This window comes from Pan troglodytes, chromosome 16 (assembly GCF_028858775.2).
Source record: "Pan troglodytes isolate AG18354 chromosome 16, NHGRI_mPanTro3-v2.0_pri, whole genome shotgun sequence".
Taxonomy (NCBI): Eukaryota; Metazoa; Chordata; class Mammalia; order Primates; family Hominidae; genus Pan; species Pan troglodytes.
This window is the reverse complement of record NC_072414.2, coordinates 54,171,639-54,315,817: the sequence shown is the minus strand read 5'-3', so window position 1 is coordinate 54,315,817 and position 144,179 is coordinate 54,171,639. Positions and strand designations below refer to the sequence as shown.

At 43.1% G+C, this 144,179-nt stretch overlaps 2 protein-coding genes and 1 long non-coding RNA gene across 3 annotated transcripts; 2 read left to right on the top strand and 1 right to left on the bottom strand.

Moving 5' to 3' along the window:
- Window positions 1-48,150: 48,150 nt before the first annotated feature.
- LOC107968638 (uncharacterized) lies at window positions 48,151-57,306 on the bottom strand. The gene is made up of 3 exons (XR_001709989.3): window positions 52,235-57,306; window positions 49,980-50,124; window positions 48,151-48,349 (listed from the first exon to the last, which is right to left on the bottom strand). It is a non-coding gene; the product is annotated as an uncharacterized LOC107968638 (long non-coding RNA).
- Window positions 57,307-57,899: 593 nt separating this feature from the next.
- On the top strand, window positions 57,900-67,879 carry LOC134808454 (golgin subfamily A member 2-like). Its single transcript, XM_063794171.1, has 4 exons — window positions 57,900-66,831; window positions 67,200-67,361; window positions 67,469-67,576; window positions 67,770-67,879. Exons 2-4 carry the CDS (start codon window positions 67,209-67,211, stop codon window positions 67,875-67,877), a joined length of 369 nt encoding a protein of 122 aa, XP_063650241.1. The 5' UTR covers window positions 57,900-66,831; window positions 67,200-67,208; the 3' UTR covers window positions 67,878-67,879.
- LOC467699 (golgin subfamily A member 2) lies at window positions 67,878-139,149 on the top strand. Its single transcript, XM_063794425.1, is given in 19 exon segments — window positions 67,878-70,472; window positions 71,637-71,868; window positions 71,964-72,049; window positions 73,447-73,505; window positions 73,838-73,979; window positions 74,772-74,861; window positions 74,967-75,074; window positions 75,268-75,355; window positions 75,728-76,122; window positions 77,078-77,244; window positions 78,201-78,389; window positions 78,391-78,439; window positions 78,526-78,616; window positions 78,699-78,743; window positions 78,746-78,801; window positions 78,885-79,032; window positions 79,120-118,302; window positions 121,900-121,970; window positions 138,485-139,149. Coding segments are annotated over 16 exon segments (1,884 nt in total). The 5' UTR covers window positions 67,878-70,472; window positions 71,637-71,720; the 3' UTR covers window positions 79,143-118,302; window positions 121,900-121,970; window positions 138,485-139,149.
- The last annotated feature ends 5,030 nt before the right edge of the window (window positions 139,150-144,179 follow it).

Sequence of the window (144,179 nt, the reverse complement as noted above, 5' to 3'; positions counted from 1 at the left end):
GTTATCTCATCTTCCGCTTTTGTTCTTTCAGCCTTTTCAACACTGTAGTAATGAGTTGCCTGTAGTAAATTCTCTCTGTTTGAGATATCTAGCAAGGTACCCATCAGTAAGCCATTCAGAAGAAAAAACTTATATTGGTACCCTGTTTAAATATGGAGATATACATATTTGGGTTATATGTACATATATGTTACATTTCATATCCAAAAAGACTGCAATTGAAAATATATTTTAAAGTCCACTGACAAGACCTTGTTTTGCCAAAATTCGTGCAAAGATGTAATTGATCACTTAGTAATGAAATAAACAAATCAGAAGTTAAGGTAGCTGGACGGTGGTAGGTGAATGGGAGTGAGAACCTGTATTTGATGAAGTGTATAGTAACAGAACCTGGCTTTAAAAATGTATTATTTGGCTGGGTACAGTGGCTTATGCCTGTAATCCCAGCACTTTGGGAGGCCAAGGTGGGAGGATTGCTTAAACCCAAGAGTTCGAGACCAGCCTAGGCAACATGACGAATCCCTGTCTCTAGCAAAAAAAAATTACAAAAATTAGCCAAGCGTGGTGGTGTGCACATGTGGTCCCAGCTACTGGTGGGGGCTGGGTGGGGGCCGAGGGCAGCGGTTGAGGTGGAGGATTACTTGAGCCCTGGAGGCAGAGATTGCAGTGAGATGAGATCCTGCCACTGCACTCCAGCCAGGGTGTCAGGGAGAGAGAAAGACTTTGTCTTAAAAAAAAATACTTAATGTATTTCCTGAATAGTGTGAATAGGAGTTTTCCAAAATGCTTTCGTAGAACTCTGGTCTTTACTTAGGGAAGACAGAGGGATTCTGTGTTCATGTAAGTCTGGGATTTAGAGTGTATTTTACTATCTCTTGGCAAGTCACAAAGCTATTAGCATATAAGTGGCTCTGAGAGCTTGCAGTAAAGGTACCTGCTTAATTTTGTTTAAATAAAATTTTCCAAAATTTAGTTGATCATGGGATTTTTTTCCTGTTTATCAATAGTAAGTTGCCATATTTTAGAACTTATTATTGACCAGGCATTTTGCAAGAATTATTTTCTTTAATCCACTGCTTAACATACACACATGCACACATAATTTTATCACTATCCCTAAATAGCTATTGCTGTTTTTTGGATTAAAGGAATTGTAACAATGAATACACATTTCACTCTATGCCATATTTGGCTTGGTTTTTTAATTTCATAAACATTTCCTTATGCAATATAAGTTGCATAAATAGTGAGTATGTGGCTTCTTTAGCCAATGCTGGCAGCACAACATTATTGACAGCATCTCCCCTAGAAACTGCTTTTCCTCACAAAATGTCCAGGGATTAAAACACAGAAAGATGTAGGAGTAGGGATTTTTTTTTTTTTTTGAGATGGAGTTGCTCTGTTACCCAAGCTGGAGGGCAGTGGTGCCATCTTGGCTCACTGCAACCTCTTCCCGAATTCAAGGGATTCTTGTGCCTCAGACTCCCAAGTAGCTGGGATTACAGGCATGCACCACCATGCCCAGCTAATTTTTGTATTTTTAGTGGAGACGGAGTTTCGCCATGTTGGCCAGGCTGATCTCAAACTTCTGACCTCAAGTGATCCACCTGCCTTGGCCTCCCAAAGTGCTGGGATTACAGGCATGAGTCACCGCACCTGGTTGGATTAAGGAATTCTTTTTTTTTTTTTTTTTTTGAGACAGTCTCGCTCTGTCGCCCAGGCTGGAGTGCAGTGGCACCATCTCGGCTCACTGCAACCACCACCTCTAGGGTTTAAGCGATTCTTCTGCCTCAGCCTCCTGAGTAGCTGAGATTACAGGTGCATGCCACCACGTCTGGCTAATTTTTTTTTTTTTTTTTTTTTTTGAGATGGAGTCTTGCTCTGTCGCCCAGGCTGGAGTGCAGTGGTATGATCTCAGCTCACTGCAACCTCCACCTCTAGGGTTTAAGCGATTCTTCTGCCTCAGCCTCCCGAGTAGCTGGGACTACCAGTGCGCCACCACCACGCCCAGCTAATTTTTGTATTTTTAGTAGAGACTGGGTTTCAACATATTGGCCAGGCTGGTCTCGAACTCCTGATCTTGTGATGCTCTCACCTCTCCCTCCCAAAGTGCTGGGATTACAGGCGTGAGCCACAGTGCCCAGCCTAATTTTTGTATTTTTAGTAGAGATGGGTTTCACCATGTTGGTCAGGCCAGTCTCGAACTCCTGACCCCATGATCCACCCGCCTCGGCCTCTCAAAGTGCTGGGATTACAGGCGTGAGCCACTGTGCCCAGCCAAGGAATTCTTTAATGCTTTCCACGTTTGTATTTAAATGCAACACTCACCTTAACCTGATAAGTAAAAATAACCAAAGTCCACAAGGAAATTTTAAAAAGCATAGCATATGTCTTTATGCTTTAAGCTGCAGGATAATAACTGGAGTAATATTAAGTTGGTGCAAAATTGAAAGTAATTGCAAAAACTGCAATTACATTTGCACCAACATGATGCAATGTTCTGTGTGCCAAATGGCCTCCTGAATATGGAGGGGAACCCGAGCCAGCCTCCATGCACATCCCAGGAACCCTTTATATTTCTAGTGAACGGTATAGAACCATGGCTCACAGAAAAATTTGCTTGCTTGCTTTTTTTCTTTTTAATGCTAAAGTTAAATCAGCTGTAAAAGAAAGAAGATCTTTTAAAAATTTTCTGTTTGTTCATGTGTAAACAGGCTTAGCTTACCCTGTGGCTCCAGAGATGCAAACATAACTTGGAATTTGAGTCTGGATGATTCTTAATAGGAGCCATGATTTGGATTTGGCTGAAAATTCCCAATCTGTTTTTCCAGCACAGGCTGATGACGGCTGCTGGCCAGCACTCTGGCTGGCCTGGCAGAGCCTGCTTTGCCCTCTCCTGTTTCCCTTCCTTTCAATGGGCCTTTGAAATGCCCAGCTAACAGCTGCTGGAGGCGGGGCAGAAAGGCCTGGCAGAAACAGATGGCTTCACCTGTGTCACAGTTGTGCCAGCTCCAACAACTGGCCATCCAGCTGGGAGAAGGACAGTGGGGTCAGAAATGCAAAAACAGGGAGGAGGGGGAAAGGGAAGCAAAAATGACGGGGAATTGGAGGCAGAGGAAAGGCTGAAGGTGAGGAGAGCCTGGATTTTTTGACATCATTTAGCACCAGTGAATTAAGAGAACTCATAGAGATGTTAAGGTGGATGATACGTCTCTGTCTAAAATATGGTCACTTAGTTTTCTTAGGTTCTCTGATCCTGCGATTCCAAACAGAGTTTGAAACCTGATAAACTTTAACCAAGTCGACCAGACTTAGACCACATACACTTTCCAGGTTTGGAGGTGAATTCTGTCTCAGTCGTCCTGGCAGGAGGGCTGAACAACTCAGGGAGCTTTGGTTTTAGGCATCCATGCCAAAGGCCTTGAGGGGAAAGCCAGAGAGCAAATCAAGAGGCACAAACAGCATCATAACTAAGAGACGGCAGGCTGGCCAGGCACAGGCTCGTCAGGGTCCTGGCTGGTTCAACTGAACCCCAAGCATCTGCACCTGCTCCATCACCTTGAATTCTCGCACCATCTATCCTTTCCAGGTAAAGCCCCTGATGGACAGGTGGGACACTTCTGGGGATCCACGTGATGATGTGCCCCTCCCCAGCCTTGGTGTGCTTTTACTACTGGTATGTGTAACTCTTCTTTGGAGGACTGCTTTGAGTTGCTGGGGTCATTTGATCACATGGACATGGAGAGTCAGAAATGCCTGGGACATTCCATCCCTGCAGCCCTCAGCCAACGACTGAGTGGTGTCTGGGTCTGGATCCTGGTTCCCTTGCCTAAGCTCTGGACAGACTCTGAGGCATAACTCATCCTCTAGAGCTCCTCTGCAAAAACAGATTGAAGCTGCCTCTGTAGGATTTGGCTGAGATCGAACCTTTCCCTGTCCTGCTTTCCAGTTCCCTTTCCCGTTTCCCCTGGAAGCACTTTTTTAATAAATCATTTGCTCCTGAATTCTCCTCTCAGCATCTGCTTCTGGGGAACCCAACTTAAGACAGGCAGTTTTTAAAATCCAGGTATCCCTGAGACAATAGTGCTTTATGATGGTAACAAGTCAGCTCTGATCTTTTCTTTTCTTTTTTGAGATGGAGCCTCACTCTGTCGTCCAGGCTGGAGTGCAGTGGCGCGATCTCGGCTCACTGCAAGCTCCGCCTCCCGGGTTCACGCCATTCTCCTGCCTCAGCCTCCTGAGCAGCTGGGACTACAGGTGCCTGCCACCACGCCCGGCTAATTTGTGTGTGTGTGTGTGTATTTTTAGTAGAGACAGGGTTTCACCATGTTGGCCAGGATGGTCTCAATCTCCAGACCTTGTAATCCGCCTGCCTCAGCCTCCCAAAGTGCTGGGATTACAGGTGTGAGCCACCGCTCCCGGCCAGCTCTGATCTTTTAATAATAGTAGTGCCAGCAAAGAGCTGGCCTTGACAAAACTGAATTTAGTATTGGTAAGTTGCAGCGTTTTTTCACTCTCTGGAGAAAGTCTCCTTGGTGTAGGGCACTCTCCGGAAACAGGCCAAGGCTCTTAGGGCTTTATGGATCAGAGGGTGAGAGGAGCATCCTGGAGCTGAGGAAAACTTTGCCGAGGGCTGCCTTCGCCCATTGCGATGGAGCCCCAAGTACATCCCTGGCACAGAGGAGGGGCTCTGTCAATTATCTGCAGACAACTAGGGGGACCGTCAGGGTCCTAGGCTATGATTTCAAAGCAGAAGAGCTACCCATATTTCTGGCAACTTTTTGCCATTACTCCAATCTGATAAGAATGAAATTGCAAATTAGAAGTTCAAGGCTGAATTATTTTAATAATTTTTGCAATGTTTTCCACTATCTTAGTATCATAGCCTATAGCAGTAATTTTAAAAATCCTTTTAGTAAAACAAATGCTTTTAGCAAATGCTCTTTTCCTCTAGGCACACAGGTGTTTTGTTCTTAACTATATGATTATTGCTCCATTATAGATATATGAGACATAAACACCTATGTCATGCATGTTTACATTTTATACATATATGTGTATATATATAACTTTTATATATACATATATAGCATATATATAACTTTTATATATACATATATAACATATGTCTATAACTTTTATATATACATATATAACATATGTCTATAACTTTTATATATACATATATAACATATATGTCTATAACTTTTATATATACATATATAACATATATGTCTATAACTTTTATATATACATATATAACATATATATGTATAAAGTTATGTGTGAACCAGTATCATTTATGGAACATAAAGGGAACACGTTTGATTTGAGCAGGGCAAGAGATGCGAACAATGTACACCTTGAGGCATGAGTGAGAAGTGATGGTAGAAGTTGAAAAGTCTGAATAAGTGGAATCAATTCACATGTATGTTAAACAGTCTGGGACCAAAGCGCAAAGAATGTAGTATTAATTTAAGTTAAATCAGTACTTAGGGTTGATATTGTAGAGTTTTGTTTTTAAAATGCAAGGAAATCTAGTTGCAAGTTAAAGTCCTAGATGTATGTGATTACTCATTTTTTTTTTTTTTTTTTTTGCAATGGAGTCTAGCTCTGTTGCCCAGGCTGGAGTGCAGTGGCACAATCTTGGCTCACTGCACCCATCCTCTGCTTCCTGGGATCAAGCAATTCTCCTGCCTCAGACTCCCAAGTAGCTGGGATTACAGGCGCCCGCCACCACGCCCAACTAATTTTTGTATTTTTAGTAGAGACGGGGTTTCACGGTGTTGGCCAGGCTGATCTTGAACTCCTGACCTCGTGATCCGCCCAGCTCAGTCTCCCAAAGTGCTGGGATTACAAGCATGAGCCACTGTGCCTGGACGATTACTCATACTTTTTTTGCTCAGTGTGAGGTTGAGAAAAGGAAAGCGTGTTGATATTAGGTTGGTGCAAAAGTAATTGCAGTTTTTGCTATTCGTTGGAGTTTCTGCCGTTACTTTTAATGGCAAAACCTGCAATTACCTTTGCACCAACTTAATAGTTCATGAATCTTTTTAAAAACAATTTTTCAAAATTATTGTTGTGAAGTATATTACAACTGAGAACAGAAATGCTGTGTAAAGTTCGAAGAATAAAATTGAAGCACACTCCTGCGTCCTGTGCACTCAGCGTTAGAAATGGGATATTTCTAGTACTGTTGAAGACCCACCCTCTGAATTCCCCCTCCTACCTCCATTACATCCTTTCCTCTCTCTTAAGATATAACAGATATCCCAGAATTTGTATCAGTTACTCATTTGCTTCTCTTTATAGCCTTGCATCTAAGTATGGAGACTACAACAATATTTTGTTTAGCTTGGTATGTTGTAGACCTTTATATAAATGGAATCACACTGCATGTTTTTCTGTTAACTTTTTTTGTTTCAACATTACTTTTGAGATGTGTTTGAGATGAATTTGTAGTTTATTTAGTTTCATTGTATTCCATTTCCATTGTGTGATTGTGCCAGCTGGGTTCCAGCCAGCTTAGTGTGAGTGAACCTTGCTAGTGCCTTGCCTCAGACCTGTGGCACTAACCTCTTACCTCCTGCCCTAGGTGCTTAATTCTAAAATGTGGAAGAGTTTGCTCCCTTTGGGGTAAGCCTCTAACTGATGGTACATGAAGGCTGTGAATAAATGCTGCCTCTCCTTTTCTCTTCACCATGCACAACCTAGAGATGCATTTTGTACTGCTTCTCAGTGAGGACCCAGGAATCACAGCACCTCTGGCAGCACACAGAATGCACCCTCATGTTGCTCTCTCTCCTTCCCTGCTTTGTTCCCTTGTTCTTACTTGCTCCCTGGGGTCACTCTCCAATACAATGCTATGCCTTAGTTGGCTGTGCTTTCTGGGAATCATAGGCTAAGACACTTTCATTCCATTATAAACATTTATAGCTATACATTTTCTTTTCAGCACCTTCATTAGCTGTATCTCAGTATATTTCGATTTGCAGGTTTTTTTTGTTTTTGTGGAATGGGGAGTTCTAAGACTTTCCTAATTTTCACTATTATGTTGTCATTGACCCATCAATTATTTGTGTGTGTTTATATTTTGTAGATTTTGAAAGTTATCTTTTTTGTTATTGATCTCTATCTAAGTTATATTGAGATTAGAGGTTTTTTCTGTTCAGTACTGATTCTTTGAAATTTATTGAGACTTGCTTTGTGACTTACTACATGGCCAATTTTTATAAATGTTCTCTATGTGCTTGAAAAAGCCTTTTCTTCAGTTTTGTGGGTACGATGTTCTATATTATTGTCCTCCCAAATCTTCTATATACTTGCTGATTGTTTTTCATATGCCTGATCTGTCAGTTACAGAGAGAAGGATATTCATATCACTATGATGGCAGATTTGTCCATTTCTCTTGGGCAGTCAATTTTTGCTGCATATATTTTTGCTTTATATCATCAGCCAAAGCTAGCCAGGGCTCAATAATGGAGTTAAGTTCAAGAAAATGATTGTTTCAGCATTTCAAATTATCCTAGGCTGTTTTAAAAAGAAAAAAGTAGGTAAGCCTTAGCTGAACCATTTTCTTTAAAGTAAGTAATGGGTGAACAGGTTAAAAAAAAACCCTCATTTGTCTATAGTAAGTTGTTCTACATGAATATATGGATTTTCCACATAACTGAAGTTTAGGCCAATTAAATGTCTAAATCTTTAAAAAAATTAACTTTTTTCTCTCCCCACCGTTTTATTTTGAAAAATTTCAAATCTATATAAATGTAAAAGACTAGTGTAATGAAAGCACATGAAACATGAGCACCTTCTTCAAGATTCACCAGTTATTAATGTTTTTGTCATATCTGCCTCCCCCTCACCCCATATATATTTTTTGGGTTGAATCATTGGGAAACAGCTTGCAAGCATCATGATACTTCATCTCCGTATGTTTCGGCATGCATCTCCGAAGAACAAAGATATCTTCCTAAGGAACCACAATACCATTATCACATATAAGGATTTAATATTGATTCAATAGAAAATCATCTATTATATACTCATATTCAATTAAGCCCCAAAATGTCCTTTATAGTTAGTTTTTATTTAAAAATCTGGTATTCAAGTAAATTCCCCATTGCATTAGTTGTACTGCTTTTTAAGATTTATAACAGGTAACCTCTCCCTTGCCCTGACCCTCAATTTTTTTTGTCTTGTAAGAAATTGACCCTTAGAATCCAGGCCAGTTGTGCTGCAGAATGTCTCATTGGCTGGATTGTTTGATTGTTTCCTTATGGGTAGATTTAGGTTACTTTTTGGCAAGAATACTATAGAGGTGATATTTCCCTTGCATCATATCAGGAAGCACATGATGTCATTTCTCTCCCATTATTGGTGATGCTATTTCTTTGGTCAGGTTTATTAAGGTATAATTTATATATCATATAATCTATCGTTTTTAGTGTATAGTTCCATTACCTTTTTTTTTTTTTTTTTTTTTTCAAAATGGAGTTTCACTCTGCTGCCCAGCCTGGAGTGCAGTGGCGTGATCTTGGCTCACTGCAACCTCCGCCTCCTAGACTCAAGCGATTCTCCTGCCTCTGGAGTAGCTGGGACTACAGGCACCTGCCACTACGCCCAGCTAATTTGTTTTTTTTGTTTGTTTGTTTGTTTTTTTGAGACGAAGTCTCGCTCTGTTGCCCAGGCTGGAGTGCAATGGCATGATCTTAGCTGACTGCAACCTCCGCCTACCGGGTTCAAGCGATTCTCCCTGCCTCAGCCTCCCAAGCAGCTGGGATTACAGGTGCCCACCACCACACTCAGCCAATTTTTTGTATTTTTAGTAGACACAGGCTGGTCTCGAACTCCTGACCTCAAGCGATCTGGCTGCCTCAGCCTCCCAAAGTGCTGCGATTGCAGGCATGAGCCACCGTGCCCGTCCAATTTTTTGTGTGTTTTTAATAGAGACGGGGCTTCACCATGTTGACTGGGCTGGTCTCGAACTCCTGACCTCAGGTGATCTGCCCACCTCAGCCTCCTAAAGTGCTGGGATTACAGGCGTGAGCCTCTGTGCCAACCCCATGACTTTTTAATAAATGCTTATGGTTGCCTAACTATCACTTCAATCTAGATGGAAAATATTTCTACCATCCCCAAAAGTTCTCATGCCCCTTTGTACTCAATCCCCTCTTCACACCCCCAAATCCAGGAAACCACAGAGTCAATTTCTGCCACTATAGTTTTGACTTTTCATTAATGTAAAATAAATGGAATCATGCACTATGTAACCTTTTGTATCTTGCTTCTTCCATTTAGCATAATAAGTTTGGGATTTACCCATGCTGTTGCATGTATCAATAGTTCGTTCCTTTTTGTTGATTAGCATTACATTGTATGCATATAGCAAAAGATGTTTATTCACCAACAGTTGATGGACATTTGGGTTGTTTCAAGCTTTTAGTTATGAATCAAGCTCCTGTGGACCTCTGTGTAGACCTATTTACATTTCTCTTGAATAAATACTTAGGAATGGGACTACTGGGTTGTATAGTAAATGTGTTCTTAACTTTATAAGAATCTGCTAAACTATTTTTTTCAGTGGCTGTACCATTTTGCATTCCCACTAGCAATACATGAAAATTCTAGTTGTACCACATCCTTGCCAGAACTCAGTATTGTCAGTCTTTTAAATTTTAACCTTTCTAGTAGATGTGTAATGGAATCTTATGGTAGGGTGATGCTAAATTTAATTATATGTTACAGTGGTGTCCACCAGCTCTTTCTATTGTAAATATTCCTTTTTGCCTCTGTCATCAACAGATAATATATTTGTGGGCAATACCTTGAGGTCATGTGCATATTCTATTTTATTTCACTCAGTGGCTTTGGCATCTCTGAATAATATTTCCCTGAATTAATTATTACATTGGTGATTGCAAAATAAGTATTTAAGAAAATTCTTTTTCTACATTTATGAACTGATATTCTTTTAAAAATATTGCTTTATTTTTAATTTTTGTGGGCACATAATAGATGTATATATTTATGGGGCACATGAGGTGTTTTGATACAGGCATGCAATGTGAAATAAGCACATCATGAAGAATAGGTTATCCATCTCCTCAAGCATTTATCCGTTGAGTTGCAAACAATCCCATTACACTCTTTAAGTTATTTTAAAATGTAGAGTTATTATTTACTATAGTCACCCTGTTGTGCTATCAAATAGTAGGGCTTATTCCTTCTACTTTTTGTACCCCTTAACAATCCCCACCTCCCCCACAACCCCCAACTACCCTTCCCATCCTCTGATAACTATCCTACTCTCTTAGTCCAAGAGTTCAATTGTTTTGATGTTTAGATCCCTCAAATAAGTGAGAATATGTGATCACTTAACATAATGATCTCCAGTTCCATCCATGTTGTTGCAAATGACAGGATCTCATTCTTTTTTATAGCTGAATAGTACTCCATTGTGTATCTGTAAAACTTTTTTTATTCATTCATCTGTTGATTGACACTTAGGTTGCTTCCAAATTTTAACTACTGTAAATAGTGCTGCAAAAAACATAGAAATGCAGGTATCTCTTTAACATACTGATTTTCTTTTCTTTGGGTATATATCCAGCAGTGGGATTGCTGGATCATATGGTAGCTCAATTTTTAGTGTTTTTTTGAGGAACATCTAAACGTTCTCCATAGTGGTTGTACTAACTTACATTCCCACCCACAGTGTACAAGGGTTCCCTTTTCTCCACATCCTTGCCAGCATGTGTTATTGCCTGTCTTTTTGATATAAGCCATTTTAACTGGAGTGAGATGATATCTCGTTGTTTTGAGTTGCATGTCTTTGATGATCAATGATGTCGAGCACCTTTTCATAAACCTGTTTGCCATTTGTATGTCTTCTTCTGAGAAATGTCTATTGAGACATTTTGCTCATCTTTTGATTGGATTATTAGATTTTTTCCTGTAGAGTTGTTTGAGTTCCTCATATATTCTGGTTATTAATCCTTCATCAAATGAGTAGTTTGCAAATATTGTCTCACATTCTGTGGGTTGTCTTGTCACTTTGTTGATCATTTCCTTTGCTGTGCAGAAGCTTTTAAGTTGATGTGATCCCATCTGCTCAGAAGCTTTTTAAGTTGATGTGATCCCATCTGCTTATGTTTACTTTGGTTGCCTGTGCTTGTGGGGGATTGCTCAAGAAATTTTTGCTCAGACCAATGTCCTAGAGATTTTTCCCCGTGTTTTCTTGTAGTAGTTTTATGGTTTGAAGTCTTAGATTTAAGTCTTTAATCCATTTTGATTTGAGTTTTGTGTAAGGTGAGAGATAGGGGTCTAGTTTTACTCTTCTATATATGGATATCCAGGTTTTCCAGCACCATTTATTGAAAAGACTGTCTTTTCCCCAGTGCATGTTTTTGGCACCTTTGTTGAAAATGAGTTCACTTTAGGTGTGTGGATTTGTTTCCGGGTTCGCTACTTTGCTGCATTCATCTATGTCTGTTTTTATGCTAGTACCATGCTGTTTTGGTTACTATAGCTCTGTAGTATAATTTGAAGTCAGGTAATGTGATTCCTCCAGTTTTGTTATTTTTGCTCAGGACGGCTTTGGCTATTCTGGGTCTTTTGTGGTTCCATATAAATTTTATGATTTTTTTCTATTTCTGTGAAGAGTGTCATTGGTATTTTGCTAGGGATTGCATGGAATCTGTAGATTGCCTTGGGTAGTATGGACATTTTAATAATCAATTCTTCCAATCCATGAATATGGCATATTTTTCCATTTTTTGGTGTCCTTTTCAATTTCTTTCATCAATGTTTTATAGTTTTCATTGTAGAGATCTTTCACTTCTTCAGTTAAGCAAATTTCTAGCTATTTAATTATATATGTGACTATTGTAAATGAGATTTTAAAAAATTTCTTTTTCCCCTTGTTCACTGTGGGCATATAGAAATACTACTGATTTTTGTATGTTGATTTTGTATCCTGCAACTTTACTGAGTTTTCTTATCAGTCCTAATAGGTTTTTTGTGGAGTCTTTAGGTTTTTCCAAATATAAGAGCTTATCATCTGCAAACAAGGATAATTTGACTTCTTCCTTTCCAATATGGATGCCCTTTACTATCATTCTCTTGTCTGATCGCTCTAGCTAGGATTTCCAGTACTATGTTGAATAACAATAATGACAGTTGGCATCCTTGTTGTGTTCCAGATCTTAGAGGAAAGGCTTTCAGTTTTTTCCTATTCAGTATGATACTAGCTGTAGGTTTGTCATATATGGCTTTGATTATGTTGAGATATGTTTCTTCTATCCCCAGTTTGTGAGAGTTTTTATCATGAAGGAATGTTGGATTTTATCAAATGCTTTTCCAGCATCAGTTGAGATGATCATATGTTTTTATCCTTAATTCTGTTGATATGATGTATCACATTGATTGATTTGTGTGTGTTGAACCATCCTTTCATTCCAGGGATAAATCCCACATGGTCATGATGAATGAATTTTCTAATTGTTGAATTTGGTTTGCTAGTATTTTGACAAGGATTTTTGCATCAATATTTATCAGATATTGGCCTGTATTTTTCTTTTTTGGCATATCTTTGTCTGGTTTTCATAACAGGTTAATACTGGCCTCTTAGAATGAGTTTGAAAGTATTCCCTCCTCCTCTATTTTTTGGAATAGTTTGAATAGAATTGGTATCAGTTCTTCCTTAAATGTTTGGTAGAATTCAGCAGAGAAGCCATCAGGTCCTAGGCTTTTCTTTACTGGGACTCTTTTTATTACAACTTCAATTTCATTACTTCTTATTGGTCTGTTCAGGTTTTGGATTTCTTCCTGGTTCAACCATAATAGGTTGTATGTGTCTAGGAATTTGTCCATTTCTTCTGGATTTCCTAATTTATTGGCATATAGTTGTTCACATCACAGTAGCCACTAATGATTCTGTAAATTTCTGCAGTATCAGTTGTAATGTCTTCTTTTTCATTTCTGATTTTATTTGGATCTTCTGTCTCTTTTTCTTAGTCTGGCTAAAGGTTTGTCAATTTTATTTAACTTTTCAAAAAACCAACTTTTTGTTTAATTGATTTTTTTTATTTTTAAATTTCAGTTTCATTTACTTCTGCTCTGATGTTTATTTCTTCCACTAATTTTAAGTTTGGTTTACTCTTGCTTCTCTACTTCTTTAAGATGAATCATTAGATTGTTTATTTGAAGTTTTTCCTCTTTTTTGATGTAGACATTTATAGCTATAAACTTTCCTCTTAGTATTGTTGCTTTTGCTGTACTTGCTACGTTTTGGTATGTTGTGTTTCCATTATCATTTGTTTTAAGAAATTTTTCAGTTTTCTTCTTAATTTCTTCACTGACCCACTGGTCATTCAGGAGCATATTGTTTAATTTTCATGTGTTTGTATAGTCTCCAAAATTCCTCTTGTTGTTAACTTCTAGTTTTATTCCACTGTGGTCAGAGAAGACGATTGACAAATTTCAATTTTTGGATCTTTTAAGACTTGTTTTGTGACCTAACATATGGTTTATCCTTGAGAATGATCTATGTGCTGAGGAAATTAACTGATATTCTTTAGTAAAAAAGAATCTCTTCTCTTCCCCTCCATCCCGGTTTTATAGTATCTACACAAATTGATTTTTTTTTATCTAGTCCATTATAATCCTTTACTTCATTATTGATTTTGATGCTCAAACTGCCCTGAAGTTGACCATGGGAGCCTCCTGAACCTGGCTCTTGTGTCCTTTTGGCATGTCTCCATCAGTCTTTGAACATATCCTCACCTTCTAGAATTGTAAGACTTTCCAGGCTCATCTTATACTTTCCTGGAACCATCCATTGCTCTAAAGAGCCCTGATTCTTTTTAAAGAAGAATCAATATTAAATCCTTATATGTCATAATGATATTGTGGTTCCTTAGGAGAATATCTTTGTTCTTGGGAGATACATGCCGAAACATGCAGAGGTGAAGTGTCATGATGCTTGCAAGTGCCCCAGTTACTGGGATATCATTGTTTTGAAGCCCTTTCAGTGGGTATACCTGGATTATATGCTATATTTTTTAAAAATATTGATTTTATATTACATCTCCAATTCAAATCCAATGCTACAGGGTTCTTTTGCATCTACACTCATTCCAAATTCTCCTACAGTGAGAGGCTTGATATTTTCTTCTCCAAAATATCAATATATTTATTTGTTTTATCCTGCAATTATATACAAAATAGTTTCAGAATTATACTTGTTGCTTTACTAACAACAAACCTACTACGTGAATTCAAGATTTTTTGCAGTTATTTGTGGCCACAAGATGTTACTCACTTAGATTATGTTATTTTCAAAAATCACTTGAATTGATTATACTTTCTCTGGTGTTATGTTAGCAATTTGATATACAATTAAATTGACTTGTGCCTGCATTTAATGTTACGGTTTGATCCATTTTGAATGTGGAAGACATTTTCTTTCTTTCTCTTTCTTTCTTTCTTTTCTTTCTTCTTTCTTTCTTTCTTTTTTTTTTTTTTTTTTTTTTTGATGGAGTCTTGCTCTGTCACCCAGGCTGGAGTGCAATGGTGGGATCTCGGCTCACTGCAAGCTCCACCTCCCGGGTTCATGCCATTCTCCTGCCTCAGCCTCCCGTGTAGCTGGGACTACAGGTGCCCGCCACCATGCCCGGCTAATTTTTGTATTTTTAGTAGAGACGGGGTTTCACCATGTTAGCCAGGATGGTCTCGATCTCCTGACCTCGTGATCCCAAAGTGCTGGGATTGCAGGCATGAGCCACCGTGCCCGGCAACATTTTACTGGTTTAATAGTGTAGACCTAATCTTGTTTTCAGCAAGACAACTGATAAATTTCTCATGATAACTTCAGATAAAGTTTTATCTGCTAGAAGTACCCCGACTAAACAGTTGTGGTGTGGGTCAGTCTAATTTTGGAGAAAGGTTTCCAGTGACAACTATAGGACCCAGTGACATTATAGAAACAATTACCAATGCCCTCTTACTAGATGGTAGTAAGCTCCTTTGCAACAGACACTGTCTTTGAATCCCCAGAGCCTAAGAAATGATTAATACATAAAAGTTGTTCAATAAATCTTTATTGAATGAATGGAAGGGTGAACAAATAGATAAGTCAGCGGTTGGGAAGAATATCTCAAGAAGCTAAAATGATGAGTTACCACCAATTGAATTAAGTAGGACTGAATGAAGTGTGACATTTATGTTATAAAAAACAATGTACGTACAAAAGTAGAGAATGTGGGAATCCTGGCTTAGCAACTATGTAAAAAGATTTTTTTTTTACTCAGGATATTGGTGCTCAAAAAGCTCAACCCCTTGATAAAATTATAGATTTCATTAAATATTTTCTCTGTGTGTATAATATCGGGGTAGTCCCACTGCCCATTGCTCTGAAGTGCTGTATCCAGTTCCAGGTCACACACTTTTTAAGTGGGACACTGACGCAGAGGACGCGCTTTTAGGAGGGTAACTGGGAGGTTGAAGAGTCTGAAAACCACATCCAGGTACTATTATAGATGATAGAAAATGCTGGGGTAGCTTTCCTTGGAGATGATTTTGAGATGAGATGACATAACAACTCTTCAAATTCCTGAAAGATTGTCATGAAGGAAAAAGATTAGTCACTCTGTGGAGCTTCAAATAGCAGAACTAAGACCAATTCCTGTAAGGCATAGAGGCTGACTTCAGCCCAATATAAGAAATTCCTACAGAGTTGAACAGAGAGGGAATGAGTCACTTCACATTGATGAGCTCCAAACATGGTGAGGCCCGCGGCATTGTCAGCCACTGCCTGTGTGACCATCTTTCAGGAGTGTTGGAAGGGAATGCCCTGCTTGAATTAGATCAAATACACCTGAAGGAACTGTACAGCTGAAAGAATCCACACTTGAGCCTTCCAGGCAAGTGTCATCAAAGAACATTACTGTTTTCTAGTAACTAGATTTCTCTAATAATGGAGGAACATTTTCATGTACTGACAGGTGTGATTTTTGTGTAATTCACCATGTGGCTCTAAAGACTGTTTATCAAATTCAGATCACACATATTAATCCTTAAAATACTGCTGAATATACTGCTGTTAGAGCTTCACAATCAATGAGAACATCTTAGAGGGTCTGAGGAGGAAGTTGTTTTAACTTTAACTCAAAATTGCTTAAACATAGTTGTCAACAGAACTAATTTTTTTAATGCTGCTATCTCTGCTTCCAAGTTTCCTTGGTAATACTGGCTGCTTTCCTCCTTTTTGCGTCTCCTGCCTCTAGGGTCATCATTTAATGCTGTTTCTAGTGTTTGAGACCGCAGTCTCAAACACAATTTTCTAAAGCAACCACAAGGTGGCTCTGCTAGTCTTACAAAATCAAGCTGCCGGCCTTTCCTGCAACCTCCGTCTCCTAAGGGCCTTGTGCAAGACTGCTCCACAAGGCCTGGGACCACTAGGTTACCAGTGTACATGAGTTAAGCTAGAACGACTGCGCCTGACCCAGATGAGTGACGTCTTCCAAAGAGCATTATAAGTACTGGTGTTTTCTGGTTGTCTCTTCCAAGTTCCCATTTTGAGGATAAATTTCCTTAGAATTCATGAGTGGAACTCTTTTCTTCCAGGTCAGTGAAGAGCAGAAGGCCCTGAAATCTGGCAAGACCCGTTTCCTGCGAAGCCACTAGATCGTTTCAACTAAGTATATTTCATTTCCTTCCTGGTCTGTCAGCAGAGAGAGAGGTGAAGCAGGAAGCTGAGCTGTTGGCACCTCCAGCTTAGCCCTCTGTGCTAATGAGTTAATTCTAATTAGCAGCAGCAGGAACAGTTTAATGGTGTTCCGATCCTGATTGCACCATCATCAAAAAAATTGATTTTTGCAGGTGTATGCATTTTAATGAATGGGAAAAACAAGCATTGTCCTCAAAGCTAAGAAAGGGATATTTCTTACTGAGTCGAAAGAGCTTACACCAGCTGTGCTGCGGGCGGGCAAGAAAGGTTAATGGTTTCCAAGGGCTCTCAGTGTCCTTTGGTTCCCGATTCTAAGAAGATCTATGTGTACATAGACGGTACCTTCAGATATCTTCAGAAAAATCTCTCTGCTTCTTTGTATCAGCTCCTTCTGTGTTGCCCACTGTGTTCTTCCTGGGTAAGTCCTCCCCGAACTTCAGAATTTCATCCATTCATTCATTCACTCATTCATTCACTCATTCGGTAGAAATATTTACACCTACTTTGTGTACAGTACATATGCTACATGCTATAGTTATTGATTGATTGATTGAGACAAAGTCTCGCCCTGTCACCCAGGCTATAGTACAGTGGCACGATCTCGGCTTACTGCAACCTCCGCCTCCCAGGTTCAAGCAATTCTCCTGCCTCAGCCTCCTGAGTAGCTGAGATTACAGGCACGTGCCACCACACCCAGCTAATTTTTGTATTTTTAGTAGAGATGGGGTTTCACCATGTTGGCCAGGCTGATCTCTAAATACTGACCTCAGGTGATCCACCCACCTTGGCCTCCCAAAGTGCTGGGATTACAGGCGCGAGCCACTGCCCCCGGCCCTATAGGCGATTTAAAGATGAATTCCCGTCTCATGGAGGTTGGTAAGGGGGGCAAATACACAAATACATGAAAAGTAACAAGTTATGAGCCAAAGGTTGGACAGGACAAGGAATGTGTGCTGAATATGGAAATTTCACCTTGTGGATTCTCAACTAGAACGCTGCATTATGAGGTCGGAGAGAACTCTGTAGAATTCTCTCCCAGAGGGTTATCTATGTTCGGTCACCATTTATTCTTTTTAAATTGTCTGAAGTTCTCAAAGAGGTGGGAGGGAAAGGAGGATCAGTGGTCACATCATTGCTTATCCCTGGGGTTCCAGGAAGGATGTTACTGACAAGAAGGTAATAATACCTGGAAGAAGACTTAGAAAATGTGACAGAAGTAGAGGCTAGCATACTGGCTGACCAAAGATATTTTCTTGATATTTCTGCCCAGCAGGATATATTGGCTCTGGAGTTATTTTTTGTCTGTCTTCAAATGAGATTTTAAAAAGTTATTCATAAAAATTGTCAACATACAAGAATAGTATAATAAACATGCATATTTCCAACAGGAAGATTCAACAGTTGCTAATATTTTGCCACATTTGCTTTGTCTACCTGTGTGTTCCCAAAATATCTCTTAAAGATGTTTTCCTTCTGAAACTAGCATCCAATTAAAACTCATGCATTGGTTCATTGGTTGCCACGTCTCTTTAGTCTCTTTTAATATAGGAGAGTTTTTTGTTTTTTTGTTTTTTGTTTTTTTAAGACAGTCTTGCTCTGTCATCCAGGCTGGAGTGCAGTGGTGTGATCTCAGCTGACTGCAACCTCCGCCTCCCGGGTTCAAGAGATTCTCCTGCCTCAGCTTCCCAAGTAGCTGGGATTACAGGCATCTGCCACCACGCCCAGCTAATTTTTGTGTTTTTAGTAGACACAGGGTTTCAGCATCTTGGCCCAGCTGGTCTTGAACTCCTGACTTCGTGATCCACCCATCTTGGCCTCCCCAAATTCTGGTATTACAGGCGTGAGCCGCCGCACCTGGCCAAGAGTTCTTTGTAAAAAAAAAAAAAAAAAAAAAAAAAAAAAAATGACTCTTTGAAGAGACCACGCTTCAATTGTCTTACACATTATGGAATGTCCCTTATTCTGGATTTGTCTGTTGGTTTCCTCTGATGTCTTAAAACTTGCCCTACTATCCTTCTGTGTTTCCTAGAAACTGTAAACTTAGTCATAAAGATGATCCTGAGTGCACAGTCTTTCTTGAGACTTTCAGCCAGTAATGAAAAAGACAGACAAGTGTTAGCAAAGGTGTGGAGAAATGGGAACCCTCATATATTGCTGGTGGGAATGCAAAATGGTGCAGCCGCTCTGGAAAAATAGTGTGTCTATTTCTTTAAAAGTTACAGATAAATTTATCATACAACTCAGAAATTCCACTCATAACTATCTACCCAGGAGACATAAAGACATATGTCCACACAAAGACCTGCCCATGAATGTTCATAGCAGCATCGCTTTTAACGGTCAAAAAGTGGTAACAAGTCAAATGTCTATCAACTGATGTGTGAATAAACAAAATATAGTATATCCACAGAACATTGTTCAGCAATCAAAATTAATGAACTATTGTGATTCCTCAAAATATTAAAAATAGAACTACCATGTGATCAAGCAATCTCACTTCTGGGTGTATATCCAAAACAATTGAAAGCAGTGTCTCAAAGAGATATTTGCACACCCATGTTCATAACAGTATCATTCAAAATAGCCAAGAGATAGAAGCAACTCAGATATTCATTGATGCATGAATGGATAACCAAAATGTAGTATATACATGCAGTGGAATATTGTTAGCATTAAAAAGGAAGGAAATTCTGTAAATTCTGTAAATGCTACGACATGGATGAAACTTGAAGATGTTAAATGAAATAAGCCAGTCACAAAACGACAATCATTATATGATTCCTCTTATACGAGGTATCTAAAGTAGTGCTTTATGCCCTTTTTAGTCTGAGTCTGGCTATGGTTCTGCTGGTCACCTCTGGGGGTTTCAAGAGCCCATTCCACATCTGCATTAGTGGTTGTGGCCTCTGGAGTCCTTTCCTAAACTGTTGCAAGCTGAACTGATCTTAGGACTCATGAGTTGATCAGTTCAGCTTGCAACAATTTAGGAAACTTCACTGGATGCATGGTTAGCTACAGTGACAGCCTGACTCAAATGAGCGCTTTTTGTCACAGGTTTAATGTAGCCGAAAGCCCATGTGCCATATTGAAAACTCCTCACAACCGCATCCTAGCTAAACTTCACTTCCATCATCATAATAACCCAGACACAAGGATAAGGAAGAAGGCATTATTTAGAGAAGTGGGGATGTGATCTTCATCCCCAATTCAGACATGTGTGTTCTTTCATGTTTCATTTGGTTATGTTTTCTTCCTGTGGGTGCATGTGATTTGTCACACACCTGCCTCTATGAGCACTGGAAATGTCTGTGAGGAGACCTGGTAGCTCCTGACACCTTGACATCAGAAATAATTAGGAGTTGTTCCAGAGCATTGCATCAGATGATAAGCTAAATATTGGAAATACAAAGCCTCTAGCCCTGATAGGGTAAAGGTAACAGAGCCCAGCTCTAACTCTCCAGCTATGCCTTTGATTATGAGGAAGGTATATGAATATTTATAAGACTTTAAAAAAGAATTTGGATTATCATCAGATGGCTTCGAACACATGTAATGTTAAAATGTTCTACGAAGAAGACTAAGGGAAGGCAAACACTGGCCAAGGCAGGCTTTATTTAGTCCATTTCTCTGCCCCATTAAATTTATACCGAGTTGCCTCAGTATAAATTTCCTATTTCTGTTATTTACTCATGTAATCTAGGATCAGTCATACAACCAGGGAAAGTATGAAAATATATTCTAATATGCGGCAGGTTCTGACCCATCAGAGGGATGGTCCCCAAGCTTCCTGCTGTGCTAGGCATTAATTCTTCAGTTGGTGAATTGTAGTGAGGTCTAGGATGTCCTGGGAGAAGGTCTAGGACAGCCAGGGGCAAAGAGAGGCTTTGGGACAAAAGCTTGAATAACTATTAGCAGAATAACTTAGAAGATTTGGGGCAACAGTTATTTATCACCTGGTTTGGATTTTTTTTTTTTTTTTTAACGATTGGTATGGCTACACTAGTGCATAATGGCCACGTATAACCTTTCCATGGTTCTGTTCCTAATCTGCAGAATGGGGATAATATCCAGGCTGCCTGCCTTGTAGAGTTATTGAACCTTATATATAGATATTCTCTGAGCACAGTAAAGCCTGTAAAACAGAAATACAGAGTAAGAGTTTTTGAGAGTAATTCCTTCCTGCTGGGGGGCGGGAAGCTTTCCCAGCTGGTGAAGGTTCTCTGGGGCTGAGGTTGTTAGAGGGCCGACTCCAATCTGAGATTACACAATATTCCAATAAAACTAAGGACTAAAAATAGACAGTGGGATTGGCTCTCTAGGAGAGCACTTCAGACAGCTCCTGGGGCCAGAGTATGGAAGACCAGGACTGAGGCTCCAGGAAGAGGAAAGAATGACCCCTTCCATCGCTGGGGCTGTCTCTGATGTCTGGATCCTTTACCTGCTCCCTGTAGGGTGATTTGGTGTGCATGAATAAGGGCTGGAGGGGAGAAGAAACCCATGTTTCAACTCTGATCCCATCAGGAGGTAACTGTTTTCTGTCAAAGGGAGTATAATTAAAAGAGTCTGACTTGTAACCGGAACTCATTAAATATTTGATAATTAACTCTGTAGTAGTACTAGTAGGACACAGGAGAACACAAGACAGGACACAGCACTCAGAGACAGGGAGAAAGCAACTAACTATTAAAATGGAAGATAATCCATTGATGGGAACAGGTAATTAGTGGCAGGCATGTTTCAGAGCATGTTGAAACAATGCAATGTCTTTATATCTCTCGATTCATTTATTTAATAGAAAAATTCATGGCATCTTATGGTAGATGAGGATGTATTTATCTTACATGATGCTGCATTTATCTTACATGATGCTGCCATCACCCTGTCCTTCTCATGTACTTGTCTTAGTCCGTTCTGTGCTGCTAAATCCTGGCCCAGTCACTTACTAGCTGCGTCTCTGGACAAGTAACCTATGTGTCAAGGGTTGTCAGACTTAGCAAATAAAAATACAGGATGCCTAATTACATCAGAATTTCTAATTGTCCATGCATATATGCACTCAGATAATAAGAAAATATTGTACAGAACATACTTTAACAATTACTTGTTTATTTGAAATAAAATATCAGTATCTAAATTACATACCTCTTTAATTGTATTTCTCCAATGATTTGGCTCTCATTAATGGTTCTTTGTTTCGTAGAATGTGCTTATAAAATTCCTTACAGTTACAGTCTAAGTTCCATTTACATTGCAACACAGCTTCTACAGTTATCATATGCAACTCACTTTATTCTTTTGTCCACTGAACCTTCATTAATGAGAAAACATACGCAACATTAGCATGATGGGCCGGGCGCGGTGGCTCACGCCTGTAATCCCAGCACTTTGGGAGGCCGAGGCGGGCGGATCACGAGGTCAGGAGATCGAGACCATCCTGGCTAATACGGTGAAACCCCGTCTCTACTAAAAAATACAAAAAATTAGCCGGGCGTGGTAGCGGGCGCCTGTAGTCCCAGGTACTCGGGAGGCTGAGGCAGGAGAATGGCGTGAACCCGGGAGGCGGAGCTTGCAGTGAGCCGAGATCGCGCCACTGCACTCCAGCCTGGGCGACAGAGCGAGACTCCGTCTCAAAAAAAAAAAAAAACATTAGCATGATGAGCCGGTATACTGGGCATGTACTGGCATAAAGTTAACAACCCAGAGAGCTTCTCTTCAAATATGATTTGTTGAAGTATATAATACCATCTTTCATGGTATTGCTTTCCTACTCTTTAGGATTACATTGCATCTCTTCATCAACAACTTTTAAATAATCCACTGACAAAAAAGAGCATTGATATCAACTTTTATTTTCCTCTTCTTCAATGCTACATATAAAAACTTCACTTGCTCACAGGCCAGAAGTCCATGTAAAAGAATAGAGTTCTCCAAGGGCTGATACTATTTCAAAAGATAGTCATGGCAAGTGCCATAATAATTATCCACTTTAAGTAGGAATTTATTTTCCTGTTCTTAAGTAATATTGTTTTTTTAAGAACAGCCTTGACACTTAAAGGGATAATTTTTGGTCAATATTTTCTTTAATGTACTCAAGAAGTTCTTTTAAGCTCTGGAGTACTTCAATAACACTGTTTTCTTCAGTTTGCATGATCCTATTGCTAAAAGAGATATTAAAAATTAGGAACTAGAAATTAATAGGCTTCTATGGATTGTTTAAAGAGTCAGCTGCATTTGTTCAAGAGAGCTAACAGGGTTTTGGATGAGAGGGAATTGAAAAACTGTATCAGGTCTGCAAGACCATCCTCACCCTCAGAAATGTACTAGAAGATGGCTTTAACCATTCTACGACGTAAATGTTCTTCAGAACATACTGTTCTATACAATAAAACATACAGTGTTATCTGTCGCCTAAAAATAATAAATACTTTTTTTTTGAAACAGGGTCTTGCTCTCTTGCCCAGGCTGGAGTGCAGTGGCATGATCATAGCTCACTGCAGCCTCGACCTGGTCTCAAGTGATCCTCCTAGCTTAGCCTCCTGAGTAGCTGCAATTGTAGGCACACACCACCATCCCTAGCTAATTTTTATTTTTTTGTTTGAATTTTTGTTTTTAACTTTTATTTTAAGTTCAGGGGTACATATGCAGTTTTGTTATATAGGTAAACTTGTGTCATGGGGGTTTCTTGTATAGATTATTTCATCACCCCGGATTAAGCCTAGTATCTGTTGGTTATTTTTTTTCTGTTTTTATAAAATGAGATTTCATACTTCTATATTGTAACTCACAAGAGGAAATATTTTTCTGTTGCATTCCAGAACACATATACACACAACCCCCAAAGTTTCATAAAACAATACTTATCCTGCAATATGTAATGCATTAAAAATTTTTCTTGAAAAAAATGCTGGTTGCAAACCGTGAATGGTTGCGATCCATGGTTTGAAAAGCACAGCTCTAACACAGGTAACATTTATAAAGCCATACCATAGCCAGACACTATACATTCACATTTATTACCCTCATTTAATCCTTCTATCAACTTCATGATTTAGATTATCATCCCCGTTTTACAGATGAGAAAACCGAGGCTTAAGGAAGTTACTGCTCAAGGTCACATTTTGGTAGTAAGGTGTGGTAGTAAGTTGCCAAGCAGGGATTTGAACCAAAGACTAAAGCTAGGAACCAAATGCTTGGTCACCAGACTATATGGCCTTAGCTTCAGAAATTCAGGGCATACTCATGTCCTTGGTAGAGCACTCGGATCCCCCAGAAGAGTTTTGGCAAACATTCCTGTGCAGCGCTTGTCATCACTCCTTGGATCCGCTTCATTGGCTCTTCCTGTGTGTGCGTGTGCGAGGACAGAGCGGGATCCCTGGGGGCCACTCTGCTTCGCTATGGCCATCATACTGCTCAAGTCAGCAGGGATGTTTTCTTGAGGGAGAGGGTGGGAAAAAGAGGATTTCAGTTTTAGTGTACACTGGTCTGTGGCTTGTTTCTGCTTCACTATGATTCTTTATCTTCTATGAGGTGATACTAAGTCAGATATGTATTTAAAGGATATAAGAAAAAGCCACGTGGGTGTTGAAGCTCACAGATGGGAAGCAAAGATCAGGGCATGTGCACGTATCCAGGGTGCTAACATGTACCTGGCTCTAAACTACTCACTGACCGCCGCTCCCATCTGGAGGTCCATTGGTTCTACTCTTTTCTCTTTCCCTTCTTGGCTGGTTCTTCACCGAAAGGGCCCTTGGTCTAGGGATGGGTTCAATTGATGAGACGCACAAGGAGTGGTAGGCAGGCTAATAATTTGGATCCACTTCATACAGATTTTTCATTGATGTCTTGGCAGTCATATGTTGGGGAGGCCGCAGATGATGAGGGAAGGAGGTCTCAGTGGCTTCTCAGCGGTGGGAGCATATGCCAGTCTCACAGCCCACTCGACTGCACAATGCTGAGCTCAGCAGCACACAGGACCCATATCACCAGCGGGCATCAGGGGCCACCTGGAGTGTGACCCCTGCAAGCCCCAAGTGGATTTTCAAACTTGAGAGTTAGTCAGAATCACCTGGAGGCTGTTAAAATACCAACTGCTGGGCCCCACTCTCAGTTTCTGGTTCAGTAGGCCTGGAGTGGGGACTGAGAACATGCATTTCTTTTCTTTTCTTTTTTTTTTTTTTTTTTTTGAGACAGTCTCGCTCTGTTGCCCAGGCTGGAGTGCAGTGGTGCAACTCGGCTCACTGCAACCTCTGCCTCCCTGGTTCAAACCATTCTTTTGCCTCGATTTCTGTAGTAGCTGGGATTACAGGCTCTTGCCACCATGCCTGGCTCACCATGTTGTCCAGGCTGGTCTTGAACCTGACCTCAAATGATCCACCCACCTCAGCCTCCCAAAGCGCTGGGATTACAGATGTGAGCTACAGCGCCCAGCCAAGAATGTGCCTTTCTGACCAGTTCTCAGGTGATGCCGATGGATGTTGATGTTGCTGGTCTGGGGACCTCAAGAAAATCAACCTTGAGGAGGATTCTAGCAAAGTCTCTCCACATTTCTTTGATATTTACGGGCTCCTTCTAGATGGGGCCCCTTCTCTCTACTGGCTGGCTCACCCTTTAAGCTGATGTGCTGCAAGTCTTGAAAAGAGAGAAATAAAAAACCCATTAGTCTGGCTGGGAAAGCCCCACCCAGCCTCGCAGAGAGGAGTTTCTGTGTGATGCCAAACTCACACAGGTGTTTAAAATGTTTGTTAATTTACTTCACGTGAGGTTGCAGTGAGCTGAGATTGTGCCACTGCACTCCAGCCTGGGTGACAGAATGGGACTCTGTCTCAAAACAAACAAACAAACAAACACGCAAATTTACCCCACCTGAAAGGTTTCTGCATCAGGGGATGGTGGATTCTAACTACCTAAGCGGACTAGCCACATGAGCAAAAGCTGGTAATATTTTGGGCTCTTTCAAGAGGGGAAGTACAGGGCTGGGCACAGTGGCTCATACCTGTAATCCCAGCACTCTGGGAGGCGGAGGCAGGATGATTGCTTGAGGCCAGGCATTTGAGACTGGCCTGGGCAACATAGTGAGACCCTGACTATTAAAAAATAAAAAAAAAATAGCTAGGCATGATGGTACATGCCTGTAGCCCTAGACACAAGGAGGCCAAGGCACAAGGAGCACTTGAGCCCAGGAGTTCAAGGCTGCAGGGAGCTGTGATTGTGCCACTGCACTCCAGCCTGGGAGACACAGCAAGACCTTGTCTCAAACAAAAAAGAAGTACAGTATGAAAAGGACAATATAGTATGAAAAGGAGACTTAGCACATGCACTTCTACCCAAATGTACTTTGTGTACATGATGTCACCAAGCCCATTCAAATATGCATAGATTATAGATTTGCTTGCGCCTAAGCCTTTTGCATATTCAGTCTGGTTGCTATGAACACAAACCTGAAGTTGACAGAAGGAAAGAAACCTGGAGATCAACTAAACCAACAAGGTGCATCTTTATTTTTCACTCCCACTCCCCAGAGCCCAGGTTCTGAAAGACTGTGGCTTCTACTCATTCATTTCCCATGAATGCACCAATCAGCACTATCAGAACTCCTCTGCCCAAGCTAAAAGCTGGGGCTGCCTTTGGGCAGAAAGAGGTCCTCTTTCATTACATCTGGAAATACTGAGGAGAGCTCAGGGGTGCTTTTTCTTCCTGCGTGGGAACCAGCTGGGAACCAATCAATGGGCTGCAAATGACGGGCACATTCCTCTGTCACTGTGCCCTCAGCAAAATGTTATCAGTCTCAGTGAAAACGGAATAGGAAAAATGTGAGGAGCCTTGAGGTATTCCTATCTTCTGAGTGCAGCTGGCTTGAGAGCTGAGGAACATTCATTCTTTCTAGCCAAAGGCCTATAAAAACCCAGAGGTAGAATCCTAAGGGATGTCTGAAGGAACCCCACTCTATGGGAAAGGTAAACATACTATGCACAAGTTTAAAGGATTCATTTCTATTTTTAGGACTCAGAAATAAAATTCAATGCATCTCCAGCACTACTGACTGCATTCCTTAGAAATGCCAGTGGGAAAACAACTAACCTGGCTCACTTTAAAGAATGCCCTTGAAGATGGAGTATTATCAATCTCTCTCCCCTAGGGGAGGGCCAGAGCTACAGTGCTGCTGTAGTCATTGAATACAATCACACTTCTTTCATATACCTAAGTGAACCGTTTCCCTCGCATCCTTGTGAAGAGACCACCAAACAGGCTTTGCGTGAGCAATAAAGCTGTTTATTTCACCTGGGTGCAGGCGGGCTGAGTCCGAAAAGAGAGTCAGCGAAGGGAGATAGGGGTGGGGCCGTTTCATAGGATTTGGGTAGGTAAAGGAAAAAGGGGGGTTGTTCTCTGGCAGGCAGGAGTGGGGGTCACAAGGTGCTCAGTAGGGGAGCTTTTGAGCCAGGATGAGCCAGGAGAAGGAATTTCACAAGATAATGTCATCAGTTAAGGCAGGAACAGGCCATTTTCATTTCTTTTGTGGTGGAATGTCATCAGTTAAGGCAGGAACCGGCCATCTGGATGTGTATGTGCAGGTCACAGGGGATATGATGGTTTAGCTTCGGCTCAGAGGCCTGATAAACCGTAAATTTAAAAATGTTTTAAAAATGCATATTGAAAACAAATGCTATCAACTTGATCTAAAACAGCATTCTTTTTTTAAATCTTAGCATCTCAGCCTTGCCTGTAGAGCATGAAGAGCACTGAAGAGGTGAGTTAAAGTTAACTAATTCAGAAAAGCTCTTAGGAAAGCCCATCAACACAAAGGAATCGCTTCAGGCTGCAGAAAGCAAAGGAGACAGACCTGGTGGGGTAAGCCAATTCAGGAGAGGGACCATAGGCTGGGTGCGGTGGCTCATGCCTGTAATCCCAGCACTTTGGGAGGCTGAGGTGGGTGGATGGCTTGAGGTCAGGAGTTGGAGACCAGCCTGGCCAACATGGCGAAAACCTGTCTCTACTAAAAAACACCAAAATTAGCCGGGCATGGTGGCTATTTGGAAGGCTGAGGCATGAGAATTGGTTGAATTCAAAAGGTGGAGGTTGCAGTGAGCCAAGATCGCACCATTGCGCTCCAGCCTGCGCAACAGAGTGAGACTCCATCTCAAAAAAAAAAAAAAGGACAGGCACCATAAACTCCTTTAAAACCAAAAGAATAAGATAGCCTCATTCAAGAGAAGGAGCAATGAAACAAACACCGAACTAGAGAAAACTCCAGTAGACTGTGGACAGTCGGCTATCCCCTAAGGGTAACACTGCCAGAGAGGAGAGTTAAATCAGAACAGGTTTTGGAAAAATTGTGTTGCATTTTGTTTCCATGTGGAAGCACTGACAGGAGTGAAGAGGCAGCATGCTCCATTTACTTTTGTGAAAAATCACACGGCTCGATTTAAGGGAGGAGACCATCCCTCATATTGTCTTATGCCCAATTTCTGCCTCCAAAGAAAGAAGAAGTAAAAACTAAAAGGCAGAAATGAAATCCACAAGCAGACAGCCCGGCGCCACACCCTGGGCCTGGTGGTTAAAGATCAAGCCCTGACCTAGTCGATTATTTGCATAAAAAAGCACTGTGAAGATCCCTGTCCTGTTGTGTTCGGTTCTAATTACCGGCGTATGCAGCCCCCAGTCATGTACCCGGTGCTTGCTCAATCGATCACGACCCTCTCATGCAGTCCTCCTTAAGAGTTGTGAGCCCTTAAAAGGGACAGAAATTGCTCACTTGGGGAGCTTAGTTTTTGGAGATGTGAGTCTTGTTGAATGAAGCTCCTGGCCGAATAAAGCCCTTTCTTCAACTCGGTGTCTGAGGGGTTTTGTCTGCGGCTTGTCCTGCTACAGATTAACTTTCTCCCTACCCAGGGCAGGATTGAATAAACCTTACCTCCTACCTCCACCCAAAGCAAAAGCTACAAAAGGGGGTTTGTGGCAACAGCTTAAAAAACAAATCAAGGTATGAGAATTCTCAGATGGTCAATCATTATATTTGTTATTTTTGCATTTGGAGGGCACTCCCTACCTCTGTCACCTCTCCCCACCATCACCACCTCCTTCAAACAAGAGTCACACAGAAGATACCTCTCAAATGGAAAATCTATTCTGTCTCAGTGCCACGGGCTTAGGTCTATCTGTGGATTCCAGCTAATGGGATGGCCATATGTCAACTTAGAAAGGGTGGGGGCTGTGATGTGACCCCAGCATCATGGTCAGCTCCATGCCAGTACAACAGTCTTCCAAGTTAAAATGTAGATAAGACACAGGTACATGTACATTTATGGAAGTTAAATAACAAAAAGTGAATCCACTTTAGATGTTTATAAAATGAGATAGGGATGATGGTAGGTCTGCATGTGTTGGGCACTGGTGCCTGTTGCAGTCATAATTAACACTGCTTAACTGACATCTTGCTGAGGAAGACAGGGCGATGAGGTGGTAAGAAAGAAAGTAGACATAAGAAAGCAAAATGAAAGCCGGGCATGGTGGCTCATGCCTGTAATCCCAGCACTTTAGGAGGCTGAGGTGGGCAGATCACGAGGTCAGCAGTTCGAGACCAGCCTGACCAACATGGTGAAACCCCGTCTCTACTAGAAATACAAAAATTAGATGGGCTAATAAATGTCTTCTTTTGAGAAGTGTGTGTTCATATCCTTCGCCCACTTTTTGATGGGGTTGTTACTCTTTTTTTTTTGTAAATTTGTTTAAGATCTTTGTAGATTCTGGATATTAGCCCTTTGTCAGGTCGATAGATTGCAAAAATTTTCTCCCATTCTGTAGGCTGCCTGTTCACTCTGTTGATAGTTTCTTTTGCTGTGCAGAAGCTCTTTAATTAGATCCCATTTGTCTATTTTGGCTTTTGTTATCATTGCTTTTGGTGTCTTACTCATGAAGTCTTTGCCCATGTCTATGTCCTGAATGGTATTGCCTAGGTTTTCTTCTAGGGCTCTTATGGTTTTAGGTCTTATGTTTAAGTCTTTAATTCATCTTGAGTTAATTTTTGTGTAAGGTGTAAGGAAGGGATCCAGTTTCAGCTTTCTGCATATGGCTAGCCAGTTTTCCCAGCACCATTTATTAAATAGGGAATCCTTTCCCCATTGCTTGTTTTCTCAGCTTGTAGATGTGTGGTGTTATTTCTGAGGCCTCTGTGCTGTTCCATTGGTCTATATATCTGTTTTGGTACCAGTACTATGCTGTTTTTGTTACAGTAGCCTTGTAGTATAATTTGAAGTCAGGTAGTGTGATGCCTCCAGCTTTGTTGTTTTTGCTTAGGATTGTCTTGGCGATGCAGGCTCTTTTTTGGTTCCATATGAATTTAAAGTAGTTTTTTCCAATTCTGTGAAGAGAGTCAATGGTAGCTTGATGGGGATAGCACTGAATCTATAAATTACTTTGGGAAGTATGGCCATTTTCACGATATTGATTCTTCCTATCCATGAGCATGGAATGTTTTTCTATTTGTTTGTGTCCTCTCTTATTCCTTGAGCAGTGGTTTGTAGTTCTCCTTGAAGAGGTCCTTCACATCCCTTGCAAGTTGTATTCCTAGGTATTTTATTCTTTTTGTAGCAATGGGAGCTCACTCATAATTTGGCTCTCTGTCTGTTATTGGTTTATAGGAATACTTGTGATTTTTGCACATTGATTTTGTATCCTGAGACTTTGCTGAAGTTGCTTATCAGCTTAAGGAGATTGTAGACTGAGATGATGGGGTTTTCTAAATATAGAATCATGTCATCTGCAAACAGAGACAATTTGACTTCCTCTTTTCCTAATTGAATACCCTTTATTTCTTTCTCTTGCCTGATTGCCCTGCCCAGAACTTCCAATACTATGTTGAATAGGAGTGGTGAGAGAGGGCATACTTGTCTTGTGCCGGTTTTCAAAGGGAATGCTTCTAGTTTTTGCCCATTCAGTATGATATTGCCTGTGGGTTTGTCATATATACTCTTATTATTTTGTGATACGTTTCATCAATTCCTAGTTTATTGAGAGTTTTTAGCATGAAGGGCTGTTGAATTTTGTTGAAGGCCTTTTCTGCATCTATTGAGATAATCACGTGATTTTTGCCATTGGTTCTGTTTATCAACTAACGGGCAAAATAAACAGCTAGCATCATAATGACAGGATCAGATTTACACATAACAATATTAACCTGAAATGTAAATGGGCTAAATGCCCCAATTAAAATACATAGACTGGCAAGTTGGATAAAGAGTCAAGACCCATCAGTGTGCTGTATTCAGGAGACCTATCTCATGTGCAAAGACACACATAGGCTCAAAATAAAGGGATGGAGGAAGATCTACCAAGCAAATGGAAAGCAAAAAAAAGCAGGGGTTGCAATCCTAGTCTCTGATAAAACAGACTTTAAACCAACAAAGATCAAAAGAGCCAAAGAAGGCATTACATAATGGTAAAGGGATCAATTCAACAAGAAGAACTAACTATTCTAAATATATACGCACCCAATACAGGAACACCCAGATTCATAAAGCAAGTTCTTAGAGACCTACAAAGAGACTTTGACTCCCACACAATAATACTGGGAGACTTTAACACCCCACTGTCAATATTAGACAGATCAATGAGACAGAAAGTTAACAAGGATATCCAGGACTTGAACTCAGCTCCGCACCAAGCGAACCTAATAGACATCTACAGAACTCTCCACCCCAAATCAGTAGAATATACATTCTTCTCAGCACAACATCCCACTTATTCTAAAATTGACCATTTAATTGGAAGTAAAACACTCCTCAGCAAATGCAAAAGAACGGAAATCGTAACAAAACAGTCTCTCAGACCACAGTGCAATGAAATTAGAACTCAGGATTAAGAAACTCACTCAAAACTGCACAACTACATGGAAACTGAACAACCTGCTCCTGAATGACTACTGGGTAAATAACGAAATGAAGGCACAAATAATGAAACCAATGAGAACAAAGACACAATGTACCGGAATCTCTGGAACACATTTAAAGCAGAGTGTAGAGGGAAATTTATAGCACTAAATGGCCACAAGAGAAAGCAGGAATGATCCAAAATCGACACCCCAACATCACAATTAAAAGAACTGGAGAAACAAGAGCAAACAAATTCAAAAGCTCGCAGAAGATGAGAAATAACTAAGATCAGAGCAGAACTCAAGGAGACAGAGACATGAAAAACCCTTAAAAAAAATCAATGAATCTGAGAGCTTTTTTTTTTTTTTTTTTTTTTTTTGGAGGTATCTTGAAGGGAATATGAAATCTTGGCCAGGAAACTGGAGGATTTGTGACTGCAGGTGGTGTTTTCATTATTTTTTCCTGCTCTAGATAGAACTTCAGGGAGGGGATGATCTGGGAGGTAAATAGCTGAAATTCCATTGGATTTGTGTTTGTGGCCTATAGCTCCTGATACCAGAAAGAAGGGCCTTTTCTGGGGTTGGAGTATTTCTTAAGAGGCCTGGAAGAATGTGATTGCCTTGAGCTAACTCGCCTTATGAAAAGGACCTTAAACTGAATTGCCAAGTTATTAATCTCGGGATTCACAGACTTTGGAGGATGGCAGGTATGACTCAGAAGGATTTACAGCAATGAGCCAGAACCATATATATTTATGGCCTCTGATGTCCACAGTGACAACTTGAGAGTCATGAATAATAAGCAAAATGGAACTTGAGATAAAGCATAACACAAAGATGGGAATGGGGGCAGGAGGGGATGGGATCTGGTCAGCAACTGGGTAAATCCAACTTGCTATGCTTTCAAGGAAGTTGTTTTCTGATGTTTCAGGCAACATGTGAATTACTGAATTGAATTCTGTGGTAGTACTTTAAGAAGGGTGTGTTTAGATAAATTTAGGTTCATTTAGAGAATAATAGCCAGGATTGGGAAGAGATTCTATTCTGTATCCAAGGATAGCTGGTTAAATTACTGTGGATTCAGAGAGGAAAACATGGGGGTTCACGATAGCTTGTCTTCAACTACTTGAAGGAGTACATATATGGAAGCATTAGTTTTTATTTGTTTTTGGTGAACACAAGGCATAAAACTAGAACTAATAAGTCAAATTACAAAGAGGTGATTTTCAACTCAATATAAGGAAGTAATTTGTAATTATTTAGAGCCATCTGGTGATGTGGTCTTTAAAAAATAGAATGTTCCTCATCCTTAATAACTTAGAAGGCTGAGATGTTAAATGAGAAATCATATAACTTCCTGAGATCACTGTAGAGCCTAAGAGTCTGTTTCTGAGTTAACACGTACTAGGGTAACTCAAACTTCATTTTAACAGTCACCCTCAACCTGTTTGTTTGTTTGTTTGTTTGTTTTTTCGAGACAAAGTTTTGCTCTTTTTGCCCAGGCTTGAGTGCAGTGGTGCAATCTCAGCCCACTGCAACCTCTGCCTCCCGGGTTCAAGTGATTCTGCTGCCTCAACCTCCCGAATAGCTGGGATTACACCCTCAACCTTTTTTTTTTCCTCCTTGAAGACCTCTTTTTACTTCTGTAAAATCTGGATTCCTGAGTTCCGGGGTACAGAGTTTATGGAATAGCATATGGAACCATTGCCATTCCAGAGTTATGGAAGAGGATCTGGAACCATTGGTTATAAACCATTGTTGTTGTTGATAGGTAGAGTTTTAATGATTCATATATATACACACACACCCATACATATATTTATATACACACACACATTATATATATATATATTTTTTACCATAAAAAACAAATGTTTTTCAAATGTAAATTGTGATAGAGGGTTTAGAGAATGTTACGATTACAGATGGGTCCCCACATGCCTATGATCATAATTGATACTTGTAGGAATAATCATAGGAAATCTCATGGACCTATGAAGCTGACTGTCTAATTACTTGTAGAGGTAATAGTTGCAGTTTAGTAGACTCAAATGGTAATTGTTATGCAGTTTTACTGAAGTTTGTATTGCTTCTTTTTTGTGATTGGAAGTCTTACAGAAGGAGGGGAAAAGATCACAATTTGTTAGGTTAGTTATGAAATGTTCTGTATACCCTCAAATTATGGGCAATTTAACGAGAATTTTCAAACACTCAGATGACTAATTCTATTATGTGACATAATCCACATTATGGTGATTAAAATCTAAATATATTCAGTCCTTACTTTGATCATTTCTATGGCTGAGATAGTAATAGTTGCATTTAGGGTAAAAATATGAGTGTCGATTTACAACTTCAGAACTTCCTCCAGAAGTTCTTTGTTTCTACGGTTATTTTTAGTTACATTTGCTTTACATGCTTATATATGTGTTTTGGGGGCTAACATCCTTTTAAGAATCATTCCTTTTAGTCAGAATACATGTTAACTGTGGTGTTGATACCACAGAATAGTTATCTGGGTGTGATGTTCATCTGTAAAGCTCAGAGAAACAAAAAGTGTTCTTTTTATAAAAAAAAACTTAGTATTACATATGGATGTGCTGAGCTCATTTACCATGTGCTGCCACATGGTAAAGTAATATTGTTTTTTATTTTTATTTATGTGTTTATTGAGACAAGGTCTTGCTCTGCTGCCCAGGCTGGAGTGCAGTGGTGCAATCATGGCTCACTACAATCTCTGCCTCCCAAGCCCCAGCCATCCTCCCACCTCAGCATCCTAAGTAGCTAGAGCCACAGGTGCATGCCACCACGCCTGGCTAATTTTTATATTTTTGGTAGAGACAGGGGTTTCGCCATGTTGCTCATGGTGGTCTCAAACTCCTGGGCTGAAGTGATCCATCCACCTGGTCCTTGCAAAATATTAGGATTATATGTGTGAGCCACTGTGCCTATCCAATATTGGTTAAAACTTTGATTTATTTACTTTTCTTTTGCTTTTGCTTTTTTGTTTTTTTAAAATCTTAATTTTTTTCAATATTGTTTTTTAAGAGTTTACTTTGCTGACACCTGCAGCCTAATTTTTGCCATATCTCCCAAAATGTTCTGTGAGTGCTAAATATAGTGGTATGTTAATAGATGTTTGCTTTGCAGGGATTGCAAGGTTTTGGGGAAGCCAGGTTCAAAATATCTTTTACTAAAGCACCTCTTGGAGCCTTAATGCTATTTTCTATTTTTCCCAAATTTGTTTAATAATCTACCCAACAGCGTCTCAGAGGATGGTGTCCTCTGGCTTACTCTCTGGGAAATGCTACTTTGTTGGAAATCCGGAGTTCTGAGTGACTCCCATGTGTTTTCTGCTGCAGAGCCGGAAAGGCTGATGTGATCCCTAGTGGGCAGATGTTAGAGCTCTCTTTTGACAGGTTGTTACAAAGTTGATCACAAATATACTATTACAGTGAGTAGAAGTGCCAGGTTGGGTGTGAAACAGAGTTGTTTATAATTGTGTAAAGTTTCATTTTGTTACCTTTAAAGCTTCCCTAGACTGTTTTCGATTAGGCAGTAAAATTGCTATAAAAGTCCTTCTCTTGTCATAAAACCTCATGATCAGTTTTGGAAGTTGGATGTTAGGTAACCCAGCCACATATTTACATATCCAAAAAAAACACAAGACTGAAAAATAGTAAATTTTTAACCTTTGTGTCTCTTGCTCACACCAGCCTTTTACTAGCTACCAAGCCATAATTCTTATGTTTTTCATAGTTTAATGTTAAAATATCTTTTTAATGAAGCCCTTACTGATTGGGGAGAAAAGACATAACTATTGTGCTTCAGTTTTATGTGCTTGTTTATAAAATTGTGTATGTTGACTCAGTATTCCCATAAGCACTGGAAAAGGAAGACAGGTCATTTTTTGTTCAGAACCTTATTTGAGAGAAAAAAAAATGATCAAAGAAAAGATTTGGAAAAAAATCTGCAAATTCAGGATAAATGTCTAAAACCATTTTTAAATGTGATTATAAAATTGACCAGTATATGATCTACTGAGCACAAAGGAGCTCTCTCCTCTCTCCTCTCTCCTCTCCCCTCTCCCCTCTCCCCTCTCCCCTCTCCCCTCTCCCCTCTCCCCTCTCCCCTCTCCCCTCTCCCCTCTCCCCTCCCCTCTCTCCTCTCCCCTCTTTCCACGGTCTCCCTCTGATGCCGAGCCGAAGCTGGACGGTACTGCTGCCATCTCAGCTCACTGCAACCTCCCTGCCTGATTCTCCTGCCTCAGCCTGCCGAGTGCCTGCGATTGCAGGCGCGCGCCGCCACGCCTGACTGGTTTTCGTATTTTTTTGGTGGAGACGGGGTTTCGATGTGTCGGCCGGGCTGGTCTCCAGCTCCTAACCGCGAGTGATCTGCCAGCCTCGGCCTCCCGAGGTGCCGGGATTGCAGACGGAGTCTCGTTAACTCAGTGCTCAATGGCGCCCAGGCTGGAGTGCAGTGGCGTGAACTCGGCTCGCTACAACCACCTCCCAGCCGCCTGCCTTGGCCTCCCTTAGTGCCGAGATTGCAGCCTCTACCTGGCAGCCACCCCGTCTGGGAAGTGAGGAGCGTCTCCGCCTGACCGCCCATCGTCTGGGATGTGAGGAGCCCCTCTGCCTGGCTGCCCAGTCTGGAAAGTGAGGAGCGTCTCTGCCCGGCCGCCATCCCATCTAGGAAGTGAGGAGCGCCTCTTCCCGGCCGCCATCACATCTGGGAAGGGAGGAGCGTCTCTGCCCGGCCGCCCATCGTCTGAGATGTGGGGAGCACCTCTGCCCTGCCGCCCCGTCAGGGATGTGAGGAGCGTCTCTGCCCGGCCGCCCCGTCTGAGAAGTGGGGAGACCCTCTGCCTGGCAACCGCCCCGTCTGAGAAGTGAGGAGCCCCTCCGCCCGGCAGCCACCCCATCTGAGAAGTGAGGAGCGTCCTCCCTCCTCGTCCGGGAGGGAGGTGGGGGGGTCAGCCCCCCGCCCGGCCAGCCGCCCTGTCCGGGAGGTGAGGGGTGCCTCTGCCCGGCCGCCCCTGCTGGGAAGTGAGGAGCCCCTCTGCCCGGCCGGCCGCTCCGTCCGGGAGGGAGGTGGGGGGGTCGGCCCCCTGCCCGGCCAGCCGCCCCGTCCGGGAAGTGAGGGGCGCCTCTGCCCGGCCGCCCCTACTGGGAAGTGAGGAGCCCCTCTGCCCAGCCAGCCGCCCCGTCCGGGAGGGAGGTGGGGGGGTCAGCCCCCCGCCCGGCCAGCCGCCCCATCCGGGAGGGAGGTGGGGGGGTCAGCCCCCCGCCCGGCCAGCCGCCCCGTCCGGGAGGGAGGTGGGGGGATCAGCCCCCCGCCTGGCCAGCCGCCCCGTCCGGGAGGGAGGTGGGGGGATCAGCCCCCCGCCCGGCCAGCCGCCCTGTCCGGGAGGTGGGGGGCGCCTCTGCCCAGCCGCCCCTACTGGGAAGTGAGGAGCCCCTCTGCCCGGCCAGCCGCTCTGTCTGGGAGGGAGGTGGGGGGGTCAGCCCCCCACCCGGCCAGCTGCCCCGTCCGGGAGGGAGGTGGGGGGGTTAGCCCCCCGCCTGGCCAGGTGCCCCGTCCGGGAGGTGAGGGGCGCCTCTGCCCGGCCGCCCCTACTGGGAAGTGAGGAGCCCCTCTGCCCGGCCAGCCGCCCCGTCCGGGAGGGAGGTGGGGGGGTCAGCCCCCCGCCCGGCCAGCCGCCCCGTCCGGGAGGGAGGTGGGGGGGTCAGCCCCCCACCCGGCCAGCCGCCCCGTCCCGGAGGGAGGTGGGGGGGTCAGCCCCCGGCCTGGCCAGCCGCCCCGTCCGGGAGGGAGGTGGGGGTATCAGCCCCCCGCCCGGCCAGCCGCCCTGTCCGGGAGGTGAGGGGCACCTCTGCACGGCCGCCCCTACCGGGAAGTGAGGAGCCCCTCTGCCCGGCCAGCCGCCCCCTCCGGGAGGGAGGTGGGGGGGTCAGCCCCCCGCCGGGCCAGCCGCCCCGTCGGGGAAGTGAGGGGCGCCTCTGCCCGGCCGCCCCTACTGGGAAGTGAGGAGCCCCTCTGCCCGGCCAGCCACCCTGTCCGGGAGGGAGGTGGGGGGTCAACCCCCCGCCCGGCCAGCCGCCCCGTCCGGGAGGTGAGGGGCGCTTCTGCCCGGCCGCCCCTACTGGGAAGTGAGGAGCTCCTCTGCCCGGCCACCACCCCATCTGGGAGGTGTACTCAACAGCTCATTGAGAACGGGCCATGAAGACAATGGCGGTTTTGTGGAATAGAAAGGGGGGAAAGGTGGGGAAAAGATTGAGAAATCGGATGGTTGCCGTGTCTGTGTAGAAAAAGGTAGACATGGGAGACTTTTCATTTTGTTCTGTACTAAGAAAAATTCTTCTGCCTTGGGATCCTGTTGATCTGTGACCTTACCCCCAACCCTGTGCTCTCTGAAACATGTGCTGTATCCACTCAGGGTTGAATGGATTAAGGGCGGTGCAAGATGTGCTTTGTTAAACAGATGCTTGAAGGCAGCATGTTCGTTAAGAGTCATCACCACTCCCTAATCTCAAGTACCCAGGGACACAAACACTGCGGAAGGCCGCAGGGTCCTCTGCCTCGGAAAACCAGAGAACTTTGTTCACTTGTTTATCTGCTGACCTTCCCTCCACTATTGTCCTGTGACCCTGCCAAATCCCCCTCGGCGAGAAACACCCAAGAATGATCAATTAAAAATAAAAAAAATAAAAAATAAAAAAAAAATTGACCAGTATAGCTTTTCAACATTTTGTTGTAAGAATCCCAAGAATTTAAGTTTATGATCTTAGTTTACCACCTAGAATAGAGACAAATACATGAAGTTATGAATAATGCCATTTTCAGTCTTAAAATCCGTTACAGTTTCTTCATTCTTTTTTTGACACAGTGTGTTGTCATTATCCAAATGAATAATTAGAATAAGTCAGCTTGTGATCTACCCAAATAAATCTTCTGATTCCTAATAAAGTGTTTTTCATTATACCAAATGCCAGCTGTATCAGAGGGGATTAAAACTACTGAGTACTCCATTGATTATTAAATGCTAAGCATGGACTTAATTTCTCTTTAAAGCAGCAAAAAGTTTCTCTGCCAATAGTGACCTGAAGACTTCATGAAGTAGGTGGGATCTCAGCGGGGCAGTGAAATGTGAGTGGGGTTTGGGCAGCTGGTGGAGGTTGAAGGAAACTTATTTACATGGGTGAAAAGTAAACACATTTGGGTATCTAGGAAAGAGAATGAGTTATTCAGAGTATACCAGACCAGTTTAAGCTATAACACAAGGAGAGTAGGATTCATGTAGAAGAGTTGTAGGAAATAGTGCTGAAGTAATATCTTGTACTTACACAGTTCTTATACAGCTTCCATTCACTATTATGGAGGGAATGGTAGTTGAGTTAAATAGTGAAACTCTGGAGCACACAGCCTTTAGGGCAGCTAGTAACCTATTTCTATGGTCAGGAAAGACACCTATTTTTCCTGCTGTCCTCAGCCTCCAGTTATTCTCTTACAGAATCCCCTAGTCTGTGATCACATTCAGATGAGAAATCTGTTTTGTTTTTGTTTTTTCCAGGGTAGGAGGAAGTGGTCACCACTTATACTAAGCAGTCTAGTCTTCTGTTTATAAATGTGCAAGGATGGGGAGCCAAATCTGAGAACCTTGAGTAATCCTGAGATTCTCCAAGAGAATCCAAGAGAATCTCGAGATTATGCAAGGTGGTAAAATGGTCTCATGTTAGTTGTTTCTACAGCTCTCATCAGAAGCAGACACAGATACTTTTTGTAGGAAAATCATCTCTAATTTAAGCCTGTAGCTTTCCCAAAGATTAAAAGCAGGCAAGTATGAATTCAGTCAATCATAGCATTCAAGTAGTCAACCCAATATGTTTGAGAATTGTCAGAAATAATGAATAGATATATTTCCCAAAGACTGTAGGTTTTGGAATCATCAGATACAGAACACAGACTTCAGATATTAGAATTGTGAGAAAATAGTTACATGCGGAATCTAATATAAAGAAAAAAGAATCACAAAATTGAGCAGGCAGTAAGACCACCAGGAGTGACGAGGAAGACCTGAAGAGAAAATGGATGAAATAGAACTTACAGAAATGAAAATATATAGCTGGGTATGGTGGCTCACACTTGTAATCCCAGCACTTTGGGAGACTGAGACAGGAGGATGGCTTGAGACCAGGAGTTTGAGACCAGCCTGGGGAACGTGGTGAGAACTCGTTTCTATAAAAGATAACTCCCACCCTGGCCCCCTCGCCAAAAAAAGAAAAAAAAAAATTAGCTTGGTATGGGGCACATGCCTGTAGTCCCAGCTACTGAGGTGGGAGGTGAGGAGGCTGAGGTAGGAGGATCGTTGGAGCCCAGGAGACCAAGGCTGCACTGAAGCATGTTCATGCCACTGTAGTCCAGCCTGAGTGACAGAGTGAGACTCTGTCTCAAAATAAAATAAATACAAAATGTAATTGTTGAAATAAGAAACTCAGTAGATGGATTAGACATCAGAAGAGAGAATTAATTGATTAGACAATCATCTCCAAAAAATAAGTCAGAATGTTACACAGCAAGACATGAGGATAGATGATAGGGCAGAAGGTGGTGAGGTGGAGATGGGGAGAGAGAGAGCAGAATGAGGTCTAAAATATGTCCTAGTGGAATCCTAGGAGGAGATAATAAAATTATATTAGAAAGTGAGAGAAATAGAAGCTCTAAGGGTTATGGAAGCAAGTCCACATAAATCAGTCACAACAAATGTAAATGGACTAAAGTTACCAGTTAGAAAGATTGAATTAGTAAAACAAAATCCAGCTGTTTTAATCTATTATATTTAAAATATAAGGATACAAAAAGATTGAAAGTTTTCATAAAGGAGAGAGAGTGATAATGATATGCCAGTATACATTAACCAAAAACACGTGATGTAGCTTTAGTATCAAACAAAATAGGATTTTGGAACAGAAAGCATTAGTAACAATGTGACGATAAAAGTCTGTTAATTAGGAGGATGTAGCAATTTTTGTATTTTATGTACCTATCAAAATAGCCTCAAAATACAGAGGAAAAACTGATAAAACCGCAGGGAGAAATTGACAAGTCCATTATCATATTTAGAGATTTCAACAGACCCTGCTTACCATAAATAAGTTAAACAGAATGTCCATATGTAGATTTGAATAACCATTTAACGGGCATGGTATAATGGACAAATATAGACCTCTGTACCCAATAATTAGATATTATATATTCTTCTCAAGCATATATGGACTATGGGAGAAAAATTAATTATATATTAATCCATAAAGCAAGTCAGAAGATTTAAAAACAATTGGTACCATACACACCATGTAATTTATAATTTAAATATGAAGCAATTAAGGTTAGAAGGCAATAATGAAGAGATTAACAAAAATCTACATGAATTTAGAAATTAAACATCCTTGTAAATCATAGTTTAAAAAATCAAATGAAATTTTCAAATGCTTAGAATTGAACCATAATTAAAATACTAAATTTCTATCTATTCCACTCTCTCCCTCTCTTCCTATCTGGAACATTCACGAAGCTAATCTTTTTCAATGAAGAACACCTCAAATAGTGAAAAGTAGAAAAAGGACAGATGTCATTCTCTGATCTTAGTTAAATCTATAAGTTAATAAAAAATCCAGAAAACAAATATTTGTGGAATTTTAAAACTCATGCCAACAGCCCTTAGCTCAAATAGGGATTTGAAATTAAAACTGCAGAATACATAGAGAATAGCAATAATGCAATTATTACTTACTAGAGACTAAAGGAGAGCTCTGAGGAATGTTCATTGCCTTAAAATCCTTATGTCATTAAGAAAAGAATGAAAATGAATAAAGCCTCTTAACTCAATGTCAGAGAGGACAATCAAAAAACCCGAAGGAAAGAAGAAGGGGGAAATTATTAAAGATATACATGCAGAAATCAGTGAGTTAGAAAAATAGAAAGGGCTAAATCCCCATTACAGTAAAGCCTCTGCAGAAACATTCCTTTAACTTGGGCTTTGGGTACCTTGCTACTGATGGTGGAGACTGGGAAAAGCCAACATTCTTATTTTCTCCTAGTGTTTTGGGTGATGGGCAGTAGGGTTGGGAAGTGACTGCTTCACAATCATTTCGGAATTTCAGGGTATTTGTACTTTTTATGCACAGTTTGTTTCTGAATCTTTTATGTTTGTCCTTTTTGTGAAAATACAGACTGACTGAAAAAACACTTTTTCATTCATGTTAAGGAAAATGTGTTACTACACATTTTATATCTCAGTTTTTTAGGTGCATTATGGCAGGGCTTTACTAGTTTAAAGAGCTCTTAGAAGTTGAAAAGGACTACCCTGTAGAAAAATGGGAAAAGTGCTTACGTAAATGTAATGTCATGTTTTTTTTTAAAAAAAAGGGAAAAGGGGCCGGGTGCAATGGCTCACCCCTGTAATCCTAGCACTTTGGGAGGCCGAGGCAGGTGGATCATGAAGTCAGGAGATCAAGATCATCCTGGCCAACACGGTGAAGCCCCGTCTCTACTAAAAATACAAAAATTAGCTGGGCGTGATGGTGGGTGCCTGTAGTCCCAGCTACTCAGGAGGCTGAGGCAGGAGAATTGTTTGAATCCCAGGAGGCGGAGGCTGCCGTGAGCTGAGATCGCACCACTGCACTCCAGCCTGGTGACAGAGAGAGACTTTGCCTCAAAAAAAAAAAAAAAAAAAAAGGAAAAATGATATTAAAAGTCTGTTTACAGAAATAGAAATAAATGGCTCATGAACATAATGGAGACATGTTTAGTCTCACTCAATAGTATAAATACAAATCAAAACTATACAGGGAGTCCATCTTTCATTTACTATATTGTCAAAAATCACAAAGGTTTGAGGTACTGTGTTGGTGAGGCTGTATCGAGGCACTCTTATAGATGGCTGGTGGGCAAACACAATATACAGTCCTGTAGAGGGCAATTTTGCAATATCTCAAAATTACAAAGGCATATATATCTTTTGACCCAGCAACTCTACTCTAGAACGTTTTTACTAGTACTCAGCAGATATATGTACAATGCTGCTCATTGCAACATTGTAAAACAGCAAAATACTGACAACAATGTGGTTGTCCACCAATAGGGGACTGATTAAATATTTGAATATCCATATAATAGAAGTATTTCAGTGTTTAAAACAGAAAAGTAAAGCTTTCTGTGTACTGATATGGAACATTCTCCAAGATGTGTTAAATGAAAAAAGGGGCAGACCAGTGTCTGTAGCATGCAACTCTTTGTGAGGGAAAGCAGGGGACAGTGGCTAATAACAATGGGCTATGCATGAATATTCTTGTATAATCTTAAAGAAGAACATACAAGAATAGTGGTTAACTTGTGTGGAGGAAGGAGAATGAATGAGAGGAAACTCGGTGGTTTGGGGACAAGAGTAGAAGGGAGAGTTTTCACTTAGGATGTAGACATTTTTGAGTGTTGTACTGTGTGAATTTATTATGCAAAAAATTCTGTGACACAATATAGTAGATAGATGTGTACCGCTACAGAGAATGCTGATGGTATATTAATTGGAAGTTAAGGTACAGGTTAGTTGTACTTATGGTGACAAAACTAACCCTAGATTTAGCTCCTTAAAAAGATTGTATATTTTTAGGGCCAGGCGCAGTGGCTGACGCCTGTAATCCCGGCACTTTGGGAGGCTGAGGCAGGTGGATCACCTGAGGTCAGGAATTTGAGACCAGCCTGGCCAACATGGTGAAACCCCATCTCTCCTAAAAATACAAGAGTGAAACTCCATCTCAAAAAAAAAAAAAAAATTGTATATTTTTACCAAAAGAGGATTCCTTTAGTAACGGCTTGGTGCCAATTATGCGCATTCTTTAGATTTCTTTTTTTTTTGAGATGGAGTCTCGCTCTGTTGCCCAGGCTGGAGTGCAGTGGTGCGGTCTTGGCTCACTGCAAACTCCGCTTCCTGGGTTCACGCCATTCTCCTGCCTCAGCCTCCTGAGTAGCTGAGACTACAGGCGCCTGCCACCACGCCCGGCTAATTTTTTGTATTTTTAGTAGAGACAGGGTTTCACTGTGTTAGCCAGGATGGTCTCGGTCTCCTGACCTCGTGATCCACCCACCTCTGCCTCCCAAAGTGCTGGGATTACAGGCGTGAGCCACCGCGCCCGGCCCATTCTTTAGATTTCTAATTTAAAATGTCATTCATATGTGTAGTCATGGAAGCTTAATATCTTCTTATCTGAAAGTAATATTTTGTAGTTTTAATAGAATTTATGAGGAAGGGAGTTTGAGTTTCATTAACATCCAGATCGCATCCTTTAACTTTATTTCTCAATATGGAGATAGACTCTAGAACCAGAAAGCTTTGTAGTTGTCCAGTGGTAGGAAGACTTATAAAAATGAACTGTGAGATTTGTTAATTTTTATTGGGGTACAATTTTGGTTTTGTTATTCTTATAAAAATGTAGAGAATAATTGAGAAATAAGACTATTAAGTTAAAATTGTTTTTGAAATGGAAATATTCAGTTTCCTGTGTACTTTTAGGCACAGTGGTAATGCATTCATAAATTGTAATAATTTTCACCTAATTAGTTTTGATTTAACATGCGTCTCTTTCAGAATCCATATAATCTAGGAAGAGCCCAACAATCCTATTATTCCATTGTACAGATACATGAGAAAAATAGTATGTTTAATACAATGTGTTTATTGACATTTAGGACGTTTCATATAATGTTCTTGATATGGTTTGGCTGTGTCTCCACTCAAATCTCAACTTGAATTGTATCTCCCAGAGCTCCCACATGTTGTGGGAGGGACCCAGGGGGAGGTAACTGAATCACGGGGCCGGTCTTTCCCATGCTATTTTCGTGATAGTGAATAAGTCTCACGAGATCTGATGGGTTAATCATGGGTTTCCGCTTTTGCTTCTTCCTCATTTTTCTCTTACTGCCTGTGTAAGAAGTGCCTTTCGCCTCCTGCCATGATTCTGAGGCCTCCCCAGCCATGTGGAACTGTAAGTCCAATTAAACCTCTCTTTCTTCCCAGTCTCGGGTATGTCTTTTATCAGCGGCGTGAAAACAGACTAATACCGTCTTGATATTTACCCTGTTTTACTTTTCTGTTTTTGCTTTAGTTTCTTAAAAAGTATGGTTACCGTAGTGAAAAAATTTAACATGTGCTGCATACAAAATATTTTAACGAATCTTTAACACTGTGCCTCAGTCAAAATCTTTGTGTCCTGTACACTTAACCTAGGTATCTCTGAGTCAGACTCAAGATTTTGTTTTTTTAAGTACATTAGTGAATGACCCACTCTACTTACTCCAAATCAATGGTCTTAGGTTAGGAATTGAGTTAAAGGCAGCTCTTTATAGATGGAGTTCTTGTTGTAAGTGGGTAAATGCAATCAGAATCATGACTCGCTGCTTCCGAAACATCTTCAGACTATACTTAATGCTTTTGACAATGTTACATATTTATCTATTCAAGTAAGAATAGTTGTAATTTCAGTATATACTTGGGTATTGAGTTGAAAAATTTTTTAAGTTAAATATAAAATATCTTTCATAAATTTATTGGTCTTTAAATTTTGCTTATACCTTATTCACAGTGCACATTTTGAGTTTTTGTCTCTAATGGTGAGATTTAAAAAAACAACTAGACTTGAAATAATTTCGTAAACAACAAGAAATAATTTTATAAAGCCTTTTAAAATCATGTAGAACATATTTTTATATGCCATGTTATACTTAGCACTAAAATTGTTTCTCTGTCTCCTTGTTTTACAAGGTTTTCTTTTACTAAGTAAATGAACCCATCAGATTTTCTCCATTATTTGGTGGGGAATCAAGGAAAAAAGGAGGTGGGGGAGATTTTGGTGGGGTGAGGAGAAGTAGGTCATGTATATAGAATTTTTTAAAAAGGTTCCAGGTAAATCTCTAATTAGAATGATTTTGTCCCCTGTACTTGCATTTCATTTATTCCCAGAGCAGCTGCATGGACATTAACAGAAAACAAATAAGTAATCACTCTGCTAAGCTTTCCTATATTGACCTCTGTGCACAAATGTTCCATTAGTTATCTTCCATTTGACGCAAGAACGGTGCTTGCAAATGAAACGTCAATGAGCTTGTTAAGCAAACAGAAAACGGAACTTACCTGTAATTAGAAGTTAACAAGAAGCTTTTGAAAATGTATTAGTTCACAAGGAAGTCAAGAAAAAGAGGAAAATTGTTTATGTGATCCCTAATAGTAAAATATATCAAAACAAAGGTAAATTAAAAATAGAGGAATTTTCTAAATTAAACTCAAGGCTGTCAGATTAGAAAGACAATATAAATGTAATACAATCTCTTTTCCATTAATGCCTAAAACTTGTCCTATACTGACCTGTAAATTTGCCCCACTGATGAAATGGAATCTGAAAATCGGGATACAGATACTCTGGGAAGAACTTCACCAGATCAGCTCCAAAAAGATATGTACTGTTAACAGGGGAAATATTGTGAACTGCAGTCTTTAATAGATAACATTAATCAAAAACATTCCTGTGGGTAAATTATGTAAAATACGTTTCTCACCAACAAAAGCCTCTATAAATTTCAGACTGATCTGATGACAATTTATTTTTTAAATGCGTAATTATATCAAGATTGCCACCATAAAGGCCTGAATACGATCTCTGAGCCTAAGATCTTCCTCATCTTTACCTCCGTTTCACATTTGATTGTACATATATTTGAGAGAGCATCACTCATTATTTGTTTTGGGAGTAGGTCTATAACATTGCACGTTTATTGAGGGTAAGAATCAAATCTTTTACAGCTTCTAGCATGCCTCTGTGCGCCCAACAGACCCTCAATAAATAATTTGTTACCCTACTTTGTCATAAAATATAGGACATACTTAGCTGTGCAGCACAATGTGATTTGATCACACCCAACCTATGAGTGGATAATAACAGCACTGAATCTGTTTAAAAACAACATTTTCTATTCCCTTTTCGTCTTCATAGTATATTCGTTTGGTTTCTAGTCATGTTGGTTCTATCCATATGTTTTTAGATAACAGTACAAACTATGTTGTGCCTAAGTAAAATTATACCAAAAATGTTTGTGGGGAAAAGCTAATGCACTGCTCTTAATTTTAAGATTTTAGACATTTGAAAATATAAATTGAGATATTGGACAGTGAGAGTTTTATTTTGGAGGCTGGAGGAAATTGAAGTATCAGGGTGAGATTGATAGGCTCCTTTGGCTACTTGTATATGGGGTTGGGGAGAATATACAAGTTTACAAAATCTTGTAAATTCTTGCAGTGCTTAGTTTTGTGACTTTACAAAAACTGTCATTATTTTTTCCTAGCTCTCAGTGGAGAAATGTAAGCTGTGAGTTTAACATCATGTTTATTGTGCTTTGGCCAGGATTTTGCAAGCTTTTGTGGAAAAAATTATTTTGCTTTCCTTATTCTGTTTGTAACATATGTATCAATATGCTTCTATGTATTTTACTATAGTAAATTGTATCTTTCATATAGAGAAATAAGTCAGAGTGAATTAAAATAAATCTTTACTCTGAGGTGGAAGCGTTGTCTAATGGACCGTATGTTTAAGCCTTGTTAATTAATCACACGAGAGCCCAGCGCAGCGGTGTGCGCCTGTAATCCCAGCCACCTGGAGGGCTGAGGCAGGAGGATTGCTTTAACCTAGGATTTCAAAACCAGCCTGGGCAACATAATGAGACCCCATCTCAGTCAATCAACCAATCAATCAATTACACTAAAAAGAGCAAGATCTTAAAACTGTTCTAACAAATGTCTGGGCGTCTGAAACAATGAAAAGAGTTTATGACAGAGTTACAGCAGTCATCAGCGAAAAACCCTGGACAAATTGCAAATGTGTACCAGTTGTGAATTGCTATGACTGCAATTGAAAACCAAAGTTATTTTTGTACAGTCTTTTTGGGTGTATTTGTGTTTAGTAATAACTTGTTTGCAAATTTAGAGGACTCTCGCTATGATTTCTTAGAGACTTTGAACTTGAGGAGCTCACAGTTTAATAGAAGAGAGAACTAGAAACCAAGATTAAATGCAGAGAGTGAAGTTCTGCAGTACAGGGTGTACACAGGGTGCAGAAGCACTATGGCACCGTGTTCTGGCCTCATGTTCTACTGCTCTAGACTTCCTGAAGTGCCATTTCCTGAACCTACCTTTTTTTCGCACCATCTGGACCTCTGTCTGTAGGTGCCATTCTCTCTCCTTGCAAGCCTTGTCCACACCTTATGTGCCTGGTAAATTCTATTTCTTCAAAATCTTCTTGAAGCCTGCGTCTACCTCATCCAAATAATTGTTTTGTCTACTTCTCTGTTATGTCCTTATAATTACAGTCAATTCTCGTTATTTGCAGTAGTTATATTCTGTAAAGTTGCCTAGAACACTGAATTAAAGAAATACTAAACCCTTGTTCCTAGGGAAAATATGCACATATACACATATCTCACATAGGTTATAATCTTAATTCCTAAAAACAACTCATCTTGGTAGATTGAATTTTCTTTATTTACAAAACAATAAAGGAAGTACAGAAGCATTAAGTGATTTGCTTGAGGCTGCTTCACTAACAGGTGCCAGAGTTAAGATTCAGACCTCGTCCAATTAGTCCCAGAGCCAGAGCTTCTTGCACTACCCTGCACTGCCCTCTGCTGCCTCTGTCCTTGGGTCATCTTTGTATGACAGCTGAAACAAGAAGGCCCAGGGTCATCTTATTTGACCTTAGCTTGGAACGTGCATAAGGAGTGACAGATTTTTCACTACTGTGTGTATGTCCATGAATCACCTTGAAAGCTCCACAAGTATTAATTTGGAGATTACAAACACATTTTAGCAAGTAAGCAAATTTGCAAATATAGGATCCACAAATAATGAGGATCAACTGTATTTGTAAGTGACTGCTAGGGTCTGGTTCATGATAACCCCTTCCCCCAACAACGTGGAATTTTCGTTCATTTATTCATTCATATATTTATTAAGCACTTACTATTAAGCCAGACTCTGCTTTAATCTATGGTGAACAAGCTAGAGATTAAGGTCCTGCCCTGTGGATTTTATATTAGAGTGAGAAAGACCGATAGCTAAGTCTGGAGCTCCGGGGAATTAGACAGTCACTTGACCAAGGTGAAACCTGGTGTGCCCCTTCCTACTTCACATCCCCAGACATACTTCCAGAACGTTTCTGTTCTATTCTTGTGTATAAACTCTTCCTTTTGAGCCTCTTTCCATTGACACATGTCAACCTCTACTTGTCTTTTGTTGATTTTGAGGCCACTTGCCCATGTAACTGGCAGGATATTGGAGAAGAATCACGCCGACTTGCTCTTTGAATTCTGGTTCTGCTACCTACCAAGTGAATTACTCTGGTCAAGCTCTTGGACTTCTGAGCCTATTTCCTAATTTCAGAAGTGGCGATATGATGTGTTAGACCCTGATGGGTTGCAAGGAAGAGGCACACACTTATCACCTTTGGTAATGAGGGCCGAATGTAAACTTGGATGGGAAGTCATCTAAGTAGCCATATTGTTTCTTGGCCCTAGTACTTTCAAAACTTCACAGAACATTAATTTAGCAGTATTTAGGATAAGATTTGAGCTCTGAAAACCTGCCCTCTTTTCTTTTGTTCACCCAACATTTGTATTTTCCAAGAGAGAATATCTGATTGGATTAGCCTCTCACCTTCTAAAAACGGAAGGCCCCTATTAGAGAGAATTTTGAGCCATGCCATGTCCTTGGCGATTGTCCCTGAAGTTCAACCTATATGTTGTCCTTAGCTGAAACACTGAGCCTTGGTCCAGTTACTTGTGGCCAAAGAAGTAAGGTTGGTTTAATGCATTATTGGTCACATGAGTATGCTACAGATATGCTTTTTGTGTATGCTACAGTTGCACAATAGTTGTATGACTAAAGCATATTCAGAAAGAACCATTAGGAGACAGTTTCTTTAGAAGACAATTGAGAGCATAACAAACTCTAGCAGTCCTAGAGTTTCATGGCCTTCTGTCCAATTCAAATACGTATCTAATATGATCATAGATAATTGTTAATAAAGTATCTAACAAGGTAATTGACACATGTCAAATATTCAATACATTTCCCTTTTGGTATTGTATTTAATATTATAGTGTGGTTATTTGTTCATATGGCTGTTTTCCATACTAGACCATGCGCTCCATGAGGGCAGGTTCTACAGTTTCATCTTTCTATCCTAGACGCTTAGTTCACTGCCTGATACATAGTAATAGAGGCACAAACATTTCAAGAGTAGAGGAATTCTCAACTCTTACTGAAAGAATGGGAGAATATAAAGGTTTACCAGAGAAGGGGTTATTTAAGCTGAGTCTTTAAGGGTGAGTAGGAATTCTTTCCAGGTGAATAAAACCTTGAGACATCATTCCAAGCAGAGACCAGCAGGTGCAAAGACACAGAGATATAGACATGGTGAAGTTTACCAAACACTCCTAGATTAAAAAATACCAAAAAGCAAACAATCAAAATCAAAAATTAAAATTAAAAATCACCTAAAGAAAAAACTACAAATGGGCTTGGCCAGAGAGCATGTCACAATTGAGTTAACTATGGCTGGAATGGATGGAAGTTTTAGGGAAAGAGCATAACATTCTCAAGTTGTTGGCAGAGTATCTAGAATGATTTAGAAATACAGGTATTGAATTCTGGGAATGATGACACTGTAGCGAAATCATTTCCTTCTCTGTGTAGGAAGCATGTATGTGTCACACACTGTTCAAGGTCGCACATTGCTCAAGGAGCCCACGAGCAATCAAGGGAGACTGATGGGTGAGTAACTGATTATCATGTGACAAGTGAGGTAATAGAGATATGAAGAAAATCCTATATAAAAATGAAGAAAGGAATAATTAGTAATATATGGAGTGCTTGGGAAAGGTTTCTCAAATGAAGCTGGCTGGGCGTGATGGCTCACACTTGTAATACCAGCACTTTGGGAGGCGGAGGTGGGAGGATCCAGGAGAATCTAGGAGTTCAAGACCAACTTGGTCGACTGAGCAAGACCCTGTCTGTCTCTATATTTGAAAAAAAAATATTTTTAAATGAAGTGATATTTGAACACACTGGAGCACTATACAAATGTAGGACAGACTGAAAGAATGTATCCAGCTTAATTTGAGTTAACATTTTTTGAAATTTTACATTGCAAAAATTGTACATATTCACTGTTGTGAAGTTAGAACTGATAGACAAGGAGGGGGAATCTACAAAGCACTCCATAGGTCCAGCATACAGAGACAATGCTTAATGCTTTGACGGATTTATTTTATACTTTCTATGCATATGCATGTATTGTATACATACATATGCATTGTTAAATAGAAATTGTTATGCTGGGTGTTCTGTTTATCCATTTATTTTATGAAATAAATCCTCAAAGAGTACATTTGCTTTGCTCAAGGGAGTCTTTTGCTACATACTGCTGTACATAATGAAAACTGAAAAAGGGGCTAACTTTTCAGCCTTGTGATCTTGTGGAGATTTAAATAGAAGCTTCATCAAAGGCACATTCAGAAATGAACTTGGTGTGTGTAGGTGGTTATGCTTGCCAATATTGTTTGTGATAGTATGATAAGGATGACTTCAGTGTCCACCAACAGGGAACTGGTTAAATAAACTGTGGTACATCCAAACGATGGAATACTGTGTAGTTGTAAAGAAGAATGAGAAAGACCTATGTACTCATGTAGAAGAACTCAGATATATTGTGTGTGTTTTTAAAAAGGAACAAGGAATGGTATAATATATATGGTCTGCTACTTTCTGTGTTGAGAGGGAAGAGTAGAATAAGAATATACATGTGTATTTGCAAATATAAATTCCAAAATGATACATAAGAAACCAATTAAAAGTGTTTGGCTGTGGAGGGAGAATAGGATATGAATGGGATTTTGCCACATACTTTTATAGTTATATTTTTAAATTTTTTGAACTATGTATTTGTACACATTACCCCTTTAAGAATAAGTGAATGAAGGAATGAAGTGAGATTATGAGAAAGAGATAAGAAAAAAGTATCTAAGGGCCTGCCCATCTTTTTAGTACCCAGTGAATACTAATACATAGCAATAGCAGCAAAAATTGGAAGAGCAGCCCCAGGAAGTTGGGGAGTCAGCCTTTCCTTTGCCTTTTCCTCTATTTCATATATTTTTTAAAAACACTCTGAGAACAATAAAACAATTTAAAACAAAAATGTTTCCAGACATTTTAAAATAAAAGGAAGATGGGGCAGCTTTGTGTAGTGCACATTCCAAAAATGGACTGATTGACCTCAAGAGGCAGGGATTCTACCTCTCTAGCCTACATGGGATACGTTCATGAGAAAAAGTAAGAGAAAGAAATTTAAATGTAAGTAAATGAAAATAACACTTCTTCCTGATTATGAAGGAAATCACATTTTTTATGTAATAATTTGGATGACAAAATATAAAGAAACATCTTCAATTTTGCCACTCAAAACATTCTGGTTTGTTGCTTTTTATACTTTATGCATATAAACATTGTAAAAAGTAGAATCATAATATATAGTCTTTTGTCACTTACTATATTTTGGGCTTGCTTCTATGGCAGTAAGTATATCCTGGCATCATCATTTTTAATAGCTGGATGTATATTAAGTTAATCATTGCCACCCCAGAGGTGAATTTCCTCATATATACATTTTAATGGACTCGAGCAAGCATTTTATGACTGAATTCATAGAAGTAGAATTTCTGGAGGAAAATAATATAAAACAGTTTTAGGGATTTTAATAGACATTTTCAAATTATTGTGCAGGAAGATTGGTTCAGTTTATACTCCCACCAACAGGGACAGAGCTCCAGCTTCCCCCTTCCATTTGTTGTCTTTGCTAGTCTTTAAGCAGAAAATCTCATTGTTTTCATTACATTTCTTTGATTTCTAGTGCTTTTGAATCTTTTATATGCTTATTGGCAATTTTTATTCTTGTGAGAAGTGTTTGTTTCTCCATTTCCCATTTTCTGTTGGAAACCATTTGTTTTTCTCTGAGTAATTTTATAAAATTGTGAAATAATTTTATCTTTTAAAATCATTTTTCTGAGTAATTTTAAAGATTTCTTTATGGGCTTAGGATATAAACCTTTTATCTGTCACTGAGGTTACAAAAACTTTCTCCTAGTAAGTAATTTGTTGTTTAGCTTTATATTTTCTTTCCTTTTTTAGCCACCCAAGCTCCAAAATCACATTTCACTTAATCAATTTATTTTTATTTTTTGAGACAGAGTCTGGCTGGAGTGCAGTGGCATGATCTTGGCCCACTGCAACCTCTGCCTCCTAGGTTCAGGTGATTCTCCTGCCTTAGTCTCCTGAGTAGCTGGGACTACAGGCACTCGCCACCATGCCTGGCTAATTTTTGTATTTGTAGTAGAGACTGTGTTTCACCACGTTGGCCAGTCTGGTCTCGAACTCCTGAACTCAGGTGATCTGCCTGCCTCAGCTTCCCAAAGTGCTGGGATTACAGGCGTGAGCCACCGCGCCTGGCCACATTTCACTTAATTTTTTTTTTTTTTTTTTTTTTTTTTTGAGGTGGAGTTTCGCTCTTGTTTGCCCAGGCTGGAGTGCAGTGGTGTGATCTTGGCTCACTGAAACCTCCCCCTTCCAGGTTCAAGCGATTCTTCCCGCCTCAGCCTCCTGAGTAGCTAGGATTACAGGCATGTGCCACCATGCCCGGCTAATTTTGTATTTGAATTAGAGACGGGGTTTCTCCATGTTGGTCAGGTTGGTCTCGAACTCCCGACCTCAGGTGATCCACCCACCTCGGCCTCCCAAAGTGCTGGGATTACAGATGTGAGCCACCACACCCGGCCATGTCACTTAATTTTTATCCTGCTGAATGAAAGCATTTTAACTTAGTGATTTTAGTGTAAACAGGAGCAGGACAGAATGTAATTATCTAGGTCTCGCTCTGTCACCTAGGCTAGAGTGCAGTGGCATTATCGTAGCTACAGCAGCCTCAAACTCCTGGGCTCAAGCGATTTTCCCACCTCAGACTCCCAGGTGGCTAGGACTATAGGCATGCTAATTTTTAAATTTTTTTGTAGAGATGTGAATTCACTATGCTGCCCAGGCTGGTCTTGGACTCCTGACTCCAAGTAATCCTCCCACCTTAGCTTGCCAAAGTGGTGGGCTTACAGGTATGAACTACTGCTTCCAGCTGAGAGTTTACTTTTGTTTGCTAGTGGTGTTTTTGGTATCTTTTCATATCTGAGGCTTTGGTGTTAGTGCTAAAATATTACACTCACCATCTGAGGTTTACAGGACTTTTGTTTTAATATTAACAACTGTTTAGTTCTGCATCTTTGCAAGTATACACAATATGCCTACCAGGACACTGCTTTATATCAATCAAAAGCAAGAAGTAATAAAGTAAAACTTTGCCTGGCTAGAGGCTTTGGAAGTATGGAGTATTCTGGTTTAATTCTATTAACTTGGAAATACAGAGGTGAAAAAAATTCAAAACCTTAATTTCCTGTTGAATGCAATTTGAAAATAAAGCCAGTGATTCCACTTTTCTTCTCTAGTAAGTTTGGACATTCAGATCTACTTGGTCTTTTATTATCACACTCCTAGTGTGCCTTAGACTTATATTGTGAAGGTCCCTTTCTAAAACTTTAGATGTAGGAGGATGTAAGTGGTATTGTATAAGATCAGACTGGATAAGAACAGATATCTGTAAACATACTTTTTAGATTAAATCTCTGATTGCCACTTGTTTTCTTATTTAACTTATAAAAATAAAACACATTAGCTGGAGGATGGGAGTAGGAAGGAGATTTATGTCTTTTAATTGCATGTCTTTGTTTCATATCAAGACAGAACATACAGTATCCCTGGCTTTGGACCTGCAGAAGGAAACACATTTTTCTACCTGCTGTATGCCAGACGTTCCTGAACACCTGCAGGGTTTATTGCAGCACAGATTGCTAGGCCCTACTCCAGAGTTTCTGATTCATCAGGTCTAAGGTGGAGCCTGAGAATATGCATTTATAAAAAGTTCTCCGGTGATGCTGGTGGTGCTGGTCCAGAGACTACATTTTTGAGGACCATTCTTGTATACTAACTGTAAATTGTAGAACTCTAGAAGAAAGCTTACTTGGGTCTGGGATAAGAAGCACACAGGTTATGGAGCAAATCATGAAAGATTCAACCCTTGATCCCAGCCTAGTGTGGAATTCAGATAACACGCAATACCCAGTGACATAACACAATTCTTGGTTTTCACAATTGCTGCAAGTCATAGTCTAGTATCTAGTGAGAAATTCAGTTTCATTTGCAAGGTTTGGAGAGGCCAGGTGATTCTAGTCAAATAGGATTTAGTGATTAACCCCTTGAGAGTAGGAGTTGTTTATGTCCTTTTTCTCTCCCCCATCACTTAGCATTTAGCCTTACTTTAGAAGGGCCTTGTAATTTTTTTTTAAACTGGTAAAGAGGTTTGAGTGCTTATTAAATTGAAAAATGTGTGTTTTTAAAGATATTAGACATGTTTCTTGTTAAAAAAAAAACTTAACAATAATGTAGGAGAATAAAATAATCTTTTTCCAAAAAAGAGAAATCATTGTGATTATTTTATCTTATTGGAATGTTGGATAATATAGTCTTCTGCCTTAATCATTGAGCATGCTATGGGTTTTCCATTTTTATAGGATTTGTACCTCAATTGAGGTAATACTGGTAATTCTTGTGCTCCATTCAAAGATGAATAATAAAGGCCAAAATCAAAGACCTGGCATAGAAGCTGTATAATGAAGACAGCTCTGAAAGAACACATATATACACAATAGACAAACACATATATATAAAGTACACGCAGATTTTTTTTTTAAGTTTTAAAGTTTTTAAAGTGAAAGCCAGCCCTGCCCCTTTCCTGGAGTGGGCGGGGAGAGCGGTTGCCTGTGCAGCTTTACTTGTGAAACCACAGGTCCCTCTGGCCACGCTGCCACCTGGCCGTGCCTCCTTTCCCTTTTTTTTCCCTTTCCCTCCTTTCTCGTCGACCAATGGGCTTGGAGCATTGAAGCCGTGCCCTTATCCTGCATTCTAGTGAGGCCCTGGTTATGCCTCCTCTGGCTCAGTTGCACAACTGGTGGTAGCTGGCTAGAAGTGTTTAGCAGTGGTTGCCAGGATTACACTGATGTGGTCCCAACCCCACCTCCCTCCCTGCCCTGTGGTATCGGAAGAAACTAACACAGGGAATTGGACACAGCCAAGAAAAAAACGGTAAAATGAAGCCAACTGGTCAAGGCCAAGAAAAAAAGGTAAAATGCACGGGGTTGTGGCTACCTGACCCAGCCCTAAGCCCCCTTCGACAGCAGGACCACTGCCAGAGTCCGTGCCACTCCTGAGGCATACCAGGCTGGGCCTCTGGGCTTCCCCAACCAAAGTCTTGTCAGCCAGCCCTGCCCCCTCAGCAGCCCAGTCCCCACCCTCACTGGTCACCCCTGGGTGACTTTGGGCCAATGACTCCCAGGGCCCTCCACTCCAGATTTGGTCCTCACCTCCTGCCACCCCAAGCCAGACCTCCCTAGGCTTTTTGAGCTCATGTCTCCAAGCACCCCCTCTACCGTTCAGAGTGATGTGGCCCCCCCAACAGGGAGGAGTTGTTGGGAGAAAAGCTGAGGGTTGGGAGAGAAGCTGAGGCAGGGCTTGCACGTCTGACATAATGCAAAAGAGTCTTGGAACATGTCTGGGGTCCAGAGTATAAAACCCCTCATGACCTTTGGAACACCAATCTCCATGCTAAAGGGTGGAAGTCTGCCCTGCCACACCACAATCTAAGTCCAGGGCATAAAACCCCTCATGGCTTGGATGGAATCCAGGGCTCAGGGCATAAAACCCCTCGTGGCCTCTGGAATGTGTCTAGACTTGCTGGCTTCTTGGTTCTAGCAATCCCAGGTTCATAAAACGATTGTATCTTAAACTAGAAGAACATGTTTCCCATTATCTCAAGTAGCATAACATGTTCCATATACTGCAAAGAAAATGCTAAACCGTCACAGCTGTAGCTCATTCACCTGATGCACTGCTTTCTCTCAACCCTCATATCCTCACTACCTGCTTCTTTGTTGGATTACCAATAAATGGCATAGGGTCCCAGAGCTCGGGGCCTTCACAGCCTCCATACTAGCGTTGGCCCCCTGGTCCCACTTTATGCCTTAACTTGTCTTTTCTCATTCCTTTGACTCCGCCGGACTTTGTAGGCCCCATGGCCTGGTGTTGGGTCTGATCACCCCAACAAGGAGTGGAATGTAGTGAGTCACAGTCCCCCTGAGAACTGTCATTATTGCCACAAGACTGGCCTTTGATCTTAGGACCCAGTCCCCTAAGTGTTCTCACCCCCTTTCTGGTTCCTCTGGTTGCAGCACAAATTTCCAACTGGAAGGGGAATGGGAACTATGGAACCTGGGAGCAAGAGGTTTCAGGTTGCCTTACTCCCTTAATTTAGACACTGATAGTGTGAAAAGCCTACACTCCCCGCCGCACCCCCACCTCTGCCCCGACCTGTGAGCAAACATTGACAGTTGTCAATGGGAGAATGGGATTCGTTGGTTTCCTTCCAGGCTTCTACTCTTAAGAGAGACTTTAGCATTTTGTTTTCTGAGTTCTCTACCTCATATCTGAGTTCTCCATGGTTCTCAGACCAGAGTGCCCTTCAGTCAGTGGTCTCTGGAGTGAGATCTGCTCATCTTCTGTGGAACAGATCTTGGGAAACTGAACTTGACAGCTTGAATCTTCCTCATCTCATGTCAACCTAGGGTACTTTGCGTGGCACAGGATAAATATGGGGCATCTTTCTGAAGCATCAGTTTCGCTTGATTCTCTTGAAAGAGAAAAAATAATATACTTAGGGGTGACAGTCACATAGATTTCTAAGAGTATACCAGACTTCTCTCTGAAATGAGGCTTGGGTTGTCCTCTTTCTGATAAATTCCCAGATTTAACAGAAAGGCTGCCTTCTGCCATGAAGATACATTGATGTAAAAGTTTAAGAGGTGCTGGTGCACTTCTTGCTCTAACAGACGTGTGAGGATGTGTGACTCTAAACTGCACAGTGTACGGTTCCTGCCTATTTCATGTTTACTTTTCTACCTCTGCCTCTGGTTTTGGTCCCTGGCAGCTGCTGATTCATGGCAAAACCCCAGAGCTTGGATCAGAAGACTGAGTTTAAGTTTCATTATTGCCTTTTTTTTGTAGTCATCATATCAATCCCTGTCTGTCACTAAGTGATTGTGACAACACCTTGTACAGTTGTTGGTGGCATTAAATCTGATGGTATATAAGAGTATTTTGTAAAAACTGTAATGTACGATGTGACTGTAGGCGCTTGCAGTTCTCATGAGTATTACTGCTCTTCTTTTCCAAAGTTGAGAGAATATCAGCAGAGGAACAGCCCTGATGTTTGGCAGGAGTAAAGAGGAAGAAAAAGAAAAAAAATGGCAGTAGCACTGAGACAACCACTTCTGGTAGTTGCCACTCACCTGGGGATGTGAGTCTTGGCTGGCCAGGCTCCTGAGGGCAGGGGGCCCAAAGGGCAGTAGAGGGTAATTGTTAAGATTGTGGAAGAACTGTCGGGTACTGGTTAAGAATTCTGGGTTCGAATCCTACCTCTCCATCTGCTAGGGATATGATTTAGGGCAAATTGCTTGAGTTCTCTTTGGGCCTCCTTTTTCACATCTGTAAAACAGGGGTGATGTTGTTTTACATATATTTGTGAAGTTTAAATGAGATTTGTTATCGCTGTTGTTTTTATGTTAATCCCTAGTACGGGGCCTACTGTAAACACCCAGGACACCCAGGAAATGGTAGTTGCTGTTTGATTTTCCTCATCCCCAGTCTCAAGGGGGAAACCAGGCCAGTGAGAACAGTCATTTGCCCATCAGGCTGTCCCTTTAGGAGTTACTGAAAGGGCCCCAGCGTGTGGTGAGGAGAGCCCCAGGCACTAGGATTAGGAGAAGATCTAACTTTTGAGTTCATCTTTGCCATCAGCTTGCTGAGTGACCACAGAAAAATCACTTCTTCCACTGGTCCTCAGTTTCCTCCTCTGTAAGATGATACTGGGTAAGATCAGTGTCTTTCGTTTTTTAGCTGGAGCCCCCTTTGTTCAAGTGAACCCTTACTCAGAAGTCTGGTTTTTAAAATAGAGGTGGAGGTCGTCTGGAGCTCTGCCAGATTCATCGCCCACGTCCTGGGCCTGAGGAGAGGGGTCCAGTGAGCGTATTAAGAGCTGCACTGGTCAGGCGACCCCACTCTGTGTGACTGCATCGCTTAGGGGACTTTCCCATCTATTTGTTCCTGCCCCTGGCAAGGCAGCAGGTGGCCATTTTGTGGGAGGAGGTCAAAACCACAGGTCATGGTTTTGACCTCCTCCACTCTTCTTCAGCATTTCGTTTCCCTGAACCTATATCTTCCTCATTTCCTGACTTTCTTGCCTCTCTCTAAGCGACTCTTTCTCCCCCTGCCCTTGTTTTTCCCTTTTCGCCTCCTGTAGATTCAGGACTTTGTGAAGGTGCTGCGTTCCCCACATTGGACAAATGGAAGGTGAGAGAGTGCTGAGACTCCTCCATGGCTTGCTCTCTCCAGCTGTGCATGCCCTTAGGCTTCTCTCATTTTGGGGGATACTTTGCCTTTGGCTTATTTTATTTTGCTGCCTTAACCTTCAGCCTGTTTTTGTCCGCTTCTTCACTTGCTTGATTGATTGGGTTTTTTTCCTTCCCCCACATCTTTTATCATTTTAGAGAAGGTGTGACATACCTTAAAGTTTAAAAACAATTTGAGAATAACTTTCAGAGCAGGCATGTGGGATTTGGGACTTTTTTTTGTTTTGAGATGGAGTCTTGCTCTGTCACCCAGGCTGGAATGCAGTGGCACAATGTCAGCTTGCTGCAATCTCTGCCTCCCGGGTTCAAGCCATTCTCTTGCCTCAGCCTCCTGAGTAGCTGGAATTACAGGTGCCCATCACCATGCCCAGCTAGTTTTTGTACTTTTAGTAGAGACAGGGTTTCACCATGTTGGCCAGGCTGGTCTCGAACCCCTAACCTCAAATGATCGGCCCTCCTTGGCCTCCCAAAGTGCTGGGATTACAGGCATGAGCCATCATGCCCGGCCTGAGATTTGGGCTTTTGAGTGCCCAGTGTGATACTCTCAGACTAGGAGGGATGGAGAAAAAAACCCAACCAACTTTTAGGTTTTGCCCTAAAGGCAATCATTAGACCACATAGAAGTTTGTGATTTTTTAAAATTAATTCACTTTGGTTTAAGAGTAGAGAATATAGGGTTAAGAGAAAATGAGTTCACATTACAGTTGGAAGGATTGAATCTATTTTTTTGGAGGAACTAACTGTGAAAGATATGAGGTTAACCAAACAGATAAGTGACCGAAACATTCTGCCCCTAATCTCTTTAAAATCAAACGGACACTTAGCCATATTCATTGGGCTCTTGATAGCAAAGACACTTTGCTAAATAAACAATGGAGAGAATAGATGAACAAGCTAGGCTGCACACTGAGTGAGGCAGACTCCTCTGAAGGAGGAAAGAGAGAATTTTGGAAAATTCCAAATGCTCAGCTGAAGGGAAGGTTGGTTCCGAATGGACTCGAGGCCGGAGGAAGTGGCATTTGAGGCTGGCTTGAAGATTTAAGGTGGGTAAACATTCATCCATAAGGGGAGTGGGGGAGGCAGGGGGAGTGGTGAGGTCATGGTCATCATTATGAACTCACAGAGCACCTTTCAGGAGCACAGGGAGCCTGGTGGGGGGCAGGGCATGGGGGTACACGGGGCTAGGAGATGACTTCCTCTGGTTGTGATTTGGCATTTCCTTCATATCTAACTTGCCTGGGGGGCTCCTGACAAGCCAGAGGAGCAGGGCACAAATGGCACCAGATCCTGTTGAAGATGGGCATGGGGAGGGGGACTAAGACAGAGCACCCTTGGCTGCTGTTAGAGAGTTGTTCAGTCATCACACCTGTTACCCCCGCAGTCGGTCAGGTCTGTCTAGGTGCTGTAACTCACCTTGCCAGCTCAGAGGAGATACTGAGTGGTTCTGTGGGGAGCACAGGCCTAAGGGCATCCTGCAGCTGTGTATTTGGCTTTTTCTCTGCCAGTGGTCCAGTGGATTAGGGGGTCTGGAGCCTGTTTTCTAATGCTGTGAGATTGTGTGCCCAGCCCAGGTCTCTCTGTTCTGGAAACAGAGGCCCAGATCCACATATTTCCTTCTTGCTGTTTAGTTTTAGTGTTTGTTTTTGAGGCAAGAGTCTGGCTCTTTCTCCTGGAGTGCAGTGGCGGGATATCGGCTCACTGCAACCTCTGCCTCCTGGGTACAAGTGATTGTCATGCCTCAGGCCTTCCGAGTAGCTAGGATTACAGGCACCCACCACTGTGCCCGGCTCATTTTTTTGTATTTTTAGTAGAGACGGGGTTTTGCTGTGTTGCCCAGGCTGGTCTGGAACTCCTGGCCCCAAGTGATCCACCAGCCTCGGCCTCCCAAAGTGCTGGGATTACATGCATGAGCCACTGCACCTGGCTCCTTGCTGCTTTTATACCTTCTCCATATCCATAACTGTTTCCCATGTAAGTTTTTTTTTAAATTTCTCATTTTTATTACCATGTAAATTTTCTTTCTTTCTTTCTTTCTTTTTTTTTTGAGATGGAGTCTCGCTCTGTCACCCAGGCTGGAGTGCAGTGGTGTGATCTTGGCTCACTGCAACCTCTGCCTCCCAGGTTCATGCCATTCTCCAGCCTCAGCCTCCCAAGTAGCTGGGACTACAGGCACCCGCCACCACACCCGGATAATTTTTTGTATTTTTAGTGGAGACGGGGTTTCACTGTGTTAGCCAGGATGGTCTCGATCTCCTGAACTTGTGATCAGCCCGCCTCGGCCTCCCAAAGTGCTGGGACTACAGGCGTGAACCACCGTGCCCAGCCAACCATGTAAGTTTTCTACTCCAGGAGTGTAGGTCTGTGATTGCAGTATCCTAAGTAGAGCTGATAACATTTCCAGAAGTAGGGAATAATGGAGAGAGAAAAAAATCTTAATGGGATGGGACCATTTGAGGAGAGTAGGCTTTATTTTTTTTAAACTCCATTCTTAGCTACAAGACTTAAAATTATCTTCCGTTCTTCCAGCCTCTACAGCACTTGCTCTAAGGAGGGAAGCAGATTTGGGTTTTCAGAGGCCAGGACCAAAGGGTCCAGTGAGCAGGCAGTCCTTTCCCTGGAGCGAGGTGTAGCCACTTCCTCCAAACCCAGCTTCCCTGTCCAGGCCCTGGCTCCCTGGTGGTTTTCTCTTGTCAAGCTTAGCTGGTCAGCCAGCTTTTTCCACTGTCTGCCCACCTGGCCTGTTGGATATTAGAAGATCTCTAGAGCCAGATGCTTGTGCCAAGAGTAAGGCCAGAGCCTGGAGACAGGCCGGGTGGGGCTCTGGTCAAGCAAGTAGGTCCAGTTCAGGGCAAGGGAGAGGCTCCAAATGACTCCAAGTCCTGAATCCTAGGATGGTCCCCAGCTTCAAGGCCACCCTTGGTCACCTTCCTTTGACTCTCCCAAGGAAACAGCACAACCAAGAAATTGTGGATCAACTAGAATCACACTAGTAATGTAATTTCTTTGCTCACAGCATGACTGCTGGGTTTGGGGGGCACTCAGATGTAGAGGTGCTAGTCTCGTCTTGCTGACCCCCAGCCTGGGAAGAAGGCTCACCCCCCAGGTTCCACCTCATCCCCACAGGGTCCCTGATAACCTGGTCCCATGGGTGGGCCTGTCCTGGGGCATTGGTGGAATTCTGGGGGCATGTCTTTGCTGTGCCATCTCTGCCTCCCCCTAGTAAGAGCTGTGTCTTCCTCTTCCTATAGGAAAAGCAAGAAAGCCAGCAAAACCAGGGAACCCTAAAGAGGCAGTTAGAGGTGAGTGGAGGGTGTGAAGTTCCCTCCTGTCCTCTGGAGAATGTTGCTTTCCTTCTCTTTCAGCACTTGCTTGGCTTTTCTCCCAAAGGTTCAAATTCAGAGAACCAACAAACTGATGTCTGAGAAAGGAAAATTAAATACTGAACTGTATCATATGCAACGTGCTGCCAGGCACTTTGAAGGTGGGAATCTGGGCACCCTGTCATCCTTCAACCTGGTGCTTTGATAGGCCTTTAGGGGGAGTCCTTTGGGCCCCACCTCAACCTCTCTCATTTCAGGAGAGTCCACGGATCTGGCCAGCGGCCTGCAGTATTCCCAGCAGTGTGTGGGAGAGCTGGATTGGACTCTTTGCTGTCTCCATGCAGCAGAAGAACATGGACAGTATGAGTCCTACCACCTGCCCCATCCCTTGGCAGCCCAGCTTCCCAGGTGGAGGAGTGAGGGACCTTTAGGTCCCTTCTGCAGGATGGAGTGTCCTGCCCAGAAAGCAGCATGGGCCATTTCTCATTGTTTTTGTGTGTGGTTGTTAGAGGCAGCCTGCGGCTGAGTTGGCTGCTGTGGATGAGTTGGGGGGCGCTGTGGGGAGCAAGCAGAGCTTGGACGTGGAGCACTGGATGCAGAGCTTAGAGGCCAAGTGCCTACCCTGCCTTCACTTGGCTGTGGCCTTAGCCAAATCTTAGGTGTGGGATATGGTACTTGCACTGTGAAAGTACAGAAGAGTATCTTTAGTATGTTACCATTTGTGGAGAGAGAAGGACCGTGTGTGTGTGTGTGTGTGTGTGTGTGTGTGTGTTGTGTGTAAGTACTATGACAATATACATAAAACATGCTTGAAAGTGGTCTCAGAGCCAGACTGGGTCTGGCTGCGTTTTCTTGAGGCCCAAAAATGAGAAGCAAACTAGGAAAGAAGGGGATTTATTGCTGTAACTGGATACAGAGAGAAGGCTGGAGAGAATTCCACCAGACCAACTCGAAATGTTACAGTATTCTTAGCGTTTATATAGGTTGGGGTTATGTGTCTATGTACAGTATAGCATTCGCCTAAGTCTATTGATAACTAATTTTGTTTCAACTAGAAGGTCAGAGGCAAAAAATGCTTGCTAAGTCTGATTAAGCTGTGAGGGCCCTGGTACCTTCAAGGTCTGTCTACTGTGGTACCTGAATGATTATTTCTATCTTACCTCTCTTACAGCTTGGTCTGGAGACTGCCTTAGACTCTCCGATGAATCTATTCAAACAGCTGCCTCTGTTACCTTGACTCGTCTCAGATTCCGTCGACCCGAGACAAGGAATATAAGACTGTCTCTATTATTTTGACTTGCTCCAGGTTAGGGAGAAGCCTATGCAAGGGTCCTACTGACCATATGTTTCATTTTTAGCTTTGATACCTGGGCACGGATTTCCCTAGGTTTAACTATTTGCTCAATGTTAAGGCAGCTCTGTGGAAATTTGTTTGTATAACTGGAGTGTGGTGCAGGGCTCTCTGTGTGACTGTCATGAAGGCCTGTCTGTGTGACTATCAGGGAGAATTGGCCTGCCACAAAAGGATTCATACAAAACTCAGGAGAGAGAAACAGGGTGGCTGGGAGATATTTCACTTCTGTAACTTCTGAGTTTGGGACTATGTGAATTTATCATTCTTTCAAAAAGTGAACAAAAAATTAATTTCCTCCTTCCTTTCTGTGTCCCAACCCCCAGTGAAAAAAAGGGCTTAGAGAATCAGATATACCTGGGTGTTCAAATCTCGGCTCTGTCTGAGTGATCTTAGGCAAGCAATTAACCTCTAATACCCCATGTTTTTTATCTACGCAATAGAGGTAAAAATAGTAACTGTCTCATATGGTGGTTGTGAGAATTAAATGGGATTGCTAGCATGGTGCCTGGTGAAGCGCTCAAAGCTTCAAACAGTGGTAGTAATAAGGGTAATAACAATAGCAATATTCTCTGATCTCTCTGGGCCTCTGGTAGCCAGCTATAAATTCGATCTCTTTCCCCGTCGCTTCCACCCTTATTGAGTTCTTTGAGAAACAAATGAGACTATAGGCTTGGAAATGCCATGAAAACATGTCAGCTGTGATTGAGAGTAAGGAAGTGTTGACTGGGGAATAGTTATTATAGCTATTGTTACTGGCCAGCCAGCTGCTCCTCTGACTGTTATGTCCTGACTTAACCTTTCTGTATTTGCAGTATAACAAGGAGGTAACCAAAGACAGAGATGCCCTCAGGCTGGAGTCGTACAAGAACAGGTAGGATGGGGGAGGGTGGGATGGGAGGTGTGGGGCCCTTAGCGTGGGTGATGTGCTGGGAGGTAGGAGGGCTGCAGGTGAGCATGGTGAGGTGATCATACAGGTTTGCATGTGTGCACAGGCTACGCTTTAGGGCCGGCTGTGCCCCTGACTCATGGTTTGGCCTCGGGGAACTCATATCTTCTCACTGGACTACCACCTGTGACTTTTGATTCCTGAGGTGACTTCCAATGCCATGGTTCTGTGGTTGTGGGGTGAGGTGAGGATAGAGGAGCAGTCCTTTCTGCTCTTCATTGATTCCACAGTAGTCCTTTCTGTTCTTTGTTCATTCCTTTCTCTACTGCCTCTGGCCATAGCCAAAACAATGAGGACCGGAAGCAGAAGAACTCAGAACTAGAAGAGAAGCTTCAAGTCCTAGTGACCGAAGATTTCGACTCAATCTGAAGCAACTGCAAAGGAAGCTGGAGAGGGCTAAGATCCTGCTTCAGGCAAGAGGCTGCAGCCCCAGGGGTGGTGGGAGTCCCATCCAGCTGGGGACATGGTCTAGGGATCATGCAGGTTATGGGGAGGCTCCAGCCAAGAGCTGGAAAATTTGGGTCCTTGTTCTGGTCCTGCCATAGAATCCTCTAGAGACTGCTAAAAATCTACAAACTGGGCCCTGCCATAGACCTGGGGAACCAGAATCTCAGGGTTAGGGCTTAAATTTGTTTTAAATGCATCATGGATGAAAACCATTATTATATAGATTACACTTATAAGACTAGCTCATGAGTCTGTTTATTTCCTTCTGAGGTTCAAGCCAACACTTCAACTATTCCACGGTGATAATAGATAGTAGAGTTTTTGTTTGTTTTTTTCTTGGGATGGGGCCTCCCTCTATCACTAGGGCTGGAGTGCAGTGGCATGACCTCAGCTCACTGCAACCTCCACCTCCCAGGCTCAAGTGATCCTCCTGCCTCAGCCTCTCAAGTAGCTGGGACTACAGGTGCATGCCACCACTCCTGGGTAATTTTTGTATTTGTACAGATGGGGCTTTGCCATGTTGCCCAGGTTGGTCTTGAACTCCTGACCTCAAGCAATCCACCCACCTCAGCCTCCCAAAGTGTTGTTATTATAGGCATGAGCCACCATCCTTGGCCTGAGATCTTTTTAAAAATTATTTAATATTTTATTTCTAAAGCAAAGCAACTTCACAGTAGAGATCTTTATTGACCAAGTTGTACATTGAGCTCAGCTCTAGACCTTTTAAAGGGCACTGTGTGGAATGGCCCAGGATCCCCAGATCTGAACTTCTCACTCTTTACCATTCAATTTGATTCTAGGAAGTCAGCGCGAAACAGTCTTAGATTCCCTGCCTCCAGACCTTATTTTCCTGCCTCATAGAGCTTTATGTTACTGTCCTTTTGAGAGAATCCAGATTCAGACTTTCAGTTCTGTGGCTGTGGGCCAAAACCAACAAAGACCCAAATCCTCTGTCCTTGGGAGCTTGAGGAGACTTTACCAGTTCATGGTCCTAGTGGGTCTGAGAACTTTGCCTTTAAAATCCACTCCTGGCCCCTGCCTACTGCTTCATGGCCTGAGGAATAGAGTGGAGGGGGCCACCCTTGGTCACCTTCCTTTGACTCTCTCCAAGAAACAGCACAACCAAAAAATTGTGGATCAACTGGAAGTAGTAATGTGATTTCTTTGCTCACGGCATGACTGCTGGGTTTGGGGGGCACTCAGATGTAGAGGTGCCAGTCTCATCTTGCTGACTCCCAGCCTGGGGAAAAAGGCTCACCCCCGAGATTCCACCTCATCCCCACAGGGTCCCTGATAACCTGGTCCCATGGGTGGGCCTGTCCTGGGGCATTGGTGGCATTCTGGGGGCATGTCCCTTGCTGTGCCATCTCTGCCTCCCCCAGTAAGAGCTCTGTCTTCCTCTTCCTATAGGAAAAGCAAGAAAGCCAGCAAAACCAGGGAGAGCCCTAAAGAGGCAGTTAGAGGTGAGTGGAGGGTGTGAAGTTCCCTCCTGTCCTCTGGAGAATGTTGCTTTCCTCCTCTTTCAGCATCTGCTCGGCTTTTCTCCCAAAAGTTCAAATCAGACAATTGGAATCTTGATGTTTGAGAAAGCAGAATTGAAGACAGCACTGTATCACACTGAACATGCTGCTGCCAGGCAGTTTGAAGGTGGGAATCTGGGAACCCGTCATCCTTCAACCTGGTGCTTTGACAGGCTCTTAGGGGTAGTCCTTTGGGCCCCATCTCAACCTCTCTCATTTCAGAAGAGTCCACAGATCTGGCCAGCTGCCTGCAGTATTCCCAGCAGTTTACGGGAGAATTGGAACGAACTCTCTTTGCTCTCTCCACGCAGCAGAAGAACATGGACAGTGTGAGTCCTACAGCCTCCCTCATCCCCTGGCAGCCCAGCTTCCCAGATGGAGGAGTTGAAGCTGGTTATGAAGCCCTTGATGCTAACCAGCAGTTACAGCAGGCCATGGAGGAGCGGGCACAGCTGGAAGTACACCTGGGGCAGGTGAGGCTTTGCAGAGGGAGGGATGTGGAAGGAAGATGACCCCAGGTGGCCAGGAGCGGGTGAGGACCAGTGACAGCCCTTCCTAACTTCTGTGCCCATTCTTGCAGGTAATGGAGTCACTGAAACAACTACAGATGGAGAAAGATCAACACGCTGAGAATCTGAAAGGAGAGAGCGCCTTGTGGTGGCAGAGGATGCGGGAGATGTCAGAGCAGGTGAGACCTGACCCTTCAGCCCCCACCATAGATAGGTCACTTGATTGTTCCAGGCATCTGTGAAATGGGAGGAGCACAGCCAGAGGTGGTCATGGGTCTGGGCTTTGTGGAGGTAGGGGCAGAGAGGGAGATGGTAGCTTGTCCAGCTGGCAGCCCCTCTCTGCAGGGCCCTTTCCCCCTGTGCTTCTGGCAGGTGCACACGTTGAGGGAGGAGACGGCGCATAGCATGAGTCGAGTACAGGAGCTGGAGATGAGCTTGGCTGAACTAAGGAACCAGATGGGTAAGCTGGGGCTGGGGTGACCTGGGAGCAGGACTGGCATCAGAGGGCTGTGGGGATGGCTTAGAATGCCAGAGAGGTGGATGCATGGAAAGGCTTTGAGGCAGAGGGAAAGAGGTCTGTGCCAGGAGGCGGCAAGTCTTGTAATTGTCATGAGCCTCAATGTCCCCATCAGCAAAGAAGAAAAAGTGCGTGTTGTCAGCCACCCACAGTTGTCTCTATCTGAAAGTGGCTTGGAAGATTGGCTACCATCAGGGTGCAAGGAATCATTAGCAGGGAGGCCAAGTTTGGGGAGCCTGAGGGGAGCAGTGGATCAAGAGGAGGGTTTTTTTTTTGAGAATGCAGAGGGTTTTTTTGAGAATCATTAGCAGGGAGGCCAAGTCTGGGGAGCCCGAGAGGAGCTGTGTACCAAGAGGAGGGTGTTTTTGAGAATCCAGAGGCCCTTATTGTCTGCTTCCTTTCTCAGCTGAATCCCCACCCCTGGAGCCCCCAGCAGGGGGCGCAGCCCTCATGTGAAGCGGCACTTCTGAGGGGACCTGTGAGCCAGAGCCCTGCTTTGATGGCTGTGGATGAGAGGGGATGATTTTTCTAATCTGCCTCCATCCTTCCCAGTGCCGTGGGAGGCAGACACCAAGTTCTGCGGTCTCCAGCTGCAGTGGGTGGCGTGATTGCTTCTCTCTGTCCAGAACAGTGAGAATATGGAGATCAACAACGCACTTTAGTCTGAGCAGCATGTCAAGGAGGAGCTGCAGGAGAAGCTGGGCGAGCTGTAGGAGATGGTAGCCCTTGCTGATTATGCCACTGCAAGGGAGAAGGGAAGGGAGAAGAGAGAGGCAGCTACATTGTACATTGCCCAGACTACTACTTCCTCATCACTGTCCTCTGCCCAGGAGGGGCCCAGTTAGGGTCACTCTGTGGCACAGACTGGCCTTCTGGAAGAACAGTGCCTTTCTCTTCCCTGACTTTGGTACACCTTCCTCCAGCCTGCTGTGGCTGCCACAGGTCAGAACCTGCTGCTGTCTTTTGCTGAACTCCAGGGGGAGCGAGGTCCTCATGTATTCATGAAGGAGGCCGGGCAGCCCCTGCTTTGAGCTTCGGCCATTCAAAATGCTGCCTAGCAGCCCAAGGCCTGGGCAAACCATATCCACACCCCCGAGTGGCTCCAAGCATGCGTGACTGTCACTGTCATTGCGTAAGCATCTGTCATACCTGTTCCACACTCTTGTGTCCAAGCCACTGAGGCACCTTCTCTCCTGCATGGCCCCCTAATGCCCTGCTTTGTTCTGTGACAGATGCCAAAGACAATGCTGCGTCTGTCTAGCCACCTGCCAATGACACCGTGTTACCTGGTGGTGTCCCTTGCCCTGGTGCCAGTCTTGCTAGCATAGCGGCACCTCAGGTTCATGCCTCCTCCTCCTCTGCCCACTGCCCTCCTGTACCTACTATGGATTCTCTTCTCTTTTCACAAGTAGTTTGTTCCCTAGGGCCAGGTGCCCTTCCTGGGGACTGGGCTGGGGGAAGGCTGAGACTGGGCTTTTCCTTGAGGTTTGGGGAGATAGAATATTGTTGGAATGAGCTTGAGAACTTGGCTCACCTGTCCTCGGTGATTCTTACAGAAATTGAATGACCATCTCATATGTTTCTTCCCACACAGAATCATCATGCCAGCCCCAATCTCATGGATGAAAGCAAGTGAGTGTCTCTTATCAGGGCAGCAGTCTCTAGGCTGAGGGAGTCAGGGAGGCCACTGTCTAACACCTTCTTTCCCATTGAGCCACCTGCACCCCTGATGCCTGTGTCTCTGCCCTTAGGACCTTCTCATTAACCGAGAGCCTGCAACAACTCTCCCAACAGCTCAATGGCGTTGTTTTTGAGGAACTTCAGAAATTGAGGGGAGTGCGGGGGAAAGGAAAGTATGATAGAAAGAAACTGAGGCAGGAATCACCAGAGAGAGGAAAGATCCTGGGACCGGCCGATTTGCTGGGCCATGTTGAGGAAGTTGCCTCTTCCCTGAGGCTTCTTCCTTGAGGCTGTTCACATGAAGGAGTTGTACCCCGTGGCTGGTTACATCATTTTATCCTACTGTAGAAACACCAGATGAGAGCTGCTTGGGAGGGAGGGATGGTGGGGAGTTAAAAGCCATGAGAGAAGTTGGCACAAAGAGGTTACAGGATGAAGGGTCCAAGTTTGGCAAAAAAGAAAATGTTGCCAGTTGCTGGGGAAGAAAGGAAGTCAGAGGGCTTAGACATGGAGGGGACAGAAGATTTCCATGCGCACTCTCATCTCTTGTAGTCAGCAACAGGTATCTGTGCGGAGGGCTCTGGATCATCCGCTACCCTGAAGGATCTGGAAGTAAGAGGCCCTGGGCCATGACCCAGTGACCCTGCAGGCCAGCCCTCCAACCTCCTCCCACAGTGGGGGCTGGGTGCCCCTCTGCCAGCTGAGACCACTCACACCCTCCCCCCAACCCTAATGATTGCTCTCTCTACCTCTCCCCTCAATCCTCCTCCAACTCCTCCTCTCTTCACGTGCCTCAGAGCAGATACCAAGAGGTAACAGTCGCCCTGGACTCGAGTTATATAACAATCAGTCGACTGAATAAAACCATCGAGTCATTGGTAAGAGTTCAATGGGGTCCACCAATTCCACGCTGCAAGTCCTGGGCTCCAGTTTCCCCTTGGGGCCCTGAAGAAAGGGCTGAGGGTCCCTGATGCCAAGGGCAAATGGGGGGCAGGGGGGCCGAGGCCTCAGCTAGAGGGACCCCAGAGCACGGAGCATGCATCATGGCTCTTCTGTTGCTGCCCTCTTTGCCTACTGTCTCTTCTCCAGACACCCCTGCTCCAGCCCTTGCCACACATGTCCTGGGGTTGTGGCTTCTCAGGGAAGCACTGGCCTGATTGGTTGTCAGGAGCCCCGTATTTCCACTCTGACTCAGGCCCTAATTTGCTCTTTGATTCTGGGCAAGCCACCTCTCCTCCTTGGGCTTGTGTTTCCCGAGGAGGTAGAGTTAGAGAGTATCAAAAGTCTCTGTTAGCTCTGAGAGTCCACGATTTAAAGGTCCAGTAGAATGTAAGCCTCAGGGCCAAGGGATCCTGTCTGTCCTTTTCTGTCCTATATCTCTGCTATGAAGAACCATACCTGGCCCGTATGTGCTCAGTCAATGTTTGTTGAGTGAATGCACCTTTCTAAATCACAAGCTGGTAGAAGGGTGAGCTTTTCTCAAACTCCATCTCTAAAGGTTTATGTTACTGTCCTTTCGGGAGAATCCAGATTCGGACTTTCAGTTCTGTGGCTGTGGGCCAAAACCAACAAAGACCCAAATCCTCTGTCCTTGGGAGCTTGAGGAGACTTTACCAGTTCATGGTCCTAGTGGGTCTGAGAACTTTGCCTTTAAAATCCATTTCTGGCCCCTGTCTACCGCTTCCTGGTCTGGGGAATAGAGTGGAGGGGGTCATCCTTGGTCACCTTCCTTTGACTCTCCCCGCAGAAACAGCACAACCAAAAACTTGTCAAGCAACTAGAAGAAATGATTTGTTTGCTCACGGCATGACTGCTGGGTTTGGGGGGCACTCAGATGTAGAGGCCCCAGTCTCGTATTGCCCACCCCCAGCCTGGGGAAAAAGGCTCACTCCCCAGATTCCACCTCATCCCCACAGGGTCCCTGATAACCTGGTCCCATGGGTGGGCCTGTCCTGGGGCATTGGTGGCATTCTAGGGGCATGTCCCTTGCTGTGCCATCTCTGCCTCCCCCTAGTAAGTGCTCTGTCTTCCTCTTCCTATAGGAAAAGCAAGAAAGCCAGCAAAACCGGGGAGCCCTAAAGAGGCAATTACAGGTGAGTGGAGGGTGTGAAGTTCCCTCCTGTCCTATGGAGAATGTTGCTTTCCTCCTCTTTCAGCATTTGCTTGGCTTTTCTCCTAAAGGTTCAATTCAGATAATTAGAATCTTGATGTTTGAGAAAGCAGAATTGAAGACAGCACTGTATCACACTGAACGTGCTGCCAGGCAGTTTGAAGGTGGGAATCTGGGCACCCGTCATCCTTCAACCTGGTGCTTTGACAGGCCTTTAGGGGGAGTCCTTTGGGCCCCATCTCAACCTCTCTCATTCTAGAAGAGGCCGAGGATCTGGCCAGCCATCTGCTGTATTCCTGGCAGCATGTGGGAGAGTTGGAGCAGGAGCAGAGGAAGGCAGATAGGGTGAGTCCAACCGCCTGCCCCATACCCTGGCAGCCCGGCTTTCCAGATGGAGGAGTGAGGGACCTTTAGGTCCCTTCTGCAGGATGGAGCGTCCTGCCCAGAAAGCAGCATGGGCCATTTCTCGCTGCTTTTGTGCGTGGTTGTTAGAGTCAGCCTGGGGCTGTGTCGGCTGCTGTGGGTGAGTTGGGGGGTGCTGTGGGGAGCGAGCACTGGATGCAGAGCTCGGAGGCCAAGTGCCTACCCTGCCCTTACCTGGCTGTGGCCTTGGTCAAGTCCTAGGTGGGAGATATAGTACTTGCACTGTGAAGGTACAGAAGAGTATCTTTAGTATGTTAACATTTGTGCAGAGAGAGGGAACACGTGTGTGTGTGTACTATGATAATATACATAAAACATGTCTGCAAGGATTTGTAAAAAACTCAGGAGAAAGGACCAGGGTGGCTGGGAGATATTTCCCTTCTGTATTTTCTGAGTTTTGGACTATGAGAATGTACCCTTCAAAAACTGAACACAAGATTATCCCCCTTTCCTTCTGTGCCCCCACCCCCAGCTGTTAAAAGTGGAGGGTGTCCAGCTTCTTGACGTCTTGAACAAGGAACTGGACAAAATGCACAAACAAAGCGAGGAAGGAATGAAAGGACTTATTGAAACTGAAAGCACACTCCACAGTGTGGGAGCACACCCGAGCATAAGGGCTCAAAGGCACCATTACAGAATTTTTGGGAGTTTACCCCCTAGAGGATTCCATTGGTTACTTGGGGTATGCCCTATGTAAATGGAGAGGATGAAGTAAAGTTACAAAGTCATTTAGCCATAGGCCCCATAGAGAGGATATTTCCTGTTATAGCTGAAGTGTGAACAGGCCTTATGTTCCCTGCCTCCAGATCCTATTTTCCTGCCTCACAGCGAAAAAATGGGCTTAGAGAATCAGATATACCTGGGTGTTCAAATCCCAGCTCTGTCTGAGTGATCTTAGACAAGCACTTAACCTCTAATACCCCATGTTTTTCAACGACACAATAGAGGTGATAATAGTAACTGTCTCCTATGGTGGTTGTGAGGATTAAATGGGATTGTTAGCATGGTGCCTGGTGAAGCACTCAATAAAGGTTCCAACAATGGCAGTCATAACGGTAATAACAATAGTAATATTCTCTTTTTTCTCTGGGCCTCTGGTAGCCAGCTATAAATTCGATCTCTTTCCCTGTCCCTTCCACCCTTACTGAGTTATTTGAGAAACAAATGAGACTGTGGGCTTGGAAATGCCTTGCAAACATGTCAGGCGTGATTGAGAGTGAGGAAGTGTTACTGTGGAATAGTCACTGTAGCTGTCGTTCCTAGTCTGCCAGCTGCTTCTCTGCCTGCTGTATCCTGACTTCACCTTTCTGTATTTTCAGTACAACAACCAGTTAACCAGAGACAGCGATGCCCTCAGGCTGGAGTTACACAATAACAGGTAGGACGGGGGAGGGTGGGATGGGAGGTGTGGGGCCCTTAGCGTGGGTGATGTGCTGGGAGGTGGAAGGGCTGCATGTGAGCATGGTGACGTGGTCACACAGGTTTGAATGCGTGCACAGGCTACGCTTTAGGGCCGGCTGTGCCTCTGACTCATGGGATAGCCTTGGGGAACTCATGTCTTCTCTCTGGCCTGCCACCTGTGACTTTTGATTCCTGAGGTCCCTTCCAGTGCCATGGTTCTGTGGTTGTGGGGTGAGGGTAGAGGGCTGATCACCAAAGCAGCCCTTTCTGTTCTTTGTTCATTCCTTTCTCTACTGCCTCTGGCCGTAGCAACAGCAATAAGGAGCTGAAGCAGGAGAACTCAGCTTTGGCAGAGCAGCTTCAAGTTGTACTGATTGACAAGGCAGGGATGCAGTGTGACTTGGAGGAGCTGAAAAAGAAACTGGAACTCACTGAGCTCACGCTTCAACAGGTGAGAGGCTGCAGCCCCAGGGGTGGTGGGGTATGGGAAGGCTCTAGCCAAGAGCTGGAAAATTTGAGTCCTTGTTCTGGTCCTGCCATAGAATCCTCTAGAGACTGCTAAAAATCTACAGATTGGGGCCCTGCCATAGATCTGGGGAATCAGAATCTCAGGGCTAGGGCTTAAATTTTTTCTTTTTTAATGCAGCATAGATGAAAATCATTATTTTATAGATTACACTTATACGGCTAGCTCATGAGCCTGTTTATTTCCTTCTGAGGTTTGAGCCAACACTTCGACTATTCCACGGTAATAATAGAGACTAGATTTCTTATTTTTTTGTTTGTTTGTTTTGGGACAGGGTCTCGCTCTGTCACCTGGGCTGGAGTGCAGTGGCGTGATCTCGGCTCATTGCAACCTTCGCCTTCCATGCTCAAGCAATCCTCCTGCCTCAGCCTCTCAAGTAGCTGGGACTATAGGCGCATGCCACCACGCCTGGGTAATTTTTGTATTTGTAGAGACAAGGCTTCGCCATGTTGCCCAGGCTGGTCTTTAACTCCTGAGCTCAAGCAATCCACCCACCTCAGCCTCCCAAAGTGTTGGGATTACAGGCATGAGCCACCATCCCTGGCCTGAGATCTCTTTAAAATTACCTAATTTTTTATTTCTAAAGGAAAGCACCTTCACAGTAGAGATCTTTATTGACCAAGTTGTACATTGAACCTAGCTCTAGCCCTTTTAAGGGGCACTGTGTGGAACAGCCCAGGCTCCTCAGATTGAAACTTCTCTTTCTTCATCATTCAGTTATCTAGCTGGTGTGAAGCCCCTGATGCTAACCAGCAGTTACAGCAGCCCACAGACGAATGGGCACAGCTGGAAGCACACCTGGGGCAGGTGAGGCTTTGCAGAGGGAGGGATGTGGAAGGAAGGTGACCCCAGGGGGCCAGAAGCATGTGAGGACCAGACAGCCCTTCCTAACTTCTGTGCCCATTCTTGCAGGTGATGGAGTGGCTGAAGTATCTGCAAATGGAGAGAGAGCAGTATGCCGAGTATCTGCATGGAGAGAGTGCCATGTGGTGGCAGAGGATGCGGGAGATGTCAGAGCAGGTGAGACCTGACCCTTCAGCCCCCACCGTAGATAGGTCACTTGATTGTTCCAGGCATCTGTGAAATGGGAGGAGCACAGCCAGAGGTGGTCATGGGTCTGGGCTTTGTGGAGGTAGGGGCAGAGAGGGAGATGGTAGCTTGTCCAGCTGACAGCCCCTCTCTGCAGGGCCCTTTCCCCCTGTGCTTTGGGCAGGTGCACACGTTGAGGGAGGAGACGGCGCATAGCATGAGTCTAGTACAGGAGCTGGAGACGATCTTGGCTGAACTAAGGAACCAGATGGGTAAGCTGGGGCTGGGGTGACCTGGGAGCAGGACTGGCGTCAGAGGGCTGTGGGGATGGCTGAGAATGCCCCAGGGAGGTGGATGCATGGAAAGGCTTTGAGGCAGAGGGAAAGAGGTCTGTGCTAGGAGACGGCAAGTCTTGTCATCTCCACGAGCCTCAATGTCCCCATCAGCAAAGAGGAAAAAGTGCGTGTTGTCAGCCACCCACAGTTGTCTCTATCTGAAAGTGGCTTGGAAGATTGGCTACCATCAGGGCGCGAGGAGTCATTAGCAGGGAGGCCAAGTTTGGGGAACCTGAGAGGAGCTATGCACCAAGAGGAGGGTTTTTTTTTGAGAATCCAGAGGCCCTTATTGTCGGCTTCCTTTCTCAGCTGAACCCCTGCCCCCGGAGCCTCCAGCAGGGCCCTCCGAAGTGGAGCAGAAGCTACAAGCAGAGGCTGAGCACCTGTGGAAGGAGCTGGAGAATCTGGCAGGACAGCTTCAAGCCCAAGTGGAAGAAAATGAGGGCTTGAGTCACCTGAACCAGGAGCAGGAAGAGGTTGCTCAGGATGTTGGAGCAAGAGGAGAAGTTGCTGAAGCAAGAGGAGAGGTTGCTGGAGCAAGAGGAGAGGTTGCTGGAGCTGCAGGAGAGGCTGCTAGAGCAGAAGCGGAAGGCCGCTTCCTTTCTCAGCTGAACCCCTACTCCCGGAGCCCCCAGCAGGGCCCTCCGAGGTGGAGCAGCAGCTACAAGCAGAGGCTGAACACCTGCGGAAGGAGCTGGAGAATCTGACAGGACAGCTTTAAGCCCATGTGCAAGAAAATGAGGGCTTGAGTCGCCTGAACCAAGAGCAGGAAGAGGTTGCTGGAGCAAGAGGAAAGGATTCTGGAGCAAGAGGAGAGGCTGCTGGAGCTTGAGTGGAAAGCCGAGCCTTGAGAGGAGCAGGTGGAGGCACTCAGGCAAACCGTGCGGAACGACCGTACCACCATCAGGCGCGCGCTCTCCCAGAAACACGAACTGAAGAAGTATCTGGGCGAGCTGAAGGAGATGGTAACCCCCGCCCAATTCAAGAAGGGCAGGGAAGTGGGCATCAGCCTCTGGGGAAGGGAGGTGGGAGGCCAGAGGCAGCTCCAGCCTGGGGTACAGGTGACCCTAGCAGCCTCCAGGGCAGTGCCGTGACTGTTTCTTGCTTCCTGCCCTCTGACTTTTAGAGGTGGATAGCCTTGGACTCCTCCCAATATCCTCTAGCTGGCTATTGTCCCAGCTAGAGACATGGAGCACCCCCAATCACAGGGAAAAAACAGTGGTATAAGAGGCTCCTTAGATTCAAACTGAATTCTGGCCTCGGCTCCACTGCTCACCATTGAACTACTTTCCATCTCTAAGTCTTGGTTTCTTTCACTTAAAAAGGAAATGAGCATTTTCCTCACAGAGGTGCTCAGAATTAAATGAGATAATACATGGAAAGCATTAGGCATGTAGCACACTTAGCAGATGGTGGTTGGCTCCTTCTGCTTTTCCACCTGTGGCTTACAGGTTAAATGGTGGGAAATGGGTGTGTGATTTGAGGCTGGGGAAGGAGGCATGGGGCTCTCCGCAAGGGAGGCGGTCACTTAGGCCTGGAGCAAGGGGCCAGGGGCCTGGGCAGGCGACAGAGTCCCACAGTACCCTTGCTACCCTATTTCTGGGCCCAGAATCTGGAAGCCAGCCACCACCTGCCCTCACACCCAGGGTCTTCCTGCAGGTGGAGCTGAAGAACCAAGAGGCTCAGAGCCTGCCGCAGCGGGGAGACCAGTGCCGAGGTCTCCTGCAGCAGTACTATCAGCAGCTGATCTCTGAGGAGGAGGCACTGCACAGGCAGTTATTTCTGCAGATCCAGCTCGTGGACCAGCTGCAGCACCAGAGAAAAGAGTAGCAGAGATGGCCTGCCAAGAGTTGCAGGAGACCCAGGAAAGGGAGTTGCTGAGGGCAGGTCCCCGAGGGGGATGAGACCTGGCAACATCCATGCCTTCTCATTCTCTTTCCTGACCCCTTAGGAGTGCCTGGAAGCAGAACCAGTAGCTACAGGCCCAGTTGAGTCTCATGGGTCTCCCTGGGGAAGGTACGGGGGAGACCAGTCACAGGAAGAGGAGAAAGTCCTTGGAGGAGCAGGGGACTGTTAGCAGCATAGGATTGAGGAGTTGGAAGAGACCCTTAGAACAGCTGATCATTATGCCGACGGGGTGTCCGCACTGAGTTCGGCATCAATATGGTGCCCTGGGAGTGGGGGACCACCAGGTTGCCTAAGGATGGGTAAACTGGCCCAGATCAGAAATGGATCAGGTCAGAACTCCCAGGTAGATAGGTAGTGGTACTGTGCCTGGGCAACATAGCGGGACCTTGGCTCTTTAAAAAAATGCAATAAAAATAAAGAGCAGCTACTCATTCCTCTCTGGGGAGGGGCTGGCCTAGGGTTACACAGTGAGGGTGGGGGCAGAGGTGGGCCCACTGTACTCCCTTGTTGGGTTGTCTGAGGACCCCTCTGGTCACTGCCCCGCCCCACCCCCATAGGAGATGGACTGGAGAGTGAGGAGGAGGAGGAGCCTTGGTCCATGCTGAGCATCCTGGAGGACCTGGAGAGCTGGGAGACCATGATGAGCCTGACTCCCCATGTCCCACCTTTGCTTCCTCCCTCTCTCCTCCCTCCCAGACACCCTTATGCTCTTGGTTTTTCTGCCTTCTGATTTCTTTGGACCCTCACCCCTTCCCTGGGAGCCAGTGGTCAGACACCATTTCACCTGAGACCAATAGGTGCACCCTCTGAGGCCCCAAGGGAAGGGCTTCTCTCTACTGCCCTGGCCCGTTCATCCTGTGTATCCCCCTACAAGAATGCGCACCTCCTGCCCGCAGGTGGCATTTTAAAACTTGGCTTTAGCCAGTGCCGAAGAGGAGCAGGCACAGCTACATGGGCAGCTGAAGGAGCAAAGGGTGCACTGCCAGTGCCTGTCTTACCCAGTGGCCTTGGCCCAGAAGGAGCCAGAGGCAGCAGCCTCAGCCCCAGGGACTGGGGGCGATTCTGTGTGGGGAGACCCACCGGGCCTTGCAGGGGACCATGGGGAAGCTGCAGGTGAGTGAGTCTCTCCTGGCATGGCCAAGAAGGGTGGGGGCGGGGCAGGTTGTTGCGGGGATGTGACCCCATTATTTTGACTCCAGAGCCGCTTTATGGAGCTCATGCAGGAGAAGGAGCGGGTGGAGAAACTGGAATGTCGCTGCATTCAGCTGTCTGGACAAACAGACACCATCAGTGAGCGAGAGGTCAGGGCATGGCAGGGGGAGCTGCAAGGTGGTCAGAGGGGCCCCAGTGTCTGAGCCCTGTCCTCCTGCAGGAAAGTACATCACATCATACCAGAGCCAGAGGTCAGTGCTGAAGACGTGGACCGGGAGAATGAGTACATAAGCAGGCTGGCTCAGGACAAGGAGGAGATGAAGGTAGGGCGTGCAACATCTCTGCAGGGGTGGAGGTGGGGGTGGGTGTGGGCACGGGCGTGGCAGCTGAGCACCCCTCCCTCCAGGTGAAGCTGCTGGAGCTGGTGTTGCAGCTTGTGGGCGACTGCAACAAGTGGCATGGCAGATTCCTGGCAGCTGCCCAGAACCCTGCTGATGAGCCTGCTCCATGGGACCCAGCCCCCCAGGAGATTGGGGCTGCCAACAAGCAGGGTGGTGAGTAGAGCCCTTGGGCAGGGTGGGCTGGCAGGATGAGGGGAGGGCTCACACAGTGCTCTGAGCCCTGCCTCCCTGTCTCCAAAGATCTCCCACAGTGTGGAGCCTGAACAAGAAGAGGCTGGGGAGGGTTTTCCCCACAACAGCCCCACCGCACAGCAGATCATGCGGCTGCTTCATGAGATGCAGAACCCCCAGGAGCGCCCAGGCTTGGGCAGCAACCCCTGCATCCCCATTTTTCACTGAGCTCAGGACAGCAAGATGAAAGTAACAATCATCTAAAAGCCAGCCACTGTCAGCAAAGCCTGGAGAAATGGGACCAGAGAGTCTGCCCCTACCACGTCCCTGCCACCCCTTCCCAGTTACCCCTTTACTCTTACAGTAGCAAAATAAGACCCCTATCTAATGAGGGAGACAGGTGCAGATGAGGTGAAGATCACTGTCATCTAAAAGCAGGCCACCAAATTAAAAAAAAAAAAGTTATGGGATTAAAAAAAAGTTATGGGAAAAAATTTATGGGATTAAAAAAAGTTATGGGATTAAAGAAATTATGAAAAAAGCTGTAGGTAAAATGTTATGAAAAAAGTTAGTTATGGAAAAAAGTTAAGGAAAAAAGTTATGGAAAAGTTATAGAAAAAAAGTTATGGGATTAAAAAATAGTCATGGGTAAAAATTTAAAAAATAAAAAATAATAAAAACAGGCCACCGTCAGCAAAGCCTGGAGAAGTGGGGTTGGAGGCTGTGCCCCTATCATGTCCCTAGCACCCCTTCCCAGTCACCCTTTTACCCTTAGAGTAGCAAGACAAGCCGCCTGTCTAATGGGTTGAGACAAACAAGTGCAGACCCTTTGCCGCCTTGGCCAGGGCTGAGTCCTTAAATTTCTGGAAGATGATTATTGTTATTTAAGAGCTAGAGGCTCAGAGTTTATTTCTTTCGAGGAAGCCTCATGGCCTCTCTGATGGCGTTAATCCCACTAAAGCGATTTTTCCCTCATGGGGGCACCCATTTTACTCAGAGAGGCAGCTGAGGCAGGACAATGGAGCTAATGTAGACCAGGCGAGGGCACGAGCTGCTGGAGGTGGGTCCCCTTCCCCAGTGTACATATTGTATCTGTGTAACATTTTGTATATTCTGGGGGTAGGGCTGCCCCCTGTATCATACATAGCAGAGGTTGGAGTTGGCACATGGGGAGGAGGTTCTAATAATTATTTGTGGCTGGGAAACTTATTTGATAGCATATGACAGAGGAAGGAGGCAGGGATGGGGTTATGGCTCCCTGGTGATGAGACTCCTGTTTATTTTGCTTTTCATTTTGGAATAAATAGCTTTTAGCCATACTGCTCATCCTGGTGTGTTCCTATTTCCTTCACTGGCTCCTGGAGTTTGTGCCACTGAATGGGGAGCCCCATAGTGTCTGAGCATGTCCAACTGGGCTGATGGGGACCTTCCAGGCCTGTTTCCTGGATGCTGCCTGGTGACACCTGGGGGATTCCACGGGGACTGCCGTGGTGCCTATGGGGCACAGTCCAGCCCTGACAGCCAACAGGCTCAGAATCCTGATCTAGCGGTGGCCGGGAAGGCAGGTACCAGCACCCAAGGGCACTGACTTCCATCCAGCCCAGGCATCTTCCATTCCATCCTCCTGCCTCCCTTGCCTGTCTGCACCTGGTGGCCTGTTCTGTCTGTCCCTCCAGAGTGCCAGCTGCCCCGCAGGCTTCCTCCAGGCTGAGTTCATGGCCCTGTGCCCTAGTGGCCAGAACCGGCTTCATAGGATGAGCCAGCTAAGCTCCAGGGGCTTTCCAGGAAAAGTGTCCTTTGGAAAGGATGTGGCCTTTTCACTGCTCCCAACAGCACCCTAGTAATGGCTTGGCCCTTTCCCTCCCCTGAGCTCCACTGAAAACACAGCTAGCAGAGGACACATTTCCCATCATTCAGGATGGGTTTGATTCTCAGTCGAGAGACAGCAGGACTGGTAGAGACTATCAGGCCACATGGCTGCCTACACAGTACACCCATGCTTGGCGGGGGACTGAAGTGATGGCGGGGGCTGGCTGTCCACAGGCCGGGCATGACAGGGAGGCTCACTGGAGGTGGCACACTTTGGAGGGGCAACATTCCTGTTGGCTACTGAAATCTTCCTTTGGGCAGTAAGTTGAATGTCAAAATGAGGAACCATGGGTCATTTTACCTTGATGTGATATACCTGGCTCCTTGCCAAAGGATACCTTACTTTTGGTTTTGCTAAGGGAAGAGGAGACAAAACATGAAGGCACTTGTTGACTAAAAGGAAGTCTTAAAAAATACTTCAGCATTGAAAAGAGAAATGGAAAAGCTAGAAAATAAACCGTACTTCACAGAAGCTCAAGAGAAAAAGTTCCCTCTTTCCATATGGCCCACAGATGCCAACAGTGGGAGAGGGTGGCATGTTTAAAAACAGGCAGAATAAGAACCTATTCACAAGCCAGAGATTTGGAAGTGACATCAGCTACCCCACTCCAGATATAGGGGAAAGTACAGATCCTTGGAAACCCTAGACCTCACTCTATGTTACTGGATTCTCTTTTGAGCAGCAGCTTAGAAAGGCAAAGATGGGGATGATTTTAAATTTCACTTCCTATGAGTTATGCAGCTTCTTGCTAAGCATGGCTGAGTTTATTTGGGCAGGAGAGATTATGTGCAAATCAAGGAACCTAAGAGGAGCCTACTCTGAAGAATGCTGACAGCATCAAAAGGCGTGGAGGAGGAGCTGGAATAAAACATCCAAACTCCATAGACTCTAGGGCACATCTTGGGAGAGGTTCCAAATGTGGGCCCTAGTGATGCCATCTGCAGCAGAGAGAGCAATTTCCAAAGGAGATGTGATGAGGAACCATAATTTGATGGTGAAATATCTTATATCAAATTTTGATAATAGTACATAACTCTGTGTGTGTTAATTCCATTAATATGTATTATTTCAGGAAAAGTGGATAAAATCTAATGATCTCTTCCACAATATGTGCATATAAGTGAGTGAGGATGCCACAGCTGCCTACCTAGCAATCCTAAATTATCCAACTAGCACTCAGGGGAGCCATAAACTTTAAGGGTCTATATGTTTAGCCACAACTCAGGTCGCTGGGCTCCCTAGCCCAAGTATAGTTTCAGCCAATCTGGCAGCCGTGGACCCAAATTTGGGGTGATCAAAATCAGTCTTCCTCTGATATATACACAGAATGCCCCGCCCACCCCAGCCTGGCACCCAACTACAGCCCAACTTACAAGTTAATTGTCATGATCCCTGCCCTTTGGAGAGCATCACATAATTCACAAGCAGCGGATGAAGAGCGGGGAGTTGGTTTCATTCATCTTTTTCCTCTTTATTTCTAGCCTAGTGCATGGTGTGGTCAGGCTCTGAACACTTATTATGGAATAAAGGAGAAAGGGGAGAAGAGGGAGAGAGTTGGAAGACAGCTAAAATATGCTTGTGTATATGCTTGTGTCTAAACAATGAAAAGGAGAGAGAATACTGCAAGATGACTCCCCTCTTGAAGCACTCTTACTAACCTCATGTCTGTTTCTTTCCTTACTCTTGCCCTTATCCTTCTTCCAGCGACCCATTCTGTCTCCACTTTTGATGTCACTAATCTCTTCCTGTTTGGGGCCTTATTTCTACCCCTATTTGCTTGCAAGACTATCTACCTTTCTTTTTCTCATTCTCTGCATATCTCACCTGTTTCTCTGATTTTTACAAATTTGATCTCTTATTCTGTCATCTGATAAACTTTTTCTTTTAAGTAGGAATGGCAGGGCCTCAGGAGAGCCAATGGGTAAAAGAGTAGCTAAGAGAAAGAGCATCATCTAGTGTTTCCCACAGGGGCAGGGCCCATTCATCCCTCCTCTCCATGCTTTGTCCCAGTAGGTCAGAAGTGGTCAGTCAAGGGTGTCCTATCTCATCTCTCTCTGGGCTCCTTTGAGTTGTCCTCCTGACCTACTACCTACTGTTACCATCAACGAAAGCTAACCCTTTCAGGCACTACCCAGTTTCTGTTGTTAACTGATCTACCTCAAAGAGGCAGCCCCAGGCCCTAATTTTGAACAGCAGTGAAGACCTACATTCTACAAAAGCCAAGAGAACTCCATGTTTTTCCCACAGTTCGCTTCCCCAGAAACTGACACCTGAGAACTCCATATACCCAAACCTAGTCTTGGTTCGGAGGTTTCTAGGCAACTTCCTAACACATGCACAGAGGCTACCTTTAAGGGGTGAATCCTAGTTTCAGCTCCCAAGTCCAGCTTCACCCTAAGATCAGCTCCACTAACTCTAAAGAACCTTATGGTATAGGAGCTATTTCTCACTCATCTTAGCATCGCAGCATTGGGGAATGTCTGGCCACCATGGGTTCTCTGTTTGAATAATAAAATAACTTCCCTAAGGCATTACAATTTAAGTTTATTTTCTAAAGCATTATAATACATAGAAAAGTTTAGGGAAAAAGCAGTTGCTTCCTGTACGGAATGAATCTATTGGTGTCATATCTAAGAAAAACCATTGTCAAATCGAAAGTCATGAAGATTTACCTCTATGTTTTCTTCTAAAAGTTTTATGGTTTTAGCTCTTATATTTAGATCATTGATCCATTTTGAGTTCATTGTGTATATAGTGTAAGGTAAGAGTTCAACTTCATTCTTTTGCATGTGGCTATCTAGTTGTCCAAGCACCATTTGTTGAAAATACTATTCTTTCAAATGGTCTTGGTATCCTTGTTGAATGAAAATCAATTGACCCTGCTTGTATGGCTTTCATCCTGGACTCTCAATTCTGTTCCATTGATTTATATGTCAATCTTGTGCTAGTACCACACTGTTTTGATTACTGTGGCTTTGTAGTAAGTTTGAAATCAGGAAGTGTTTGAATTCCACTTTTATTCCTCTTTTTCAAGGTTTGTTGGCTATTTGAGGCCCCTTTGCAATTCCGTATGAATTTTGGGATGAGCTTTTCTATTTCTGCAAAAAAGATCATTGATAGGGATTGCATTGAATTTTATTTGTGGATTCTTTAGGATTTAAAAAATATATATTGGTCATTATTTCTATCTTAAAAGTATTAAGTCTTCCAGTCCATAAATATGGAATGTTTTTCCATTTATTGGTGTCTTTAATTTCTTTTAGCAATGTTTTGCAGTTTTCTGTGTATAAATCTTGCACTGCATTGGTTAAATTTATTCCTAAGTATTTTATTATTTTTGATGCTATTACAAATGAAATTCTTTTCTTAATTTTCTTTTTGGGTTGTCCATTGCTAGTGTATAGAAATATAACTGATTTTCTGCCTTGTACCCTAACTCTGCTGAGTTAATTTGTTAGCTCTAATAATTTTATTTGTAGATTCTTTAGGATTTTTATATGTATATATATGGAATCATGTCATCTGTGAATGGTTTTACTTCTTCCTTTTCAATTTGGATGCACTCTCTTTTTCTTGTCTAATTGCTCTGGCTAGAAGTTCTAGTATGATGTTGAATAGCACTGGTGAAAATGGGCATCCTTGTCTTATTCCTGATCTTAGAAAAAATTTCAGTCTTTTACTACTGAGTATGATGTTAACTGTGATTTTTAAAAAATAAATACCCTTTTATTATGTTGAGGAAGTTCCCTTCTACTAGTCATAGTTTTCTGAGTGTTTTTATCACTAAAGCATGTTGGAGCTTGTCAAATGCTTTTCCTGCATCATTTGAAATGATCATGTGAGGCCAGGCACGGTGGCTCATGCCTATAATCCCACCATTTTGGGAGGCCAAAGCAGGTGAATTGCCTGAGCTCAGGAGTTTGAGACTGGCCTGGCCAACATGGCAAAACCCCATCTCTACTAAAAGTACAAAAATTAGCTGGGCGTGGTGGTGCGCGCCTGTAGTCCTAACTACTTGGGAGGCTGAGGCAGGAGAATTGCTTGAACCCAGGAGGCAGAGGTTGCAGTGAGCCAAGATCACACCACTGCACTCCAGTCTGGGTGACAGAATGAGACCCTGTTTCAAAGAAAACAAACAAAACAAGATCACGCAGACTTTTTCTCTTCATTCTATTAATGTGGTATATTATATTATTACATTGATTGATTTTTGTATGTTGAACCACTCTTGCATTCCTAGAATAAATCTCTAAATTCTGTTATTATGCTTTACTGTCCCTTCTTTTACATATTTTCTCCTGTCATATTTATTTCCTGCTATATGTGTACATATTATCTATGCATTCGTCTTTTTCCACACTTGTCACTCTTAGTTACTATTTTGTCTCTCTTTTATTGCTTGCATGTTTGGCTAATTTTCCTAAATAAGCACATTATATTTCACTGTCACAGGCAGACTAGAACCAACTCAGCAATGGAGGGCAGAAGGACTCAAGGAAAAGGGTAGTTAACCAATTACAGAGGCAGAACACACTAGCTTAAGTCAAGATGAGGTTGCAATGTCTATTTGTCCCATGCCACAATATCTGTGGATCAAGAATACTGACCTCCCTGGACTCTTGTCAGATTCTGCCCTAGAGAATAGGGAAAAGAGCTACCATCCTTAGGGGCTTGTTATGAACTATTGAGAGGCTCCTTGACCAATGGGAACATGTCTCTGTGACAGCATTTTGGGAATTTAAGGAGCATCAGGAAAGCCTCACTTTGTTAAAGAGGTAAGTAAACTAAACCCTGCTAATAATGCATTTGAGTATATCAGCTTCATTTCCTTAGGTGAAGAGCCTGGACCTTCTTAAACATTAAACACTCTAGGATATAAATGGTCAGATCTTTTATCTCTACATGAGTAAGTTGTGAGAAGAAGGAGAGAAAGAAGAGGAAGGTCAGAGGTACAGGGGAAGAGGTTCTTTAAAAAGGGCAAAACATGCACAAAATATGGGCCAAGGGAGCTATAAACAAACTTCCGCATTGTACAAATGAGCCCAGGGTGAATTCTGGGAGGGGGATCCAAGCAAACAGTGAATTTGCCTTCTACAATTAGGATGCAAATTCCCCTTAAAAAAGGTGGATGCTCAGACATACCTAGCACAAGTCACAAGACATAGGATTCAGAAAAGACACTAGAAAAATCTCTCTTCCAAATGATGTTTAGTTTTCCGGTTCTGGCTATGCTACACTAAGGCTTTCCCAGTTTCCATCAGCAGGGGAAGGAGTATAGGGCATTTTTGGGAATCTAAATTTCTGAATGTGCAGCCCCCAGCTCTAAACCTTTCAACATAAACCCATCAAGGAGTGTGTTTCTGGTCCCAATCCTGGATCCCACAGATTTGACTGCTATGAGGTCTCCCTGTCCCTTACTATTTTCCCCTAAAATCTGATTTTGGTCTTACCACAAACTCTTGAATTCTCATAAGATAAATATATCTAGGGAAATTCTAACTCCTAAACCTAAACAAAATAACTGTAAAAAATACCAGAAGAATCGTATTTCAATCAAGTTTTTACATTTTAAATTGCTATAATGTATTTATTTTTTATTTTTTAACTTTGAAGTTCAAGGGTACATGTGCATGTTTGTTACATAGGTAAACTTGTGTTGTGGGGGTTTGTTGTACAGATTTTTTTTTTTTTTGTCAGTCAGGTATTAAGCCTAGAACCCATATACCCATATTCCTGATCCTCTCCCTCCTCCCACCCCAACCCTCCGATAGGCTTCAGTATGTGTTGTTCTTCTGTGTGTGTCCATGTGTTTTCATCTTTTAGCTCCCACTTGTGAGAACATGTGGTGTTAGGTTTTCTGTTCCTGTATTAGTTTGCTAAGGATAATGGCCTCCAGCTCCATCCATGTTCGTGCAAAGGACATGATCTCATTCTTTTTTATGGCTGCATAGTATTCCATGGTGTATATATATGTACCACGTTTTCTTGATTTAGTCTATCACTGGTGGGCATTTAGGTTGATTCCATATCTTTGCTATTCTGAATAGTGCTGCAATGAACATACGTGTGCATGTATCTTTATAACAGAACAATTTAGAGTCCTCTGGGTATATATCCAGTGATGGCATTGCTGGATCAAATGTTATATCTGTCTTTAGGTCTTTGAGGAATTGCCACACTGTCTTTCACAATGGTTGAACTAATTTACGCTCCCAACAACAGTGTATAAGCATTCTTTTCTCTACAACCTTTCCAGCATCTCTTATTTTTTTACTTTTTTGTAATAGCCATTGAATTGCCTTTAACTCCTAATTTCCAGCCATTCCTTGTCTGATTTTAGGCGACAGAGCTGCTGACAATTAGATCTGCCCCAAGGATGACTCCAGCGATAAATGCCATGATGGCTCCATCTTTGCCCAGCCCTTTTGCCAACCAGGAGAATGAACATTCATCCCTCCAGGGAGAGGTAGGGAAACCAATAGGAATCCCACTCCATCAGTGTGATCTTCAGGTGGGAAGCAGAATGGCTGAGTCCCTGGACTGCAGGTGGAAGCTCACCTCCAGAGCTCATCGTGGGGGAATAGCCTAGCCTTAAAAAAACTATTCATATCGTTTTCAAGCTTGTTTAATATCAGTATGATTCTAGATCCTTCTGGATGATTGATATTGGAGATGCAGTAGAAAGGGATAGCCCTGAGTACCCAAGAGGTGGGAAGAGGGCACTGCAAGAATACAATCCCCCATTTCACAAGCTGATCTTCTGATTTGTATTGACTGATTGATTGTTTGAAATGGGGTCTTGCTCTGTCACCCAGGCTGGAGTGCAGTGGCACAATCATAGCTCATTAGAGTCTCAACCCCCTGGGCTCAAGCAATCCTTTTGTGTCAGCCTCCCAAGTCCCCAGGCTGCTCTCAAAGTCCTGAGGTGAAGCAGTCCTCCCACCTCAGCCTCCCAAAGTTCTAGGATAACAGGTGTGAGCCACCGAGCCCAGCCCTAACCTACTGAGGACACTGAGAGGAGGCTCCCAGTCATGCAGGGCAGAAGCTACCAACCAGAGGAATCCCACCCTAAGGCAGCCAGGTCCAAGACCTGTTTCTATCAGGCCATGGAGAGGCTGTGAGTTTAGGAGTAGGGGTGAGGTTGAGGGGTGTCAGGTTTCAGAAGTAACTCTAGGAACTTTCTCCATTTTAAGTCAGCTTGGGAGCATTTCTGTTCATTTCCCTACAGCAAAGCCACTCAGCATCACCTACACTGTTTCAGGTCACTTAAATGGTGCCCAAGGCCAGAGGTGGATTTTAACTTTTTAGCTGGATTGGAAAGGAAGGCTAGTTGGGAGCACATCAGCTAGGACTCACCAGAAGCAACTTGTGCAGAGAAGAGTTAACATAGTAGGCCTGAGACTGCTATCCTTGAAAAGGATACCTTGGCTGGTATCTGGGAACTTGGGTTTAGGGTTCCACACTTTTGGGGGTGGAGCTGAGTGGGAGAGAAGAAGGAGAAAACAATTTTCTATTATTTGGTCCCAATATATCCTTGTCTCTTTCCATTTCTGCTCCTTTCAGACACATCCCTCAAACTACTTTTCTCATATCTCATTTTTCTTCTCTCAGAATTATAGAAAGAGATTTTTTCTAAAGAAGCTCACCAACTATACCAGAGATGCCTATATTGTCTGTTTGAATGACTATATTGGGCTATATTGTCTGTTTGAATGACTATATTGGGCTATATTTTGTCTGAATGACTATCTTCCAGTTGATAGCAGTGCTCTTCTTGTCTGCTCATTTCTGATACTGTGAGTTTTGATTTGTGTCTTCACTGCCTTCTTTTCATCTCTTTTTCAGATTCATTTCTTCCCTTTCCCTCTGCTATGGTATCAATCTACATTTTTTGTTTGTTCTGAAGCTGTTCTTGAATCTGCTTCTGTATTTGTCTCTGACATAATCTCAGCACTTGAATGTTTGTGTGTCTTCCTTTCACAGCTAAATGCATTCAAAGAAATCTTTTCTAGGGAGGCCTGGAGAAAGAAGCCATCTGAGTACATGAGCAGAACTACTTCAATCATCTATTTGTGATCAAAGAACAACTTGTTGTTGTTGTTGTTGTTGGGCCCCAGTGGGTCACAAATGATTAGATAGTACTCGTGTTTGTCAAAATCTGCGCCCTGACCTGGCTGCCTGCAGGCTCTCCTAGATTCTAACATCTTTCAACAAAAAACTATCAAGAAGTGGTTTCAATACATATGTGGAGAAAACACAAATAAAAGACTACAATAACAAAAAAAACAAAAAATTTTAAAAACTAGAAAAAAATGGTTTCAAGCCCCACAGCTGACCACCACTAAGAGTCAATATTTCCAAAGCCCACTATCTTGATCAAATACTTGGAAGCTCCCTGGCCTCTCCTTTTTGACCAGTCTCTTTGGGTCTAGGTAGCTGAGACAAAGCCAATGGTATTAAAACAAAGCAACATTGACCTTCCTCCCCACCTCCTACTCTTGCTACAAAGGCAGAGCCCAGTACCCTAATACACACATGCGACTGACTCAGCCCCAAAAGGTTGTCCATCACTCCTGGCTGTGTTCCCAGGGCTTCAGACAGGGCTGCAAGGCTTCCTGGGAGGGTTTCTCCAAGGATTTCAGCAGGGGCTCCAAGACTTCCTTTTAGAGGTTTTAGATAGGTTATGTTAAGATTTCAAGGAGTCCCTTGCAGGAACTATGGGACTTATCAAGGTTTTCCAAATTTCCACTTATGGGCCCTAGTGGAGGCCATAGATTTATTCTGCAGACTTTTAGATATTTTGAGCAGCAGCTTCTAGCACTGTCTTCTTCTTCAAGGTCTCAGGGAGTAGCTGATCATTATTAATCAGGGAGGCTTCTAGAGGATCCTCTCAGCATATGCTTTCCTCAGCCACCTCTTTTCATTCAGTCATTCAGCAGACATTTAAAGAGTACTATATTCTAGACATTGAGCTGGGTCAAACTTATGCCACATAGCATCAGCCACAAAGAGCTCTCCGACATGGCTTTTCCCAGGACTCTCCTGCTGGAGGGGGCTGCCACCATCTGTTGCGTTCTTCACCTCCCACAAGGCCCCTCATCCATAAGCCTTGCTTCCCTGCCAGGTGGAACAGCTCAGGGTTCATCTTTCAGTTCTGTGGCTGCGCAGCAGTTAGTCTTATAGTCCCCAGTGGCAATTTTATTCCAAGCTCTTTCAAGAAGTTTACTAAAACCCACTGTGGAGCGGCACTAGGAGAGCAAATCTCTGTCAACCCACCAGTGACAATTCTCAGGCCCTCTGGCTCTTGTTTGGCTACACTCTGAGGCAACAGTAGGGACCCTCAAAGATCAAGAGTCTGAAAAGGTCTTTTAGCCCTAATGCCAATCCCACCCAGCCACACTTTGCTAACACAGTAGTCACACTTTCCAAGACTTTTCAAATTTATTTCTGGGAATCAAATTCCACAAGCCACAACTAAATGGGAATAACTTCTTTAATGAAACACACCTGGAGTGGGTTTGTCACTCTCTAATAGGTCAGAGAAGCCCTGATGGGGCCTTTGAAAGTATATGACATCACAGTGGGTACCAGGAGAGGCCATGCCTGGAAAAAGGAGCAATAATAATAACAGCTATATTGATAGCTGTGCAACAGATAACTATTGAAGCAGTCTACAAATATGGAACTCTTTTTACCTGACCAACATCTCTATGAGGTAGGTACTATTGTTTCATCCTCACTTTACACTTAAGAAACTGAGAAACTGAGATTGTAAGTAACTTGTTCAGTGTCACATAGCTGGTATAATAGCAAGACTTGAACCCTGGCAGTCTGGCCAGAGACTCTGAGCTCTAATGCCTGCACCTCTCCAAGGTGACTGGAAATGTCTCTTACAATACTTCCATTTCCCGTCAGCTTTCTTTTTTTAATTCCTTTCAAATTTTCTTCCATGGTATTGGTTCAGCTACTGAAGACCACTTTTGGTCCTGGAGAGAGGGGACAGGAGGGCTTATTGTTTCTTCCCTCAATGTTCCTGAAACAAAATTTTCTCTCTACTTTTCCACCCCTGGCCCATTTAGTCAACCCTTCTGACTGGGACTTATTCTGTTTCCCCCTCTGAAAACATGAACCTTTGCAGACGTCTTTCTTCCCTTCTCTTGAAGCTGACAATGGAGGGAGAGGACTGGTCTGCCAAGAGAGCCAACCCTAAGGTCAGAGAAGAGAAGAGAGTTAGGGCCATGGGCCGGGTTCTGAGAGGACCTAATCAGTTCCAAGCACCTTAAAGTCCAAGCTGGGAAGTTTATATATTCTTTTAAAGAAAAATGTCTCCTTTAGTAGTGGTAGCCAAAGAAAAACTACATTTTTGCCTGGCAGAAATGATAGCCTATTATCCCACCTGTAGTACCTGCTTGTTTAATGAATAGTTGAATGTTGTCCAGCCAATTCATACGTCATTGTCTCCTTGCATGTTCCCCAATCCTAGAGAGGGCTTGAGCCTTTGATATGCTTTGGATGTTTTTCCTCCTCATATCTCATATTGAAATGTGATCCCCAAAGTTGGATGTGTGGTCTAGCGGGAGGTGTTTGGGTCATGGGGTCACTATCCTCATGAATGGCTTGGTGCTGTCCTCCTGGTAATGTGTGAGTTTCCACTCTGAGTTCACGTGAGATCTGGATGTTGAAAAGAGTCTGGCACCTCCTCCCTCTCTCTTGCTCACACTCTCACCACGTGATAGGCTGCCTCCTCCTGTGCCTTCCACCATGAGTAAAAGCTTCCTGAGGCTCTCACCAGAAGCAGATGCTGGCAGCATGATTCTTGTACAGTCTGCAGAACTGTGAGCCAAATAAACCTCTTTTCTCTATAAATTACCAAGTCTCGGTTATTTCTTCATAGCAACAAGAATTGACTAACACAGCCCCGTACTTTTTCATGAACTGACTAACACAGCCCTATACTTTTTCATGAACTGAATAACACAGCCCTGTACTTTTTCAAGTTTCTATTGATGGCTTCACCACCACCAACTAGAGCCTCCAGCAGGGCTCACCCTGCCCTGGTCTCTCTTCTGGCAAAGTCAGCTTCTCATAGCTGATCCTGTACCAGTTCTCCAGGCAGTCAAAAGCTCAGAATTACCCTCTCCATTCTGCATACAGCAGTGCCCAGGACAGTCCTGTGCTTTAAGCCCTTCTTCATCCAGTAGCTCTCTTGAGGAACTTATGCAACATTGGTGAGATAAGACTCTCACAGTAGTCTCTGTTTCCATGATTTTGTTAGCTATTTTAGACATTTACATTAAAATTCTAAGATTATTTTGTCTTAATTTTGAAACAACAAACACAAAAGGGATCCTTTAGAAGGTATTTTTAAATCTCCCACTGAATTGCGTGTGTCATATATATATATATATATAGAGAGAGAGAGAGAGAGAGAGAGAGAGAGACAGACAGAGAGACAGAGAGAGAGACAGAGACTGGGCCTTGCTCTGTCACCCAGGCTGGAGTGCAGTGGTGCAATCACAGTTCACTACAACCTTGAACTACTGGGCTCAAGTGATCTGTTCCACCCCAGCCTCCAAAGTAGCTAATTTTTTTAAGTAAAAAAAATTTTTTTTTTTTGTACAGACAGGATCTCACTGCATTGCCCAGGTTGGTCTTACATGCCTGGCCTCAAGCGATATTCCAACCTCGGCTTCCCAAAGTGCTGGGATTACAGGCGTGAGCAACCCTACCCGGCCTGAGTTGTGTTTTTAAAATCAAGGTTCTCTTTGCATGTCTAATAGTTTTTGCTTATTAAAACACATAGGTGCTGGATTGTGTAGTGTGTATATTTTTTACATAATTTATTCAACGTAGCCTAATAAAATAATACTACTACTATTTCTGCGTGTGTGTGTGTGTGTGTGTGTGTGTGTATTTGGCTTTGTCAACTACTTTATTTTCATCAACTGCTTTGGAAGCATTTTGTTTTAAGTATATTTCTTGTTCAACAATATATTAAATAATATATTAGAAAAAACAAAACCCAATAATGTAGTCTCTTTTAATTGAAAAATTCAGCCTACTCACATTTCATAAAATAATTGTTATACTCCCTCTTATTTTTTCATCTTATTTTATGTTTACCATTTAACTATATCCTTTTTTTTGCTTTTCCTTCTTTTCCATTTATTCTCCCCTGTGTCCCCTGTTGATTTAGAAATTCTACTCTATTTTCCCATTCTGCTCATAATTACCTCCCAGTTTGTAACACTCATGATCAGACACGTATTCTTTACTAGTAAATAAAAAGGCATATTCCTCTACATGCCCCCCACCACAAACCCACAAATTTCACAGTCGTCCCAGGGAGACACATGTCTCATGTTTATACCCAGCTACTGAGGCACACCTGGTTGGGGGCAAACAATCATAGTGGGCTCAGACCTGAGAATGAGACTCCAGGGGCCCAGAGTCCCTGTCTCCATTGCTAGGCTAGCTCTGACAATCCCCAGTTACTGACACTCAAAGCCCCACTTTTAAAGCTGGAGCTGTCTCTCTCAGACTTAATGTACCTCTCATCAAACCTCTCAGAAAAGGTCAGATGGGGACAGATTTGGGAGTGAAAGGATAAAGGGCTGCCCCAGGGCATGGGGGAGAAGGGTATAAGAAATAGTGAAATGTGCCCAGGAGAAGTTGAGGGATGACATTTGACTGTGGGGCCACTCTTCCTGGTAGGAGTGTCCCTCAGCAGGTACAGAAGCTCTCCAGCGCCAAAGCCTGGTGAGGCGCTGTGTCCTAGACATGCGTGGGAGAAGGGAAAAGGCAAGATAGGGAAGAGTGCCCTGAAGGGTCACAGCAGGGGAAGGAGGAGAGGTCAAGGTGGGGGATATGGTGGTCACGGAGGGTGGATGAAGGGCCCCTGATGGAGAGGCAGGGCTTCAGGCAGAGGTCCCAGACAGACTGGGCTTCCAGACTGGGGCCTTCTTGTTGTGGAGGAGGTGGGATTTGGACTGGGGAGGAGTGGACAGTACCCTGGGGTCTTGTGACTCAAGTATTTCCTCTTAGGGAGTATAGAAGTGTGTGGAGACAGTCAGGTCAGAATGGGATTGGGAATGGGAGGGCCTCTTACATTTGGCCCTCAGCTGGGCACTCCTTAGGAGGTTGGGTCAGAGCCTGAGCAAGACCCTCCATGCCCTCTGGGTGAAGGTGGACTCTAGCTCTGGGCAAACTCCTCCAGAGACCTGGGACCTTGGACCCCAGCACACCTGAACGGGCTGTAAGGGTCAGGAGCACCCATCCTTCCTCACAGTCTGCAAAGGGCGCTTTGGAAAGGAAAACATCTTAGCTCCACTCCCTCATACTTGAGTCCAGGAAGCAGATGAGAATAGGACACACACGTGCTAAAGGGAACTAGAGGCATCCGGGCTGGACGCTGGTAGAAATGCAGGAGGAGCATTGCTAGCTCTCGTTAGCTGAGCATTGACCTCGACAGGCGCTGTGACGGATGGTCGTCCCTACAAGTTATGGCATCACTAACGTGGAGATGAAAAACCAGAGGCTCTGAGTTTAGATTGCTTTCCCAGCGTCGCACACCTAATAGGTGGGAGAGCTTACACAAAAGCTGTCTCTCTGATTTCAAAGCCGAATGTCTCAACTTCTACACTCTCCACAATTATTTTGAATACTTTAGCGGCCTTTATTTGGAGTCTGGCCTTACACTTACTGTTGAATGGGAAAGGCGACCAAGAAAAGAACAGAATAGAGGAGAAGACTGATGAGAATAAGGGTGGGGGGAGCCCTTTGTGACTCTGGGCAATTCCTCCCTGTTCACTTCTATACCTGCTTTCCTCACACACACACCAATCTGCAGGGTTGGCTGATTCCTCGGTTGGAGAGGTATTATATAATCAAATAGGTTCCTCTGCCTCCCAAACCATGGCAGAACCCCCACCAGCCCTGTCCGCAGCAGTCTCCCTCAGCTTCCCCTAAGCTTCCATGCCTCTCCCGCTTTCTGTCAGAACTGCACTGTGTGGAAAAGGCCTGGGGGCATTAGGAGGGGCCCCAGAAGGGCCGACAGACTTAATTAGATTGTCAAAGGGCTTGGTCTGTTCTTCCCTGTTTCCAAAATCTCTTCATGTATCTGCCCATCTTAAAATGTAAAATACATTTAAAAATCTGGGCTTGGCGCAGTGGCTCATGCCTGTCATCCCAGCATTTTGGGAGGCCGAGGTGGGCGGATCACTTGTCAGGAGTTCAAGACCAGCCTGGCTAACAGGGCAAAACCCCGTCTCTACTAAAAATACAAAAATCAGCCAGGTGTGGTGGTGGGCGCCTGTAATCCTAGCTACTCGGGAGGCTGAGGAGGTTGCAGTGAGCCGAGGTCACACCACTGCACTCCAGCCTGGGCGACAGAGCAAGACTTAGTCTCAAAAAAAATAAAACGAAACAAAACAAAACAAAAAAACAACTCACCAAAAAAACAAAACCCTACTATGTGAAAAATACAAATAAAAGGACAATGCAAAACCCTCGTATCATCTATCACAAATAAATTGTCACCATTTGGTCATATGTCTCCCTCTGCCCTGCTAAAGGATAAGTGTAAGAAACAAAGTTTAATTGTTGCCTTTTTGGGCGAGTATAAAACCAGTGAAGTTTTTGTAAATAACTTTGTAAAGTTGTGTAGTATATGCTGTGTCTACTGTTTAAGTCATTAAAGTGTTCAAAGAACTAAACTATACTCACTTTTTGATTGTAATCTAAATAATGTAGGGATATTTATAATTAAACGAGGAATTAATGAGTAGACGCTCAATTAAAAAATGCTTTTAGAGATGGTATCAGATGTATGAGTTTAATAAATTGAGCCCAAAACAACACAAATAGTGGTGAGTATGGCTTCCCGGTGCAAAAACCCTTTGAACCTGGGAGAGTTTCAACATAAAGGCTATGAGGCAGGGGAGATACAGCAGAGAAGACATCAGAAAGACCTAAGAGGCGCTAGAAGCAAGGCAGCGACAGGTTACTAGACGCAGGCGCTTCACAACAAGCTGCCTCCTGGGGAGACGGCAGGAGAGCCAAGTGGGCTCAGCCCCAGATGGCTGAGGGGACACCCAGAGGGTTCCAAGCAGGGGTAGGACAGGCCCGGTAGCAGGGCCTGTGAGTAAGGGCAGAGGGACGGGGAGATGGCTTCACTTCCGAGGAGCGTTGCGCAGAGAGAGACCGGCACCCCGGCCATGGTGACCCGGGAGAGTGACACTGTTCAAAGTCACCGGAAGACATGCGACTGGAAGGGGAACAGGGGAGGAGGGCCCCGCGAACAGCGTGCCTCGCTGGGCCCAGACTCGGGCGAATCTCAGGTAACCCATGCGCCCCGTGTTTATACCCTGCGGCCGTGTGTGGAGCTGGGGGCCACCGCCGAAGCCCACCAGGCAGGGCAGGGGAGGGCAGGGGAGGGCAGGGCAGGGCGCCCGCGGCTGGGGCTCCTCCCTGCACCCCGCCACGGAGGAGGGGTTAGGACGCCCAGCTCCTCTGACCCACCGCCCAGCGGGGCCCCTGGCGCCGCCCCGGAAGGCCCGTTAGGCCCGGAAGCCCCTGGCGGCGGGCGCGGGAGACCACCCCCCACGCAGCCGTTAAAGGGCGTTGATTTCCCGCCTCACGTCCTCCTTCCGTTAGGGCCGGATGGCGGGGACTGGTGTTTATTTAGTAGGGGCCCCCATGCAGGAGGACGCCCACTGGAGCTCTGGAGGGTGGGACATCCCCAAACCTAAACTGTTAACTGAGACCTGGAACTGTAGCCGAGTCATATATTATTCTTCTTTTTTTGAGACGGAGTTTGGTTCTTGTTACCCGGGCTAGAGTGCAGTGGCGCGATCTCGGCTCACTGCAACCTCCGCCTCCCCGGTTCTAGTGATTCTCTTGCCTCAGCCTACCGAGTAGCTGGGGTTACAGACATGCGCCACCACGCCTGGCTAATTTTTTTGTATTTTTATTAGAGACAGGGTTTCACCATGTGGCCAGGCGAGTCGTATATTCTTGTGGTGATAGTGGCCTTAGGAAACAAACAAACAAACAAACAAAACGCCTTCTTGGATGACGTAAGGTAGAAGCCGCGGAAGCCTTGTTAAACAGTGCATCTGGCCTGTGGGGCAGCTTTTGGATAAACCCCTAGAAAATATGAAAACTCTGTCACGGGAAGAAGGGGCTGTACAGTGAATGTTAAGTTGGGTGAAGTTTACGGTTCCATCCATGAATACTGAGCTTCAGCTGCCAACCTCGCAGGCCACTTTTCTTCAGCTCAAAGCTGAGGATTTTTAAGCAGATTTTCTGACAACCAGAGGGGAGCAGACATGCTTCCTGCTCTTTAAGCGACTCCCTGGGATCCTAGTCATCCATCTAGTGAAGTCAAGAACCCATTAGAATTCCACCGACCCAGCCTTTTTGTGCCCAAGTGACAGATTCTGCCAAGTCAGACAAGCCTAGGGGCTTCTACCACACACGACGTAACTATTTTCTTTCTGTTCCTTTCTTTTCCCTATCAAAGTCCTCTCAGGCTCTCATAATGATATAAACATGGGTGTTACCATCCTGCATGAGACAGGAAAGACAATTCTTGAAATGACTTTTAAGTCACTTTGATGTCATTAGAGAAGTCATTTAACAAGTGTGTTATTAAGTTTAAAAAATTAAAAGACTATGGCCTTTGGTGACTTCCCTCCCTGGTGGGGCACTATACTTTGCTCTCTAGCTGTTGCAGCCTTTTTCTGGCTTGCAGGTTAAGTTGGGTGTGTGAGCTGCGCAAAAGCTCTGTAGTTGGTTAATGAGAGCAAACGCTGTGGGCCTGACTTGGAACTGCATCTGGATGTGGACTCCCCCAAGTTGCTGGGCATTGTGGGATGGGAGGAAGGTGTTTTTCCTGAGACCAGAACTAGGAAAGTGAGAAAGTTTCCTGGTAACAGGGAACCTGAACGAAGGACTACCTTTAAAATTTTGGGGAAGGGCGAGGGTTTGTTCTTAAAACCCATTTTTAGGATAGGTTAAACCTATATACAAATAGCAGCATTCTTGGTGGCAGTAATTAGAGAAGATTCATCACAGTGGTTGGGAACATAAAGGAAACGAGAGTGGGGATGGGCAAGCCTGGGATTAGAAAAAATATGACCTCTTCCTTTCTCCTGAATTAGTGCCTCGTCACTGTAAGCAGTCCTGGAATTCAGGAACGATGTTACAGAGGTAATTAAACAGTAGTTCAGGTATAATTTTCAAGGCGGTTAAGAATTTGGGATTCAGTCTTGCTGTTATTGAATCCCAATTCAGTACGCTTCGGGAATGTGGGTCTGGTGACTGGTGTCAGAGTAGGAGGAATCTTGGGACTGAGGGGAATAGGTGATATTCATTGTTAGGCAGCTGCTCGCTGCAAATGGCCTCTTCATGGTTAGACCCTTTTCCAAATGTCAGGACGCTAGACACGTAATGTCGATTATACAGGAAAGTCGTGTTTGGTGATTTGCTTCTTTGATCTCTCAGCTCTCCCCTCCATTTTAACATCACCAAAATGCCTGAATTTAGGATGTGCTATTTGTCCCCACACCCTGAAATCCTGTGCTCTGTGCTGCTGGACTAAGTGGTAAAGAGTGTTGGATTCTAGTGGGAACCTGAGGTTGAACTCTCTCAAGTATCCTACATGTTGTCCTTTCCTCCAATTGAGAGAGAATCTGAGGAGACCAACAAACTTTTGACCTCAGATCAGAGGTGGAAAGGGAGCTTGCAGAGGTATCAGTTCTGTGGGAGGTTGGATTATGACCAGAAAATTAGATAGTGACATGAGGAGTGTGGCAGTGGTGTTAAGAACTTTTCTCCTTGGGGTGCTAGTTGAGAGCCTTTGCTGTCACTCAGTATAGGGCCCGGAGCTGCCCTTTTGGAGTGACGTGCTGAAAGATGGAGCCCCAGTTGGCCCCGTCCTGGGTGAGGATATAGACCCGTGAAAATGTCGGTTCCTAGGTTGATGGTAATTGGAAGAGCTTTTTGGGTGACTCTGAAGAAGGCTGTTGGGCTAAGGGTAAAAGACCAGCTGTCACATACAGGCTAAGGGATTCAGGACTCTCTTGAGACTTCTCTTTGGGTGGTAACTGGGATGGTGTTACAGGTGTTGGACAGAAGTCTGAAGTGAGTCAGGGATGGGAGGCTTCCTTTGTGCTCTGTGGCACAATCACAGGCACAGTGGGAGGGACAATGTTACCACCCCTCCTCTCCCTGAAGTGCCTTGTATACAGCTGTGGGCTGTCCAACTGCAACTCACCTTGGGCTTTCTCAGCCCTCATGCTATGTAGAAAAGGGAGAAAATGTCGTTGTGAGAGATTTGGAAAATACATAACACAAAAAAGAAACACTCTTATCCCCAAATAATGAAAAGAAACTGAAGGAAAAAAATTGTCTCATTTATGAGTTGCTTTAGTCCAGGAAGCCTGAGGTCCGCAGAATAAATACCCATGTAGAGAATATATCAGTGTTTAGGTGTAGGTTAAGGGTCTTTGCCGAGGCTGGGGATGGGACAGAACACAAAGCTTCTAGGTTTTTACCCCTTGACGAGAAAGCCTTTCTGGGGGAAGTGCTATTGTGCAGGTTTAAAAAAAACTTTTGTGCAAATTACAAAAGAGTTATCAGAATGTGGGCTTCTGAGGGAGTCAGTCAGGTTTGTTATATATATATATATATATAGATAGATAGATATAGATAGATAGATAGATAGATAGATAGATTGATTGATTGATTTGGGGCTGTAAAGCAGGCATTGAAAAATAGCTGTGAGTTTCCAGAGTTTAAGGGGAACAAGGTTGGTAGTTGAGTATTGGGTCCGGGAACCCTTTCCTGCATGGTTGAAGGAATTTGCTCTTGTTGATGCTAACTGGAAGAGGGGAGCTTAAGGTTGCCTGACCAGAGCCCAAAAGAAACTGGAACTAAGGTACTGGCTGGATAGGCCAGCCATAGACACATTTGTGTCTGTCCCATAGATGCAAAGCCAGGTGAAGGATACTGGTTCTATTACTCTCATTTCCCCAGACATTTTGAGGAATGTTTGGTGTATGTGGTCCTGTAATGAGGGACAATGCTTTAAGTTGGATAGCTGTCTTTACAAAACAACAGCATTGCTGTATTTTTCTCACTTGCTATGGGCCAATGAAATCTTTCACTTAATTGCCACAGTCCTGGAACAGCATTTAATTTCTACTGATCTAGCCCAGCTCTATGGCCCAAAAAACCATGGCATAATGTCATGGAGCTTCCCCATCTTTCTTTGAGCAGATGGCCAAAGGAAGGGTTTTAGGGTACCAAGATTATGGCCTGAAACTTTGTGGAGATTCTGAAATCTCTGCTTTACGGATTGATTAGGGTTTCTCACCCTGCTTTTCCCTTCTGGAGGGTATTTTTCCGTGGCCATTTTGCAAATTTCCCGGCATCTTACTCTTTCAAAAAGCTTGGAAGTTTTCTGGCTCTGATATTTTCCCTTTGGTCTATGTTCTGCCTTTTTCTTAGGTGTTTTTGTCTCTCCTCCCAACTATTAGGTTGGTGCAAAAGTAATTTTGGGTTCAGACCTTGAATTTTAAATCATAACTAGGCTCAAACACATCTTTATTAATCAAAATTGGAACCATTACCATCAACACATTTTTGCCAACAAGACCAAGTTTATTCCTGTAGTGTAAAAATCCACGCTTACAGATTTGAGGAACTCTCAGAAAGCATTTTCTGCATACTGCTGGTTGTCGAAGTGTTTTCCCTGCAAAAAGTTGTCGATGCTTGAGGAAGTGGTAGTCAGCTGGTGGTAGGTCAGGTGAATATGGCAGATGAAGCAATGCTTTGTAGCCCAATTCATTCAAACTTTGAAGCGTTGGTTGTGTGACATGTGGTCAGGCGTTGTTGTGGAGAAGAATTGGGCCCTTTCTGTTGACAACTGCTGACTGCAGGCGTTGCAGTTTCCTATGCATCTCATCGATTTGCTGAGCATACTTCTCAGATGTAATGGTTTCACCAGGATTCAGAAAGCTGTAGTGGATCAGACCAGCAGCAGACCGCCAGTGACCATGACCATGACCTTTTTTTTTTTTTTTTTTGGTGCAAGTTTGGCTTTGGGAAGTGCTTTGAAGCTTCTCAGTCCAGCCACTGAGCTGGTCTTCACCAGCTGTTGTATAAAATCCACTTTCCTTTATTTTTCTTTTTTTAAATTTATTTTTATTTATTTTTATTTTTATTTATTTATTTTTGTTTTTTATTGATCATTCTTGGGTGTTTCTCGCAGAGGGGGATTTGGTAGTGTCATAGGACAATCGTGGAGGGAAGGTCAGCAGATAAACAAGTGAACACAGGTCTCTGGTTTTCCTAGGCAGAGGACCCGGCGGCCTTCCGCAGTGTTTGTGTCCCTGGGTACTTGAGATTAGGGAGTGGTGATGACTCTTAACGAGCATGCTGCCTTCAAGCATCTGTTTAACAAAGCACATCTTGCACCGCCCTTAATCCATTTAACCCTGAGTGGACACAGCACATATTTCAGAAAACACTGCGTTGGGGGTAAGGTCATAGATCAACAGCATCCCAAGGCAGAAGAATTTTTCTTAGTACAGAACAAAATGGAATCTTTTATGTCTACTTCTTTCTACACAGACACAGCAACAATCTGATTTCTGTATCTTTTCCCCACATTTCCCCCTTTTCTATTCGACAAAACCGCCATCGTCATCATGGCCCATTCTCAATGAGCTGTTGGGTACACCTCCCAGACGGGGTGGCGGCGGGGCAGAGGGGCTCCTCACTTACCAGAAGGGGCAGCCGGGCAGAGATGCCCCCCACCTCCCGGACGGGGCGGCGGCTGGGCAGAGGCGCCCCCCACCTCCCTCCCGGACGGACTTATAAGTTTGGCATGCTTCTGGGGTTTTGTTTCTCCCCTCTCTTGATTTTTCCTTGGGGTGGGCTGTCCACATGGGCAGTGGCTTGTCAGCACCTGGGAAGGGCCACATGCGCAGTGTGTTTACTGAAATTGTGCACATGCTCATTCGAGGCATTTTTCCTTTACCATTTGAGTGTTCCTAGAGGAAGGTCATATACCAGTTAAACTCTGCCATTTTTCCTCTTAGTGAGCATGTTTGAGCCCACTTTCCCAACTTCTGCAATCGTATCAGGAAGCTGCTGATCACCAGCTTCAGGTATCTTCTGTCTGTTGGGAGACTGCTTCTCCCGGCACTGGCTGTGACTAATTATTATTTTAGAGAGACATTGGTCTCTAATAATTTCAGACAATGGTACCCTGACATTCCTGGGTGTGAGGGGCCTTTCCTGCCCTATTCATGTTTGCCTAGCTACCCACTGTAACAATATCTCTATTTGCATAAGCCTCGTAACTGGGAACAACTATACCCAGAAGTCTCTGTCAACAGGTATCTTGATATCCCCTCTGTAATTCTCTTTTCATTCTGGTGGAGGCAGGAACTTTTCCATCGTGGGGACGGATGGAAAAAGAGACAGATAATGGCCCGGGAGGCAAAGTACTTCAATTTTCTAGCTGTTTAGGCACCTGTGTGCCCATCCTTGCGCTGGATGCTCTGAACTAATTCTATGCCTTGAAAATGACCCTTGTGACCAGGCATGGTGGATCACGCCCTGTAATCCTGGCACTTTGGGAGGCTGAGGAGGAGGATCACTGAAACCTAGGAGTTAGAGACCAGCCTGGAAAACATAGCATAGTGAGACTCTGTCTCTACAAAAAAAAAAATTTTTTTTTTAAAATTAGCTAGGCAAGGTGGCACATGCCTGCAGCCCTAGCTACTCAGAAAGCTGAGGCTCCTAGGAGTATCACTTGAGCCCAGGAGGTTGAGGCTGCAGTGAGCCATGATTGTGCCACTGCACTCCAGCCTGAGTGACAGAGTCCAGCCTGGGTAACAGAGTGAGACCCTGTCTCATAAAAAAAAAAAATTTAAGAAAGGCCAAGTATGATGCCGAATGATCCAAAATGAGGGTGATTTGCAGGCTCTGTCAAATCATCTCTAGTCTTCAGAATATCATGATTCAGGCTGTCTTGGAAAGAAGTAAAACAATGAGAGATAACATTAGTGATTTGACAATCAAAAGAGAATTTTTGCATCACAATGAAAAAAAAGGAATTTCGCTAAGGAACCAACTAAAACATCATGAATAAAATTACAACCCAGTTCTTCTTTAGAGACTTATTGTAGCCAAGAAATAATTCAGGAGTTAGCCCAAATTCTAGTCAAATAATAAAGCTTAAAAACAAAGGTCAGAGCTGGAATCTAGTATAAACAGGTGTGGTACAGTTTTCCTTTGAAACATAACTTTTATCTCTCTGTAGTCCCCCTTTTCTACTACAGAGAAAGTATAGTAAGATTGATCTGTGTGCAAAATTAGTTTTAGCCTTATTGTACTTCACCTGATTATTTGCACAAAGTGCAGCAAGAATTGTTTGGCCATATAGGCTTTGCTGGAACTTTACCTGAAAATTTGTTAGTCTAATCAAAGCCTTGGTAAAATAACCAATGTCTCCAATTGTGCCCTGTTTAAAAAAAAACAGATTCTTATCCATCATATGCAAATATAACTATACCGCCATAAAATAAGAATACTCATGAATAGTTTCCAAATTTTAGAGAACTCAGGTAGAGAGAAAGGTAAATTTGGGTCACAAAAGTATACTTTAGAATCAGAGTTGCTGCCTTCCAAACAAGGATGTTTGTTCACTGTTGGGAGAAAAGCTGAGTGTTTGGAGAGAAGCTGAGGTGGGCTTGGAACATGTCCAGCGTCCAGGTAAAACCCCTCGTGGCCTTTGGAATGTGTCCAGACTTGCTGGCTCCTTGCTTCTAGCACTCCCATTATCTCAAGTAGACATATGTTTCAAAGAAAATGCTAAGTTGTCACAGATGTAGCTCATTCACTTGATACACTGCTTCCTTTCAACCCCCACATCCTCACCACCTGTTTCTTTGTTTGATCACCAATAAACAGCGTGGGCTCCCAGAGCTTGGGGCCTTTGCAGCCTCCATATTAGCATTGGCCCCCTGGTCCCCCTTTCTCTGTTAATTTGTCTTTTCTCATTCATTTGACTCTGCTGGACTTCATAGCCCCCATGGCCTGGTGTTGGGTCCGATCACCCCAACGTTCATGGCACCCAATGTGGGGCAAAGAAGACCCCAGTGAAGGAACACTAGAGTGTGTGAAAGTGTAGGATGCATCATCAGAGGACACCCGAGGATGACTGAAAGAAGCTCTGTGGGAAAGCTGTGTGCTCGGAAGAACCAGGCGAACAAGAGGACAAAGTGAAAGCAAACATTCTGCTTATTTGAATTTGTTTATTTATTTATTTATTTATTCATTTTTTGAGACGGAGCCTTGCTCTGTTGCTCAGGCTGGAGTGCAGTGGTGTGATCTCGGCTCACTGCAAGCTCCACCTCCTGGGTTCACACCATTCTCCTGCCTCAGCCTCCCAAGTAGCTGGGACTACAGGTGCCCACCACCACACCCAGCTAATTTTTTGGTATTTTTAGTAGTGATGGGGTTTCACCATGTTAGCCAGGATGGTCTCGATCTCCTGACCTCATGATCCACCCGCCTCAGCCTCCCAAAATGCTGGGATTACAGGCATGAGCCACTGCGACCAGCCAGCTTATTCTTAAGGCATTTATTACAAAGAGGGAGAGTGAAAGTTAGTACTCAGAATTTATTACTCTTTAGTACAGTAAAGCAGTTTTGCCCATGGTTTCCAGAACAGGGGACTATGGAGTTGGATCAATGGGAGAGAATGGGAAGAGATTTTAAAAAGGCATATAAAGATGGAGTAAAAATTCCAGTTCCCGTTTGGTCAATGTGGGCACTAATAAAGGCAGCTCTTGAGCCATTCAAACAGATAATGAGGAAGATTTAGATAAGGAAGAGGAGGACGAGTGTAAAAAACTAACTTCAGATTCTGAGTGTGAGGAACAGCTACTGGAGGAGATTAGAGAAAAGAAAGGAAAGCTACAGTATGTTTTACTAGCCTGTCAGCTCCACCGGCTGAATTAAGTGAATGGCCACCTCCTCTCTCTCCCCTGAATGGGTGAGAAAATGAATTAGGTGAAAAACTTACTGCTCCTGTAGTTGCAACATTAAAACCTGGAGCAATTGGTGGTGCTATACAAAATTCTATTCAAAAAACCAGATAGAGCCAAGGGAGACCTTGAAGCATGGCAATTTCCAGTTACTATAACCCAGCAAGAAGGACAGAATATAGCTAATTAGGCCAACTTTCCTTTTAAGTTACCAAAGGAATTCAAGCAAGCCATTAGTCATTACGGCCTGAACTCTCCTTTTGTGCAAACTTTGTTAAAAAATGTGGCTCTTGGTAATAGGTTAATACCATATGATTGGGATACTTTAACAAAATCTGTTCTCACTCTGTCTCAGTATTTACAGTTTAAAACTTGGTGGGCTGATGAAGCTCAAACTCAGGCAAGGGAAAACACACAAGCACAGCCACCTCTGCCTGTTTCCTTTGAACAGTTAATGGGAGTTGGCCCTAACTGGGGTCGATTACAGAATCAAGCAGTAATGGAGGATTTTGCCATTTTTCAGCTGCACTCCGTGTGCTTACAGGCATGGGAAAGGATAAATGCTACAGGGGAAAATATCCTTCTTTCAGTTCTGTCTGACAAGGACCTAGAGAACCATATATTGATTTTATTGCTTGGCTCCAAGAGGCTGTGTATAAAGCCATAACTGATAAAACAGCTCAGGATGTTGTAATACAGCTTCTTGCATCCCACAATGTTAATGCAGAGTGTCAAACTGCTATTAGACCCCTGAGAGGGAAGGCTCATTTAGCTGAATATATTAATATTAAGGCTTGCGATGGCATTGGAGGTAACTTACATAAGGTTACTCTTTTAGCTCAGGCTATGGCTGGATCTAAAGTAGGGAAGAATATGCCCCGTTTCTCAGGCTCTTGCTTTAATTGTGGGCAGTTTGGATACACAAAAAAGGAATATAGAAAAGGAAATGCTGTCTAGTAATGGAAAAGCCTCATTTGCTGGACCTCAACAGCAAGTTTTTCAAACTGACTTTGCTTCTGCTCAAAGGGCTGAAGTTATGGCTGTGATAACAGTGTTAAAAACTTTTAAACAGCCAGTAAACATTGTTTCTGATTCAGCCTATGCAGTGCAAGCCACACAAAATATTGAATGTGCCTTAATTCGAAGTATGACTGATGAACAACTTAATCTTTTATTTCATTCTTTACAGCAAACAGTACAACAAAGGCATTCCCCTCTCTATATCACTCATCTGAGAGCACATACTAACCTCCCTGGCCCTTTAACTAAACTTAATCAAAGGGCGGATGCATTGGTGTCTGCAGTCTTTGCTGATGCACAAATGTTCCATTCTTTAACCTACCTTAATGCCGCAGGCCTTAGAAAAAGATGTGGTCTATCATGGAAACAAGCTAAAGAAATTGTACAGCAGGGTGCGGTGGCTCCTGCCTGTAATCCCAGGACTTTGGGAGGCCGAGGCGGGTGGATCACGAGGTCAGGAGATCGAGACCATCCCGGCTAACACAGTGAAACCTCGTCTCTACTAAAAAATACAAAAAATTAGCCGGGCGTAGTGGCAGGCGCCTGTACCCCAGCTACTCTGGAGGCTGAGGCAGGAGAATGGTGTGAACCCAGGAGGTGGAGCTTGCAGTGAGCCGAGATCACGCCACTTCACTCCAGCCTGGGCAACAGAGCAAGACTCTGCCTCAAAAGAAAAAAAAAATGAAATTGTACAACCCTGTTCTGCCTGCCAAGTCCTGCATCTGCCACCTCAAGGAATGGGAGTTAACCCTAGAGGTTTATCTCCAAATTCCATCTGGCAGATGGATGTAACACATATTCTTGCTTTTGGAAAATTGTCCTTTGTTCATGTTTCAGTAGATAACCTATTCACATTTTATCTGGGCCACATGTCAAACAGGGGAAGCTATAGCTCATGTTAAAAGACATCTTTTATCTTGCTTTTCAGTTATGGGAATCCCAGAAAAAATCAAAACTGATAACAGCCCAGGATACTATAGTAAAGCCATGGCTACATATTTTCAACAATGGAATATTACCCATACTACAGGTATTCCATATAACTCGCAAGGACAGGCAATGGTGGAAAGAGCTAATCATACTTTAAAAACTCAAATACAAAATCAAAAAGGAGGGGACTGGAATGTAAGACACAGCATATGCAACTGCATTTAGCTTTATTAACATTAAATTTTTTAAATTTACAATAAGATTAACACATGACTGCAGCTGAACAACACCTGACAGGACAAAAGGAAAATAAAAAGGCTGGACAAGATATATGGTGGAGGGATGCGCATACAGTTGGGAAAAAGGAAAGATAATTATATGAGGAAGAGGATTTGCTTGTGTCTCTCCAGGTGACAATCAGGTATCTGTGTGGGTGCCCACCAAATATCTGAAGATCTATCACGAACCACAGCGTCTAGTGGACCCACCTGTAAATTGAAGGTTTAAGGATTGCTTTTTTGCTATACTATTGTACAAGAAGGACAAGCCTCGGTTTGCTTTCTCTATGCCTTCTGTTAATCAGAAAAAGCCTGTTTCTCGCTATCAATGGTAAGTTTTACCCTGCGGTAATTAACCAAAGAGGTAGAAGCTGAGTTTCAAATGCTTCAGCAATAATAATAATAATAAAAAAGGCCTTTGCTTCTGTTTTGCTAGATTTACTAATGTGGGGTGAGGGTATGCTTGTGTTTTTGCAGGAGATGAACACCGTGTGGGTGCCCTCAAGATGTGTACAACCATGGAGCAGGAGATGAGGGGGACCCATGGATCCAAACCATGGACTGGTTTCCCCCAGTATGAGCCATGAGCCAGTTGAATCTGAATGTGAATGTGGAACGAGGACCAACCAGAGTCATGCTGACATCAACCCCTATAACATGGGGTTAGATCAAGAAAACCACACAGGAAGCTGAGAAACTGCTGAAGCACCAGGGTTTTACCTTTTGCTGGGATTCAGAGGTACAACGAATGCTTAATAGACCAATGCTTTCTGACTGAACTCCTCTCTACCCTGAATACAAGAGACCCTAATAGTTAGGCAGGAATATCATTGCCCCTATTCAGCATGAAGAAGTTACAGAAGATGGACCTTCATCCTTCTGCAACCCTTAGAATTAAGGGTCCTCTTGTAAAAGGGAAGGGGGAAACATGTAAGAAGCATTCAAACCAGAGCGACTCCATTTTGAATAAGGGCTAAGAACAATGAAGCTGGATCACCAACCAGCAATTAAGGGCTGCACAGCCTGCAATTGCCTTGCTCAATTAATTTAAAAACAAAAAGAGGACCTTTTGGATTCGAACTTGTGTTATGTTACTCTTAAATGCCATCTGGAGGGCAGAGATGAAAATCTCATCCTAAAGATTGTAAAACTAAAAGAGCAGGTTTTTGAAGCCTCTCAGGCTCACTTAGCCCTGCTCCCTGGAAATGATACTTTGAACAAGACAGCCAATGGGTTGTCTACAATCAATCCTCTTAAATGGATTAAGGCCATTGGAAGCTCTACACTTGCAGATTTTATTCTAATAATTATGTGCTTGTGCTGTCTTCTTTTAGTCTGCAGATGCAGAAGCCACTGCTGGAGAGAAAGCCGCCATTGAGAACAAGCAATGATAGCTGTGGCAGTTTTACAAGAAAGAAAAGGGGGACATGTTGGGAGAAACACCAAGTGTTGGGAGAGAAGCTGAGGCAGGGCTTGGAACATGTCCAGGGTCCAAGGTAAAACCCCTCCTGGCCTTTGGAATGTGTCCAGACTTGCTGGCTCCTTGCTTCTAGCACTCCCATTATCTCAAGTAGCCATATGTTTCAAAGAAAAATGCTAAACTGTCACAGCTGTAGCTCATTCACTTGATACACCACTTCCCACCTAGCATGTCCAGTTCATATTGCTGGAAGGGCAGATTTACATGCCTTCTGTTTTATAGTACTAGTGTAGCAGGACCAGTCACAGACAAAACCTCTTGGACACTGGTTTTAGGAAGGAAGAGGCTTTAATCAGCTGGGTGCATAGGTAGACTCACGTCTCAAGATCCAAGCTTCCCAAAGTAAAGATTCATGTCCCTTTTACAAGGGCTTACAAGTCTAAGGGGTCCATGTGAAAAGGTCGTGATACATTGCACAAGTGGGGGCTATGTGATTGAGGGCTACATGCATCAGTGATGGGGGCTCGCAGAACAGAACAGAAAGTTTCACAAGTCTTCCTCAAACAATGTCTGGAATCTATAGATAACACAAGTGGTTAGGTCAGGAGTTGATCTTTAACTACCAGACCTGGTTCTTGGTGCCAAGCCGTCTGGCTATTGATCTCACTTCTGCTACTTTTTAACTTTTTGCTGCCTTTTTGAAACAGGAGACAATGGGAGAGGTGGTCTCCTTCCTTACTAGTTAGGGAAAATATTCCTCAGTCAGATACAATACCCGTTTTCCATAAGACATTTAGGTAAAAGAGACACGAGTACTTTACATAAAGCCTATTTAAACATTCCAACCTTCATAATCATATCAGCCCTTACATTTTTATGTTCTGGTCCCAGGAAACTTTTTCTTTTCCACTCCCAGACCATTTCACCCTCTCTGGTAAAAAAGGATTTGGGTTCTCAGCAGTGACTTGAGCCAAGGGACCCAGGCTCTTTTGTCAATCTTGACTAATTTGCCTCAACATTTTCCCAGGCAATTGTTAATCAGCTTTCTCATTGTAACCTTTGCCTTCTGATTGAAGAAATTTCTCCAATCTGGGGCAAATACCAAAAACTAGTTTGGGGATTTTTAATTTTGAAGGACCAGCAAGTTCTCCCTTTGGTCTACCCAACCTTCAATAGTGTTGTATTAAAACCTTTGTGGTGTATATATATATTTCAATACCTTTTGGAGTACAAGTGGTTTTTGGTCTCTAAGAAGCTCCAAACTTTCCCTCATTTTCCTTTCTTCTTCTAAGCCATCCAAAGTCTTTCAACCTGCCACCCAATTCCAAAGTTTCTTTCATATTTTCAGGTATTTTTATAGCAGTGCCCCACTCCTTGGTACCAATTTTCTGTACTAGGCTGTTCTTACATTTCTATAAATATCAAAGGCTGGGTAATTTATAAAGCAAAGGTGTTTAATTGGCTCATGGTTCTGTAGGCTTTATAGGAAGCATGGTGCTGGCATCTGTTCAGCTTCTAGGGAGGCCTCAGGAAGCTTGCAATCATGGCAGAAGCTGAAGAGGGAGCAAATGTCACGCACAGTGATAGCAGGAGCCATAGAGAGAGGGGGAGGAGGTGCCACACCCTTTTTAAACAACCAGAGCTTGTGAAAACTCACCATTGCGAGGACAGCACCAAAGGGATGGCATTAAACTACTCATCAGGTATTCGTTCTCATGATCCAATCACCTTCCACCAGACCCACCTCCAACATGGGAGATTACAATTCAACATGAAGCTTAAAGGAAACAACATCCAAACTACATCAACATCTTACTTTATACACCCTGTATGTAGAATATTTTTTCTCTTATATCTACTAGTTTTAATCACATATATTAACTACTATTCTCTTAGTAACCCTCATTTCTGTTGAAAAACCTAGGATTACTTAATGCTGGGAACAAGCCCTAAGCCTGTCATAAATAGGCCTTAAAGAAACTGGCCATAAACAGGATTTCTGCAGCAATGCGACATGCTCGTGATGGCTGTGATGCACATGGCTAGAAGTTGTTGGTTTACCGGAGCAGGGCAAGGAACGCCTGGCCACCTAAAGTGGGAAACTGCTCAAACCACAAACAATAGCAGGAGCAGGCTGTGCCTTAACAACATGTTTTTGCTGCTGATAATCAGCCAGAACCTGTTTCTCTACTCCTTGCTAAGAATGCTTTGTTTCCCGTAAGGAATGCTTTTAGCTAATCTAAAACCTATAGAAACAATGCTTATCACTGGCTTGCTGTCAATAAATATGTGGGTCAAACTCTGTTTGTGGCTCTCAGTTCTGAAGGCCGTCAGCCCCCTGATCCCACTTTGTACTCTATTTCTGTGTCTTTGTCTTCAATTCTTTAGCACCGCTGGGTTGGGGTCTCCATGACTGAGGTGGTCTTGGTAACTTAATTTAACGTACTGTTGTGGCTTCTTCTCTCCAGTAGTTCAGCAAGTGGGAGGGAGCAGCACCCAGTGGATTTTTTGCTTCCATAGTTTGGTGAACAGGAGGGAGTGTTACAGCTCTTTTACTTGCACCATCTGCAGCTCAGTGAGCCAGCCAGGTGTGTCACAGCTCTTTTGCTCCTCTAATTCAGTGAGCAGGAGGGAGTGGCACCCTATGGCTTCTTCTCACCTGTTGTTTTGCAAGCAGGAGGGAGGGTTATAGCTCTTTTTTACTCCTGCTCCCTGCAGCTTAGCAAGTTCTGGGTTCCAAGAAGAATAAGGTATGCAGACACTTGAGAGCAAGTAAGGCAGAGGAGAATTTTATTGAGCTACAGAAGGAAAGGTCTCAGCTGTGAGACGTGACCAAGAAAGCAGGTAGCTGTTTATGAGGCTGAGTCTGTGGTTTTTATGGGCTTAGAATGGGGGAATGCATGCTGATTGGTCCACAGGTGGGCTTGGAGAGAGCACCATTTGGTTAAAAGGCATCATCCAGAAGGAACCAATTGAGAGAAAGTGGGTAAGATGGGGACAGAAGTTTTCACTCCAGTCGTGGACTCTATCCAGAACTTGCTGCTCAGTCCTCATGTTGAAGGTCGAGCCCTACCAGCGACCCATCCCTGTCTGCCTAGGAATTTGTCTGTCTCCTGTTGCTATCAATAACATGACTTTAAAAATTTAAATACTGAAGAGAATTTAGAGACTAGTTTTATTTAACAAAGATCATTGAAGTCACATGAATTAATGGCATTTGAACTAGTTTCTATTTTCCTGAGAAAATATTTCATTGAAGCACTTATTTTTCTTTAAGCCAATTGATTAGAGCTCTTTCATATAACTCGGTAGTGAACTATATCTACATGACACATAGAAACATATAGACATGGCCAGGCATGGTGGCTCATGCCTGTAACCCCAGCACTTTGGGAGCCTGAGGAAGGGAAATCACCTGAGATCAGCAGTTTAAGGCCACCCTGACCAATGTGGAGAAACCCCATCTCTACTAAAAAAAAATACAAAACTAGCCAGGCGTGGAAGCGCATTCCTGTAATCCCAGCTACGCAGGAGGCTGAGCCAAGAGAATCGCTTGTACCCGGGATGTGGAGGTTATGGTGAGCTAAGATTGCGCCATAGCACTCCAGCCTGGGCAACAAGAGTGAAACTCCGTCTCAAACAAACAAAAAAACAGACATACAAACACGGACAGAAGCACACCTTATACATTTATAATGTGTCCAGGATTGCTGGGGTCTCAGTCTCACTAACATTGAGAATGAAGCCGGGGACCCTCGTGGTGAGTGTTACAGTTCTTAAAAGACGGTGTGTCCAGAGTTTGTTCCTTCAGAGGTTCAGATACGTCTGAAGTTTCTTCTGGTGGGTTTGTGGTCTCGCTGACTGCAGGAGTGAAACTGCAGACCTTCGCGGGTCGCGTGGAGTGTTACAGCTCTTAAAGGTGGCACATCCAGAGTTGTTCGTTCCTTCTGGTGGATTCGTGGTCTCACTGGCCTCAAGAGTGAAGTTGCAGACTTTCACATTGAGTGTTACAGCTCTTAAAGGCACTGGGGACAGAAAGAATGAGCAGCAGCAAAATTTATTGCCAAGAGTCAACGAACAAAGCCTCCACAAAGTGGAAGAGCACTGGAGCCCATTGCCACTGCTTGCTGGGGTGGCCTGCTTTTATTCCCTTATCTGGCCCCACCCACATCCTGCTGATTGGTCCATTTTACAGGGAGCTGATTGGTCCCTTTTGCAGAGTCCTGATTGGTCCGTTTTGACAGAGTGCTGATTGGTGCATTTACAAATCTTTAGCTAGACAGAGAGCACTGATTGGTGCATTTACAATCCTTTAGCTAGACAGAAAAGTTCTCCAAGTTGCAGGGATGCAGAAGCCCAGCCGGCTTTGCCTCTGAATGGCATTCGCCCCGGTACTTTTCTTGGCACCTAGCCTGGGCTCTCCCGCAGTCCAGAGTGAGCTCATCACCGATCAAGACAAGCAGGTGCCAGCCAGGGCGCAAAGTGCGGGCCCGCCCAGCCCACGCCCACCAGGAACCTGCCCCGGCCGGGGAGCACCACGTGCAGCCCCGGCTCCCGCTGGCGCCTCTCCCTCCACACCTTCCCACGAGCAGAGGGAGCCAGCTCCTGCATAGGCCAGCCCCAGAGAGGGGCCCATACAGCATAGTGGCAGGCTGAAGGGCTCCTCCAGCACGGCCAGAGTGGATGCCGAGGCAGAGAAGGTGCCAAGAGCTAGCAAGCGCTGCTAGCACGTTGTCACCTCTCAATAAGATTCTGCATTTGCAGTTTTCAAAGCTTCTCCCCTACTTTAAAGACTATTAATAACTTGAATACCTGTTACATACCGTAAACAACTGTTAGCTATACCACTGTAAATTTGCATCTCCAAAGACATGAGTTAGGTGAAACCGGTAGAAAAGGTATGTCTCAAAGGCACAAACGTAGGTCTAAACAAAGATAAGATTTATTATATAAATTTTAGGTCGTTGTCTTCCCCATAGTTAAAGTGCCTAGTGGTTTAGGTGCAGAGACAGAGATGCCCTTACAAATGGAAGTTTCCTTTAAAGATATAAATTTCTTTTTACAAAGAGTTTCACAAGACTAATTTAGTTTGATAGGTGTTTTTTGTTTTTGTTTTTTAAACTTAGCTTGTCACTTAATTCTAGAGCCAGATTACTGGCTTTAGGGTAGAGCCCTTTAAGAAACAGGGCCAATGGGTGCAGTGACTCACACTGTCATCTTAGGACTTTGAAAGGCCGAGGTGGGAGGATTGCTTGAGGCCAAGAGTTTGAGACTGGCCTGGGCAACATAATGAGATCCCATTTTACAAAAATCAAAAGAAAGTAAGCAGTTTTTAGGACTAAACCATGCTTTTCTTATCCAAACACAAAGAACCAAGTAGTCCCCTGTAATAATAACTATTTCCTGTAAACAACACTGCTGTTAGCCATCTAACACTATAAACAGTTGCTCATAACTTCTAGCCATCACACACACCAAGGTCTAGTCCTCTCACCAAGTACCAAGTAATCTCTGGTAACCCTAAAAGCCAAAGGGACCAAGTAGTGCAATACAAAAGAGGACAGTGTTTTAGACCTGAGAGGAACTTTCCCATGATTCTTGAAACACCTCAAGGAAAGTAGAAGACCCCCAAACAGGGAGTTAAAAAGGACAAGCGCATTACATAGTGATAAAAGGTTCTACTCAACAAGAATATTTAACTGTCTTAAATACATGCACACATCTAACATTAGAGCACCCAGATTTATGAAACAATTACTCCTAAACCTAAGAAAATAGCCACACAATAATAGTGAAGGATTTCAACACCCCACCCCACTGACAGCATTAGATAGATCATCAAGGTGGAAAACTAACAAATTCTGGGCTTAAATTGGACACTTGACCAACTGGACCTAACAGACAACTACAGAATACTCCACCCAACGACCACAGAATATAGATTCTTCTTATCTGCACATGTAACATACTCTAAGGTCGACCACAGCCTTGGTTATAAAGCAAGTCTTCATAAAAAAGAAGTCAAATTACTTCTCTTCACTGACATTGTGGCTCTATGTCTAGAAAACTCTAAAGGTTTCACCAAAAGACTCCTAGTCCTGATAAATGACTTCAGGAAAGTCTCAGAATACAAAATCAATGTACAAAAATTGGTAGCATTTCTATACACCAATAATGTTCAAGCTGAGGACCAAATCAAGAATGCAATTCCATTTACAGGAGACACACACAAAAATACCTAGGAACATGTCTAACCAAGGAGGTGAAAGATTTCTACAAGGCGAACTAACTACAAAACACTGATGAAAAAAATCATACATGACACAAACCAATGGAAAAAGCATTCATTCCATGCTCATGGGTTGGAAGAATCAATCTCATTAAAATGCCCACTTTGCTTAAAACATTCTACAGATTCAATGCAATTCCTATCAAACTACCAATATCATTTTTTCACAGAATTAGAAAAAAAGATTCTAAAATTCATATAGAACCAAAAAAGAGCCTGAATAGCTGAACCAATCCTAAGCAAAAAGAACAAAGCTGGAAGCATCACATTACTTGACTTCAAACCATACTACAAGGCTACAGTAACCAAAACAGCATGGTTAGTGGCTAGTGGTTCAAAACAGACAATCAGAACAAAGTAGAAAACCCAGAAATAAAGCTGCACACCTACAACCAACTAGTCTTTTACAAAATTGACAAAAAGAAACAATTGGGAAGGGACAGTCTATTTACTAAATGGTGTTGGGATAGCTGGCTAACCATATGCAGAAGAATAAAACTAAAGATGGACTAAAGCCTTAAATGTTAAGACCTCAAACTATAAAAATCCTAGAAGAAAACTCTTCTGGATATTGGGCTAGGCAAAGAATTTCTGACTAAGACCTCAGAAACAAATACAACAAAAAAGACCTCAGAAACAAATACAACAAAACCAACAAAACAAAAATTGACAAGTGAGACCTAATTAAACTAAAGAGCTTCTGCACAGCAGAAGAAACTATCAACAGAGTAAACAGACAACCTACAGAACGGGAGAAAATATTTGCAATCTATGCATCCAACGAAGGACTCATATCCAGAATCTATAAATAACTGAACAAGAAAAAACAAATAACCAGGCTGGGTGTGGTGGCTCACACCTGTAATTCCAGCAATTTGGGAGGCTGAGGCAGGGGTATCACTTGAGGTCAGGAGTTTGAAACATGCCTGACCAACATGGCAAAACCCTGTCTCTACTAAAAATACAAACAATAAAAAAAATTAGCCAGACATGATGGTGTGTGCTGTAGTCCCAGCTACTTCGAGATTGTGCCACTGCACTCCAGCCTTGGCGACAGAGCAGGACTCCGTCTCAAAAAACAAACAAACAAAACCAAATAACCCCATTTAAAAGTGGGCAAAGAACATGAACAGACATTTCTCAAAAGAAGATATACAAATGGCCAGCCAACATATAAAGAAATGCTCATTGCTAATCATCAGAAAAATGCAAATAAAAACCACAATGAGATATCCCCTTACACCAGTCAGAATGGCTATAATAAAGTCAAAAAATCGCAAGTGTTGGTGAGGTTTCCTTCCTGACTGAAATATATGCGTGTTTACCATCCACCATTTGGATATGTCTTCATCCTCTTGCCAGACCCAGCTAATTGGCTAATTGCATCCACCTGCACTGTCGGGAGGGAAGAGAGAATGATCTCTAAACTACTTTTCTCCCTGGTCTTTTGGTGAACAGGGGAAGCTTATACACTATTGGTGGGAATGTAAGTTAGTTTAGTTCCTGTGGAAAGCAGTTTGGAAATTTCTTAGAGAACTAAAAATAGAACTACCATTCAGCCCAGCAATCCCATTACTGGATATATACCTAAAGGAAAAGAAATCATTCTACAAAAGACACCTGTACCCATTAGTTTATCGCAGCAATATTCACAATAGGAAAGACATAGAATCAACCTAAATGCCCATCGACAGTGGACTGGATAAAGGAAATGTGGTACATATGCACCATGGAATACCACGCAGCCATAAAAAGAATGAAATGATGTCCTTTGCAGCAACATGGATGCAGCTGGAAGCCATTATCCTAAGTGAATTATCACAGAAAAAGAAAATCAAATACTGCATTTTCTCAAAAGTGGAAGCTAAACATTGAGTACACATGGACAGAAAGATGGGAACAGCAGACACTGGGGACTTCAAAAGGGGGAAGAGAAGGAGAGGGGAAGGGTTTTAAAAAATAGGCCGGGCATGGTGGCTCACGCCTGTAATCCCAGCACTTTGCAAAGCCGAGGCTGGTGGATCACCTGAGGTCAGGAGTTTGAGACCAGCTTGGCCAACATGGTGAAACCCCGTCTCTACTAAAAATATGAAAATTAGCCAGGCGTGGTGGTTGGCACCTGTAATCCCAGCTACTCGGGAGGCTGAGGCAGGAGAATTGCTTGAACCTGGGAGGCGGAGGTTGCAGTGAGCTGAGATCGCACGACTGCACTCCAGCCTGGGCAACAGAGCGAGACTCCGTCTCAAAACAAAAACAAAAACAACCCTACATATTAGGTACTATGCTCACTAATTGGGTGATAAGGTCAATAGAAGCCCAACCCTCAGCATCATGCAATATATCCATGTAACTCATCTGCACATGTACACCCTGAATCTAAACTAAAAGTAAAAAAATGCCCTGGCCACATAGCAGATACGCTGACATTTCTACCATCAGACCAAGTGTTTTCGCTGTCATATATTGCATGTTAAATCACTGCAGTGAAATTTTGTTTTTGTGTAAATATTTGTGCGTGGAAAGGGTCCATAGCTTTCACTAGCCTCCTAAATGGGGTTGATGATGCTAAAAAGTTGAAAGCCAGTACTTTAGAGTTGAAAAGTTGGATTCAATGATGGGAATAGATTGATTGCTTCCAAAAGGTTTCTCTTAATATGTCTGAATAGTAATTGCTGTGCTTCTTTGTGTAGTAAAATTCTTAATGTGGCCTGATAGCTGTACAGAACATTTGAGATTGGGACTGAAAATCTTAGACATATGTTCCTTGGTAGCCATTAGATTATCTAATTGCCATTAGTGTTAAGGTGAGCATAAAGCAAATTATTAACTGCATGGCCCTAAGAAAGTCACCTTATCTCATGAGATCTGTTACCTCATTTATAAGACATTTTTAAAAGGAGGAATGTGACCTTGAAGATTTCCAAAACTCCTAGTTTGGATTCTCTAGAAAAGTGAGATCAATGCTAGACTTGGATGGAGCCCTTTTGTGGCAGAAATGAACCAGGCTTTGCACAGAAGGAAAAAGACAGAGTGTGCAAATGAGGAAGAGGCCCAGAGGATCCAAGAAGCCTCTTCCTCCATAAATGGGAAACACAAGCCTGCTGTGGCAAAGAGCCAGTGTAATCAGGGCAGGATGAGGGCTACTGGGACACTTTTTAACATCCAGGACTCTGAGGGAACAGAGACTCAACCTTTACTTTTCACCCTGGGACTGACTTGCCAGAACACAAGTTGTCCCTCAGTGAGTGAATACACCATCTTCCCTGCACTAAGAACTTCTGATTCTCATAGGAGAAAATGCTTTGGGTCTTCTCACTTCCCACATCAGCTGGCTTGGCTGTCTCTGGAAAATGCTGCACTCCAAATGGCTGAAGGCACAAGTAAGTCCTAGGGTGAAGCTGTTTGGAGGGGTAAGAGAACCGCTTATCTGTACTTTAGGATATATTGGAATCCCACCCCACACCAATAACTTTCAGCATAAAAAATTTTAAACCACTATTGATACATTATTATAAACTATTTTTTACATCAGAGTTGAGTATTTGTGTCATTGTGGTTTAAATTTTCAATTTCCTAAATGAATAGTGATGTGGAGCATCTTTTCTTATGCTTATTTGCCATTCACATATTTTCTTGGGTGAAATGTCTGATCAAATCTGTTGCCATGCCCCTTTGTAAAATTGAGTTTGAGTTCTATAAAAATATTCTAGATACAAGCCCTTTATCAAGTATATCATATGCAAATATTTTCTCCCAACATATGGCTTGTCTTTAATTAACAGTGTATTTTAAGGAGCAGAAATTTTTAATTTTTATAAAGTCCAGTCTATCAATTTGTTCTTTTATGGATTGCATTTTTGGTGCAGTATTTTAAAAAATCTTTGCCTAACTGAAGATCACAAAGGCTTTCTTCTGTTTTCTTCTAGAAGTTTTGGTGTGTTTGTTTGTTTGTTTGTTTGTTTTTTTGAGATGGAGTTTCACTCTTGTTGCCCAGGCTGGAGTGCAATGGTGCGATCTCAGCTCACTGCTACCTCCACCTCCTAGGTTCAAGCGATTCTCTTGCCTCAGCCTCCTGAATATCTGGGATTACAGGCATGTGCCACCACACCCAGCTAATTTTTTTGTATTTTTAGTAGAGACAGGGTTTTAACCATGTTGGCCAGGCTGGTCTCGAGCTCCTGACCTCAGGTGATCCACCTGCCTCGGCCTCCCAAAGTGCTGGGATTACAGGTGTGAGCCACTGCGCCCGACCTCTCCTAGAAGTTTTATGGTTTTAGATTTTATATTAGCTTCATGATCCATTTTGAGTTCATTTTTGTGTATGGCATCAAGATTTGTATAGGGCACTTCAGGTATGGCTCAAAGTTCATTTTTTGTACATAGATATCCAATTGTTCCAACATTATTTGTTGAGAAGACCATTGTTTCTCCACTGCATTGCTTTTGCAACTATGTCAAAGATCATTTGTCCATACATGTGTGTTTTTTTTTCCTGGATTGTCTATTGTGTTCCATTGATTTAATTGTTGATCTTTATGCCAACATTATGCTGTCTTTACTGTAGAAAGACAAGAAAAAGGCAAGAAAAAATAAGTCATAAAATCAGGTGGCTTTTATTTATCTTCTGACTTCTTTTTAAGGTAATTTTGACTATTCTACGTCCTTCGTATATTCCTGTGAATTTTAGAGTAAGCTTGTCAATTTCTCCAAAAGTGCTTGCTGGGATTTTGATTAGGATTGCACTGAATTTGTAGCTCAATTTTAGGCAAATTGCTATCTTAACAATACTGAGTCTTTTGAACCTTGAGCCATGGAATAGCTCTCCATTTAGTTTGGTTTTCTTATATTTCTCTCAACAATGTAGTTTTCAGTTACAGATCTTGCATATCTTTTGTCAGGTACAGAACATCTTTGTCTTAGGATACTAAGTAGTTTATATTTTTTAATGCTGTTGTAATGGTATTGTTTTTAAAATTTCATTTTCTGGGTAATTGTTAATATTTGCCAATTCAGTTGATTTTTGTATACTGCCTTGCATTGTGCAAATTTGCTAAATTTCTTAATGTTAGCAGCTTTGTTGAAGACTCCATGACATTTTCTACATAGCTAATCCTGTTGTTTGTGAGTAAAGATAGTTTTATCTGCTTTCCAATCTAGATGACTTTTCTAATTTTGTTTTTATAGATTTAGAGGGTACAAGCATGGTTTTGTTACATAGATATATTAGGTAGTGGCGAAGTCTGGGCTTGGAGAGTACTCATCACCTGAATAGTATACACTATACTCAGTAGGTAATTTTTCATCTCCCTACCTCCCTCCCACCTTTTGGAGTCTCCAATGTCTATTATTCCATTCTGTATGTCTGTGTGTATTTATCATTTAGCTCCCATTTATAAGTGAGAATATATAATTTAGAAACTTTCTGTTTTCAAGTTATTTCACTTAGGATAATCGCCTCCAGTTCTATCCATGTTGCTGCAAAAGGCATTATTTCATTATTTTTTTATGGCTGAGTAGCATTCCAAGGGATACATATAAATATATCACATTTTCTTTCTTTCTTTTCTTTTTTTTTTTTTTCTTTTTTAGATGGAGTGTCACACTGTCACCCGGGCTGAAGTGCAGTGGCACGACCCATGCTCACTGCAACCCTGCCTCCCCGGTTCAAGTGATTCTCCTGCCTCAGCCTCCCAAGTAGCTCCAATTACAGGCATCTGCCACCATGCCCAGCTAATTTGTTGTATTTTTAGTAGAGATGGGGTTTCACCTTGTGGGCCAGGCAGGTCTTGAACTCCTGACCTTGTGATTCACCCGACTCAGCCTCTCAAAGTGCTGGGATTACAGGTGTGAGCCACTGTGCCCGGCCACCACATTTTTTTTATCCAGTTGTCCATTGATGGACACTTAGGCCACTTCCATGACTTTGCTATTGTGAATTGTGCTATGATAAACATATGAGTGCGGGTGTCTTTTTGATATAATGTAGATGGCTTTTCTTTTTCTTGCCTTATTGCACTGGTTAGAATCTTCAGTACAGTGGTGAATTGAAATGGTGAAAGCAAACATATTTTACTTCTTCCTGAACTTAGGGGGAAATCATTCAGTTTTTAATAATTAAAAATGATATTAGCTATAGGTTTTTTGTAGATGTCTTTTATCAGGTTAAGGTAGTTCTCTTACTAGTTTGCTGGAGAGTTTTAGTCAGGGATGGATATTGAATTTTGTCAGTATCAAATGCTTTTTCTGCATCCTTGGAGATGATTGTGTTGTTTGAAGAAACAAGCTAGCTTTGTGGACTACAAAAAATGGGAACAGAGGTTAAATTATTTATAATAATACCCTTAACTTATGATTCTCCAGAATAGGGGTCAGCAAAATTTTTCCATAGTACGTATTTCTTGTAGTAAATATTTCAGATAATATTTTTGGCTTTGCAGGCCTCATACAGTATCTGTCACTTTTTCTCCTTTGTTTTGTTTATTTTTTAAATATACCTTTAACAATTTTGTAAAAACCTATCCTTAGCTCACATTTAAAAATTTAGGTCTGGCAACTTGAGATGAAAATGTCTTTTACATTATTAAAGAGTTGGTTTTATAGTTGAAAAAAAGACGCATTATGTAGCCAGCAAAGCCTAAAATATCTACTATCTGGCTCTTTATAGAAAAAGTTTACCAACTCTCTGTTCTAAAATATAGTCACAAAACACTTTGAAAGGAATATTAACATTTTCATATTTTTCAAGAGCAATTCACTGGAGAAACAATGGTTTTCTGCATATGGGCTGGATTAAATTAAGCCAAGGTATAAGTTAGATAATCAGTGGCAGCTTTATCTCATCTGTGGTACTAGTCTCCCAACTGGGAAATTTTTAAACGAGGGTGTGATTATTAAAAGCATGAAATGTGAAGAAGCAGCTGAGTATCTCAATTTATTAGCCTGAAATTAATTCATGGTAACTCTGTTTGATTTCTCAGAGACTGAAAAACTTGGCTCCTTGGTTTAGAAGCAGTTCTGGCTGAAACTTAGTTCTTTGGAAATACACAAGGTATAGTCTTGACTTGAGTCTTTAAACCAACACTTAAATAGCAGTAATGATACTCCAGGCATTATTCTAAGGGTTTTATGCTCTGGGCCTGTCTCCTGTTCTATAAAAGGAGGGTGACAATGATACTAATAATAGCCCTGTCATGGGGTTGCTGAGGGGATTACATATGGTTAACTTGTAATGCATATATGTAGTAAATGTGGTTAACTTGTCATGCGGTGCTGGGGCCAGAATCTGGTTCCTAACTCAGTACCATGCTATTTCTCCAATACATTCAGTGCCTCTTTCTCAGCTTCTGCCCTTTCCCTCTGGTCTTCCTCCCCAAGTCTTTTAGTGGTCCACAAATACTGATAGAGGTGAGATGTAACCAAAAAGTCCCATCTGACTCCCTTTTTAGCGAACTACAAGATTTATAGCACTTGTAAAGCAACATTCAATTTTAATTTGTGATACAGAATAATGTTTGATCAGTGTTCATTTAAATATTGATTTAGTATCTCTTCAAGAATTCAAAACCTTATGAGTGAGGAGGGCCTGAATGTTTTAGAGAAAGACAGAGGAAGACACAGAGATAGTGAGACAAGAATATAAAACTAAACAAACTAAGAGTGGGCCAGGTGTGGTGGCTCACGCCTATAATCCTAGCACTTTGGGAGGCTGAGGCAGGTGGATTGCCTGAGCTCAGAAGTTCGAGACCAGCCTAGGTAACCCGGCGAAACCCCGTCTCTACTAAAAATACAGAAAATTAGCTGGACATGTTGGCACGTGCCTGTAATCCCATCTACTGGGAGGCTGAGGCAGGAGGATTGCTAGAACCCGGGAGGCAGAGGTTGCAGTGATCTGAGATCATGCCACTGCACTCCAGCCTGGGTGACAGAGCGAGATTCACCCTAGACTTGGCATGAGCTCGTGCCTCATGTGCTGTCCATCCCCATTCAGTCAGCCGCTGGACTGATGTGCTGTGCCCCAGCCAGGGCTGGAGAAGTAGAGTCAGACATCTCCCCTTCCCATGACTTGTTGTTCCCAATTCATGGTGAATAGACAATCCCTATAGGTGTAGCAGCCTCTTTTCTGAATGCACTGTGTGCACAAGAGCCAGTGAAAAGCTTGTCCCCTGCTGAGTCCTTTGCGAAAAGTGCTGTGGCACCAAGCATTAAACCCTTCTAAGTGAGGTCCCTGTCCAGCTGCACTGATCCCACTCATGATGCCAGGCCTTTCTCAGGGTGGACAAAAGCAGAGAAGTCTCATTATTAAGATAGAAAAACAACCTGGGAGGAGTATGTGGCCTAAAAGAGGAATTGTTTGTTTGTTTGTTTGTTTAAGAAAACTTGTTTCATAAAGTTTTTCAAGAGCCATGCTTTCAAATATACTTTATATACTTAGTATACTTTAGCAAATTAAATCTTTTTCAAAGTTTAATGTGAGAAACGTAATCAAAAGAAATGAGTAATAATAATTGGTAGCACTTCTTTAGCCCTATTTGTCAGGTGTTTTACATACTTATGTCTAATTCTCATAAGATGGACACAAGAGAAGCTATAAGCCCAGTTTTTAGATGAGAAGATCGAGGCTTGAAGAGTTTTAATTAAGTTGCCCCAGGTAACTAGAGTAGAAAGTGGTAGAGCCAGAATTGGGAAGTCAAGTGTGAGAGAGTTCAAATTCACACTCTTCCCCGCCACACTACCCTGCTTCTATCTTTCTTCGGTTTAGAGGAAACTCATAAAAGGGCACGTATTCTATCTTAGGGAGGCCCTGAAATCCTTCCCTAAGGAGGCAACTCTTGAACAGAATAACAAGGGATGGACAGGGATTTTGAAGAAAGCTGGGACACGAAAGGACTTTTCAGGCACAAGGAACCGCAAATGTAAGTTATGAGTAAGAGAATATAACGCTTCAGGGACTGAGAATCAAGGGCACTTTGAGGCTTACAAAATGCTTTTAGCTGCAAGTTTTCCTTCCATATTCAACACAGGGATTTTATTATCTTCCCCCTTGTGTAGATGAAAACAAGATCATAGCAAGGTTAAATGCTGTACCCAGGTACACAGATCAAGAAAATTGCTGAGCTTGGCCTTCTGATGCCATATCCTGTGTTCCTCCTTCTCTGCTCGACTCTGCGAGCAGGGCTGTGGCACACTACGCTTACTTTTCTTTCTTCATGTCTTTCCTGCCCTCCTTTCCTTCTGTTCCAATTCCCTCCCTGGCTTACACCCATTTTATTTTGACTTATGTTGTATATATTTTTATAAGCTAGCTTAAAGCATTTTCCACCAAAGCTGGGTATACATTAAAACACGTGTGTGTGTGTGTGTGTGTGTACACACACAATAGAAAAAGCACTCAAAAGCTTACCTCGGAAACAAACATATCCACTGTTACTAGGTTTATATTCCACTTCTGGTCCAAAGCATCCACATTTTCACCCAGGCATGATGTCAGGTGTAGATGTAATGTTCTGTTTTGCTTTTTGTCCATTGAATGCAATATGAAAATCAAGTCTCTATGTTACTACAAAGCTATGATGCAATGGAGAATATCCTGGGTAATAAAATGTCTTTCAAAGGTCCCACCTATATTATGGTGGTTTCCTGTGGACTTCTACATAAAGTGTAGTATCCTGAGCCCCAGAAGTTAGAGCTGGGTGAGGTCGGCCATGGGACCAAGTCATCTTCAAGTTTTTAATACTTTGGAGTTTATTTTAGGCCTGTGGATTTTATCATTCTTTTCAAATTATCTGATCTCCACCCTGAGGGAGCGAAAAGGAGATCTCTTCTGTGGTCAATGGTAATTTAGGTCTTTTTATGCAGCTCTGAGAGCAACAACTGGAAAGCTTAAAGGCCGCCTAGAATTGTGATTGTTGGTTGTGAGACACCTGTTCCCCTAATGCCACTCCCAAGGAGGTTGAACCAGCATTGTGAAAGGGCTTGGAATAGGACTACTGCCAGGGACTCTGCTAGGACCTGCCCCAGACCCTATAGCTCAGCATGTAATACTGAGCTATTGGGTCTGATAGGATGTCATGAGCCAAAGAGGCTTTAAACTCCCTGAGAACTGAAGACAGGCCTATGTGTAATAAACCAATTCTTAAAGGAGATACACCTGCCAGATTGGAATCTCAGGAGTTTAGGGACTGATATATCAAAGTCTCATACATTTTTGACTTGCTGACAGGGTACCTGACACATGTTAGAGTCCCCTTAAATGCTTTCTGGAAAGAATTAACCAAGCTGGCTACTGGAGAAAAGCAGCGGCTGAATGTGTCACTTAGGCATTTCCCTAATCCATGAGTGGCTGCAACTCAAGGGGTCCCTGAGGGAATCCCTGACCTGAAGCTCCGGCACCTTTGCCAAGAGGCTGGGGAAGCCCCTGCCTGGAAGTTAGAGAACCCATGACTGAGAACCCAGGAACCCTTGCTTAAGCGTTGGACAAACGCTGGAAACAGGATACTTTGAGGCTAAGAAAAGCATGAGGCTTTTATTTCCAGATGGCGCCTCCTCTCCACATCTTACTGGGACAATGGGTTGGGAGAAAAGTTACTTTTTTTTAAAAATCAATTGTTAATTGTGGAGGAAGAAGCAGAAGAATCAATTAAGAAACGTTAAGTTGTTTGTGGTATGAGAAGCAAGAAGTCACTGGCCTGAACCAGACACAGAGAGAGCTTTGGAGGCAGGGATGAGGAGATTCATAGCAAAGACTGAATTAGTTGAAAAGTGTTCTTTTCACAATTAATGTAACGGTGATCGAGCTTAAAGCATGGGCAAGGCAAAAGCCAGCTCTTCAGTCAGGTGCCAGAGGGGCTTCCTCATGTGCTGCTGTGGCTGTGGCTTCTGTAGGAGACCCTTTACCTTTGTGATCTCCCCCAGATTTCCAGGTGCCTGTAGTGAGAGGTGACAGCGTGCTGGCAGCCCTTGCAGCCCTCTATCGCTCTCGGCACCTCCTCTGTCTGGACTCCCAATTTGGCGGCACTTGAGGAGCTCTTCAGCCCACTGCTGTACTGTGGGAGCCCCTTTCTGGGCTGGCCAAGGCCGGAGCCAGCTCCCTCAGCTTGCAGAGAGGTGTGGAGGGAGAGGCGCAAGCGGGAACCGGGGCTGCGCGCAGCGCTTGTGGGCCAGCTAGAGTTCCCGGTGGGCGTGGGCTTGGCAGGCCCTGCACTCGGAGCAGCCGGCCGGCCCTGCCACCCCAGGCAATGAGGGGCTTAGCACCCAGAGCCAGCGGCTGCAGAGGGTGTGCTGGGTCCCCCAGCAGTGCTGGCCCACCGGCGCCATGCTCGATTTCCCGCCGGGCCTTAGCTGCCTCCCCCCGGGGCAAGGCTTGGGACCTGCAGCCTGCTATGCCTGAGCCTCCCCGCTTCCGTGGGCTCTTGTGCAGCCCAAGCCTCCCCGACGAACGCCCACCCCTGCTCCACGGTGCCCAGTCCCATTGACCACCCAAGGGCTGAGGAGTGCGGGCACACAGCGCAGGACTGGCAGGCAGCTCCACCTGCAGCCCTGGTGCGGGATCCACTGGGTGAAGCCAGCTGGGCTCCTGAGTCTGGTGGGGACATGGAGAACCTTTATGTCTAGCTAAGGGATTGTAAATGCACCAATTGGCACTCTGTATCTAGCTCAAGGTTTGCAAACACACCAATCAGCACCCTGTGTCTAGCTCAGGGTTTGTGAATGCACCAATCCACACTCTGTATCTAGCTACTCTGGTGGGGCCTTGCATAACTTTTATGTCTAGCTCAGGGATTGTAAACACACCAATCCACACTCTGTATCTAGCTAATCTAGTGGGGACGTGGAGAACCTTTGCGTCTAGCTCAGGGATTGTAAACACACCAATCAGCGCCCTGTCAAGACAGACCACTCAGCTCTACCAATCAGCAGGATGTGGGTGGGGCCAGATAAGAGAATAAAAACAGGCTGCCGTAGCCAGCAGTGGCAACCCACTCGGGTTTTCTTCCACACCGTGGAAGCTTTGTTCTTTCGCTGTTTGCAATAAATCTTGCTGCTGCTGCTCACTCTTTGGGTCCAAAGTGCCTTTATGAGCTGTAACACTCACTGCGTAGGTCCGCAGTTTCACTCCTGAGCCAGCCAGACCACGAGCCCCACCAGAAGGAAGAAACTCCGAACACATCCGAACATCAGAAGTAAGAAACCCTGGACACGCCGCCTTTAAGAACTGTAACACTCACTGCGAGGGTCCGCGGCTTCATTCTTGAAGTCGGTGAGACCAAGAACCCACCAATTCCGGACACAGTAGTCTGGGCTGTCAAGAAATGCTGTGTGTGCTCTGCTTGAGGGCTGTGCAGGGCAGTCAGGGTAAAGACAACCGAAATGCTGGACATGGTGTAGTTAAGCCGGGAGAGAGTTGCCAGCCCCAGCCTGTGGCAAGCAATTGCTGGTCAGCAAATCAACAGAGTTTTTGTTTTTGTTTTTTTCCCACTGAGAGCTGAGCTTCTTAGAATTGAACTGATGATATCACAAGACAACTCATTATTAGGAAAATCTAAATTTATAAAAAATTTGCTGCAGTGGGGGAGAATTCTACTTGGACAAGGTTAGCAAGTGTCTTAGGAGGAGAAAGTCAGGAGTTGGGTATTTTTAGAGCTTTCATTTTAGGGTATTTTAGGGAACTGATGGGACTGGGCTAAGTTTGTCACAGAATAGTTCAGGATTGGTGGACACAGAGAAGCCAGGGTCTTCAAATAAGTCTTGGTAAGTAAGCTGTTGTCTGAAATGCCTGTTGCTCAGATAAGTAGACTGTTGCCTCCAATAAGTTGATTGTGAGGAATTTCCAGTAACAAACAATGTAGTTATTTATTGGTTTACAGACATCGTTCCTGGGCAAGGCCTTCCTAGAATAAACAAAATCATGTCATAGGTCACTTATAATCTAATGAATTATATTTCAAATGTTCTCAATTCTCATCAGGTGGCTTTCCCGGAACAGCACGAGGAAGTTCCAGATTTTGTGTCAGCACTCAGTACCCATGCAAGTAGTGCCTAAAGGAGCCAGCTAAGGACAAAGGGGGTAGTAGAAAAGGATGAAGTTTTTGAGGCTTTTGTACTTGCAGGATATATTTGGAGTATAGACTTTGAAGACCACAGAGTAATCAAATGTTGGGAGGCAGTCTTGACTTTCGATTACTAGAAAACAGAAAGAAGGAGGGGTGGGGAGACTAAGGCACATAGCATTAGAAATCTGTAGGATGTGATAAGCCAGAAGCCTACTGAGAGTGAAATTGCAGTAGGGTAAGACTTCATTCCTAAGGACAAACCACGTGGGGTTCACACTAAGTGAAGATCTGGACTCCTGAAGCTGTTAGCTTATTGATGGTAGTTAGAAGAATTTAAGGGAGACTCTGGAGGAAACTAAAATGAAATTATGGTAGGACGAGACTTGAATGGTGCCAGGAAGAAGGAACTAACTCCTTCTGTCTGCCCCATGGGGGAAGTGGTTAGTGGTGCTCTTCCCTTGTGTTGCCACAGCATTGCCCCTTGGCCACTCAGATTTCTGATATACAGCATAAAAAAAATAAAATATTGGATGAGACAGAACAAGACTTAGACACACAGAGAGAAGCATCAAATAACTAGAATTGAGGTAGCTGCTGGAAAGAAAAAAAGAAAAAAGTTTAAAAATGCAGCCACAGAAATAGGTGGACAGATGTACTAGGCCAGACTTGGGTACAGATTACGGTCTGTGAAAGAGTAAAAGAATAAATGAGTCAGAGAGAGAAAGGCACAGATTCAAATCTGTAGGATGACCATGAACACCAAACTATATCTTACTTCCTCTCTCCTTCCTTCCTTATTTTCTTTCTCTTTTCGTAGCCATTGCATGCCTAATATATGCAGGGCTAGGAGCCACAAGTAAAATACAATACAATGCAGAGATAATTCTAATCTATGAAGACTTGAGTACAAGGTTATGTTGGTGGGTACACTTTTCCCAAAGGCTTTTTCATTTATGCAGGAACAAGGGGAGGGCTAAGAGACTTGAAGATCTCATGCTGAGCCCTGGTTGTCTTAGTGGTTGATAAGCTGCCAAGGGCAAAGGGTCAAGAGGTAACCAGGTTGGCTGAGGACTCAGATCTTCAAGGTGCTGGCAACCATATTGATGGTAGTGGGTTTTACTAGGCAGGGGGCCCTCTGATCCCTCCTGTCCATATCCAAAGACAGAACAAGGGATTGATCAGGTGAAGTTTTGCCTCCCTCTGTCCTGAGTCAGTTCATACAATTGAGGGTGGTCAGATTATGTCTCTTCCTTGGCACTTGCTCCTCTTTTTTGCCACACAGAGATAAAATAAAGGGGGAAGAAAATTTGAGAAAATTGTGTAAAAGGCCAGGTGTGGTGGCTCACACCTGTAATCCCAACACTTTGGAAGGCCAAGGCGGGAGGATTGCTTGAAGTCAGGAGTTTGAGACCAGCCTGGGCACAAAATGAAACCCCTGTCTCTACAACATTTTTTTTTTTTTTTTAATTAGCCAGGTATGGTAGTGCATGCCTGTAGTCCCAGCTACTAGGGAGGCTGAGGTGGGAGGATCACCTGAGTCCAGGAATTTGAGGTACAGTGAGCTATGATTCCACCACTGAACTTCAGTCTGGGAGACAGAGCAAGACCTTGTGAATGAAAGAAAAGAGAAAGAGAGGATGATAGAAAGAAAGGAAGGAAGGAAGGAAGGAGGGAAGGGAGAAAGGAAGAAAGGGAGAAGGAGAGAAAGAAAAGAAAGGAAAGAGAAAGGAAGAAAGAGAAAGAAGAGAGGGAGGGAAGGAAGGAAAGAAGGAAGGGAAGGAAGAAAGAAAAATTGTGTATAACTAGAAATCCTCTTAAAGTGACAGAAAGGAAGTTGAAAGAAACATTTTCTTGTGCCTAATTTGCATCACAGATAAGATTCCTGTTCCAGAGGAAGAGACAGTTTCATACAAAGTTGAGAGTGTAACTCTTTAAGTGGAATTGGGTTGGGACCAAGGTCCTGGGTTTCGTTGCCTATGGAAGAAGCCCCAGGAGGACTGTTGGGTGGTCTTATGTGGTCCTAGGAGAAGCCCACATCCTTCCACAGCATTTGGATGGGTTCAAATGAAGGAAGTTTCTGGCAGTTGAGCCATCGGAGGAAGGCCAAGGATTACCCTCTGTCCAGATTTAGGTTTGGGAAGTAGGCCATGGTTGGGGCTGGATGTTTCCAAAGGGGACATTTACAAAGCCAAAATGTAGGAAGGGCAGAATTTTAGAGTACAGGACTGTGCTTTGAATTAAATAGAATTACTCTTTAAAAAATGCAGTAATTTTTCTAAAATAGTTAATATGTTTTTTCTCTTTATAATTTTATATATATATAATAGTTATACATGTTTTGGGGTACATGTGATATTTTGATACCAGTATACAGTGTGTAGTGATCAAATCAGGGTTATTGGGATATCCATCACCTCAAATATTTATCTATTTTTTGTGTTGGGAACATTCAAATTATCTTCTGGCAAACTTGAAACATACAATAAACTATTGTTAACTATAGTTTCTCTACTGTACTATTAAATACTAGAACTTACTCCTATCTAACTGTATTTTTGTATCCCCCTAACCAATTTCTCTTTACCCCTGTCCGTTCCTTTCCCAGCTTCTGGAAGCCACCATCCTACTTTCTACGTACATGGGATCCATTTTTTTTTTTAGCTGCCACATAAGAGTGAGAACATTTGATATTTGTTTTTCTGTTCCAGACTTATTTCACTTAACATGATGACCTCCAGTTTTATCCATGTTGCCGCAAATGACAGGATTTCATTCTTTTTTAATGGCTGAATAGCATTCCATTGTGTATATATACCACATTTTCTTCATCCACTGATGGACACTTAACGTTGCTTCCAAATCTTGGCTATTGTGAATAGCACTGCAAAGAACACGGGAGTGCAGATATCTCTTCGATACACTGATTTCCTTTTTGTAGGGTATATACCCAGCAGTGGGATTGCTGGATCACATGGTAGTTTTAGTTTTAGTTTTTTAAGGAACTTCCATACTGTTTTCCATACAGCTGTTCTACTTCACATACCGACCAACACCATATGAGCATTCCCCTTTCTCCATGTCCTACCAGCATTTGTTATTTTTTGTGGTTTTGGTAATAGCCATTCTAACTGGGGTGAGATGATATCTCATTGTGGTTTTTATTTGCATTTCCCTGTGTATTAATGATGTTGAGCATTTTTTCACATACCTGTTGGTGATTTGTATGTCTTCTTTTGAAAAATGTCTATTCAGGTCTTTTGCCCATTCTAATTAATTAATTTTTTTTTAGACAAAGTCTCTGTCACCAAGGCTATAGTGCAGTGGCACAATTATAGCTCACTGCAGCCTCAAACTCCTGGGCTCAAGCAATCCTCCCGCCTCAGCCTCCTGAGTAGCTGGGACTACAGGTGTGTGACACCATGCCCAACTAATTTTTATTTTTATTTTGTAGAGACAGAGTCTTACTATGTTGATCAGGCTGGTCTCAAACTCTTGACCTTAAGCTTTCCTCCTGCCTCAGCCTCCCAAAGTGTTGCGATTACAGGTGCAAGCCACCACACCGAGGCTTTTGCCCATTTAAAAATTAGATTTTTTTTTTTTTGGCTATTGAGTTGAGTTTCCTATATATTCTTATTATTAATTTCTTTTCAGATGGAGAGTTTGAAGATATTTTCCCCATTCTTTAGGTTGTCTCTTCACTTTGTTGATTGTTTCCTTTATTATGCAGAAGCTTCTTAGCTTTATGTAATCCCATTTGTCTATTTTTGCTTTTGTTGCCTGTGCTTTTGAGGTTTTACCCAAAAAGTCTTTACCCAGACCAATTTCCTACAGCATTTCCCCAATGTTTTCTTTTGATGGTTTCATATCTTACATTTAAGCCTTTGATCCAATTTAGTTTTCTTTTCTTTTTTATTATTATCATTTTTAATGTTTTGTAGAGATGAGGCCTCCCACGGAGGCCAAGGCAGACAGATCACTTGAGGCCAGGAGTTTGAGACCAGCCTGGGCAACACAGGAGACCTCATCTCTACAAAAGAGGTGTGACCTCATCTCTACAGGTGTGAGCCACCGTGCCTTGCCTCTTTTTATTATTTCAGTTGGCATAAAATAATTGCATTTATTTATGGGGTACCTAGTGATGTTTCTATGCATATAATGTATAGTGAACAGATCAGGGTAATTAGCATATCTAACATCTCAAACATTTATAATTTCTTTGTGTTGGAAACACTTAACTTCCTTCCTCTAGCTATTAGAAACTATATGTTATTGTTAACTGTAGTCATTCTACAGTGATGTAGAACACTAGAAGTTATTCCTCCTATCTAGCTATCATTTTGTATCCTTTAACAAATCTCTCCCTATCCCTTTCTTCCTCCTATCCTACTCAGCCTCTAGTATTTTCTCTTCTACTTTTTATATCTGTGTGAGCAACATTTTTTAGCTTCCATATATGAATGAGAACAGGTGGTGTTTAACTTTCTGTTTCTGGTTTATTTCTTAATATAATGTCCTTCAGTTCCATCCGTGTTGCTGTGAATGACAGGATTTCATTCTTTTTTATGACTGGATAGTATGCCATTGTGCATATATACCACATTTTCTTTATCCATTCATTTTTTGTTAGATACCTAGATTGATTCCAAATATTGACTATTCCAAATCAGTGCTGCAATGAGCATGGGTATTTGATCTATTTTGAGTTTAAATTTGTATATGGTGAAAGATGGGGGTCTAGTTTCATTCTTCTGCGTATATATCCAGTTTTCCTGGCACAAGTTATTAAAGAGACTGTCCTTTCCCCAGTGTATGTTCTTGGTGCCCTTGTTGAAAACAAATTGGCTGTAAGTGTGTAGATTTATTTCTGGGTTCTCTATTCTGTTCCATTGGTCTATGAGCCTATTTTTATGTCAGTACCATGCTGTTTTGGTTAGTCAGTACCATGCTGTTTTGGTTACTGTAGCCTTGTCGTGTAATTTGAGATCAGGTAATGTGATGCTTCCAGTTTTGTTTTTTTGGCTCAGGATTGCTTTTGCTCTCTGGTGACTTTTGTGGTTCCATTTTTAGGAATGGAACAGTTTTAAGATTATTTTTTCTAAAACAGAATTACTTTTATAGAAAAGTTTTTTTTTTTTTCCATTTTGCTATGGACCAATTGCCTCAATCCTTGTTCTTACCTCCTGAATCCACTAACCTAGCTCAGCCCAGCTACTGAGGCCAACTACAATTGTTAACTTCCTTAGCAGATAACTAAGGAAAAGTTGCTGTGGTTGTCAGAAATGTAGTCTTAGGTATGGGGGTAGAGATGAGGATTGCAGATTTCCCTTGTTTGGGGTGAGGAATAACCAGTATTATCTTTACATTTCTAGAATCTCTGGCTGATCTATAGAGTCTGAGTTCTCAACCTGCCTCCTTTGAGACATTCCTCCCTCTGTTAGGGTGGCTGCCTTAGGGCCTGTCAGAAATCTTCCTGAGGATTGCATTCCACTTATTGGTGAAATAGGGACATTTCCTTTTTCATTTTTATGCCTTTCCTTACAGTGTTGACCTCTACATTCTTGTATTTAGCTCACCTTTGGGAAGGCCATTAGTTCCTAGCCCGAAAGAAAGAAATTCCAATTGTGGACTTTCTGGCATTATTTCTTGAGGATAAATCTTGGGACAGTGTGACATTAAAAGGGTAGTTCGGTAGGTGTCAAGCTTACAGGAAGGATGACGAAGGAGTGTGATAGAGCGAGGAGGAAGGACAGTGCATCCGAGGAGTTGGCACTAGGGGGTCCGCTGGACCAGACATGCAACCTCTACCCACACATGAAGTGACTTGCCAGGACTGGCTGCCTCTCATGAGCCAAAGATGTTAGTGGTCTTGCCTACACTCAGAGTTCTGGACCTTCCAGTCATCTCAGGAGCAAATGCTTCATGTCTTCCCAACCCTGTGGCTTGGCCACTTCAAGAATATACTGTCTTTAAGACACCTCGATATACAAGTAAGTCTAAAGGGACTGTCGGCACAGTAGAGAAAAAGTATGGAGAGATCTTTTATACCTGTGTTTTTGGGGTGGTATTGGCTACTGGAGCATCATCCCTATTTCACACCTGAAGCAACCCAAAACAGATACTCTTACATCTAATTTTTATGTACATTGAGCCAGTTCATATTTCTTAGCAGAAAATGACTTATCAACTCTTTTGATTTATTCTTGTATGATGTTATTTATTGCTTTATGCTCTATTTTTAGAGGCCTTTGGAGATAGCACTTAATTAGTATCAATTTTCACTTTTTGGGGAAGAAAGCAGGGCAAACAAAAAGGGAATGGGGCAGATAAATTCTGATAGAAGAAAGGCAGCAATAAATTTGGAATGGTGGACGGTGCTCTCTCCACGGTAGACCATCCCAGCAGGGGTCTTCAGAATGCTGCTAAAAAGGAAGGGTGATCATGGGCTTGGAGAGGAGCCTTGACAAGCAGAGAATGGCAAACTTCCTCTTCAGAATCCTGCTGTGTTCCTTGCACACACAGAAGATATGAAGCAGCTTTTTATTCTCTGTTGCAGACCACAGACTTAAGAAATAATAATACAAAATATACATGAATTTGTCCTTTTGAAAGATTCTGGCAATACAGAGTAAAAGGTTATCCCATTACTACTGGCACACTCATAGCTGTATCTTCAGAAAGGTTAACTCTTCTCAGGCCTTCTATTCATTGAGAAAAAACATAAATGGGATTTTGCTACACAGAAAAAAAATACATATATATATACACACATATATAAAGAGAGCTTATCTTAGTTCTCTGTTGCTTACAACAAAATACCCGAAACTGGGTAATTTATAAAGAAAAGAATATATTTCTTACAGTTAAGGAGGCTGAGAGAGGTCCAGGGTCGAGGGTCTGCATCTAGTGAGGGCCTTCTTGCTGGTGGGGATTCTCTATAGAGTTCCAAGGTGGCACAGGGTATCACATGGCAAGCTTTCTAAGTGTGCTAGCTCAGATCTCTCTTCCTCTCTTTCCACTCCTGTGATAGCCCATTAATCCACAAATGGATCAATCTATTCGTGTCAGAACCCTTACAATCCAATCACCTCTTAAAGGCCTAACCTCTCAATACTGCCACACTGGGGATAAAATTTCAACATGAATTTTGGAAGAGACAAAGAATCAAACCATAGCAGAGCTAGAGTGGAAAATCTGCATCTTTTCCCTCTTAACATGTGTCAGAATTGGCTTTTTAAAATTAGTATATGTGACTTCACATTTTTAAGCAGCTGCAGATTACACTAGAGTATGCATGAACTCTGGTTGTTTGACTGATAGGGATAGACCTTGAGCTTGTTTTTAACCTTGTACTATTTTAAAAAATACTAAGACAAATAACTTTGTTTAAAATAGATCATTGTATCTCTTTAGTATTCTAGTTAAAGAAAAAAAACAAGAGCTGGGCAAAATTTTTTTTTAATTTATTTTTTTTATTATACTTTAAGTTCTAGGGTACATGTGCACAACGTGCAGGTTTGTTACATATGTATACATGTGCCATGTTGGTTTGCTGGACCCATTAACTCATCATTTACATTAGGTTTTCCTCCTAATGCTATCCCTCCCCCCTCCCCCCACCCCCCCGATAGGCCCCAGTTAACTTAGTATATAGAGAGCACAGTTCAGTATTCCATTTGAATTGAGAACAAGAAAGGAAACACTTTATAATATACATACAAAAGCATTAAAAAAATAGATATAAGTACTCTAGTATACAGAAGTAAGACTCACCAGGAAGGAGGAAATAGGGAAGAGTGAGAGAGAGAGGAAGAGAAAGACAAATCTTTGCTTCTAAAGCTCTAGGGGCAAAGATATAATAATGTCTCTATTAATACTTATTTCTAAGACAAAAATAATATTTTAGTTTTTTATCTTTATAAAAATGGGTAGACTGCCAAAATCATTTTGAAATTATTTCCTGAAGTGTGAAAGCACATATATCTCAGGAATCACTGGTTTCTTAAATTTGTGACCAAATAGCTTTGTGGACTGGGAAAAATGGCTTTGTAAGTTATAAAGACAAAAGGCTGGTTTTCAAAGAAAAATATCCATATTTTGCAACTGTTCTGGAGCATTTTTATATGGGCCAGATCATATTAAGACAAAGTGTAGATCATAATATAGCAGTAATTTCTACTTTCCTCATCTGCAGTATTCCACCCCAAACTTGGAACTTTCTTTAATAATGTGATTATTAAAGTGGTATCCAGTGATCAAGACGCAGCTGAGGAATTGAATTTAAATTTTAATTTGATAATAACTATGCTTTATTTCTCAGAGTCCAAAAGATTCAAAAGGCTCATTTTGATGTAGCGTGAACACTTGGTTCTTTGGAAATTCACATGGTGTAGTTTGGGGGCTGGTGTTGCTTCTTTTGGTCCTGCATTTTATATACTTACTTGCTTAACACCCTTATATAACACTGCATCCCAGACACAGTCTTTATGGTTTTGTGCTCTGTGTTTTCTCATCGTTAAAATGGAGATAATAATAATAACTATATCATAAGTCTGTAATAATAATAATAATAATAATCATATGAAATTACATAACCTTCCTAAGGTTGTAAGAGCTAGAAAGTGGTGAAGCCAGAATTTCACTCTTAGCCACTGACCTAGGCTGCCTCTCCAGCACACCTGGTTCTACCACCTCAGATTCCTTCCTTAAACTGTGAACTTACCCAGTGATGCCAGGATACCAGAAGGAATGATGGAGCTGAGATGTGGCCTAAACATTCTGTTCAAATCCTTTTTACTAGACAACAGATTACACAGTACTTATTTTCAATGAGTTACCCAGCTGGATTTTGTAAATCTGGAAAACAGTTTAATAAATATTTATTTAAATCTTAATTTAAGTTCTCTTTGTGAATAAAATATCTTAATGAGTTAGGGAGTTGAGAATGTTTTAGAGTGGAAAAGAGTTGAGGAGGAAGTAAGAAATGAAGGAAATTTTAAAAAATCATTATGAGCAATATGAAAGCTTTCCCTTTTCCTCTTGATCTGACAGCAGAATCTAAGATTTAAAGAAAAAGAGTGTACCCAGGTTTAGAGTGATTTGTATGAATTTTAAACCACTTTGTGTTTTTCCAAATAAACATCCCAGGTTGGGGTAACCAGTGATTGCATCTTAATTTTGGACACTGACCAATATTTACAATCAAGAAACAAACCAAAGACAAAACAATATATGCCATTATTGTAAATCACTGGAGCACATCATTCCTTTTTATAAATACCTTCCCAAATCACTGGTTTTCTCTCCAGGGAATGGGTCAGAATCCTTCTGTCAAATGCTCAGTTTAACTCAAATCAGCATCCAGTGTGTAGATGCCATGGGGCAGTTTCTGTCCAGCACCTTAAGACAGCACCCTCTGGGGGTTTTACCAGGAGAAGATGTCAATGGCCTTCTACAACAACACGGTGTTTCTTTAACTTACCCCCAAGTCGACAGATTTCAATTACATGGACTGATATCTACACCTTTTAGGTAGCGTGGGTTTCATTTTGCCTTGCAGTGGTTGGAGTTCATTTGACATGCTCATTTGACAACAAACTGCCCTTTCCAGTGGTTGTCCTACTAAAGCACCATGTAAAACAGAAAGGTTGGCAGGTTTCCTGTGAGGCAAATGCTTTTTCATATTGTTTTCCCTTTGGGGGGTGTTTCAGAGAACTTACATTTCCTGACAAGTATCTAAATCAGCACGGTGCAAAACAAAGATGTGAATCATTTTTAATATTATGTTTTATTTACCCAATATATACAAAATATAATTATTTCAAGATGTAATATTAAAAATTATTGAGGATTTTAAAATATTTTTAATACTAAATCTTTGAAATCTTTTTTTTTTTTTTTACACTTAAAGCACATCTCAGTTTGAACTAGCCATATTTCAAGTGCTCAGTGGTCACATGTGGCTAGTGGCCTCTGTCTTGAACAGCATAGGTCTAAACCTTCTCCTTTTACCCAAACTAGTCCTTTCCTAAATCTTCCAGGCTCTGAAGCCGCCACTGTTAACATACAAGCTCCACTTAAAGTCTCATTCCTGATTTCTCCAACTAGTGGTCAAGCAATCATTAATTGACTAATGTAGTCACAAACATACTCCTCATAAGACATCTATAATTTTTAGAGGAAAAATAATATTTTCAGTATTTCAAAAGTAACATTATTTTTATCTGATCTAGAAAACATATTTAAAGAAAAGGAGAAAGAGTAGAATAACCAATAATCCTACCACCCCAGAAATAACTACTGGATTTTAATGTACATTCTTACAGATTTTTCTCATATGTATGTTTTTTCCCCAGAAGTGGAATTATATGGTATACATTGTTTTATTATCTTCTTCCCCTTAACAACATCCCAGAAGCTTTTTCTCTTATAATGATTATCTTCTACAACTTCAGTTTTAATGATCTACCATATGAGCGTGTCTCAATTCATTTAACCAATCTCCCATTGCCCACAGGCTAGTAGACCTTGAGAACCTGCACCTAGAAGAGGAATGGATATCACCTGAACATACCTGAAGAAGAGCCCACAACGTGACATTCAGTTGTCTCCTGCTGGGAAGGGCGTGAATGTATTTGTGATTAAATGAGGGAGAGGTGGATTACATTAAATGGGGAGACCTTCAAAATTAGCAATTTCTGCTAATGGAGCAGGGGGTACCAGCATGTGCTGAGCGACCACGATGTGTACTGGATGCATTAAACCTCTCCTGAAGGGTCTGCCCATCTCTTGATGTGTGTACTCCAGAGTGAGAGCATCGTTGTGATGAAACTGCCTTAGCTTAAGGGACCCACCATGAGCAAAGTAATGCCTCCTTCCCCAGGGAAGCTCTCATCCAATGATTATCAATAGGGTATTATAATTACTTGCCCCTCTTCTTGCAGTTTGGGACAGTTCTTCAGAGTGATCTCAGTTCTACAGCTCTTTGGGCACTGGATTGCAGCTCCTCTTTTCCTTCTGCTTCATCCTGCTTTCTTCTCTTCACTCCCCCACATTTGTATTTCCAAGAACATGCTCCTGCAATAACATTCTGATGTGCACATCTCCAACTCAGCGTCTGCTTCCCAGGGAATCCAATCTGTGACAAGCACTAAAATAAACTTAACTTTACTGGTCTGACAAGAGTTTAAGTGCATGATATGTCTTACAGAGACGGTGCAAGTTAAATAATACTTAGTTCTAAGTTCAATAGTTTTACAGATTTCTCCATAATACTGGTGTTGCTACTAATGTAACATTTTCTTTCTAATTTAAATCAAATCTGGCCTGGAGCTCTCACCTGAAGAAGTCAACAAGAAGTGTTCTGTATTTGTTATTCTCCATGTTCTTTCCCCACCATTTGGACTGTACCAAGATCCCAGGCCTGTGATCTGAGAAAAAGTGGGTGGGGAGGTGGATAGGCGCTGCCCGGCCTCAGCGGTCTCATAGGTGGGCATTTCTTGTGGTACTCTTCATGCTGCACCAGCCTGAGACCCTCACTACCACTCTCAGTACTGACGCACTTGGTCCACAGCCTCTCCATGAAGTCACACGTGTCCTCTTTCTTATGGAGTAGGAAAATGAGTACAACCTATTTCCTCTCTTGAAATTCCAGCCTTATTCAGTAATTTCCTTATTTATGATGAGGGTATTTTATTTCTTAAGCAGCAGCTGTTGGCTGTCAGCCAGTGTGGAGCAACCTCAGGAAGGTGACAGCCCTAGCTGAGCTGGCTACTCTTCTATTTCCTCAGGGGAGAAAACAATGATAATATTCTTTATTTCAAAAGCAGAGGTAGAGAAGTGCCCTCTGGTTCCTGTGCTGGGGATAGATGGTTCCATTTTTATGAAGGCTCCTATCTTTTTCCCTGGTTTAGGTCCTGAAGTTGCCCCTGTCCACCCTATATTAAGTTGGGTGGGGAAGCCATTGTTGAAAGAGGGAGCAGAGAAGATGTGATTGAGCCATTGTTATGAGTTGCATTGTGTCTCTCCAAATGACATGTTGAAGACATAATCCTCAGTGCCAGAAGATGTGATGTTATTTGGAAACGGTCTTTGCAGAGGTTATAAGTTAAGATGAGGTCATACTGAAGTAGGGTGGGCCTTTAATCCAATATAACTCGTGTCCTTAAAAGAAGAGATCCAGAGATACAGATACAGGAGGGGAGAACATCATGCGACAATGGAGGCAGAGTTTGAAATCCTGCAGCTGTGAGCCAGGAAACGCCAAGGATTGCTAGCAAACCACCAGAAGCTAGAAAGAGGCGAGAAAGGATGCTCCCCTACAGGTTTCAAGGTGGGCATGGCCCTGTCGACACCTTCGTTTTGGAGTCCTGGCTCCACAGTGGTGAGAACATAAAGATCTGCTATTGGAAGCTGCTTGGTTTGTGGTATTCTGCTGCAGCAGCCCTAGGAAATGAATACAGCCATTATCACAAAACGTTTAACTAGTGAAACCAGAAATAGACTTGGTGTTCTGTCTTCTAGTTCAGAAATTGACACAGGCGCTATTCCCAAGGTAGCCAACTTCTAACTGCTTAGGCAGACTGTTTATTTAGATCCTCTTGGTGACAAGCATTATTGTAGCTCTAATAGTTGAGTACCACGAACAAGATTTAGTTGCTGAGAAGTCTGTTTCTAGCTCAGGGAAATTAGTGAAGCTGAAAGAAAAGCTCACAGGGTTCAGGGACTTGGGAAATCTTCATAGGCATGGGTCCAGGAGGGATTTCATTAAAAACCTCTGCGCAGAGAAAGAAGCTCTAGAAAGATTTGAAGATTACCAGGTACTATTCAGTGTCTTGTTTCATGTGGAGGAAACCAAGATCTGGGAAGGTTAAGTGGCTTACCAGGCCCAGCTGGTAAACGGTGGGGCCAGGACGGGGGCCCTAAGCATCCTAAGATGCAGGACAATGTGCTTTTCCCAGCTCTGAACTCCCTTGTTGGCCTGGCGAAGAGTTGCACAAAGTCAGGAAGCCGCTCTGAGGAAGTTCTATACTGACTTCTCAAAAATAATGAGGTAAGCAGAATGAGCTTTGAGGAATGGGCCTGGCAACTTGTTTGAACTGCAGGTAACATCTGAAAAGCAGTGTTAAGATCATGAACGGTTTAGACTTTTGGGTAAGATAATGGCGTTACATCCCAGCTCTGTGGTTATAGGCCAAGTAACTTTAGTAAAACTTACTTTAGTAAAACTTACTTGTTTGTAAAAGGCTTCACTTAGAATAGGTGCCCATTAAGGTTAGTTGTCTTTCTTTCCTTAGTTCTTTTTCAAATTCTCATCTGTGTCCTAAAAATTTAATCTGATATAATAATGAGTATAGTTGTGACACACTATTTCCTTTGTTACTACTACTAAAAAATCGATAAGGTTTACTAAGCAAATCCTAGACACTAAATCACAATGGCTTTAAATGGGTTACTAATGACCATAAGCCTAGGATATAGTTATAATTATTAACCTCATTCTATAGATGAAAAACGTAGGCTTAAAAAACTAAGGAACTGGCTGGACACGGTGGCTCATACCTGTAATCTCAGCACTTTGGGAGGCTGAGATGGTCAGATCACTGGAGGTCAGGAGTTCGAGACCAGTTTGGACAACATGGTGAAACCCTGTCTCTACTAAAAATACAAAAAACATTAGCCGGGAGTGGTGGCGGGCACATGTAATACCGGCTACTCAGGAGGCTGAGGCAGGCAGAAGAATTGCTTGAGCCTGGGAGGTGGAGGTTGCAGTGGGCTGAGATCATGCAGCTGCACTCCAGCCTGGGTGACAAAAGGGAGACTCTATCTCAAAAAAAAAAAAAAAAAAAAAAAAAGAACAAACAAAAAACCCCCCAAAAAACAAAAAACCCAAAAACTAAGGAACTTGATGAAGCTCACATAGCTAGATAGGGGTGGAGCTGGAACAGGAACCTAGGCAGCCTGTGTTTTCTGTGACAAATATGAAAAATAAGAGCAACATTTAGTCCCCAGACTCCACCATGAAATGAGAACAGTCGTGTTGCAAGGCAGGAAGCTATAGTTTGTTTAATTCTTCGCAATTACCAAAGGTGGCGGTTTGTCAATTTACAACATTGTTGGTATGTACGTAAACTTAAATGACTTAGAGTTAGTTCTGCCTTTTAAATATGAATCAGCAAGCCAAGTGTAGCCAAGATAGGAAAATTAAGTATTCTGATTAATATTTGAAATATTGGACTATTTTCTAGCAACACCATCTATTGTACTCAAATCCATGACCAAATAGACTGGAGTCTATATATCCATATGGTTTTTGAATTTTTGAAATAACATCCCTACCTCATGATTGTCCAGACTACTTGAACACCTCCCAAAATGAGCATACCACCTCTTACAGAAGCTCTTTTCATCTTTAGAGAACACTGAAAATTCTCTCCAGTAGTGGTTTAAAGATCTAAATGTAAAAAAAGCAAAACTTTCAAAGTATCAGAATACCAGTGCTCCTCAATTCGTGATAGGGTTACATCCCAATAAACCCATCCTAAGTTGAAAATATTGTAAGTCCAAAATGCATTTAGTAACCTAACCTACCAAACATCATAGCCCAGCCTAGCCTACCTTAAACATGCTCAGAACATACACATTAGCCTGAAGTTGGGCAAAGTCATCTAACACAAAGCCTATTTTGTAATAATGTGTTGAATATTTCATGTAATTTATTGAATATTATACTGAAAGTGAAAGACAGAATGGTCATATGGGTACTTGAATTATGGTTTCCACTGGATGCATATTACTTTTGTACCATCATAAAATCAAAAGATCGTTGAGCAGAACCATCATAAATCAGGAACTGTCTGTATAGAAAAAATACCTTTATTACTACACAGAAAAAAAATCTTTATTATTTCAGGGGAAAAGATTATTTTTGAAGCAAAATTACAAAGGAAAAGATTGAGACATCTGATTACATTAAAATTAAAAACTTTTATTTCTCCAAAGACTTCATAAAAATACAAAAAGCAAGACACAAACAGTTACATGGCCCACCCTAATGATTTCATTTAACCTTAAATACCTCTTTAAAGACCTGATCTCCAAATATGGTTACATCCTGAGGTACTTCAGTTCAGGACTTCAACATATGAATAGGTGGGGACACAGTTCAACACATAACACTCACCATAGTAGCGGTATTTAATAAACATCTGGGCTGGGTGCAGTGGCTCACACCTCTAATCCCAGTACTTTGGGAGGCCGAGGTGGGTGGATTGCTTGAGCTCAGGAGTACCAGACCAGCCTGGGCAACATGGTGAAACCCTGACTCTACAAAAAATACAAAAATTAGCCAGGCCTGGTGGCACGTATCTGTGGTCCTAGCTACTCAGATGGACAGTTTCAACAACAAACATCTATTTCTCACAGTTTGGGGATAGAAAGTACAAGATCAAGGCATTGGCAGATTCAGTGTCTGCTGAGGGCTCCCCTCTAGCTGTGTCCTCGCATGGTGGAAAGGTGTGAGGGCTCTCTGAGGACTCTTTTATAAAGGCTCTAATCCCATTCATGAGGGCTCATAACCTAATCACCTCACCCATTTCTTAATACTATCACATTGGGGGTTAGGATTTCAACATAGGAATTTGGTGGTGGAGACATACACATTCAGTCCATAACTCTCAGATAATAATAGTATAGTTGAGGATGTGAAGCCATAGGAAATCTTATATATTGATGACGAGGAAACTGATTTTGCATTAAAATTGAAGATGCAAATATCCTATTACCAGCTATTATATTCCTAGAGATGTACTCTAGATAACTTTTGCATAGATGATTAAGAAGACAGGTACACAAATGATCATACCAGCATTGGAAGAATCAGAAACAATCAAAATACCTGTCAGCGAGAAAACAGAGTACATTAAATGATGGAATACTGTAAGTCAGTGAAAGCGAATGAACTAGCGCTATACATGTAACGTAAGTGAATCTCATGAACAGAATGCAGACTGTTGCTACAGTCTTCTAGATAATGATTTCCCATGACTGTATTTTGTTCCGTAAAGGGACACGGCCATTCCCACACTGCTAAACATTCAGACTGGTTCTTCCATGGCCTTCCAAGGCTAGTGGACCATGAGGCTCCTTTAGGACTTCTCACCATTCCAAGCCTTTCCACTAGAGACTCTTTAACTGCCTTTACACCTTACCCT

What these genes read in the sequence shown, in the direction of transcription:
- LOC134808454 (XM_063794171.1), top strand. Translation starts at nt 67,209, where the DNA reads ATGGACAGTGTGAGTCCTACAGCCTCCCTCATCCCCTGGCAGCCCAGC. An exon ending in TGGAAGTACACCTGGGGCAG is followed by an intron (nt 67,362 to 67,468) that starts GTGAGGCTTTGC and finishes CCATTCTTGCAG; the next exon opens with GTAATGGAGTCACTGAAACA. An exon ending in TGCGGGAGATGTCAGAGCAG is followed by an intron (nt 67,577 to 67,769) that starts GTGAGACCTGAC and finishes TGCTTCTGGCAG; the next exon opens with GTGCACACGTTGAGGGAGGA.